Source organism: Miniopterus natalensis, chromosome 10 (assembly GCF_054644295.1).
Source record: "Miniopterus natalensis isolate mMinNat1 chromosome 10, mMinNat1.hap1, whole genome shotgun sequence".
Taxonomy (NCBI): domain Eukaryota; kingdom Metazoa; phylum Chordata; class Mammalia; order Chiroptera; family Miniopteridae; genus Miniopterus; species Miniopterus natalensis.
This window is the reverse complement of record NC_142090.1, coordinates 77098028-77221215: the sequence shown is the minus strand read 5'-3', so window position 1 is coordinate 77221215 and position 123188 is coordinate 77098028. Positions and strand designations below refer to the sequence as shown.

At 46.8% G+C, this 123188-nt stretch overlaps 3 protein-coding genes across 4 annotated transcripts in view; 1 reads left to right on the top strand and 2 right to left on the bottom strand.

The window, feature by feature from the left end:
- Nucleotides 1–43010: 43010 nt before the first annotated feature.
- Nucleotides 43011–61709, bottom strand: MTURN (maturin, neural progenitor differentiation regulator homolog). The gene is made up of 3 exons (XM_087821238.1): nt 61542–61709; nt 51950–52072; nt 43011–45260 (listed from the first exon to the last, which is right to left on the bottom strand). The coding sequence occupies exons 1-3, from the start codon at nt 61701–61703 to the stop codon at nt 45150–45152; spliced, it is 396 nt and encodes a 131-aa protein (XP_087677364.1). The 5' UTR covers nt 61704–61709; the 3' UTR covers nt 43011–45149.
- Nucleotides 61710–70340: 8631 nt separating this feature from the next.
- PLEKHA8 (pleckstrin homology domain containing A8) lies at nt 70341–117570 on the bottom strand. 2 transcript variants are annotated; one of them, XM_016222290.2, is made up of 14 exons: nt 117521–117570; nt 106105–106221; nt 104957–105112; nt 103214–103338; nt 101927–102085; nt 100861–100901; nt 99205–99362; nt 97993–98149; nt 97528–97613; nt 96863–96921; nt 96098–96228; nt 95424–95494; nt 87678–87739; nt 77548–83380 (listed from the first exon to the last, which is right to left on the bottom strand). In XM_016222290.2, the coding sequence occupies exons 1-14, from the start codon at nt 117558–117560 to the stop codon at nt 83183–83185; spliced, it is 1560 nt and encodes a 519-aa protein (XP_016077776.2). In that variant the 5' UTR covers nt 117561–117570; the 3' UTR covers nt 77548–83182. The 2 variants fall into 2 exon arrangements, with proteins under 2 accessions (XP_087677363.1, XP_016077776.2); XM_087821237.1 differs by lacking the exons at nt 77548–83380; nt 87678–87739 and adding an exon at nt 70341–70605.
- A 2029-nt stretch (nt 117571–119599) lies between these two features.
- The window catches only part of FKBP14 (FKBP prolyl isomerase 14), a 7264-nt gene continuing 3675 nt past the window's right edge, over nt 119600–123188 (top strand). Inside the window, exons 1-2 of the mRNA XM_016222321.2 lie at nt 119600–119982; nt 122282–122433. Coding sequence (XP_016077807.2) covers nt 119729–119982; nt 122282–122433 — 406 coding nt within the window. The 5' untranslated portion in view covers nt 119600–119728. The remainder of the gene's footprint in view (nt 119983–122281; nt 122434–123188) is intronic.

The following is a 123188-nucleotide window of genomic DNA, read 5'->3' as shown; positions in this document are numbered from 1 at the left end:
TGTGCTTTTCCTTCTTTTACATGGCCTTGGAAGAGAAGTCGGTCTCTCAGACAGACTTTGGAACCGTGGTGAGGTGTGATTGCCTTTGAGCATTCCTCGCAGGGAAAACGGCTCCTAATTGCATGAGAGAGAAAGGAGCCAGCTGCTGCTTTCATGATTATTTAAACACCCATCTACGGTCAAAACGCCTCGTTGTTTCATTACTATTAAAATGTGATTGCCACTATATTTTTCTGCTGGCCTCTCCTCTATGCAAATTGGGGACAAAGAAATTCATCAGGCACCCCTTTGATTTCTAAATGTATTGTTTGCATATAGACATCAGCAGCCTGAAAATGCCGGGGAATGTCAAACTGACAACACTGGTTTTCAGTTGTCCTCTCTGAAAATATAATTTTTAATGTATCCATAAAGGCAAACCAGACTGTTTTATCAGTGTTTTAGTAAGAGACGAGAGGCCTGGTGTTCCAGGTGCAGGCCATGGACATTCATGAAAACCATTCCTGGAAGAGTTCAGTGCACAGATTAAAAGAATTCATCAACTTGAAAAACATGTTTGTTCTCACCCTCTCTGTTGACAGTGGATGCTTGTACCGGGGGCTGAGGGTTAGGTGATGATTTGTACAGCACTTTATAGGTTTCAAACATCTCTGCCTTCGGTACGTCCTACAACATTCCCAGGGACCCTGGGAGGGAGGCAAGGGCAGTTTTCTTGTCCTCTCTACAGGTGAGCAAACTGGATCACGGAAAGATGGGGCCGTAACAAATCATCACAGAACATACCCAACCCCCAGCACTCACCGTGGCTATTTCTGCCTTGTCTTGTGACAGATTTCTTCATATCCTTTGAAGCCCAAATAAAACACCTTCCCTTTTCTGTAGCTTTCCCTGTTCCCCCTGCCCACCCCCCACCATGAAACTGTTAATTGGTGTAACCAATATCAGCGAGCAACCCTGATGAGGGTCCCAGGAAGAGGTACAGGGCCCCTGGAGATGGGCACTGAGGCAAAAGGAGCCAGGATGGCCTTGGGCGACTTCCCTTTGGACAGCTATAGAGAGGGGCGCTTGGGCTATATTCCCTCTAAGTTCCTGCCTACACAACGGCCTATCAAGCGTGTTTGCTATGGAGCAAGACTTAAATTTTTATTTCTTTTCTTTAGATTTTAAAAATTTTGTATTTATTGAAAGAGCACCCTTAGGCATGTATCTTCTATCACTCTTGCATTCATGCATCAAAAAATAAATGAATGAAATAAATGGGTTCAAGTATTCCTAAAATCTCCTGTTCGAAGTTTGACATGCCCAAGCCAGCCCTCATTTCATCGTGTCCTTCCCTTCCGCCCTCCCGGTGGCGGTGAGCTTCGTTCTATCAGGGCTGCTGCTCTTGCACTGTTTCTTAAAGAGATGCCCATCATCGGCCCCAAGGTTTCCTTCCAAGCTGCTGCTGGTTTTGACACACAGGCTCTGAAAGTGATGACCCCCCGTGACGACTACCCGGCCAGTGGTCGAAGTCATGGGGCATTCTCACAGTGATTTCAGGTAGGTTAAAATGTGAATGAAAACGCACATTTTAGGGCAATGAAATGCGGTAGTTTGCTCACCTTCCTCTGCCTTCTCAGACCTTAGCTAATAGCACCAGGGCAGCAAAACTTCATCTACTCAGAGCAAATCTGTTTTCAACATGCTCCTCTATAGAATGAAATTATTTTTAGCAACAATCACGTAGTAATCAGAAATTAGCACAATCACCTTGATTTGTTAATTTTAAAAACAAATAATTTTAAAAGCATGATTTCATTTGAAAAGATCACAACTGTGGTAAAATATGTCACTCATGAACTAAAATTCCCATCTGCCAAGCAAAAATATCCCACCCTCCCGCTGACTCCCTGTTAACTGTTTTAATATACTCTTATGTTGGGCTCTTTCTGATTATAATGGTTGTGAATTTTAAGGGATTGAAGGCTACTTGGTTTTATAGTTTCAACAGTCAGGCACTTGCTCTTCTGGTTCAATAGGTTTTAGTTCTGGGCCAAGAGAGGAAAAAAGCAATCAATATTAGCAATAGCCAACACTTATCACATGCGTGCTGCGTGTCAGCACAAGGCAGAGTGCTTCACGAGCACACTCTCTTCTTCGCTTCCAAAGGCACCCCTCTGAGATATGTTCAATTATTATCTCCAGTCTACCGAGAGGGGGACTGAAGCTCAGAGAGCCTGGGTCTGGGCGCAACAGCCTGACTCTGAGGCCTATGCCTTTTTTTTGGGGGGGGGGGGGGTTAATCCTCACTCAAGGATATTTTTCCATTGGTTTTTCAGAGAGAGTGGAAGAGAGGAAGGAAGGCGGAGAGAGAGAAACATCAATGTGAGAGACACACACCAATTGGTCGCCTCTTGCATATGCCCCTACCAGGACCGGGGATCAAACCTGCAACCCAGGTATGTGCCCTTGACCAGGAATCGAACCCATGACCCTTCGGTGTGTGGGCCAACACTCTTAACCACTGAGCTAAACCAGCCAGGGCGAGGCCTATGCCTTTGACCTTCAAGCTGTACTGCCTCCTACTACGTGTCCACCTACCGTGGAAGACAGCACACTGCAATAAAACAGTAACCATATCAGGGGTATCTCTCCAGGGCCAGGAACTGTAAATACCTATCGTATTTAATGCTTACAATGACCCTGCAAGGAGGTATCTAGTATCCCCTTTTACCTAGCAGGAGAATGACATTCAGCAAGGTTAAGCGCTTTTACATTACCGAGTCAGTAAATGGCAGAGTTGGTATTTAAACCACTTCTTTCCTGTGGTTTTTTTTGTTGTTATTGCTGTCGTTACCTTACACTTCCTGCCTAAGGCACCCAATACTGCATGGTACATGGAACCAGAAATATATAGGTGCACACACAATATGAGAAAGTCCCTATGCACAAGAAGCAAGACGCTGTCAGTGTAGTTGGAGTGCTAGGTACTTGATTTCATTTGCCAGCCTGCCTTGCAGCGAGGGTGGCACGGTCCAGGCCAATGAGATGTTAAAAGGGAAGTCTACTGGTAGATGTGGGTGGGTGGGTTCTTACAAAGCTTTTGCTCTCCTAATAAAAGGGAAATCTCATCTGTCAAGGACCTTCTCCCATTCTTCCTTTCTTGAACATGGAAGGCAATGTCGGTCCTGCAGCAGCAATCTTATAACCATGAGGCACAAGCCAAATGAATCTCGGAGATGGCTGCTCTAATATCACAGAGCTGCTGAACCAATACCCATAACATCTACCTCTGTACTTCTTGTGCAAGGAAAATCCATACTTACTTAAGCTACTCTTAATTAGGTATTCTGTTACCTGCGGACAAATACTACCTTAACTGGTACAGAAAGAAGACCAAGTTTGAGTAGCCTTGCTTTCCTTACACCTGACAGTTAAGTTTTATTTCTTTGTCTATGTCAACTGATTTTGCCCTGTCTTCATAAAGAAAGTTCCCTGAATGTAATTTCAGATATCTTGCTGGTATGGACATGACACTCCAAGTATCTGCTATGCCCACAGTGCCTTCTGAGGAAAAGTACTATTTGTTCTTTACAAATGAGTCCCACACTTTGTGCCAGGCGACCATGATTCTCAGGCCAAGCTAAGTTGACTTTGACACTCGGAACTTCCCCCAATGCACCCATCCATGGGTCAGCGGGTAGCCTAGAGGGTTTGGCATGAGCACTCTGCCCAGCAAAGTCACCGTACAGATGTTCACTGGCCCGCCTACAAGACAGAAGTTGAGTGATACGAGACTGCAGGAGCCAAGAGGCAAGACAAGTGATGGATACGCAGTTGTGATGAATCAGCCTAAGTCAAGAATAAGCAGAAACTGAGCGGTAGAGAGAAGAAAAGACAAAGAGGAACAGGTAACAACGACAGGAGACTCCTAACTAGGGCACAGCCTTCAAGGCAGGAAGCCACCAAGGCTGCTATTAAGGGAACAGCGGGATGGCCCACCCCCTCCCCCATTGACCTTCTAGAGTTCGGTGGAGCCTCTAGAGCTGTGATTCCTGGCTGATCACTGACCGTGCTCTGTGGCTGGTGAAGCCACGTCGCCTCGCTCACTCTCCAGATGTGCCCACAGTTGCTCCCTCAGGACACATTGGTCCTGGGGGTCTGAAAGAGCTTAACCAACATGTTGGCTACTCAGGGTCACCATTCCCGTCATCAGTCCCCAGATGTGCTGCACACACACCTGTGGAGCCAAGAGAGTACACGCAGGGTGCCTGTGGGCCCAATCTGGCCCCAAAACATGTCTCATGTAACATACATGGCATCCTAAGGAAATGTACATTTGGATGCCTTTCGATGGGGCACACTCTTTTCAGCTTGTCATGGTCCCTGCCCCTCTATGCCTGATACCTGCCCTACTTCACACAGTCACATTACCTGCTGGTCCCTGTAGGCACTTGAGTTGCAGCCTCAGGCAGAAAATCACAGAGGCGGTCAGGTCAGTGTGCTGAGCCCATGTTCTGCATGGAGGACGTCCCCTGGCAGATGCAGATCTATGTCCTTAAGGCAGGACAGGAACTGCTGCTTCCCCAGAGTCTTCCATGTGTCTAAGGACTGCTACATTGAAAGAGAGGGAGAGAGAGCTGTTGCCACCCCACAGGCCACAGAGCTGGGATCCTCTGTAGCCCCATCATCCACTGGCTTCTTCACTGCAGTGTCTGCTGCTCCCAACTGCCATCGCCACTTTTAACATATTCAGCACCACTGTCCACTGCAGCCTTTTTCTCTCGCCATCTCTGCTGCTCTTTATCACGCCTGTCTTACCGCATGTTGGTGCGGTTGACCTTTGTGGTAAGAGCCAATTAGTGGGTGCTTTTCCTTCTGCTCAGCAAACCGTGAATCCAGGCGTAATGTGGTCCCTGGGACAGTGGCTCCCTCCGCAGAGCTTGCGAGTTGGGCCCTCAGGGGCTGTGCTTCCCAGAGATCAGTTCTGTTTTTGTTTTCCAAAGACTTTTGAGTCTAGAGGGATTCTAGAAGCCTGAGGGATCTGGAAAATGGGGCCAGTGCAGAGGTGTGGCTTGTCTCTGAAAATAGCAGCCTGTGCAGAGAATGGAAGGAGAGATTACCATGGACTGTTTTCTGAGGGTTTCCTTACAGGATGGGTTAAAACAGACAAAAAAGGATTACAAAGAACATTCAAGACCTCAGAGGAGACAGCCCAGGTAAAAGGTGGGTGATGGTGCAGGGCATGGTGCACTCACACAGGAGTGTGTGTAGGTGCCCACATGTATGCGTACATGCTGTGCATATGTGTGCACACGTGTGTGTAGAAGGTTTAGCACTGGGGAGCTATGGGAAGTAAAGTTAGGTAGGTACAAACTATGCAGAGTCTTGAAAGGTGGGTAACAAATTCAGAATCACTTCAGTTAGCAGGTTAGAGCTATTAGAAGGGAGAGAGATCTGAGCCCAGGTACCCATTTAGGTGATGCTCCAAAGGCACAGTAGAAATGGAGAGGAAATCATCCTAGGATATCTTGAAGGCATCACTGACAAGCCTGGGTCTTTGGCTCCATTTGAGGGCTGGGTGGAGGAACTGGTCAATGTTGATTCCAAAGCTTTGAGCTTAGGGGCGCAGTGGCGGGAGCGGCAGAAAGGAAAGGTCAGGAGAGCTGAAAGACTGTGAGTTCTGTTCCAGACGTGGCATTTCCTTCTTCAGAATGAGACCCACCTTCCTCACAGTTATGTAGCTGCTTATGCAGTTGCCAGAACAGAGCCACATCTGGAGTGCAATGGGGAAGCCTGGGGTGCAAGGACAGGCCCCTCTCTCACCCACATCTCTGGGGTTCTCAGCCAACAAGACGATAGGACCAGGAGCTTCCACTGGGCATCAGATGGCTGCTGGTCTCCTGGTGAGGGCTCTGGCCAGAATGAGACAGATGCAAACCAGTTAGTTCAAGACAAGAGATCAGAAGCTCACTGTTGCGACGTCAGAAGAATGCTCACATTCTTTTGCTGACAAGGAGATACTGGCCAAATTTGGCCCCATCAGCACACTGGCAGCCAGCCAGCCCAGTTGTTAAATGGAAACTGACCCATCACAGGAAAAAAGTGAAGGGCAAGTGATCATGCCACCCCACATCCTTGACGTAGACCACGTCTCTGCTCTGTGTTCAGGCCTGCCAATTCCATGGTGGTGTCAGAAAGGACAGCACCCCATGGCCTCACAGGGTGACTCATAACACTTGTCCTCTTCTGTTTCTTTCCTCATTTATATAATTAGAATCCTCACAGGCACGTCTTGATTTCTCTGATGACTTGGATGCCACAGTCAGCCAGGATCTGCAGGACATAAGCAATCACCACAGCAGGAAAGATGCTGACTTGCAGTTTGAGGTCTAGCTCTGCTGGGCAGAGAGCAGTGAACCAGGTCACCCCTGGGACAGTAGCAGAGACTGTGCTGGAAATGAGAATGTCCATTAAGAGGCAACTAAAAAAGTGTGACCTCCCTCCGGTGGTGTTTATCAGCAGTAGGCCAAGCACCTGGTTCACTGTGAGCCACTGTCATCGTGACTCTCCCTGTATCATCAGAGCAGATGCTACACATTCAATGAGGCTCAGGTTGGCTAGTGATAGGACAGCTGAGGACATCTGAGTGGCAGAAGTTGCCAGTTGTTTCCTGGTGTCATTTCCTCCCTTCTTCTACAGGAACAGAACCCCTAATCATTAGCTAAGAAAAGGCACCCCAAAATAGAAGCCATATTTGTCAGGCTTCCTTTACAAAATTCTGGCCAATGGGACATAAGCGGAGATCATATATGCAACTTCTGGAGAGGGACCATGTCTTTCTTCTTCTCACTCCTTCCTGCTTGCTGGAATCCTGATCAGATGACTGGAACCCCAGCAGCTGTTTTGGACCATGAAGTGACCTTGGGAATGGATGCCACTTGCAGCAGAGCAAAAAGATAGAAGGAACCTGGGTCCCTGACACCATACAGCTCCTTTCCAATTCTGGGCTGCCTGCCTCTAGATTTCTTGAACATTAGAAAGGGACCAACTTTTAATTTGAAAAAAAGTCATTCTTACTTTGTTTGCTTTATTTCTTTTTATGACACACCTAACCTAAACTCTCACAGTTTCCTACTGCAGTGGCCATGATTATAGTTGTTGCACACGATCCACCACCAGGGTATGCATCTACCTGCTGCGGGAAAGTCTGCAGAAATGATCCCAGTAAGAACAGGATAAGCCTTCATTCAGTTTCATCTAACAGTGGTTGAGCTCCCCTACTACACACAGGCACTGGCTCCCCTACTACACACAGGGCACTGCGGAGGTCAAGCAGCTGTGTGCCGTGTGTGTGGTGAGTTTCTCATTCATCTTGGCCCTTCTGTTACCACCACTCTGTTCATCCATTTGTTCTTTCATTTAGTTATTCATTCATTTGTTCAACACATATTTATGAAGAACTTCCATATGTCAGACATGACACGAGGTGTTGGAATCACAACGATGCAACGAAACAGAGGTGGCATGTGTTCTTGTAGAGTTAAGAGCATAGGATGCTGCTGTGTACAATGGGTCTCCTTTGGGTTCCTATGCCTTTAATATTATAATAACATTATTTATTACTTATTTCAAAAGTGACCTATTCAATAAGCAAAGAGAAAAAAATAGTCACATATAGTTCAGGAACAAGTATTAACATTTTGCTATTTTTTTTAAAAAAAGCCTTAGTATAAATATACTTTTGCTCTTTTTACATTAGGATTATTTTATTTTGGGACCTGCTTTTTTTTAACTTAATGTCATATTGTGAACATTTCACCATGACAGTAAATGTGGTCCCACAACAACATTTTTAGAAGGATCATGTGTCGTTTATGCAATCGATCCCCTATTGTTAGACACGTGGGCAGGTCTGAATTTTCACAATTATAAAGAGCTACAATAATGAATACTCATGTAGCTAAACATTTTGTATACTCACGATTATTTCTTTAGAATACATTCTTAAAAGTAGAACTCCTAGGTCAAATGTAGGTACAATTCTAAGAGTTTTGGTACAAATCTAAATGAACTTTAAGAGGTTAGACAAATGAGTCTCCCTCCAGCAGGCCAAGAGTTTCACCAAATGTTTTTATTTCGATATAAAGACTTTGAGAGGACTCCCATAATTTGATGAATCACTTACACCTTCACATGAGTCCTTTTTTTCAGGAAAGAACAGAACTCCCTGAGAAGGCAGGAATCTGGCAAAGGGCCTGGCAACGGGAGCCCTGGCAAAAGTCCTGCTCCCAGATCAGACCCGCTGACCCCTGCAGAACATTCTCCCAGTGGAGGAAGATGCGTGTCATGCTCACGCAAAGGGCAGGACGCTCTGCCTCATGCTCCAGGCCCTGCCAGGGGGTCGGCTCGGGGAAGACGTGGCACCTGCCTTCTGTGCCTTGGTCTTCTCTCCTTTCCCTCCTTGTCATCTGATTATTATTTTCCAAAATGAAGAGCTTTACTGGATTTTCTACTTATAAAACGATATAAACCCTTTGAAATAATCTTCAAGAAATACAGAAAAAGAGAAAAGATAAAAATCGCGCAGAAATTTTGCTATCTGGTGATATGACCTCTGTCAAGACACAGGTGAACATCCTTCTCGATTTTTCTCTGCATATACAACGGCTCTCCTTTATTATTTAACCTGACAACAAAGGCATGAAACAGGCAACATTATCTCTCCTTTACGATTATGGAAACCGAAGCGTTAGAGATGCCAAGTTACTGGCCCGAGGTTGTAGAACTAGTAAGTGGGGTGCTGGGATTTGAACTTGACTCTCTTACTCCAAAGCCTGCAAATCTGAAACACTGTGTGATTTCTCCAGCTCTTCTGCTTTCCCCTTTCTATATAACCAGGGTGTGCCCCCAAAAATGTATACACACAATATCTGTAGATTCTATTACACTTTGAAAATGAAATGTATTTTCATAAACACTGCCTATATAATTATTCAAAGTGTGTATACATTTTGAGGGGGACACCCAGTATATTTGTATAAATGGAGTCCTTTTAGTTCCTCTGCTTATTTGTTTCCTTCAAAAAAGTGCTGTGGGGCCCTGGCCGGTGTCTTCAGTGGTTAGAGCGTCGGCCCACCCACAGAAGAATCTTGGGTTCGATCCCTGACCTGGTCGGGGAGAATGCAGGAGGCAACTGATTGATGTGTGTCTCTCCCACATCAATGTGTCTCTTTCTCTCCACCCCTTTTCTCCCTCCAAACTCTCTCTAAAAAATCAGTGGAAGTAATATCCTCAGGCAAGGATTTTTAAAAAAAAGGTGCTGTGAGCATTTTCAAAAAGAGGTTTAGATATTTGGCTTTAAAGCTTAAATCTTGATCGACTGCTCACTAAATCTGTGACCTTGGGCCTACTTAACCTCAGGCCATTTTCCTCATTTGTAAAATGAGGATTATAATACCTTATTTACGGAGACAGTATACGCAAAGCACCTGCTACATGCTCAACACTCATTAAATATCAAGTCTCATTATCTTTGCAGGCAAGACTATGGATCTACATCTCCATTTGAACGACAGTTCATTATTCTATGGGGGGGGGCTAGTATGACCTATTAAACAGACATTCCATAGTCTTGTCTTGATAAACATTTATGTTGTCTCCGATTCTCCAATTTGTCACTAATGTGCATCCCAACATTCCATCTTTGCACACCTATCCAAGTGCCTCCTTAGAATAAATTCCTAGAAGACGAATTGGGTCAAAGTGGACACATATCACACAAATACCCTGCAAAAGGTTCGCACCAGCTTGCTTCAAGAGGGAGGTTCCTAACAGCGCGGGTGGTGGGAGCAGGGAAGTCTCCCTCCACTTTCCACTTCTTCCTTCCCTGTTAGCTGGGAGAGGCAAGTCACTTTCTAGAGGCCCCACCACCCAATTAACTCTGTTACAAACTCTTCCTTCCTCTGCCTGTTAAAACAAAATTCAACTGAATACATTTTAACGATCTTCTTGGCTTTATTGAATGATTTATGGATCGGGCGGCATCCTATCGAGCAAAGAGAAAGGAGCTCTGAGGAGCTATAGGGAATGGGGCAGTTCTATAGGCAGCCGGCGGCAGGACAAGGGAGTTCCCCGCAAGAAGTGAATTGTTTCAGGAAGGTCACCTTCCTTCAGGGGAAGGTAGGGGTCTATCAGTCAGATGACCCCACTAGTGCTGACCAGGTAATTCCATGTTGACGGTTAAGATTACATTCCTGGGAGAGGTGAAACTGTGATTAGGTTATGGGTTAAGTCTCTGTTTGTTGACATGGGCTTAGCACAAGGGACTCCATTTTCAGCCTGTTGTCTCTTTTGAACACTTTCTTTCTCAGATTAAAATAAAGGAAACTGTTGGTATCATAGCCAGGAATGCCACGTCTGTTACAAAGGTGTAAAATGAAAGGTGCCATAATTCAGTTAAAAACAAAACAAAAGCTTCTGAAATTCAGTTCTGCTGAGTCCTCATACATTAAAGCCAGTGTGTGTGTGTGTGTGTGTGTGTGTGTGTAATCTATATGGTACGTTCACACATAGGTATACGCACATTTAATTATTTATATGGGGGAGGGCATATGTTTAAAGGATTTACACACACAAACACATAAATATGTGTATATATTTTAAAACAGAAAAATATAACTCCTTCTTCTCAAGTTCCAGACTGACATTGCCTATAAAATATTAAATATACCTTTGTTTTCTCATATTTATAAATCTTATGGAATACTCAATACTTATTTTCCTGATTTTCACAGACATTGCTGATTTATACCTGGGGTGTCTGAAGCCAGCCTGTACCCTAAAACAAGAATGGGTAAGGCTGCCATCGGGGTGCTGGGGAGCCAGCAGAACATTTACAATTGATTAGAAGGTGAATGCTGGCAGCTGATTTCTATGCTAGGCCTCCCCGCCACCCCTGAAAAGACAAACAAACCCCAAATACAGAAACTCAGCTACTCCCTTCTTTGACTTCACACCCATACAAGAGATATAAAGAGGTTTCAATTATGTTTGAAAATTCAGTTTTACTCTAAATGTCTTAAGGCAAGGAGCCATGCAGGACTGGAGTTGGACGATGAAGCTGTAATCAGATCATCTGGTCTGTCTGCCTCCGGCTGGCACTTCCCAACAATAAATTCCCTGGAGTTTTCTGGTTTGGAGTCGAGCCCCTGGGACACTGCCTCGCTGTTAAGTAGACCATAAAACGAGGCGGAGGAGGGCTCTCTCTCCCTCTGTTTTTTTCCCTTTTTCCCCCAATGCAGTGGCATCTGTGGATGGTGTCAATTCTAATAAGGGTAGTTGGAAGTCAAACCATCCCACCCTCAAGCCAAATCTTAACAAGGAGAGAAGGTGGGAAGTTCATATCAGTTCCATTTTAAAACACATCGCACATTTTCAGAAATGTAATTTAAACTGTAGTGAAATCCCCACCATCCCTAATGCTTCACCTAATTCAGAACTGTAAAACATAGGTTGAAAAGAGCAATGTGTCAGGAAACCAGGACCAGGCCCAGCCCTGATGCTAACGATGCAGCTGGGAGGAAAGGTCACTGTGCTCAATGGCCTCTTCCCTTGACAATAATAATACACACATTTCCCATCTAACTCCTGGATGTTGCCACTGTAAGAACCAGTCGAAGCAACAGGAAAGTACTTGGGGAATATGTAATGCAAGGTATTTATTACTGCTGGCCGGGTTTATTTGAGTTGCTTGAGAAGTTATAGGAGGGGAAAGCCTGAATTTCATCACCTAGCTGTCCCTCCTTGTCCCCTTGAGGCGACACAGGCTAGCTCTTCTCTCTCCCTGCAAACCTGTGGGCCCTTGTGTCCTGCCTGGCTCTTGTTCCTGCTTCTAAATACCTCAAAGGATGGAGATTCCATCCCATCCAGGTAAGTTATTTCCCAGTTTAGAAATCCTCTTTATCTGGGACTTCTTTCAAGGCCTACCCACCCGCCCTAGCACAGCCAAGTGAATTAATCCCCTCTTACTTGGATCTCGAAGGAGATAAGAGCTTCTTCCCTCCTTCGCCCTGGCCTGACCTTGAAGGCTGTTTAGATTCTTCCTCGCCTGCTGTGTTTTCTTCTTTCTCTCCCCACTGGAGGAAAGGCAAGACTTTATTTTATAAGCAGTTAAAAGAAATGTCAACAATTTATCTCACGTGCAGTTCAAAAGACAATCCTGCAAGAACGGGAGGCTCCGGGTGAGGCCACGTAGCCAAGAGCACAACGGCACCTCCTGGAGCTGACCTGGAGTTGCATGGGGTGCCCAGGGAAGAAGACGGGGGAAAGTGGATAAAAGGAAAACAAGACTTCACGGCGACAGTTACAGAGTCACAGCACTAGAGCTCTGAAAGTCATAGGACTTGTCAGTGGCCCAGCCAAGGTGGGGACCCAGCCCTGGTCTGTATCCCAGAATCCTCTTTTGTAAGACTTGAGGATGTTCTGAAGGCACTAGAGCAAACAAGACTCAGGGGTGTATAGTACCACCACCTGTAATTTACAGAAAAGGAAACTTAAATACAGAAATAGGTCGCTTGAGTCATGAGATGGCGCAGCCTACTGCACACCTAGGCCTTGTGGTCCGGCCTATTGCTCCGGATCTGTAAAAAGTGAAATCAGATCTAAAATCTTTACGACCTGTGCTCAGGATGTCTGAGGGATTTCAAGCACCATCACTTTTTTATATTATAGACTAGCATTTTTTTAACCTTAAAAAAGTAATCTTGATGTATAAATCTAGCTCCCTCGGGCCACCCAGTTTCTTCTTGCAAAGAAAGCTTTCTGGGTGAGGTATAAATGGGATTTTACATCACCGAGGGTTCAACTTCATAACCTTCTCCCCCACTGTTTGGAAATACAGTCTGCTCTCCCCATTAGTGGGTTCCACATCCACAGATTCAATCAACCTCTGATCAAAAATATTCGAGAAGAAAAGTTGCATCGATGCTGACGTGTGCTGTGTAATCAGGCCTACAATGGCTGTGCCTGTACCAGACAGACTTTTTTTTCCTTGTCATTATTGCCTAAACCATACTGTATGACAATTATTTATATAACATTTACCTTGTATTGGGTATTATAAGTAGAGATGATTTAAAGTACACGGGAGGATGTGTGCAGGTGATATGTAAATACCATGCCATTTGATATAAGGGACTTAGGAATCCTTGGATTTTGATACCCTCCACATCCTGGAAGCCACTGCCTTTCTAGAAGTAGGACTGACTGTATTTAGCACAACAATGAAACAGACAGAGACAGGAAACATTTTTATTATGCAAATCATGAGCACTGAAAAGGAAGACTTCTTGGTATTCCACTTCCTGCCAGATTGTGTCTGGGGAGGTAGGTGTGACCTGTGCCCCTGCTTGCTTTTTCTTGCCTGATAGGGACCAAGAGAGAGAAGAAAATAGAGCAAGGGGAGGGGGTCCCCTGCTGCCACCTAGGAGACCATCGCGTGTTCCTTGGCGTCTCTCACTCAAATGCACCCCAGCACTGGAACTGTTAAATGGCAAGTGTCATATGCAAAACGTATTTCTGCAAAAAGTTTTGTGCAAACTTAAAGCAGAGAGTCAACAAGACAGGGAGAGAGACAGAGGGCAAGCGGGGACTGTCAGAGAAAAGGCCTTCTGCTGGGGAAAAAAAATCTCATTTTAAGAACAAATTAGTTTGACAGTACACTGACCATTCTGTCATATCGAGTTGAGTTTTAGCCCGGCCACCATGAGGAGCAGTTTAACAGACATCAGGCTGCCTGCTTCCAGCCAAAAGCCTCCCACACAGAAGACACAGCTGAGGCTGGGTGCAGGTGTGGCCTCCCTGCACCCTTGGCACAGGCAACCGACACCCACCCCGCTGTCACCCCATGCTCAGGCAGGTGACAGGGGCTTGGCAGGCACCACTCTGGCTCTGGCTTGAGTTCCTTCATCATGGACCTGCTTCCCACACTTCCTTCTGGCCCACGAAACTGCAAATGTCAGCCTGCCATCGCCTGTCTTTCCAAGTTCACCGTCCTGAAGCGGACCGCGAGCATCACCGTGGCAGGTAAAATGGGCACCTGGGCCAAAAGGTGTGACTGAAAGGCCTAGCTCCCTCCCCTCCCCATTTCTGGGCACCGGCCTGCTGCGCCCGTCTCCCAGGGAGACTGCCTTGGTGATTGTGTGACATCTACGGAAGAATAATAACATGTTTCCCCAAGCAGCTTCTTTGTGAAAGATGTCAGGCAGGAGGGACTGCAGCTGACACGGGCGGATGCTGCGAGGCAGATGAAGCCTTGTGCGCTCTGCTAAAGGGGGGCCAGCGGCTGGGGCAGACGGGGGAGCTGGCAGCTGGCGGTGCTTCGGGCACACGGAGCCTGCGGAACCAGTGGCTTTACGAGAAGGTGCAGCACAAACAGGGAAGCGGGGAAGGAATGGCTAACAAGGAGGCAACCGGGAAATAGAACCTGCTTGGGTCTGTGACGGCGCCCAGGGGAGGGGAGCGTGCCTGTTCTTAGGACTGCAGGGGACAGAAGTGCACGTCTCCACCTAAAGCCCAGCTCAAGTGGCCCCGTGTCAGGAACACGGTGCTTTAGGGGGACGTGGGATCTGCATGGCCAGAGCTGGAGAGGCCGACACGTGGGTAACTGAGTGAGCACAGACTAAAGGTCAAGAGATAGGTGACAGAGAAAATACTGCCACACGGCAGAGAACTGACACCATGAAAGGGGGACTTGCACAGTGTGCTGCCTCCTGAACGAAGGCATTTTCGCCCTGTGAGTGCTCTTCTGGCCTTGCCCCCCCCCATTTTTATAAAATTTTCATACTCCCAGGGTTGCATACTGCTTTTCTCAGCTGTCCTGTGCCATCAGGACTCCCCAGTGTTACTTCATATTCTCGTCACTGATGATAGCAGCTATAAAAGATTCCACCTAGTGGAGCTACCGTCATTCCCTAAAACATCTCTCGATTCTGTAAGTAGATTGCTTTCTTTTTAAAAACAGCTTTACTGAGGTGTGATTGGTATACAATAAGTTGCACACATTTAAAGTGTACAATTCAATAAGTTTGATATATGTGTGATCTGTGAAACCATCCCCACAGTCAAGATAAAAACATACCCATCACCCGCCAATAGTTTCCTCCTGTCCTTTGTCATCTCTCCCTCCCCTCAGGCATTTCCCGGTGGTAGACTGTAATTGTGGTGGTTCCCAATGCCTCCTTGTATTCATGGGCTTATACAGGCTGCCCTGGGATCTGTTTTAAGCCATAGGATGTGGTGAAAGTGACACCATGCTAGTTTCAGGCCTAACTCTTAGAAAGTCCTAGCAACTTATGCTTTTGCGCTCTTGAAATGTTTCTTCTTGGAACCTAGCTGCCATGCCATGAGGAAGCTCAAGCAACCACATAGAGAGGACCTCTGGCCCACCACTAACGAATCATTTGAGTCGTCCAGGCCTCCCAGCACTTGATCCCACACAACATGAATAATGTCAGCCCCATTATCCCACGGAATCCTGAGAAATAATAAATCATTGTAGTTTAAGCCACTAAGTTTTGGAGTGATTCGTTACACAATTATCAGTAAGTAAAACAGGCTGAGAACAGAGGCAATGATTGTTAAAATAGGTTCCTATTCTTTGAGAATCCCATGAGATAGTATAAGAGAGGTGAGGCAGGAGTCTTTTCCAATTCCATGCCCCTCTCCAGTTATGAGCTAGCTCTTGCCTCCTTGAGTATCACTAGGTCCTCCTACCACCTGCTCTTGGGCAGAGGATTCAAGAACAAACTGAAGGGAGGATCTGGGGCATGTTTAGGGACCCAGGAAAAAAGCAAATGACTTCCTTTGGGTCTGTCCCAATGGGTCTGTCCCAGTGTTGCACTTTGGGACACTCCCTGGGGTGGGGACACAGTCGGAAGCTGTGTTCAGGGCACCCCATTCACCCTCCCCATATATCCCTTAAAGAAACACACCCACAGCCTCCCCCACTGCTAGTATCCTGCACCTGAGAGGTAGATTTTTAACAATGGATAAACCTACATTGACTCAACATTAGCATTCACAGAATGATCATGCCAAGGTTCCTTCCTCTTAGAGTGGTCGAGGGGCTTTGGGGAATCATTATCCCTTCTAGTACCCACCACGCACACTTATCCTGCAAAAATGCCCTGTTTTGTTTATCTACTCACCCATCATGGACTTTTGAGTTGTTTCCAGTTATCAGTTCACACGAATAAAGCTGCTCTGAACATTTGTGTACCAGTCTTCGTTTGGGTGGCCACATGTTTTCATTTCTCTGTGTACATACCTAGGAATGGAATGACAAGATCATAGAGTAGGTGAATATTGAAGTATTTAAAATATATATTTATTAAATAGACTTTTTTAAAAGGAGAGTTTTAGGTTCACAGCAAAGTTGAGCAGAAAGCACAGAGAGGTCCCATATATCCCTTAAAGAAACACACCCACAGCCTCCCCCACTGCTAATATCCTGCGCCTGAGAGGTAGATTTTTAACAATGGATATACCTACATTGACGCAACATTAACCACATAGCTAACAGAGAGGGTGGTGGCGGGGGGGAGTTTTCCTTGACCCTCTTAGAGCCCGTGGCTGGATTTGAAAATTAAACAAAGACCAATGAACATTTATTTATTTTTTGAAAATATATCTTTTATTGATTTCAGAGAGAGGAAGAGAGAGGGAGAGATAGAAACATCAATGATGAGAGTCATGATTGATTGGCTGCCTCCTGCTCACCCCTGACTGGGGATCAAGCCTGCAACCCGGGCATGTGCTCTGACTGGGAATTGAACCGCAATCTCCTGGATCCTAGGTTGATGCTCAACCGCTGAGCCACCCCTGGCAGGGCCACACATTTATTTAATGTGAGTTTCGCGTGCCCTGGGAGCCTTCCTAAGGAAATGAAGATTTGAAGGCACAGTGGGGCCTGCGTGGTTTCATGCTGGGTGTGACGAGGAGTGGGCGGTGGTGCAGGAACACGGTGGGTTACTGTGACGAGGGAAGTGTGGTCAACGGGGGAAACTGAGCAAGGCCTGTTTTTCGGGCTCTTCTAAAACGATGCTCTTTTCCTCCGGGAATACAGAGGGCACCGCTCACACGAGGGTTTTATGACCTGTTTCAGGGGTGAAGGGGGGAGTCAGAGTGACCTTCCTGATGGGGCTGTTTTCTCAAACTTTTTTCAGCTTAAAATACTCCATATGCCAAGCTGCCATATTTTGGGTTCAGCAGGTCCTGATCCCTATCGAAGAGGAAGGGGAAAGGAAGGAAGGAAAAAGGCAGGCGAACATCTGGGAACGTTCCTGCTTTCAAAGCCAGCAGCAAAACTTGGCGTTATAAAAATCTATTAAAAATACCCCAGCCCATCTCCAGCCCTAGAACTGTGAGTTCTCAACTGAATAAGGAAGTGTTTCGTTTCACCTCATTTGCATGTTGTTGCTATGCAAATACCAGGATCCCGGGAAGGGAAGGGGTGTCGGGGAACGCCGGCAGCTATAAACACTTGATTAAAAAGTTGAACACAGTATATCAATATGGGTTAGGGCACAGAGATAACGGGTGAGGAGCCAGAAGGCCTGATAACGCAGAGGCAGTTTGTTCCAAAGACCTAAGGACAGACAGAAATGTTGCAACAGACAGACGGGCGGCGGGCTAAGTGGGCATTAAAGACAAGACGGGTCTTTGTGTCAAGTTCACTTGAGATCAATCCAGTGTCAGTGGAACGTAGCGATAAGCGAGGAGGGACAACACTGGCAGGGAAAGCACTGCCACAGTTGCCTCTGTGCTGCGCAGGAAGGAGCTGGAGGAAACACGAATTTTCACACCATGCCGCAAAGAGCCTGCTGAACGGCGGACCACATCCTGAAAAACTCGCGCTGCGCGAATGGTATATTTCTGCAGCTTTGTTGAAGATCGGAGTGTTCTCTGTTGTTGTTTTTTTCCCCTTAAAAGAAAAAAATAATTTTGTCTTGAATTGGCTAAGAAAGAACGAGACTTCACTATTAGATACTTACGGCATTGTTTTTAGATGTTTACTGTGGTCCGCCAGGCTCAGGTTTTGGACAGAATGTCTGTTGAATGCTATACTTTTCCTGGCCACACTGGTTTTCCTTTCTCCTGGCAGCCGTCTCCCACTCCCAGACTAGTCCCTGCTTCTTATGGGTCTCTGCCGGCCATGCAGTTGTTCTGATGGTTCAGCCTACCTGGTCACTAGCATCTAGAGAAAGTAGACAGTGGATTAAGGAGGCGCACGGGAGCTGAGAGCGAACAGAGGAGGGCAGGGGTCTCTGACGTTAGCAGCTGCCTGGAGCTCGGTGGTGAGAAGTGCTCGGAGGTCTTGCCCTGGCCCTATGGGAAAGTGGTCTGCAATCCACTCCCCATGTCCATGGGGCAGCAATAAGGAACTGGTGACCCCTAAGTGCCTATCTGCATTTTTGGACTGGGACTGTTCTTTCTGTCTCTTACCTTTCAGTGACAATCACACCCACTTCATTCTTCTGCCTAAGGCTGTCCTAATAATGACTACGAAGTGGATGGCTTACAACAACAGAGATGTGTCCTCTCACTGTTCTGGAGGCCAGAAGTCCAACATGAAGGTGTCAGCAGGGGTGGTTCCTCCTGAGGGCTCTGAGGGAGAGTGGGTTCTTTGCCTCTCTCCTACCTTCTGGTGCTGCCAGTTCTTGGCATTTCTTGCATCTGCGTCTGGGTACCGTCCTGCCCTTGAGCGGTCTCTCTTCATGCCGGGAAGCAGGAGCCTGATGGGAAGGAGCATCTTCCGTGTGGCGTTGGGATGCTCGCCAACTCTCAGAAAAGTGCTTCAGGCATCTCATCTGTTCCCTGCACCAGTCCCTCCAGGCGTCCTCCAGCAGCTTGTGCGAGGCACAGACACCGCTTCCGTCCCATCTGTTCTCCTTCAATTCCCCATTCTCATCACTATCCATTCACAGGAAGCTCACAAAGGAAAGTTGAAGGCGTCTACGCTCTGAGGTAGCTTACTATACATTAAGAACCTCAAACAATAAAAGGGTTAAGTGATGCCTGCCAGGGAGCCTTAATTTGACCCACAAAGGGAAATTGGATTTCTTTGTTCTATACCCCCACCATTTACTTCTCAGCAGCGTCCAGGCAATGGGCTTATCTTTTCAAGGTGATCAATCTGATCTTGATTATTGGACATTTGGGATTTAGACCCTACCCTAGATAACATTCAGTGATATCCTTTCATTCCCATGTGTAATCTCCAAATTGACACTCCTACCTTTCTTTCACATTATTGATTTCTTTAAGACCATTCAAATCAAATAAGCACATCTCTTTTGTAAAGAGCCATGAAAAAAAAAAAAAAATCAGCAAAAGCCTTGTGTTTTTCCCCAGAAGCCCTTAACTTCATTTTTGCATATGAATATCTGCCCCCCCTCCCCAGCAGTGTGGGTTAACTACCTGAACACAGTAGATCCTAGAAGCCAAAAGTGTTTGGTGTATTTTCAGAGGGAGGGGGTGGAGATGTCTCTCTGCTACTCTGGTCCCTGCAGTAAAGGCCTGTAAGAAGTCTTAGGGGAGGAGCTCTCAGAGTGGATGGACAATCTGAGTATACATCCCAAAGAAGGAGCTCTGCAGACCGTGGTCAACCACAAGTCAATGTCAATGAGCATAACCCGTTGACTCGAAGTCTTCCATTGCTGGGCATTATCATTAAAATCCAGCCAAAGGCAAATACTTCAGTTGCAGGCTCAATCCCAGGCCCTGGTGGGGGTGTGTGCTGAAGATAGCCAATTGATGTGCCTCTCTCACATTGATGTTTCTCTCTCTCTATCTCTCTCCCTTCCACTCTCTCTGAAAAGCAATGGAAGAAGTATCTTTGGATTAGTAGATATATATATCTCCAGATCTCCTCCCTTTTATTAGTCTTTTTTCTGTGCCAGGCCCCATTCTAAGGGCTTACCACCCTTATCTCAGTGGTGTTCAAACTGGGGTTCAAGGATCCCATAGGAACTAAGAATACCCTAGAATATTCACTTCAATATAATCTTCAAACACATTTACATGAGCATATTTGGCTGTGGGCCATCTGGATCGCCACCTTATAGCTGAGTACTGTTCATAATATCAGGAACTTTTTTGTACTTGGGTTTCTCACCTTTTGTTGGTGCCTTGAAGTGCTATTTAATTGTCACTGGCTAGTAAAGAAAGAACAGATGCTCTTCAGTAAGTCACATAGGAAGGGGTCACAAACCCAATACCACCGGGGCTGTCAGCTAACACAACTGAGTACAGCAAGGAGGGTGGAGGGCAAACTAGAAGCCAGGGCTCAGGCTAGATGGGCCCACCACTCAGCTCCAGGCTTTGTGGCCTTGTGGGAACATGGGCCTCGTGGGGCTAGAGCTCCCAGCTTTTCAAGAGAAGCTGGAAAGGCAGATTTAATGTGAAATTCCTTAATTCTTCTCTAACAACAACCAATTGGAAAGAATGAATACTGTTTGGGGCAAATGGAGCATGCCATGGGCTACATCCAGTCTCCAGTTCTCCAGTTTACAGTGTCTAGACTAGAGAAAGTGGGTAGGTGATTCAAATCATGGCACAGCATATGGTGGGCTCCGGATGCCAAGAACCATGACCTGGCAGTCATTAGAAACTAACATGTCAAGAAGCTGGATTAATTTCAGCAAAATAACACCATCCATCACATTAATCAATTTTAATTCTGTTGGCTCGTTTGGCTTTTACTTATTTGTAAGCTTGCCTTTGGTTTTATAGTAATATGAGAGTATTTGTTGATATTTAAGAAATATCCTAATTTAAATAATTTAAGTCAACAGCGGGAATCTGTAAGATATTATCATTCTCAAGTCTGAGAAGATGTTCTATCTCATGAAATCTTTACATAAATTCCTAGGAATGTGTATAATTATTCACATTTTTATCCATGAGAAAATTGAAACTCAAAGAGGTTAAGCGATCTGCCCAAACTCACCCAGCTAATGAAAGGCAGAGCTGGGATTTGAACGTGCGTCAGAACTGACTCCAAAGCCCATGATTTCAACCTTGACTCCCAAACCAGCAGCACAGGGCTGTGCATGATGCCATGCCTCTCCCACCTGAGTCCTCTCACGGTGCTTTTGACCACCGCCATCTGCCCAGCCAAAGCTACACACTCTTGGAATTTAGAGAGATTCAAGGCAAGGGGGAGGGGTCAAGACTTGGAAGTCTGGAATTTGGGCCTCAGAGGGACCTGGAATTCAGGAGGGTTGAGTAGGAATCTGAGATCAGAATCACCATCAATGATCTCTCTGATACATTGTTGGTCAACATGCTTTTTGTGGTCTGGGCATCTAGCCACCATTTACAATCTTGTTTTTATAGATAAATATCACATATGTTCCAATAAATATTTGGAACCAGCCGAATGTCATCTAAACTGCCTGTTAAAATCAGGTCTGCGGTTGGTGAGGATCTCCTGAGAAGGTGGTGGGGTTTTGTCCCTTATGAGTGAATTAGCTTCCTTTCCTTGTCATGCACCCCACTCCTGGCTTGGTCTGCCACTGTATGAATGAGTGCCTGGGGGATGTGAAAGTTTAGCACAGGTTCATCAGTATACCTGGGCAGTGGGACCACCAGATTAAGCAACACAAAGGAAAAAATGGGAAGGAAATACAGTAAAATGTTTACAGTGGCTCTCTCAGTGTTGTAGCATTATGGGGGATTTAAATTTTCTGCTTTATACTTTTCTACATATTGAAACAATACATTGCTTTTGATATAATAAAAAAATTGTTGTCGGATGAAAGAAAAAGGAATTTATAAAAACACCACTCCTGACAGTGGGGAAAGAGCACCCTTGCTACATACAGCCATCTGTTACATCTTTGTAAGTGCCCCACAGGGTGAGAAGGCGGCAGGAGTCACAGATTGGATTTCGAGTAAAATACGGACAAAGTGACAGCTGGGAGTGCTCCAGGGCGCTTGTTAGAGGTGTCGGCAGTGACACACTTCTTTGTTTCTTCCTGGTTGACTCAGATCCAGCTCTGAGCACTCATTCCTCCCCCTCCCCCAAGTCCCTCCCTCTAGGGGCTGGCGCATGAACAAGAAGCATATGTGGACCAGACAATTAAAGAGGGAGGGACTCAGGTACCTTCTCCCTGATCTAAGGTAATCTTGATGGATGCCTGTTTGAAGGTAAAATGTTGACTAGGGGACTTTCCAGGGCCCAGTTTACAATTCTGGCTGGTCACCTTCTGAGCAGTGTGACCTTAATCAGAGCAGGAGGAAAACTCACTGAGGTGTAAATATAAGGAGGAAAAAAGACATGAGCTATCTTCACACCGTGGCTGCCCACGCCAAGGAGGAACTTGGAGATGTGTGTGTGTGTGTGTGTGTGTGTGGTCTGTATTTTTTGTCAAACCAAATTATTAAAACATTTTTAATAGGCTCAACATTAACAGAAAATAGGACCAAGGCTGTTTTTATTTGTTTTTAAAGAACTAAATGAGGTATCTGAAATCTGAAGAGTGCCAACTCAGTAAAACCCTTCATACAGGGTTTCCTGATACAGCTTTGCTTTTCACCAAAACAACCAGGGCAAAGGGAGGGGGCAGGGATCTTAGAGCCAAACTTTAGCATGGCTGCTACTTGGGGTGCCAGGTTAAAAGCCAATTCAACTTGAGGATTAAATCTTCATAAATATTATTTTATATAAAAACCAACATGAATATATTATACAAAAGAAGACAAATTTCCCACTAAGAAGACTAAGAGGAAATTGAAACTTAAAGCAAGCCAGTTGGGTCACGAGCCCCAGTACCTAGGGATATTCGTTTACTCTTACCTGCACTTCTGGAAACTTCAATGGGAAACATTTGAGAAGGAACTGGGTAGCCCTGGCCAATCTCTCAAGATCCTGACTTTTCCGCTTCAGTTCTAGTAGCCAGTATGGTAACCACTATAACTAGCAAGCTCTAAATCTCAGTGGTTTAACCCAACGAAGTTTAAATTTTTGCTCATATCACATTCCATGGCAATGGGAGTGTGGTGTGGTATGAGACACTCTGCTCCCTGAAGTCATTCAGGGACCCAGGCTTCTTCCATCTTGTGGCTCTGATATCACCTAGGGCTTCCGAGTTCTCCATCGGCTTCTCTACATCCAATCAGCAGGTGATGAAGAGAGAGGGTGTGAATGATCATAGAGAAGGTTTGAAGAGCCAGGCCTAGAAGTGGCATCCATCACTTCCACCCACATTTCATAGTCATACGGTCTCTAATGCAAGGGGATCAGGAACATCATCTAGCTGTGCCCACAGGAGCAGAACACATGGATATCGGTGGTCACCAGTAGTCTCTTGTCTCAAACTCCTAACTGGCTTGTTCTTTTTAATGTTTTAGTTTTGTCTCCCTAGATAGAGCATATAATGGCCTGCTCGTAAATCCACATCAGGTTCCTGATCAGCCTGTGGTTGTTTATCACAGGCTCCTGTCCTCAAAGCTGCCAAGCCTCATGGGGCCAGACAGAAGCTGAACTTTCTGCAGAAGAAGGGCAAGTGACCCTTCCCCAGTTTTATGATAGACTGTCACGTGGCAGGTTGGGGAGAGGATTAAGCAGCATTGTTTGGGTATCTCGTCTTCACTCTCCACCCTACAGTTGAACTCCTGTATCCCAAGTCACCTTATAACAACAACTTCTCCAGCTTTAGCTGCTAACCCTTCTTTCTTAGAAGGGCCTCAAAACTGTCCATGGAACCAGAGAAAGGCACAGACACCCACATCTTGTCTCCTGGCCTGGAACCCTGCAACCCACCACCTCTATCTCTCAGTCAAATGTAAAGATTCTAGGCCATTCACAGAAAACAAATCTTTGGGCCTACCTGTCCCAGCAGGCCACCAAATAAACCAGTGCTCACATCTGAAGTGCCTTGTTTAGGCTCAGCAAGGGTCTCTAATTAATTATATGTAATTTCCTTAGTTACAGAACGGAGAAAACGTGAATGAGCACATGAACGTGGCAAAGGATTGGCGAGCAGAGACACAGAGCAGCCTGACTGAGCTCTGTGGCCACACAATGGTGGGGACAATATTTGGAGTTGAGAACAAGACAGACTTTGGTACAAAGGACCAAGAGGAAAGGGCTGGTTTTAGAGACATTCCTTAGGAAACAGCAGCCAGCCTACCGATAGATGGAATGTGTCTGAGTCCTTGGCAAAGCGACTTCAATTGAAGCTGAATTTGTTTGGGATCCTTTGAAAATCTTGGTATTAATCCAAATCTATTATTACCATTGAGTTTTCATTTCCTCTTCTCTCTTATGTGTGTATTTCTGGTTGCCCACACTAGTCCTGAATGGTTTACCTAGAATTTTACGTACAAACAACAGGAATATTTTCAACCACAGTGAGGTCACCTCCTAACATTATTAATAGGCCTTTTGTTCATTTTGAATGAGAGGAAAAGTTCTTCAGTTCCTCACATAGGTCTTAATTGGGCTTGAATAGAAATATAATTTGATTTCCTGCTTTAATATTTATTAAGCATCACGCCATGCTAATATTTCTCTGGGGGCTCAGAAAATATTGATGGAACGGTGGGTGGAGGGAACATCTACTCTTGATTTCCCCCCTTTTCTTCCTTTGCCTCTTAGTGTCCTCCTTCCACACCACCCTTCCCCACCCCCAAAAAAAGCTGCCTCATGGGTCAGTCAAAATTCACAATGGAACCTTTCTGAAATGGCCACATGGAGTCTGCCCCTTCCTCCAAGGCAAATCTGTCATCCAGCAGTCAGTCGTTTTTCCTCACCTATCTAATGAAGCTCATGATTTATTACAAACTTGGTTCAAGGCCCGGCTTCTGTTCATAAGACCCTGTCATCTTGGGATGCACTATGCTGATTAAGGGCCAAGATTATAATGAAACACTGGCTTGACAGTTCACAGCAGAGGGAGTTAGGAAATACAGGAGATGCTGCCTCCAACAGCGAGCAAAGACGTTCAGAATGCCCAGCGTCGCTGCATCTGAGCCGTCGGTGCGGGCCGCCTCCGTTCACTCGCTATGGGAACATTTCCAAGCCTGGATCCTCATACATTTATTGAACAACTCACCTGGAGAGCTGTCCAATATCCTTACTTCAGATCTTTCCAAACACCACTTCTTCCAAGAAGTTCTCTGAAATGAAGTGGAAGCGACGTAATGATCTTCCTTCTGTGTTCTGCTACCTTGAAGCCGTGTCTCACCTTAGAGCACCCAAAACGGAACCAGCTGTTTATCTCATTCATCTCCAGGTGGGTTCTTTTATCTATAAATGTGTTACTGTAACGTTTTTCAGAACATAAATGGCTGAAGACAACAGAGCTGGCACAGAAGATATTAAAAAATAGAAATTTTTGCCTGGCCGGAGTGGCTCAGTGGTTGAGCATTGACCTATGAACCAGGAGGTCACGGTTCGATTCCCAGTCAGGGCACAGGCCCGGGTTGCGGGCTTGTTCCCCAGTAGCGGGCATGCAGGAGGCAGCCGATCAATGACTCTCTCATCATTGATGTTTCTATCTCTCTCTCCCTCTCCTTTCTCCCTCTGAAATCAATAAAAACATGTTTAAAAGGTTTTTCAAACTAGAGATTTTGTCTTTTTAACTTTGTACTTTCTGTGGGGCCCAGTACATAGGAGGCGCTACGTGTTGTGTGTGGATTTATTTAATAATGAATTGGCTATTGGCTTATCACCTGGAAAGACTCTGAGATGCCTCACATGACCCCCACCATCTTTTAGGGCTATTGAATACTGTGCTTGTGTTTCAAAAAAGAAAGTACAAATGAAAGAAACAACCTGGATCTTGGACGAACAGTAACAAAGCCAGACGAGTCCAGCTCTGAAGTGAGCACTGGCGATCCTCCAGCTATTGATTTTCTCTTTTTTTTTTTTTAGTATATGGACATTTACTGGAATGATGGGAGTGGCTTTGACAGTGATTCCAAATTGCTGCTTCTTAGGCTCTTCGCTTCTACAAGATAATATTTTCTCTAACCGCAAACCACAGCGGTCAGAACCACAGAGCAATACGCTGTGATAAGAGCAGCATGCACTGGGACAGCATTTCTCAAAGCATGACCCACCTGACAGCAGCCCCTGGAGCCACCTGTGTCGGAAAGTGCTCCAGGGCCACGTGAATCAGCCGATATCGCACATCATACCCCCATCTCGGACAGGGCAGTGTACAGCTGTATATGAAGGACTCACAAGTTGGCTAAATCTGATCACAGAATTCTGTTTTCATGTAATGTCTACTACTTTTGTACAGAACCCACTTTGAGAAAGATGTCTCTGCCTGAAGTTTATCAATAGCATGTTTTTTAAAAAATATATTTGTATTGATTTCAGAGAGAGGAAGGGAGAGGGAGAGAGAGAGAAACATCAATGATGAGAGAGTCATTGATCGGCTGCCTCCTGCACGCCTCTCACTGGGGATCGAGCCCGCAACCCGGGCATATGCCCTGACGGGGAATCAAACTGCGATCTCCTGGATCATATAGGTGGATGCTCAACCACTGAGCCACGCCGGCTGGGCTACAGATAGCATTTTCATGCACGTGGAGCAGGGATTTGCAACCTGCAAAATGTTTGCGCTAGAAATGGGATGCTGGCCCCTCCTCTCTGAAAGGTGACCCTGACCATCTGCCATAGGAATTACATTAGCCACATACTCTGCAAGTGAGGCTTGGCAGGTAGACCAGAGGACCAGACCAGGAGGCCCAGAAAGGCTGAAGCTTGACGTGTAGTTTTGCAAAGGCTGGCAACAGGGTAGAGCTGCTAACCCCAACTTTGGTTGAGCGTGCACTCACTCCTGGAGACCCAGCAACGTTTCGTTGCTCAGGGACAGACTCTTGGCTGGTCATGGGGATGGATGGCAGCCCTGGAGGCACATCTGACACTTGCGTGTCAGTGGCAAATCAGAGACAGGTGCTATTTGCTGCTTTGGCTACAACTTTGAAACAGGTCGACAACCTGGCAGACTGGATGGGGAAATGTGTGCAGATTTTCTACAAAATTCAAATAATCTCAGGGGTTATGTGGGCTTCCAGGGCAGAAATATGTCCCAGCCATTGGCGTAGGAAGCAGGTTTCCCAGTCCTGGCTGCAGGAAGCTGCGGCGTCCTGGTAAGTTGACGGTGTGGTCAGGTGCTAGACGGATGCATTTGCCCATGTGTTTGCCCCCTTCCTTCCACCCTCCTTCCTTGTGTCCCTGTGTCCTTTCCCCATCAGTCAGCCTGACACTCAGCCTGTCTTGGAGATGAGGGGCCCCGGCAGAAAGCTGAGAGATACATTAGAAAGTCCATTATGGGCCTTTGCTTTTCAACAGCCTAAGCCTCAGAAACAACAAGAAACTAATGCCCCAGGTCACATAGTAAGAGGCTGGTTTGACATTTGAACCCAGATCTTTCTGGCTTCAGAGCCTCAGCTCTTAAACTCTCAGCTCTACCAACGCATCATCTTCATCCTCCTCCGCCCCCTGCTCCGATCCGGGCCCGGCCAGGCAGGCTGGGCAGAAGGCCCAAGGACCTGGCCAAGAGCAAGGGCAGGGCTGGGCACGGGTAGGCGGCATGAGTGACCTCGGTCGGGGTATTTCAGCCCAGGCTAATTTTGTGCCAAAAGAAAAGCAGCATCCTTCATAACACAACCGCTGAGGCTTTTCGCAGACTGGACACCTTTCCGCTAGAAATGCCCAAATAAGAGCAATCCCGGGCGGGTCTGTTAGGATCGGTGAGTAAAGTCGGACATTAACCAAAAGAACTGGATGTGTGGGTGGCCCCTCCTCCTCACCTTTCCTTTTTCTCTTTGGAAAGCACTTATTTCATTCCACAGGTCCCATGTGCCAGCTGTCACTACAGCCTTTGTTTCAAAAACTTTCTCGGGACCAACTCCAGAAGATGGGCTGCTGCCGCTTGTTCAAAGCAAAGAGTCCACATGTCTGCCCTGAATGCTGAGTTTTTACTCAGAAGCTTCAATTTACTTTTGCTTTTAATGCATACAAATCTGCAGCATGCACAGCAAGACCTTGCGTCTCCAGGAGGCAGCCTCGAGGTTTTCTTCAGCTCTTTATGGAAACTGTGTTTTACATCAGCCACAAATTTCTTACTAAGTTTTCTTCCCTAGAACTGCTTCCTCTCTTTCTTTCTTTCATGATTTCTTGAAACCTGGCTTTTCTGTTGTCAAGACTTAGCCTCTCTATTAGTACTTTTTAAATAAGTCATAACTTTTCCAAAGTGAGTAAATCTAAATTGGAACAAGTAGGCCAGAGTTTTCCCCCAAAATGAATTTTTACAGAAAACCTGAGGATGTGGGGGAAATTCCCTTGCAATCAAACAGTGCCATATGGTCTTCAGGACCGAACTGGGCCGCCTCAAACCTGTTTTAAAGGGAAGGGTGACTGGATGGCAGAATAAGACCTTCATGAACCTCCCTCCCAGGACCACGGTGCTCTTGAGCTCGAACATGGTGTTTCAGATCCAGTCATTAGACCATTCATTAAGCGTCCATCTGGCATATCAGACATTCTGGGTACTTAGCAATAATGGGTAAGAACACAAGAGCAGGCCAGCTGAAAAACCTCCACCTATTAGTCATATTTCCAAGTTACCAAGTATTAGACGCCCGTCAGATCCTACCCATCATCAAGAATAAAAAACGTCTATTGAGAAGGCAGAATCATGTTGAACTGCATGAGTCAGAATGGAAATTCACTTAGGTCCACAGACAGAGTGAAAACTGTAAGATGATATGGCTCGAAAGGGTCAGAACCAAAGGGCTGGAACACAAGAGAATCCTGTGGCCAAAGCTGAATATCAAGATTTCGCGATTTGGGCAAAATTGTTATTAGATTTAATAATGTTAAGTGTATATAGACTTCAAGGGTCATGGACCACATCTGTTTTACTTCCCAACGTATATCCAGCACCATACGGCACCTAGTATACAGTAGGCATTCAGAAAGTACTTTGTAAATTAATGAATAAAGTTTGTTTTCTATCCTTTGTCACAGTACCGCCTCTCTTGGTCAGTATCTCCAAGGTTCCCTGAGACGGTGCAGGGCTGCTCAGGTGTCCCAGACAGGTAGACGGTGATAAGCGATGGCCTGGTCTTCAGGCATTCATTCCTGTAGGCCTTGTTTTTCTGCTCAGCTATGCTGGAACCCTTCCCCTCAGAGCCAGTTCATTTCATTAACTTATTTATACTGGGTCAATAAATGCAAATGAGTGTCTAGGAATAAATGTACCCATCCCTTGTAACACGTTTCGTTTTAACGTCATGGTTAAGAGTGAGGGCTTTGGAGTCAGACCTGGATTGGAGCCTGACACCCAAGAGCTGTAAGACCCTGAGCAAGTCACTTAGACTCTCTAAGCCTTGGTTTCCTCATCTGTAACTAAGATATATAAGTAGTACGGCACCTACTTCACAGTGTAGTTGTGAGCAATCAATAAAACCATCCAGGTAAAAGTGTCTGGACAGAGCCTGTCATACAGAAAGCACACGGTAAACCTAGTTCTCAAAGTGGGTTCCAGACTCCAGTGTCAGCATCGCTAGGCATCTGTTAGAATTGCAAATGCTTGGTCCCACCCAAACCTACTGAATGGGAAGCTCTGGGTGTGGGGCCCAACAGTCTCTGTTTCAGTAAGATTTCCAGCTGATTGTGATGCAGGCTAAAGTTAGAGAACCACTGCAGTAAATGCCAGGATAATAATAACAGGTAGCATTTACATTATGATAATATATTGATATTATTGCTGCTTTCAGAGGGACCATGTAGAATACTTCAGTTCAGTTGTTGTTTTTGTTTGTTTGTTTGGTTGTTTTCAAACCAAGTTCCAGGAAGCTTTGGGGCCTGTGGAGATACGCGGGAGACCCTTGCAAAATGTTGAGGGGGCAGATCAGAGACCAAGGGCCAGCTCTGCTCTGACAAGAGAGAGCCACCTTGTCAGTGTCGTGTACTTCCGTCTCATTCCATGTTCGGTTCGCTTGACAAGAGTTCTGCTCTGAGACAAATCTTGAAAATCACCCCTTGCCCAACATGCCAATGGGAATTAGGCCAGGCTGTGGGGAGACCCGGGAGGCTGGGAGGTCTTCCTGGGCCTGTCGCCACACAGGATGGTTAACGCTGGCCCTGCACTCAGGTCCAGGCTCCACAGCATTCTTGGGAACTGTGCTGGGAACCTTTTGTCATACATCCTATCATTACATCCTTGCAAGGTGTTCGAGCCCCTCCTTTCCAGAAGAGAAAATGAAAGTGCAAAGAGGGTAACGAAACATGTCCAAGGTCACACAGCTGGTGCAGCTGGGATTAGAAGCCAGGCCTCCTGGTACTGAGCTTTGTCATCATTCTCCAAGGATGGCTGCTGGTCACACATGAGCCGATGACCTCGCCGTGTGGGAAAGTCACCCATGGGGGAGCTGGAACGACTGCAGGGACGCTCAGATCACACTCTTGGGCTAACAAGTACAGCAGTAGGCAGCTGGCTTTTGCTCTACCATTTGCTCAGCACCAAGGCCTGGAACGACTGGTTGTTTTTTTCCAAAATGAGTCATAGTCACAAGGAATTAGAAAGCCCCCATTCAGGGGGGCTGTTCCCTGCTTGCTCAGTCAGGCTGGGGAGATGATCAGCAGACTGGCCATGCAGTGGTGAGCTGAGAGTCTAAGAAGCTCCATCTCCACCTCATAACCATGCCAGATTTAGTGAATGGTCTCAGGTGAGGCAAGATTAACACTTTAGGCCTTGGTCAGACACCTACCTAAGTGGCCAAACCTGTCACTTATCCTCCGAGGTGGACTTTGAAACTGAGTTAGGTGATATTGAGAGATCTTTGAGCTCCTTGCAAAGTTGCATTAGATTGCATTAGATATTTTGTCATTAACTGCAGTATTCTTTATTCATTTACAAAGTCATTCCACAATTGGTTATGGAGCATGCACTGTGAGCCAGGCCCTGCGCCAGGCGTTGAGGACACAGCTGTGAACCAGACAGATGTGGCTCCAGCCTTCTCGGAGGCTACAGTGTGGCGAGGATGGGGAATCGCTGCTAATGGTCTGTGCTGTGCGGATCACATGGAAATGTTGTTAGTACTGTGCCTCTCACACAATAACTACTTAAGTGCTACACACAAATCATTTCACTCAATTCTCTCAACAGTCCTACCAGGTAGAGAAAATGATCTCCATATTACAGAAGAGGAGATGGGGGCTCGGAAAGTTTAAGGAACTCACCAAATAGAGTTCACCGTTACTAAGTGGCAGGTCTATCTGAATTCAAAGCAGTGCTCTGAGCCTCTATGTCATAGGTATCTATGTACATGTTTACCCATGTACAAAGAATATGTCTTTTGCCCAGCTGGTGCTGCTCAGTGGTTGAACATCCACCCATGAACCAAGAGGTCAATGGTTCAATTCCCGGTCAGGGCACATGCCTGGGTTGTGGGCTCGATCCCTGGTGGCGGGTGTGCAGGAGGCGGCTGATTGATGTCGACGTTTCTATCTCTCTCGCCATCTCCCTTCCTCTCTCTCTAAAATCAATAAAAAGCATATTGTTTTAAAGAAAAGAATATCTATTTTTCCATGCCTGGAAGGATACCTGGCCTACAGTGAGTTCTTAGTAAACAGCTATTGAGTAAATATGCCCATCTGGGTTATGCTAAAGACAGAAGGTCCAGACGACAAGATAATGGGGGGGGTGGAAACTGATCCTTCTGAGGAGTGGGGGCAGCCGGGAGGGAGCCCCACGCAGCGGGAGCATCAGAGACAGGTGCAGGGCCAGAGGCGTGCTTGGGACTGCCATGGGGTTGCCGGGAAGTCACAGTGCTGGGCTCTGTCCCTGTCAGCAGTTTTCAGGGAGCGGCGGTGGTTGGTTGGGGTGAGGGGTAGAAAGAGAGGGCCGACGCTCACCGCCTCTCCCAGCTGTCGTCGCAGAAGGATGTTCTGCCAGCCAGGGGCTGGTCTGTCACACAGACCGGAGGCTGTGTCCACTCGCCTGGCTCAGAGAGGAGGCTGGTGTGGTACAGTGGTCGCCAGCTTTCCCCCGAGTGGCAGCACGCGACAGATGGCGATTTGCCGGGCTGGGTGTACAGAGATTATTTCCCATTGGTCTACGGAGGCAGGACTGGTTTAAAAAGGGACGACTGTTATCAGCTGCCTTTACAACAGGGCACCGTTTGCCCCTTTGGCCATCACTTCAGCCCTTAGCTTTAAATAACACTCTTTTTGGAAAAGCATGGCCTTTCACAAGTCCCCCGTTTTGCTTGTTAAAATCAGGTGACGGTATCCTTGGCTAAAAGATTTTTGAGTTGGCGGAGTCACGTGAGGAAAGTGATATGACTGTTACCCTTTTGTTCAGGCCACAGCAGGGCACAACCAGGCAGGATCCAGGCATGCAGAGAAGGAACCCCGAGTTTAACCCTGAGCTAAAGCCCCAAGTGTTACTTCCTGCGGCGCCGACTCTGAGATGACTCCAATGCCCCCCCCTTCCTGCCCTAGTCCCCGCCTTGAGTGCGGGTGGCCTAGCGACTTCTCACCAACAGGAGCAGCGGAGGAGACGGGATGTCACTCCGGAGAGCAGGTTATGAGAGACTGTGGGCGCTGCCCTCTCAGCTCGCACACTGATGGGCCGAATGAACACATCGAGCAGGACCACGGGCAAGGAGCTGAACTGGAGCCCTCGGTCCAACAGCTCACAAGGAGCTGAATTCTGTCGACGACTGAGTACCTTGGAAGTGGCTCCTTGCCCAGCTGAACTGTCAGAGGAGACCCCAGTCCTGGCAGGCACCCTGATTGTCGCCCACGAGACCCTGAAACAGAACACCCAGCTAAGATGTGCCCAGGTTCCCGACACACAGAAACTAAGAGATCATAGATGTGTGTTGTTTTCGGTTGCAAACTTTGTGGCAATTTGGCACACGGCAATGGAACACTGACTCTCGTTCCATCTGTGTGAATTTGGGCAGGCCATTTTGCTTCTTTAATCCTCAATTCTCTCATTTGTCAAAATGGCAGGGGCAATAATAAAAATATAAGGTGGGGCAAAAGTAGGTTTATAGTTATTTGTATGAAAAATAAGATAATAATTAATAAATAATACAAGAATAATCTCTGTTTCTTGTACTCACAACTGTAAACCCACGTTTGCCCCACCCTGTATGTCTGCCTTCTGGGAAGCAAATCAGAAATTGTGCAAAAAAATGTGCAGATGTTGAAATCTCCAGAGTGAATCTCTGCCTGGGCTGGAGTTTGCAGAATGGGGATGAGAGGGGCGGGTGGGGTTACTCAGGGGTGGGAAGGGCTTCCCTGCAGCCATGGAGCTCAGAGCAATGGGGAGCTAAAGACAGAATGTCAAGGGCAAGTGGAGAACTAGAAAGAGTCCAGCCAGACAGAGCTGCAGAATCGAAGGAGATGCAGGGAGCGGTACTGAGAATGAGATGGAGGGACCCTTTGATAAGGTGCCAGTGAGGCCAACGGGTGGGAAGGGTCAATTAAGACACTACACTGGTTTAGATACATGGATGATTCATGTCAAGGGCACTGGAATCCAGGGCTTGGATGCCTACTGAACTGGGCTCTGAGCCCCGGCCATATGTGATTAATGGAGCTCCCCTTCATACCGTCCATAAATCCTAGGAGGCTCCTCTTCAAATGTGATGCCCAAACCTCTATCAGATCCCCCCACCCAACTGTCTGTTTGGTATCTCCGCTTGGATATCTAATGGCCACCTGAAATTTAACCTGCCAACTGTGAACTCCTCATAGTGCCTCTAAAATCCTCTCCAAATGCAGCCTGCCTGCTTCAGTCTTGCTCTGACAGCTCTGTAGGGAACTGAGATGCTAGAAGACAAGAATAATCTCACAGTACAGATTGTAAAAGATGCCAAAATCTACCTCAAAGCGTATAGAATAAAATGTATAGAGCAATGTCCAACTTTGGGGACTCATGCCCCTTTGGTGAGTGGCTAGAATAAAAGATGCATAAAAACTGAAAGAGCTGTCACCAGGGCTGCACCCTCATTGGTGACAGCACCCTGGACCACACACCCAGGACTTCATGGCCTCCCACTGGTAGACGGTAGCAGCAAAGTGGCACCTTTGGTAGACAAACAACTGGCACTGCCTGTGGGCACTGACACCCAGCTACCATTTTGCAACATTAGCAGAGACGCTGTGGATTAAAGCCAGACAGGAGAACACCAGGTGTCACTGAAGATGAGCTTGTGAAACATACATGACACACCTTGACGACCACCCCCAAATATTTGGGAGGAATCTAAGGAGGGTGGAAATCCCCAGGGTATGTGTCAGAACAAGACAAATGTGAATTTGTGTCTGTGGTTAATTCTGTTCTCACCCCCAGGCTGGTTTGGGGCAGATGGGTGACATCAGTCACTGTTCAGAGGGTGGGAAATGGAATTAGTCACCCTGCCCAAAAGGATGAATTTGCTAGTTTCTGCCTCCTTGTGACATTGCTGCTCTAAAGTGTAGCACACATGGTGCCCGATGAACAGCTCTGCTTCTAGAGGATTCACAAAACTGCCATTGTCTTGAGAACAGACTAATAGACCAAGGTCACCGTAGTTCCCAGCAGCTGCTCTGCCCGACTCCACATCTGTATCACAACTCCACATCTGCAGCCCTCTCCTGCGAAGCAGGCAGAACGCCCCAGGGAGATGAACTCTAAGTGGCTGGCTGCATGTTTTCTTTTGTCAAATCCTATCCAGAGTCACGAACACTAGCTTCCAAATAAATTTTTCAAGAGCATGTGGCAAGAGATTAGCCTAAGAACTTACGTGCATAACCCATGGACAGACAATAGTGCAGTGAAGGCCGGGAGAGGGGTGGGAGCGGGGTGGAGGGGATCAATGCGGGGAAAAGGGGACATCTGTAATACTTTCAACAATAAAGATAAAATAACACACAACTATTTTGTTCAACCCCAGAAGAAAAAGGCACGAAGAGTCGAAAGTGTTGCCTTTGGGAGGTAAGAATCAAGAGGGCAGGAGAGCATTGGGAAGAGAGCTGCAGTTTTGTTTGGTTTTTGGTTCTGGTATGAATTTGTCTAAGCCACTTCATTTATACAATTTCATAAACTTGTCATTTACATTTAAAAGAAAGAGCACGGGGCAACTTTTGCTTGTGTGCTTCCAGGGCTGAAGAGTGTGGGCTCAGAGCAAGGCCTGAAGTGCACCCCAGGGAAAATGCCTTCATGCATTAGGCACAGGGTTGGCCACAGTCCTGGAGGCCAGGCTGTGTGGATGGGTTGCGTGAGTTCATTAGCATCGAGCGAGATGACACTGCTGGCTGGCTTCTCGGGAGCAGATCTTTTTCAAAAGCTTGCAAGGCGTGTGCGGAGATGATGCCTCTCATCCAACGTGAGAAGGGCACGGGTGTGTTTCCAGCGTGGCTGGAGTTTTACACCCAATCACTAGCATGATCTCACTTAGCCCTTTTGGGAACCAGTCCCAGGAGGCATTTGGGAGCTGGCCAGGGTCAGAATTAGGGGACATCAAAAGACATCAGGATACGTCAGCTCTATCACCAAGGATCGCCCCCTCCTCAGCCTAATCACTGGTGTGGTTTTTTTTTTTTAGAAATATGTTTTTTATTGATTTCTTTTTAGAGAGAGAGAGGGAGGGAGAGGGAGAGAGAAACATCCATCGGCTGCCTCCTGCACGCCCCCCACTGGGGAATGAGCCTGCAACCTGGGCATGTGCCCTGCCTGGGAACGGAGCTGCGACCTCTCGGTGCGCGGGAAGGTGCTCAACCAACGGAGCCACACTGGCCAGGGCCTGATCACTGGCTTTAATGAACTACACTGTACAGGCCAGCTTGCAAATGGCACGGGTGAGGCACTATTTTGCATACGGGGATTTTTCCCAGTAGGAAAGCTAAGGCCACCTGCAAATATGAAGGCCATGCTTTTGAAGCAGCAGTGTTGTCCAGTAAAGGACTGAATTATGTCCCCATGTGAAATTTAGATGAACTTTGAATTATAAAGTGCTCAATGTCCGGCAAGGCGAGAGAGGGGAGGGAGGTGGGGGAGGAGGGAAAGGTGGGCCGGGGACAGTGCTCACCAGGGTATATTCAACTTGAATTCCCGCAGCAGAGCGAGGGCTGGAGGAGACTGTGGCTCACCTCCTTTTCGGTTATTAGATTTAGATTCTGATAACAGGGAGGACTGCAGTCGGGGGCTGTGAAACTGACACTTTCCAGACACCATTTAAAGTTGACCCTTCACAAGTTTGCATTTTTATGGCCCCCCTGCAGCTCGAGGCTCAAAGTGGCCCTTCACAGTTCTGAGCAGGAGGAACTAGAGGTTTACAGACCAATGCCACGTGGGAGCAAGAGTCAGATCCGGAAAACCAACTTTCCTTGGTCCCTACAGGATACCGTCCCCTCTTCTTCCCAAATGTGTACAGCTTCCTGTTCCTTGGAGAACTGACATGTTCAAAGGTTATCTTTGACTCACTGTTTCCTCTTCTCTGTGCAGCATCAGAGAACAGAAAAGCTCTGTTCCTGGGCCTGGCACGTACCCGCTCCCTGCACCTGCGCACCAGTGAGCCCATGCCCACCTGCCAGGACCAGGGGGTCCCGATCCCGGGATCTCATGATGACACCGGGCTCTCAGAATCAAGGAAAGCAGGTTTGGGGCACCAACATTTCCTGTGGGATACTGATATGGTTGGCTTTTCTTTCCCGGCATCTGTGGCAGGTCATCTAAACAGATGAGCTTCAAAGTGAATTAAATTTGCCTTTGCAATGACGTGCCCTCCAATTTCTACGTGCTCCCTCCACACGACCCTGTTCTAAGACAAGCATGAGAATTACGCAGCAGCGGCGGGGTCCTGAGGGCGTGCGCCGCTCCCTCGGCACAGAGGTGGGAAAGGAAAGTTCCAGAAGGCAGGCTGGAAGTCGGCTGGATGGTTCAGGGAGCTACAGGGAGATGGAAGCTGTGGATGCACGTTGGTGTCACACCTGGTATGAGCAGATGAGGAGAGAGTTCTTCTTGCTCTCAGGCCCTGGCCTGACTACAGAGTGGATTCTGCTCTTGGTTATTTCAGGGTTAGCTCGAGCAGAAGCCCCTTCATTAGGAGGAGTCTGGAATAGCCCCTTCTGTTATTAGAAGAGTCTGCAATGGCCTTGTAAAGGGCTGTTCAGGGCACAGGACCGAGGACAAGGGGCACAGAAAGGAGGGCACCCTGGTTTTCTGTAGCTCTGTCCTGCCTAAGGGTCCCCTTTTACCAGCTACTAAGCTATTTTAACAGTCTTTCTGGCCCAGCTCTTTTGCTTCTTGTTGGGTTCAAAGGAAACCAACTCTGGGAGCAGCTGGGAGCTCCCAAGGCTGCCTCTGGGTTTGGATTTGTGGTCATCTTGTGTCCTGGAGCCCCCAGGAGTGCCCTACGTCAATTCTGGCCAGGTATCCTATAGACGCTCAAATCCGTCCCCACCACTCCTGATCTGTGCTGGCCTTGGGGAGCCTGATCTGGAGCTGGGTTAGAAGACGCAGGTTTGGCGAAGCCGGCTGGCTAATCATCAGCAAGGCCCAGGCAGCCCCGGCACACAGAGCAGATGAAGTGCGCCGTCCATCTCCTCTGGCATTTCCCGGCCCTTCTGCAGTGAGCTGAGTGCCACGCTCCATCGATCGGCCAATGGGACGCATTCACTGAGCTGACGGGTGCACAGGGGCTGTGGGAGCCATGAACATGAACGAGCAGGGGAAATGCACCGAGTCACACGCGAGGCTTGGTGTAGGCACAGGGGAAGGGCACTGCGCCTGCCTCCGCGTGTGCGCCAGGCTGCTCCTCCGCCCGTGCCCTCTGGAGGTCAGCCAGCGCGCCGGTGCCAAGGAACGCGCCACCCTGAACCGCAAGCCCTTCCGCTATGCGCTGCTGACCTCTAGAGGCTGCCAATTAAAAAGCAGCCCAAAGGACCGACCTGTGCTATTGCTGTCTTTTCCTAGAAAATAAAGAATAAATATGTTTAAGTGCGGCCTGATAGGAAATGCCTACCTTGTTTTTTGGCTGCCTGATTACAGTCTGCCCCGATTTTTAGAAATGTCACTGTTTTTTGCTCCAACGAGGAAAAATGGTGGGCCAGACATAAAGTGTTTCATAGTTATTTGCCTGCTATGGAACGGAGGGTTATAGTGCCAGCTGTTTCAGGATGAATTTCTTGAGTTTCCCAAGTGCCAGATGGCCAAGCTGGCCAGAGGGAACAGGAATGTTCGCTCGCCCCACTTTAGCAGGGCAGGGGCAGAACCCAGACCTTCCTGCACTCAGGCAAGTCCTAGCCCCAGCGCGGGGGACACTTTAACCCATTCATGTCCACAATGAACTCTGGCGACAACAAGGTGTCCCACCCAGTCTAACTCTACCCTGGAAACGAGACCCATTCCTAAAGGAAATGTGACCGTTCGTGATACCCCTAAACAAAATGCCCCAAATCTTCCTATTTCATACCTCTTTATTCCATACTATTGATCGCAAAGAAAAGGGAAATGTAGGAAATCAGGAGAAAGAATTCAGCAATGTCAGCCCTGGGGTGAACACACACCCTCTATTTTGGCTGGGGTCGTTATTTCTAAAAGGGAGCCCAGGGAAGATGGGTCCAAAATCAGAGAAATTCAGTTTTGCCAATATCAGGTCACCCAGCCCTGGTTTCACGAGTTGGTATTTTCCTTATAAAGTTTGCTTCCCACCCTCCCTACCCCACTAGCCAAGACAACACTCCCTCGTCCTCGTGCCTGCAGGGAACTTGGAAGTGAGTCCCCAGCCTTATTTGAACACGCGAGGAAACAAAGATGGGCGGTGGGCGGGGAGAGGTGACATGCCTATCGTGACACCACCTTTTCCCCCCGCCGACGGACTTCAGAGAGAAATGGGGGTTGTTTTAGCACCCAGTCCCTGCGCTTAGATAAAGAGACCCATCTGCCCTGGCCAGTGTGGCTCAGTTTAGAGCATCGGCCTGCGACTGAAGGGTCATGGGTTCGATTCCCGTTCAACGGCATGTACCTGGGTTGCAGGTTTGTTCCCCAGCTCTGGGCCGGGCATGTGCGGGAGGCAATCCATCGATGGATGTTTTTCTCTCTCCCTCCCTCCTTTCCACTCTCTCTAAAAATCAATGAAAAAAATGTCCCTGGATGAATATTAACAAAAACAAAAACAAACAAACAAAAAAAGAAGCCAATCTGTATTTTAAAAAGTATACTTGTGAGAGTGATCAGATAACAGTAACAAGGGAAGTCGCCGTAAAAAAGGCTGTGCCCGGGGAAGACCATGCCACCACCCCGCTGAGGTCAGAATGGGACCGGCGAGGTCTGGGGCGCTTGCAGGCAGCCCGCCACTCGAGCACAATCTCCAACAACGGCCACGTCGAAAACAAAGAACCACAAAGTAAGGTAACTGAAACACACACAATATGCTGTGCCTATTAAGGCAATCGCAAGTCTAATTTCATAATCTATGGAGACCTATTCATTTGAGGCGAGAAAGTTATTCTTAATCCAGTAATGGGACTTACCACCAACTTCCAGGTTTATTCTTTAAATGCCATTGTTTACCACTGGGAGGAAAGTAGTGGGAATTACCACATATTTAGAAGTGGTGTCACAAGGACTCCTAACTAGGATGGGAAAAAATAGGGTCCTCGCCTACTAACCTAAAGGACTAGCTTGAGGAGAGAGTGGAAAATTACTGAACACCAGCGACAGCATCAGGATACATCCATGTCTCAAAACACATCAATTATTAACGTCTGAATCATATCAGCGGTTCATATAAGCACCTCCTCCCTCCCTCCCTCCCTCCCCAGGCCCCACTCCCCTCCCCACCACCAGCCCCCACCACCAGCAACCACAAGGACACGGGGTGTCCTCCAGGACCGCCCTGGTGCAGGGAGGAAGAAAGAGACGACCGCCACCAGCGTTTGGAAGCCTCTTTAATAGCAAGCGCATGGTAATTACATCGTTGGATGAGATCCCCTCTCTCGGGAGAAAGGAACAGATGTGGACAGGGTTCGGGTTCGGTTTCGGATTCACACTGCTGGAAGCGTCTAATGAAGGGTAACAATTTTTGGCAACCCATTTCACAGTTTTGTCATTTACAAGAGATTTCTTTGAAAGGAAATATAAAGGCAAAGAAAGCATAAACACCCTGCATGACACTTTTTTCCCCCCTAAGAAAAACTCACCGAAACGGTTCCTCACTTTTGCTTCTCTAATTAGATGGCCCAACTGCTTTCACACACAGTCTCAGATTCGCTTTAGAACTGATGACTTACTTTCTCCCCTACAAAGGTGACGCGTGTACAGGGTGCTGCTCCCTGTCTTCCCCTGCGTGGCTACCAGGAGGTACTTAAAGTAAAAAATACATCTTAAGAAATAGAAACGAAACAAAAGGAGAGACCAGGGAACGGCAGTTTTACAAAGAACAGACTGTCAGCGTTCTCTGCGGTACCCAAGCACTTGAATACACAGTTCTCAGTAAATGTTTATTTTCCAGTGGCCTGGTGCCCACTTTTAATTGCTCATGTCTCCTCAGCCTTACAATGCTTTCAATGGGCTTTCTAACGCAAAATGTTCACAGGTCCTCTATTTCTGTAATCCAAATTTAAAAAAATATCAAAGACAACATATTATTTGACAGTTTGCCCAATGAATGTGAGCTGTCGCTATTTTACTGTGGGCACCACGTTGCCATGGACACCAGAAGCTACTGGCATCCTGGCAAGTTTTAGAATTATTCTGCATAAATCCAAGACTTCAGCCTTTCATGTTATACCTGGTATCCCAAAACCAAGATAACTGATAGCATCTTTATGGAAGATTTGTTTTTAATTCAAAGTAACTGTAGGCTTCTCTGGTCATCTGAAGACTAAGCAGTTGGCAATAACATCTGGAGGTGACACTCTAGGGGAGAAAGACCTGGGACCCATTTGAGTTTTAATTGTGCTCTTTCTACAACCCTGGAGCTCGGTGGAGTAGGTGGGCTTTGCCCTTGGGGCCACAGGAGGGGCATTCCTGAGCCAGGGTCCCCTCTGCAGCTGGCAGCAAGATCAAGTTCGGTTCACAGTCAGCCTGGCATGTGACTGGCGCCTTATATCTGTTAGCATTTTGGAAAGACAGGCTTCTCTGGCTGAGAGCTGGCTTATCCAGGACAAGGACTCCACCAGACACCCACTGTCTCCCTGGCTGGGGGGATTTTCAAAGCCACAAAACCATTCCCAACACGGGTCTTGCCTCTCAACACGCAATGTGGGCTCCCGTTGGGACAGCATGGAAAGAGCTCTCCTGGACCTCACATAACCACCTCCTGGCTTTTTATTTATTTTCTCCTAAAGAATGGGGCCCTAATTCTCCCACTTACTCTCCCTTACTCATCTGCTCCTGCCAGACTCAAGTCCTGCTTACTCCTGTGTACCTCCCAAGTCATGGGAAATCAGATCGAACCGATACCACAGTCTCCCAACTTGTCCATTTTCACCTGCAGGGCAGAGCCTGACGATGCTCTGGCATCAGAGTTCCCAGGGCCACACACTCTGTGCTCTTATGAAACAGAAATGATATTTGGGGACATGATTGGGCCAGAGAATGGTTTCTGTTCACCTGAGAACAATGACAGTGACTACGAGAGGAGAGAGGTTTTCACTTAAGTACATGGGGACCTAATTCTGGCACCAGGTCACAAGGAGAACCCTAAGGAGGAAACTACTCCTGTTCTAGTCATCGGAGAAGAGAAAACATGACATGCTGCTCTGAGCCTGGGGGACTGGAGCGGACAGCTTGGTGTAACTGAACCTAGAGTGTAGCAGGTGCTGTGTGGGGGCCTTGCCTCCTCCCCTGCCCTCCCGGGCTCCATAATTCACTCTCCAATTCCCCAAAGTCTGCTCAGTATGATTAGCACACAGAAAAAAGTAACCAGTAGCTATCAGGAAAACATCTCTGTGATTCACTCAAACCCAGGATCAAGGTTTGGTAAGATTATCGTAGGCGTGATTTCACAGCTGGCGGGGAGCGATCGACAAGCAATCACTCCCTGTTCGCACACCTACCCCCCCCCCATGAGATGGCAAAAAAAAGTCACTCCCTTCCAGCTATCTTCATGCAATTTCCCCTCTCAGTTAAATTAACCTCGCTCCACTTCCAAAGCCACAATCTGTCAGGGCACAAATAACACTATGCCTCCCCGAGGCAGACCATGGGCAGCCGAGACAAGTGTGTTTTCTGTACCTTCTGGGGCCTGACTCACCTAAGGAACAGTCTCCTCAGCCCCCCAGGACCAGGCTCTCGGGGGCTCAGACACTCACAAACCAACAGGAGCCTGTTCTAAGGCAGCCCCGTGGCCCGGATCCTAAGGACAGTGAGATTCTAAACCTGTTTCCTGCTCATTTCCCTCAACGTCTCCCTGACTGTTGCCCTTCATACCCACACACGGTAGGAGGCAGTTGTGGAAGAACAGGGGTAAAGCAGGAAGGGCGAACACCCCTTGTTTCAGGCTCGTGAAGTGACTTGCCCACGGGGTTGCTGGCAGAGTCGGCACCAGGGCCCAGGTCCCTCTCCTAGCTCCCGGGTCAGTGCTCCTCCCACGGTGCCCGCTGCCTCCTGGGAAGGGTGTTTATGTGCCCGTGAGAGCCCATAACAGAAACCACGGGCTGCCTGGTTTGCCCGCCAACCAGCTGGAACCCTGCACTGTGCCAACCCTAACGCCACACACGGCCCGGACGTGGGTACGTATGTCAGCGGGCACTGGCGGGGACGTGCGCAGAGAAAAAGAAGTTTCAGAGGAAACAATCCGACTTGCTAATGCCTTTTGGGGTTTTGCCAGGAAAATAAGTAACATAGAGCAACATTATCCCCAAACCCTGGGCAACACAAATACCAGGTTTCTCCTCTGCCCGGTGAACGGCTGAGTCTCCCTCAGCTCAATATTTTTACACAGAACATTCACGTAAGAATACCAAAACGCATTCGGTCAAAACCTAAACACTTTTTGGAGAAGATGCATTTTACATCAATGTCCATTCCATTTCCAAACATAGGCAAATTCAGATTTTAAGCGTCTACTACATACAAAATTCCAGTTTACCTTCGAATGGAGCGTGCCAGCCAAGGGCCTTCATTTCACCCGCTGAAGTCATTCAGCCTCTGGGTTAAAAACAAAGGCGAGCGAACCTGAGCGAAAGGAGCTACGGCTCCCCCAACACCTGGGCTCAGGCCTGCAGCCAATCAGAACGCAGGCGAGGGGGCAAAGCCCGGAGACGCTCACCCCACTGGACCAATCGCCAAGGTTTGTTTCCTTAACAGGCTCCCTGGAAGGAAATTCATTTTACTTGAAATTAACCTTGAACGCGTTTGCCCAAGACGAGAAAAATGTGGCCACTGACGCAGGGATGGAAACCACTGTTATTTTACCCAATGACTTAAAACTGCAGTACACGGTTTGACCAAAAGCAGCTGGGCTCGTCACGGCACCAATTAAACAGAAGATGCTGAGATAATCAGGTTCGTAACCACCGACATGCCTGGGAGAGAGACAAGACTCCCAGAAGCTCTGTGGCCCCTGTGGCTGCTTTTTTTCCCCTTTTAACTCAAAACTTAGACAACCTAACAGGCACGCATGTCAAAAACATCCCCACCCCAGGTGCTACATTTATTCAGCATCCATGTTGTTAGACCAGAGATGCAGAAGGGTCCAAGAAAATGAATGTTTTAAGTAAGTCCGTGTTAGCATGGCAATGGATTTCCCCTGGAAGTATTTGTTGGCTAAACGATGACAGTCTTTTCTGTGAGTTGTCTGACTATTGTGATCATTAACACTGCCCCCTGAACCAAGCTCACCTGCAAGCAAAAGATTCCCACTTTCATATTGTTTTAAAAATTCACTGTAATTAGGCTCCTCGAAATGCTTGATTACAATTTTTAAATAAATTATACAGTGGGATCCTTTCCTTGACTTTTTTTTTTTAAGAATAAAAGACAGATTAAGAAAGGATTCCATCATATTTTTTAAAAAATGTTATCCTGGTTTATTTTCCCATTAAATTTTTCTATGGCTTCAAAGTTGAAGTGGCCCTTGGATTCTGGATGTTTTCATGATTTAACAAGTTGCCATCTCATTACAAAGAGAGAAGGTAAGTGTGTCATTTCATACGTGGGACGGTTTATAAACCTTTTAAAGAAATTGGTAACAGATGTCACCCCATTTATATTTTCTACTGTTAAGACTTTAAATGTGGCTTTGGAATTAGCATGTTTTACAATAATCGACCATGCCCTGGCCGGCGTGGCTCAGTTGGTTGAGCGTCCTGTGCACCAAAAGGTTGCCAGTTCGATTCCCAGTGAGGGCGCAGGCCAAGGTTGTGGGCTCGATCCCTGGTAGGGGGGTGCAGGAGGCAGCCAATCGCTGTATTGCTCTCACATCGATGTTTCTCTCTCTCTCTCCCTCTCCCTTCCTCTCTTTCTAAAATCAATAAAACCATATTTAAAAAAATAACCAACCAGGCGAGGATGTTTGTGCGACCACGAACCAGTTGCCGTGTACCCAGGTAACTCAGCGCGGGCAGAACACTGAAAGGTTCTTTGCCTCCCTTACCCGCTTCATCCAAAGCTACAAGATCATTCTCTTCTGCCCTCATATTTGCACTTGTGCAGTGTAATGACTAGGTATTAAAACTCATGCTGTATAAGCAAAACCCTTCACTTACAACACCTACAAAGTACATAAAAAGTGCAGACTGCATTTCTTCTCTGCCATGCTTTCCCTCCATGAAGTCACCCGTGAGGACTCAAAACACACCCTTAGTGCACTCCGAGCTCTCTACACGCGAGTCAGCGAATGTCTGTTCTCCAGCAGACACTCGAGAGAGACGGCCAGCCACGCAACGGACTCCAACTTCCAAATGGCCAAGGCTGCGGAGACGCCTCCGTCGAAACCCACTGAGCCGGGAGTCAAAGGCAGGTCGCGTCTGAGCACAGCTCATCCCAGGTCTTTTGTGGTCGGTTCAAAGGTGTTTCATTTTCACTTGGAAGCTGGGAGTCAGACGTCCCGTTTTGAAGAGCCAGCCCAGGAGCGGCGCGCGGCCCCACCTCGGGGACCACGGGGCTCACCCGCGTCAGACGGGAGCCCTCGCAAGTCTACTGCTGACTGACCCCCATCTGGGGGTGGTCTGCCTCTGGCTCCTCCTCCTCCACGTCCGCGCTGTACTCTTCAAACGCGTCGTCATCGGCATCGGGAAGCCCCAGTAACTGCGGGGGAGAGGAGAGAAGCAGCCGTGAGCACCCCGGGCCCCAGGCAGGGGACCCCCAAGGACATCTGCTCCGGACTCAGCAGCACTTCACAGGACTCAGCACAGCAGCTACGAATCTCCCCTGGGAGTCAACTACCCTCCAATTCCGTGGATAAACTTATTAGATGGAAATGTTAACCCTGCAGGAGGTTGGTGACCAAAGGGCTCGGTTTTATTGGAGAGCCTGGAGATTCTCTCCTTTCAAGCATCCAAACATGACACCACCTCCCACCTACACACAAAGGTATCTCTATGCACACACATGCATATCTGGGAAGTTAGCAGTAATACAATGAACAGTGCTGACTATCCCATCGTGATGTCAAAAATCTCTTCCCCTCCTTTTCTCCCCTAAAAACACAGCTGCTATTATTTATAACATACACACACATATAGAAATTGGAAACTATGAAAATGCTCAACAAAGCGGTTAAATAAATTGTTGTGTGCCCAAAAGACAGAATCTTATATAGCCATTTAAAATAGTATTTTTACTAATCTAAGAATATAAAAATATGTTCACAGTGTAAAAAGAACACGATAAATTGTGTTTATGTTATGATACAATTTCTTTAAATTTATACACAAATGCATAGACTTCAAATGTAATACATCAAAATTTGAAGAGTATTATTTTTAGACAGTGTGATTACGGGTAAATTTTTCCCCCTTTTTAATCTTTTTGTATTTTCCAAATACTCTCTAATCATCATCAGAAACATTCACAATAATACACAGTAATCATTTTTTAAAGCGCCGGCTGGCCTTTGGTTGGAAATGGTGAGTGCCATTTGCTGGGCAGGATCAAGATGAACAAAAAGCTCTGGTGTCGGCAGGAAGCCGTGACCTTGGGCACTCCTGAGCCTTGTCCGTAATCATGGGCACCCAGCCCCTGGCTCCTCAATGAGATTTACAGTATGAACGTGGCCAAAGGACTTTCTCCCATGGTGACCCCTTCCTTGGGTGATGAGCTCGAGGCAGCTTCACCAAATGGCCCTGTGATCTAAACTCTACCTGCATTGACACTAACAGAAGACGGACCACTCTGTTCACTCGGCTTCGCCTCCCTACTGCCCTCTCCCCCCACCTTCTTCCTGCTCCTTCCCAATTACTTTCATGAGAAAAAGATCAGCAGAGTCCCCATCAAAATAATGCCTTGACTGAAGTTCTCAAACCACAGCTCTTGCAGGTCTCACAGAGCCCTATGAACACACTCATGGCAAAATCGTCTGCTGGGCCTGGCCGGTGTGGTTCAGTGGTTGAGCGTTGGCCCATGCAGCAGAAGGTTGCTGGTTTGATTCTGGGGCGTGCAGGAGGAAGCCATACTCAACTTAAATTGTCAACATTCAATGTCTTATTAAAACCCACACGTGAGCATAACCTTTTCTTATCGGACTTTCTGACCTAGAGCAGCACCCCACAGGTTGATTCCTTCTCTTCCAGGCTCCTGATCAGACTAAGAGCAGAAGCAAGAACTGGACTTTTTCTGGGTCACACACGGTGTCCTGTGGAGCGCAGTCCCGGCTCTCCAGCCATCAGTGGCGCACTGAGAACAGCGATCTTGCTCATGCCAGTCAGCCAGAGCCAGGAGGGCTCCTCGGCCAGAGCACCTCTGCTTCTTGAGAGGAAAAAGCACAGTCACACAGCAACCCCGGGGCCAGGGTCACTCAGGGTGGGAAAGCATGGGGACTGCGGGCTCGAACTCCAGATAGCGCCCCGAAGCGACATCAACCAAAGCAGCCACCAGAATGGCACAGGAAACTGTCACAGTGACAGGCGCCTTGTGACCCTAACGTCCACGTGCTGGTAAGGGGAGGAAAAGTTCCTGCGACAGGAAACTAAAGCGTTAGAGTGCGAGGGGCAAAGACAAGGCTTGGATTTGCAGTGATGGAAACAGGGGGCCCTCTGTCCCCTGATGAACTATGTTTAACCAGGGCCATCACTAAGAGATACGGGAGCATGGAGGGGAAACAGGAGTGGCGTTGTCACCATTATCTGGATCCATACCACTATGTTATCAGCTAGCTCAGTCACGGGGTGACCGGCGACTGTCAGCGAGGGCCACTCAACCGAGAAAAAGGCAGGACTCCAGAGACTTTGCGATTCACATTGATCAAGGCTACTGACGGGCTAGGATAAACCCGCTTGCTCAGAGGCGACAATGATAGCCTGCTGGGTGCTGTCATTCTCATGCTTGTGCCACTTAGAAGTGACATTCTAGCAGAAAGGAAACAAAACTAGGTACAAGCAGGGATTCCCTAGAGTGGAGCAAATGTGGTCACCCAGAGTCACGGGTGCCCCCAGTAAGCGTTTCCTAACACCAGTGATGAGCCAGAAACTGAAGCAAGTCTATTACCGTGGCCAGGCTACGACAGTCCTTTATGCTCTAAGTCTGATTTGGAAGCTCCCTACGAATCCACAAGACAGAGGAACAGGTATGACCCCCATTTGAAAGATGGAGACACTGAGGCTGAGCAACCTTCAGAGGTCACTTGGCCTGGGAGCCACGCAGGCTAGGGCAGGGCTGAGCCACCTTCCCCCACCGGGGACATCTGTAAGGACTCTGAGCTAAGGGGCCGAGATGGGCCTTTCTGGTCTTTCTCTCGCCAGCCCTCCTTCCACTCTGACCGAGCATGTGGATCCTGCCATTTCTTCGGGTCCCACCTCCTCCTGAAGCCACCGCCCGGCACCTGGCTCCTCAGTGAGCCCGCACACACCTGGTGCTCCTGGCCCTTCTGACACAGTGTAGGCAAAACAGCTTCTAAAAAACACAGCATCGTTCCTGATTATAAATGTTTTCTGTGACATCGAGGAAAATGTAGAAAATAAATATCACCCTGTCATCCAGAGGCTCTGTGGTCAGGCGCCCCCTAAGGGACGGAGTGTCCACTGGTCCTCCTTGTAGCACCAGCATCTAACCCAGGGAGTTGCATGCATTAGCTACTGAATGATGGTTATTACTTTGCCCAAAGCAAAGCTGACAAACTTTTGACTATAACACCCCAACAATACCTCTTTCCATCCTTACGGTAGCCAGGTGCCTGTTAAGCACGTGCTGAAAGCACTTAGCAAATTGGTTTTTCTCTCCAACAGGAATCTAAGAGTCCTATAAAACGTTCCACTAAGTCCTGCTCACTTCTCAGCAGTACTTTACCTGGTGTCCCATTCTCACCAGCCTCTTCTCAGCGCTTATCATGTGTAACGTGCTATATTAACTACCCCACAAGAAATGCATCATTTAATCATCAGAGCAACCCCGAGATAACTACTGTCATTCTTTCCTAATTTTACACATGAAGAAACTGAGAAACAGAGAGGTTAAGTACCTTGGCTAAGGTCGCACAGCCATCAAGTGGCACAGCTGGGATTTGAATCACTGCCCCCCGGAGCTCGGGTTCCTCCTCAGTGGAGGGTCCTGATTCCACACAACTGGGGAAAGAGACCACAAACAACACCCTGAAGTTCACCCTCACTAACGTCCTCTCAGGGAATAAGAGCTCGCCAGAGAACCAGCAAAGCGAAGGGCGCAGAGCAGGGGCTGGAGCTCCTGGCGTGTTCTGCACAGTAAGTGCCCAGCAGGGCGTCTGGACCAGAACAGACGCTCTGTCTTGTGATATGAGTTTCTCTGTGCGATTCTGTGGCTGTCTCTCCCACCACGTCAGCTCCTTGGGGGCAAGAGCGGGGCACTGTGCCCTGGCCTCCCTCCCCAAAGCGGGCCTTGGGCAACTGCAGGTGGTGGGTACATTTGGTTTAAATTTGACGAAGAGGTAGAGGGAAAAAGAGTAAGATGGTGAAAAATACCATTTTAATTTCCCTTTCAAATCCAACGATGGATTTCTCGGGGGGGGGGGGGGGGTGGCTTTGACCATGACATTACTTCAGTGCGGGGAAGGCCAACCAGATGAAGGGGAAGAGCAGAGCCTGTGAGGGTGGCATGCTAAAGGTGCAGGGTGCCGCGGTGGCCTGCCAGCCTTTCGGGCGGGACCGCCTGGGAGGCCAGAAGATGCCCACTCTTGGCAGTGCGACCAGGAGCACATGGACTTCAGCCAACTTAATTGACTCTGCTTGACTGATGCCCCCAAGGGCGGCAGAGGGCTGTCAGCAGATGGGTGCTTATCTTTCTGGAGAGACTGCACAGGGCAGGGGCGGGCGATGGGCTGGCCAAGGGGAAACACGGATTCAAAGCCACGGATGAGGCTGTTCTAAGGTGAAAATGTTCCTCCCCTGGTTTCCCCGACTGTAACCAAGAAGCAACACATTTTCAGGGAACGATGGGGCCGGCGATGGGCTGGCCAAGGGGAAACACGGATTCAAAGCCACGGATGAGGCTGTTCTAAGGTGAAAATGTTCCTCCCCTGGTTTCCCCGACTGTAAACAAGAAGCAACACATTTTCAGGGAACGATGGGCTGAAGCTAACCTGCTTGACCACCCGCCAGCATTGGGGCAGGTGTTACTCTAGCAAATACTTTCAACTACAACAGTGACAAGACCCTTCCCTGTGTCTTATTTTTAAACACAACCTCCCTTATGTAAAACAAACAGGGAGCTCTGGCTGGTGTGGCTCGGTTGGTTGTGCATCAGCCTGCGCACCAAAAGGTTGCTGGTTCAATACTAGGTCAGGGCACACGCCCAGGTTTCAGGCTCGATCCCCCCAGGGGCGTGCAGGAGGCAGCCCATTGATGTTTTGCTCTCACATCGATGTTTCTCTCTTTTTCTCCCTCTCTCCCTTCCTATCAATAACAAAAAAAAATATACAAAAAAATTTAAATCTCTGTTAAATGAGCCAAATGGACTTAGAAAATTTTTAAAATTAAAAACAAATTGGTTGGACAAATGATACAAATCAGACAGAGTGTGGATAAAAGCCACTAAAATTCCAGTTCTTGTAACAGTGGGTTAAATGATTGGGACCCGCTCTTTCACAGAGAACCAACAAGCTGGATTAAATCTGAAAAATGCCTTCTGGAATACAGTGAAGAATTAGAACCTAGAGAGGTAAGCCTGCTTCTGTCCTGAGGGTATTTGCTGACCTAGAAGAAACAGCTAGAAACTTGACTGCATCATTGGCCTACTCTAAGAGCTGGGGGGACCAGAGTCAAACCCAGGGTCTCTCAAAGGAGCTGTGACAAACCACCCCACTTTAAGCTGGGACCCGAAACGCCTATACCTTTGCTATGGTCTGAATGTCTGTGTCCCCCCACAAATTCATGTTGAAATTCTAACCCATGAAGTGATGGTATCAGGAGGTGGGGCCTTTGGGAGGTGATTGGGTCAGGAAGGTAGATCCCTCATTAATGTGACTAGTACCTTATAAAACAGGCCCCAGAGATACCTTTTTCCTTCCACCATGTGAGTTAGAGGGAAAGGTGGCTGTGAACCATGAAGCAGGCTCTCACCAGACACCAAATCTATTGGCAACCTGCTCTTGGACTTCCAGCCTCCAGGCTGTGAGAAGTAAATTTCTGTTGTTTAGCAGCCTGAATGGGGGTGGAGGGTTGGGGGTGCCTCAGAAAAAAGCAGACCTGCAGTCTGGCATCTCATCACCTGCAGAGCTCTGAGAACCACAGTCTTACATAGTTCAAAGGTGTTCTCAGACTGGTAGTGCCCCCAAGCCCTGGCAGAAGCAAGAAAAACCCTCTCTGAAGGAAGGCACCCTCACCTGAGGCCCCGATTTATTCCTATATATAAATTTTCAAATACAATAACCATAGCACAGAGATAATCCAACACACAAAGAACTAACAGCAGGAGTGAGAACCAGCCAAAACACATGGAGACAGACTTACAAACCTTGGCGAGCTGGAATACGAGACACGGTCTATTATGCAACTGTGCCCACTATGTTCAGAGAAATTAAAGACAAGCTTGAAAATTACTCCCGAGAAGTACGTACTGTTTTAAAAGATTTGAAAATGAAATGAACAGAAATTCTAGAGCAAATATCCTTGAACACATAGAGCACAGTGGGCCTGGAACTGAACTTGGGGGACGCGTCATGACACTGACTGACTTTATGTTCCAATATGATAAAGGGAAACAGGTAGTTTTCAAAATAGGGTGAGTATCCATTTTACGTGTTTTTCAGCAAGAATGAAAACACTGTCTGCCAGCCACAAACACAGATCCCTAAATCCTAAGGGATGGGGGGCGGGGAGGAAGGACAAGCTCTCTATAGTGAGTTTATAAAAAGAAAATAGAACCAGCATCCAAGTTCATCCTGCTCCATACCCACGGACCAGAGGTATCTCCTGCACACAGCCTTCTGGTAGCTCCCTGAATTCAGGCCTCCCTGTTCTAAGAGAACCCTCCGAGCACTCCCGGGCCTTCGCTTTAAGTCTACCGCATGAGGACAGGAATGCTCAGTGGTCTCATGAAGGCTCTGTCTGCTTCCCACCCTATCGGCGATTCCTAACTCAAGTGATGCTACAAATAACCTTCATCCCTGCACCAAACAGCTGTGTCACATCCTGTTCCCCCCGCCACCCGCCCGCAGCCGCCCCCCACTAGCTGCTATCTTTAAGCCACCAAGCAGACAGGAGAAAAACAATTAGTCATCCCGGCTTATGCCCACTTCCCCCACGATCCATGTCACTCAAAGCGCAAGCACGGTGGAAAACGAAGGCTTGAGAGGCCGCGCGGGCACCTACGGGTCTGAAAGACTTGAAGACCTTTTCCAACACCTCCTGGAGCGTCTTCTTGCCGCAGGAAGAGATGTAGTCCTGTGCGAGCTGCAGGAAAGGCAGGCAGTCCTCGCTCTCACTCCACACGTGCTGGTGCCCGGGGCAGGGAAGGAGAAAAGAGACACAGTCGTCACACTCAGAGCGAAACACAGAAAGTCAGAGCTTTTTTAGTCCCGTGAATATGAAGAAGGCCTCCATTCCAGGGTAAGATTCATACGGTCATTCATTTTTTTTTTTTTTTAATCTTCACCCAAGGATATATTTTTCCATTGTTTTTCAGAGAGTGGAAGGGAGCGAGCAAGAGAGGAACATCGATGTGAGAGAGACACATCAATTGGTTGCCTCCCGCACGCGCCCTGACCGTGGCAGGGGATCGAGCCTGCAACTGAGGTACATGCCCTTGACCGGTATCGAACCCGAGACCCTTCAGTCTGCAGGCCGATGCTCTGACCACTGAGCCAAACCATCCACGGCCATATGTTCATTCTTGATTTGTCTGCACTGAAGGGGGTCAGAAAATATAGACCCTATAGAAAACCCGGTGCGTTTATTCCATAATCTCACCTGCTCAATTTGTCATCAGGTCTGCTCACACGTTGTAAAAAGGGCAGTGAGGGGTCGACAGTCCCCCACCCATGATCTCACTGTCCCCCTTCCAGTGCAGGTCAAGGTGTCTTTAAAACGGGAGGGAGGCGAAACCAAGAGCCTGCACAATCCTTAACTTTGCCTTCGGCTATAGCTGAAGGATTAATTAAGCATAGTTTGTAACCACTAACTTGGAACAAGACATTCTTTACCCAGATTAGCCTGTGAGAGGGGGTGATGGCAAATTTACTTCAAAATGAAATGAATTTAGGAGAACACACAGAAAAGTCGTCACTAAGTTACGTGGGGTGGGTGGAAGGCTTGAAAGTTCACCTTCCCTTAAAATGCTTGAAGAGGGATTACACCCAGCACCACATCCCAAGGTTAACCTGCAGCACTAGGAGATTGGCTTTAGGTTTGTATTTTTTCTTAAGGCTGGACGAGTTTTCCTTTTTATTTTTTTTAGCCCACATGAGGATATCCATTTTAGCACATCTTTAAGACAACTCTCTCCCAAAAATGTTTAAGGATTTGGAATAAGACCAAGAAACACGGTTGAGAGCTCTAGATGCAGAAAGGATAGGCCCTGGGCTCCCAGGAGAACATCAGGGTATCGATCAGGTATCAAAACTCACTGTTTAGAGGGGATCGATTAATGACGGCTCAACACTGGTTTTTAAAAAGTGTAGAGGCGTGGGAGAGAGGGAGACACCGGCAGCCGAGAGCCAGAAGCAGGGCCTGGCCGCAGGAGACGGGGTTCACTGGGAGGAGGGTCCACGTCAAGCGCATGCTCCCTCCCTCCCACTAATACAAATGATTAGGGCGTCACCCAGAAAGTTACGCGCCCATCACGCAATGCACACACTTCGCTGCCTTCCTTCTCGTTGCAGCGTTTCCAAGAACTAGGCCTACGGACTTCAAACACTGCTCAGATGTCAGGGAGGCCCCCGAGGCACTAACGTGCCACCTTCACAGCCAGTTAGGTGTGTTTCACAGGCGCAAAGGCCCGTGTCCCACACGCGGCTCCATCCTGGTGGGATCCAGGGTAGCTTCCGCCTCAACCCAGTAACGAGAGCTTCCAGATTCTCTGAGAGGACAGCTCAGGCTCCCCATCAGGGACCCTTCACGCTGTCCAGCCCTGAGCTGCCGTTTCCGTGACAGCAGCTTCACTGCACGCAAGCAGGCGCGCAGGAGGTGCTGCGTCCACAGGGGCCTGCGTCTCCGTCGGCGGGAGGCGGCAAGGACAGCGCCTCTCACCCAGGCTCACGCGCAAACTGGCAAGAAGTGCATCTCAGATCCTCACCCAGGCTGAAGGTGGGCTCACCAGCTAGCGCCACCCGTAAGAAAACCTGAACCCGTCTTCCCTGGACGTGAAGATGAGCGGGAAAGCTAAGCTTAGGAGGCGCCCGGCGCGGCGCCTGGCTGGCCCGCAGCGGCTGTTCCGTGCCCGGCAGACCCAAGTGCCCTCCTCGCCTTCTGAGTCTGCAGGGGGATGGGGGGGGGGTCGGCCTTTCCACCTGCCCTGTGGCTAAGGTCGCACGCTGAGCAAATCAGACACCCAGTGTGACTTCACGGAGAGCACCGTCCGAGGCAACCTGGGTTAGATTCGTCCAGAAGTAGGTGTATCCAGGAATGGCTGGGTAGCTGTTCTTTTAAAAGTGCATTATTCCAACAGTATCAGAATCGCAGTGCACCCACCTCTGTTTGCAAATCAGGCAGTTTCTTTGGTGAAGTGTAATTAGGGCATCTCTAACCTCACGAGGAGACTGTTCATGTGACAATTTTCATTGCTTCGCTTCTGGAGTCGTTGACTTGTGAATATATCCTGGAGAAGGAAGCCGTAACCCCCAATGAAGGGTTTTCTCTCCAGTCTGCCCTAACTCCCTCATGTGGCCAACTCACCCTGCATTCCCTGTCGTGTGGGTTTAAAAACACTTTTTACGGAATCCTTGCCCGAGAGAGCACGGGGTTTGGAAACAGACTGACTCAGGTGTACATGGCTACTCAAAAGACACAACTTATTAAATGCTAGTTGCTTCCTACCCACTGTATCTCACAACAAAAGTATCTGTCTTATGTTTTGAAATGGTTTCCTTCCCAAATTAACCAAGGCAGTCAGCAAAGATTCACAGAGTACAAGATGCGATGAACTGAAAAACAAGTGTGCAGTTGGGAAAACAGGGCCAAGGGGAAAACAATGAAAGGAAAGTAAGACAGAACCCAGTGAGCTCAGGACAAACAGTGCCAGGTAATGGGCCTGGCCACGTGCTTGAACAGGACACAGATTTGCCTCTAGAGCCCCGTGCAAGGACAGAAGGTGATCAGTGCCCGAAGGCGGTGCCCACGGATCAGACAGAGCTCTTCAGAGCTAACAGGCAAGGGGCTGGGGGCAGGATGGTTACCTCTTAGGAAAAAGAAGACTCATTCTAACCCCAGGGGAGGGCAGGAAGGACATCAGGGAGATAGGCTGATGCTCCTGGAAACAGGATCTGGGGTCTAGTCTTTTGTTGTTGTTGTTAAGCCTCACTCGAGGATGTGTTTTTCATTGATTTTTAGAGAAAGTGGAAGGGAGGGAGGGAGGGAAACATCCATGTGAGAGACACACATCGATTGGTTGCCTCCTGCCTGCACCCCAACCGGGGCTGGGGATGGAACCTGCAGCCCAGATATGTGCCCTTGACCAGGAATCGAACCTGTGGTGCATGGGCCGATGCTCTAACCACTGAGCCACACAGGCCAGGGCTGGGGTCTAATCTTGTACAGAGACAAATGGGTAACTGAAGACCTGAGTCCTGCACCACAGGGCATGGCCACTATGACTCCAACTAGGAAAGTATTTGAAACACGTGTAACCAAACACCCACATTGGCCATAAAAAAGCTGTAATAGGGGTCAGAGAGCACGTGGCTTTGAACAATGTACAGTAGCTCCCTGGCAAATATCAAGGTAGGTGCAGATGTCTTGGCTTTCCAGTGGGGCTGTGAGAGCCAAGGCCGATCACAGACCTCAGGTGTCATAACGGGAAATGCCAAGCAAAGGCTTCATGAAGGAGAGGGAAGCGGTGGGTCTCCAGCTTTAGTGTGCAAGTCACCTGGAGGTTTATTGAAACACAATCACTGGGTCCCACAGGACTGTCTGATGGGGCGGGGCTGAGAATCTGCATTTCCAACAGGGTCCCAGGTGAAGCTCAGGTTGCTGGATCTGAGACCACACCCTAAGAACCAGAAGCGGAGCAAAACTTTAACTACAGATGTGGGGCTGGAGAGGGGGGATGCGCATTATATGTAAAAATCTGAATGTCACTACCGACTAAAACCAAGTCCAAATCAGGGCAGTGTAAAGGGGCTCCGCTGAAGCTCCCCTGAGAAGCCTCCTCTCCCTACAGATTCCTGCCCTGCGAGTCCCTGGTGAGAACTTGGGTTTTAGAACAGGCCATCTAGGCCCTTCTTTCTGTTATTAAGTCAGGCCGGAGTTCATGATCAAAGCTTGCCCAGCTGCAGGCAATATACCGTGTCATCTGCACTAGGAAAAAGGCACCTTTCTACTGTCTATAGTATGGATGGCAATATCCAGTTTATCCAAAAATGGAATTAGACCATCAAGGTCATTCAACCCTGTAAATTTCTTGAGCACGAAGGGCCATTGCCATAGGCCTCACTGTCACTATAGTCCTGCCTTGAGAATTTTTTGCCATCAGCATTACCAGGGGGGCCATTTTGAGTTGGCACAAATGGACTGCTGTCGTTAGAAGAGATGGCATAAGATAAAAGCCATAAGCCATCTCAGGCCACCCAGCATATTTCTGCACAAGGTGGAAGAGCATGGCTGGCCTACCTATGAGCTGCTCCTTATGTCAGCCACTGATGTGTTTTACCAAGGATGCTACTGAGGCTCAGAGAGGTTGAGCAACTTGGTCACACAGAGAGCAAGGGGCAAAGCCAGGGCTTCACCAAGTGTGCGTGCCTTGAAACTGAGCCTCAGTTCCTTCATTTGCAAGACAAAGAAAATAAAAGTACTCACTGGGTGGTTATAAAGATTAAAGATTATAGGAGATACCCTGTAGAGTGACTCTCATTAGCAGGGGTCCAGTCAGGGTCCAAACCCACCGATTTGCATGCATATTAGCGTAACTTTACTCTCCCCAGGATGTATCACTCTTAGACGAAGGACATCCCTGTGATCTTGAACTGGTCTCTCTCTCTAAATAATGCACGGCCACTGTGGAAAGCTTTGCGTCCACCACTATTCTGCACTCAATCTTCACCATAATAATACGATACAGATACGATTATCCCCACCTGACAGATGAGGAAACTGAGGGTAGAGTTTAAATTAGACAAGAAAGTGCTTTCTCTCCACTACACCATCATATAAACACAATGCAATCGCATTTAAACAAGTTCTGTTTTCTCCAGAATCAAAAGGTTGTTACTTGGGCACATAGTTAAGAAAAGACATGTCTAGAATGAAAATGGAGGAAAAAATAGACATAACCACATGCACATGTTAAATTAAATGAGAGGTTTTCTATAAATAAAATCTTCAATACAATGACACGTGCTGTTTTGGGATTGAGGAAGGATTCACCTACACAAAATTTTAGATCCAAATATATTTTGATGGGTTGGCAGAAAAAGTAGGACAGGGGAGTCTTTCCCTGGTCTGGTCATGAGTGCCCAGGCCCTGGGGAGGGACAGGGTGGTGCTCTTTGTTTAGGGAGCTCCTTGCTCCTGGGTGAGGGCAGGAGAAAGGGGAGGGCTGCCATGCCCAGGAGCCCGTGCACACCTACACAGGTGCCCCTCTGTCGGCCTGGCACATTAGTGGCTGCCAACCCCCTGCTCCTCAAACCTGGCAGAGCCCTCAGGGCCATCTGAGCTGGCAGAAGAGGGGAGCCTGCCACCTGTCTGTGACCCTGCGGGCCCCTACCCATCGCATCTATAGCCAGGCAGGGTTAGCCCTGTCCTTGAACTCCCAGCAGGCAGGGCACTGGCGGCTTCATTTTATTCCAGGACCTGACGTCATGGGCCATCCACAGGGAGAAGCCTGAACCAGGGCAGCAGTTTGGAAAGGGACAGCGTGAACTGGCTGGCCTGTGAATCGAGAAGGGGACACAGTGCACAAGGGACCCAGGAGCTGCCAAAGCAGAGGGGAAACAAAAGGAGGTCCTTGTTCCTGGGCCTCTGGAGCCACTGGCCTGATCCTGCCTGTGGGACAGTCTGCATGGTGGAAAGAGCAGGCCTGGGCTTGGGCTCAAGTCCTGGCTCTGGTGCTTTTTAGTGGTACAGTCCCGATGAGTCCCTTAAACCCACTGAGCTGTAATGTGGGGATAAGAATACCTACCTCAGAATTTCCGTGAGGCTCAAAAAGTCGCCCTTGAACCCACAGTCTGATCTCGGTCCCCAGTTGTCACTCCTGAGCTGTGTTTAGTGTAGGGCTATGGTTCAAGCTGCTCTACCACTTAACAGCTGTGGGAAAGTTAGTAAACCTTCCTGTACTTCAGTTTCCTCATCTGTGCAATGGAGATAATTATAGAGTACCTCGTAGATTACTAAGATTAAATGGGTTCGTGTATGCTAAGTGCTTAGAGCACTGACTGATACGTAATAAACTGCACATAAGTGGTAGGTGTTGTTATTGTTTTTTGACACTGTCATTGCTGAAATTTAACACCTGTCTTCTACACTAGACTGTCATTCATTCAGTCATTCGTTCTTACAAACATGGATCGAGCACCTATTGAGTCTGACACTGTTCCAAGTACTGGGATACGACCATGAATCAGACAGATAAGGTCCCTGCTCTTTTGATACTGAAGAGTCTCGTGGGGGAGGTGGGAAAATAAACTATAGCACTTGAAGAGTCTGTTAGGTACTAATGAGTGCTGTGATAAGACTAGAAGAGGGTGGGGCGAGGGAGTATGTGGTCAGAAGGTTTCTCATAGGCCTGAATGACAAAGGAGCTAGCTATGTAACCACGTGGGGGAAGAATGTTCTAGGCAGAGGGAAGAGCAAGTACAAAGGCCCTGCCTAAGCCTGGCATGTCTAAAGACCAGCATGGCAAAAACATAGCAAGCAAGGCGGATGAATGGTCCAAGACGAGATCAGAAAGGAAGCAAGAGACAGATGACGGGTGGGCCTGAAGTCAGGGCGAGGGCTTAGGTTTTACTGCAAAGGTGATGGGTAGCCAGTTCCGGTGAGGTGGGGAGGGGTGGGGACATGACCTGGGTTATATTTTAAGTAGATCTGGTGACCGTGCCAGAGTCACCCCCCATTTTAGCCACTGTTCCAAACAAGCCTGCTGGTAAAGTACTAATATTATAATCCTTGTTTTACAGGCATGGACATCATGGCATAGAGATTAAATAACTTCCGTTAAGGCATAAAGTTAGACGTGCAGGGCTGGAGTGCAAACCCAAGCAGCTTGACTCCAGAGCCTGTGCGCTCCTAACCACTAACCTACACTGTCTCAGACGGTAGAACGGCCCCGGGAGCATGAGGGCAGAGACCCTGTTTGTATTCTAGGTACCCCTGGCCTGGTGCAAAATAAGTCCTCAATAAATGTTTGCTGAATGAATGAGTGATGTGAAAACACTTTGTAAATTGAGAAATGCTATGTAAATATTCTTATTAAGAAATCCGTCAGGTTTTAGGAATTCCAATCATCTCAAATCCCTTTTAATGCTTAACAGATTTTCCTGGGAGTGGGGAAAGATTGCAATTAGAACATTTACTTGGTGCCCGAGTTGCTTTAACTAGAGGCAAACTGCAGCTTGGCAAACCTGGCCTGGGGCAGGTGGAGCAGAGGTCTGGGCTAAGAAAACTCCAGCAACTGGATCTTGTCCAGTAGGGCCTCTAGAAACTCCAAGAAAGGAATTCCTTTCCCCATCTTCTTTCTTTAACTGTCAGTGAATGAATCTGGTCAAGCATTTGACTCATACAGGTGGGAAAACATTTAAAATGAGAAAGGCCTGATATACATAATGCTTCTGAATGGCTCGATATACATATTCAAGGCAGGAGAGTGGCCTTGCACTTTCTCAACCCACTTAATCTCCTTGGAGTGATTTCTTCCGTGTGTCTCCTTCAGCCCCAGCGGGAAGGCCTTGTGGAACTCTCCCCATAAATCCCAGAACCTCCAGAGACTCCAGCCCTAGGAGGGGAAAGGCCACTGGTGGACTAGGGAAGCCCAGGGCTGGGAGGGACTCCTAAGGGGGCAGTTACTTGGACCCTGGTGCCCTTTCTACTACTCTATCCCTGGGGCTTTCTCACACCTTTACAATGGAGTAAATCCCTTTTTAAGGACCTCCCAATAACAAATAACACTCTAACTACAGTCCACAGCATTCTTACATACATTTATAGCTTACTTGCTTTTCACGAGTACCTGTGATGGAGGCACCCTGATTTACCTCATTTTACAGGTGAGAACACGGAGGCTCTTTTTCAAAGGAGAGAGACAAGCTCTAAACTCGGGGAATCCCAGATCCAACCTCTGATCCAAATTTGTGGGGCACTTGCTGTGAGTGGAGACTGTTTGGTGCTTTATCTATCCAATCGCCTGGGCGCTGGCATTAAACCCATTTTTTGGATGTGTAAACTGAGCTGCGCGACAAGCAACTGACCAGAAGCAGCCAGAACTCAAACCTGGCCGGCACCCAAGGACATCCCCCTTCCCGAGGGGCAGCCTGGGCCAGCGGGGTCCTCCCCTCTGCAGGGCGGGGTGGGGGGGCGGGAGGCGCGCGCTTTCTCACCAGGACCCTCTCTGGGACCGAGAGCGGCGCCCCGGCCGCCTCTTCCTAACTCCTGGGAGAACTTCCCACCGGCGGCAGGGGCGGGCGTCGGGTGGCCCTCGGCGCAGCTTTGTCCCACCCGCCCCACCTGAGGGGCCCGGGCCGCGCAGCATCTGGGCGCCGCCCCACCTCCGTCCGCAGAGGCGCAGCAGCGCCAGCTCGGTGACCACACGGTAACCCGACCCACGGCCGCCTCCATCTTACATTTGGGGACCATTATTTTTTCCCGTCCTCACTAACACTTCACGGAGCGCCATCCTGGCCCCCTCGTCCACCCCCCAAGTCCCCTGCCCTCCGCACCCCCTTCCTAAACTGCCAGCGCCAAGATCCCAAGTGGGTGCAGGACGCAAAGTCAAAGATTTGGACAACCAGGTCCCGTCCCCCCGAGCCCGGGCAGGAGGGGGCAGGAGGGGCGGGAGCGGGGATGGGCATTCCCCCCTCGTCTGCAAAAACCAAAGGGCTCGGGGGCGGCGGCCGGCGCCTCCTGCACACAGAGCCCGCTCAGGAGCCCACAGAGGAGCAATGGAAGCCCAGGGGATAGGCGTGCCCGTGCGTGTGCGCGCGTGAGTGTGTGTGCATGCGCACGCGCGCGTGCGTGCTTAAGATCCGGGGTGTAATTGCGCAAGGAAGGTCCAGGAGATGGGGCATCGCCAGTGTGGACAGAGGCTTTGTGTCCAAACGTGCCGCGCAGGGAACAACCTGGGGAGGGGTGGGGTTCCCCAGGCGGGGACAACTGGAGGACTTGTGTCTGCGCATCTGGAGGGGGACGGGGTTCCTCACCCCGACGGGACGCCTGGGTGTAGGAAGCTCCGGACTCTGGATCCTGCGGGAGGGTCCGTGCGCCCCGGGCAGGGCTGGTGCGACGCGGGACACCCTGGAGATGCTCCAAGCCAAGCACCGCGCACGGGCCTCGGGGTCGCGTCCCCGAAACAGCCGGGCTCCCCAGAGCCTAAGGGCGCCCCTGCCCGCCGCCCACCGGCCCCACCCGGGGCGCTGACACCGCCGCGCCGGGCCCGGGGGGTGTCCCCCGCGGAGCGCGGAGCAGCGGGGTGCGCGGCGGCGGCCGGTTACGCCCCCACCCCTCGCGCCCCGCAGTCCCCGGAGCGTGCGGGAGCTCGGGCGCGGGGAGGCGGCGGCGCGGCCACGCTCCCTCTCGCTGCCGCGGTCCCTCCCACGAGCACTCACAAAATTGTCCCCGCAGCCGTTGTCCGGACACAGCACGTAGAAGGAGACGCCGGGGTCGGCGTAGAAATCCATGCGGTGCTCGGTCTCCTCGGTGGCGATGAGCTCGAAGGGCGTGTTGGAGCACCATTTCTCCGCCACGTCCGCCAGCTGCTGGAAATCCATCCCGGCCCGCCGCGCCCGCCGCGCCCCGGCCGCCCGCTCCCTCCGCCTCCCGCCCGCCCGCGCTCTCCCCTCGGGCGTCGTCCTCCGGGCGGGCGCGCGGCTCCCTCCGGCGCCGGGCTCCTCCCGTCGGGCTCTGTTTACATGCTGTGTGTAGCCGGGTGGGCGGTGGCCGGGGGCCGCGCTGCGCCGCGCCCGGCTCCGCCCCGGCCCGCCCCCCGCTCCCCGCCCCCCGCCCGCCCCCTTTCGGGGCGCCCGGAGGCTGGCGCGGCGGGGCCGGGCGCGGGCTGCGGCGGGGCGCGGCGCGGCGCGGCGGGAGGGGCCCGGAGCTCCGCGGGCTCCCCAATAACCCCGCTTTAAAATAAAGGAACCCGGAGCATCCCGGGGCCCTCGCGAGGCCCGGGCCACCCTCGGCCGTGACGTCATAGGCCCCAGCCAATCCCCCGAGTCGGAGACCGGCGCGCTGGCTGGCGAGCCGGGTGACGTCACGGCGCCGGCCCACCTTCCGCGCGCGTCCCGGGCACCGAGCGGCGGGGCCAGCTGCTGGTCCCCGTTGGCCACGGTCTGGAGGTAGGCGGCCAGGGACGCGTTTTCCCGAATGCGACCTAAATGCAGGGGACACTCTCAGAATTGCTGATAACCTGTCCCCCGTCTGAGGCTAGCAGTGGAGGAGCTGAGAAAATCTGAGGGGAGACGGAGCTTTGGATTTTCAGAATCTAAGCTCTGCCCTCTGATGGATGTGAAGAAATGTTCCCCATAAATACACTGATTAGACACTGATATGAATGTCCATTTGAAATGGAAGATGGAACTTTTTTTTCCATTCACACAAAGCTGAGGATTCATTAGAAATAAGCTCGATAAGACTGTCGTGACTATTATTCAGCTTCACCTCATGTTTTGTAACCTAAAATGATCAGCTGCTGGTTTGGAGACAAGAAAGTAAAATTTAAAACAAGAGCACATGGCCCAACAACTGCACCTGTTGAACGCTCACTGGTTGCGGGGCTCCCCAGCCGTTGCTGGATTGCAGAGAATGCACTGGACAGAGCCCTGGCCCTCAGGAACCGAATGACCTCCAGCAGTGACACGTTAAACAGCATTCATTTCACAATCAATCAATCAATCAGCTTTTATCTTTAAAGTTTGTCTTCTGAACCAGGCACCGAGCTAGCCCTAGTAATATAAACACGAATAATATGTGGTTCCACCCTCAAAAAGCTGCCAGATTAGCCAAGGGAAGCTCAGGTCACCATGAGCCCATCTGAACACACCCTTTACTCAATAGTAGAGATGTGATTCTGCAAAGTTTCCCCTTGCACATTTCGGGAAGAGGAATTCTTTTCTCCTGGACTCACTTTAATAAAGCGGCCTTCCTACAGTGAAAGTAGAAACGGCACTTCATCTGTTGGCAGAGTCAGAGGTCAGGCTGGTGATCAGCCCAAAGGCATCCTGGGCATCGCACTGCATTTCATGTGCTTTCTCTTGAGGGCGCCGTCCTTACCGGGAAGCTAATGCTCCCATGGAACAATTTCCTGACTTCATAATCCCCCAATTCCTTTAAAAGAATTCAGTTCAGGGAACATTTATGGAATATCTACTGGGTACCAGACAACGATGCACACAAGGCCTGTTTTGTGTTTGTTTTGTTTTGTTTTTGCCATCAAAGAATTTACAGACGGTAAGGCACCTCATGTAGGATGTATTTGGGCTCCAGGTACAGTTCGTCCCACAACTTCAGCCAGGTCTTTGTGTAGCTTGACGGTGAAGAAACATCAGGGCCTCCTGAACCCCTTCTTCGGGGGGTTTGCCTTTGGTTATTGTTTGGAAGTAGAAAGAAAATGCAAACGCATCCCCGCTGGTGGCCGGAGAGTTGGGCCGTCTTCGCTGCACTCAGGGAAGCGTTTCTCTTCCTTCCTATGAACCTAGGCTTGGCTCTCTCTGAACCGCTGCCGTCCCCAGCCTCTCCTGCTGAGTCCACTCTTCCGCCGCCCCCGGTCCCAAGTCCTCTGGCTTTTATTCTAGTGTGACTTCAACAAGTGATTGCACCTTTGATTTCGTTCCACACTGTAAGGCCTTTTAATCAGCCCTGCCCTCCGGTTCATCTGCTTCCTCCACGCAGCCTCGTGGTTGTGCGGTGTAGGACTCAGGCAGACAGGGAAGCGTGGCGGCCGGCCCACATTTACCCTGAGCCCAAGGTGGTCGCATTGTAGTATCGTATTAAGAGGCACTGCAGACCCCAAGTGCCAGGAGGTGGTGGGCAGAAGAGGTGAAAGGGTCCCAGGATCTGGAGAAGCAGCACCCAAGAGGCAACACAGGAGGGGTGAGCGCTGTGCCCCTCCCTCTCCCCTTCCCAACTCACTCAAGACCGGTGACACCTGGAGGCAGGGAAGATAAAGAGCAGGTACCTGCCTGAATTAAGTTTATGCCAAAGCTTGTTTCACTGCAACTCAAGTTTGAAAAAAACACACAGAAATTAATTGAAAGATCAGCAAAAATTAAAAATCTACGTACATAAGTCGCTGTGACCCAAATACCCCATAAAGCTCAGGAGGAGGAATGCTTCAGCGCCCCTGTCCTCTGGCCAGAAAAATTCATTCTGCATGTTGTTTCTGCATCTGTCAATCTTAGTGTTACAGAAGTATTTCTTCTTTGTTCTCTCTCTCAAAGGTTTGAATCTAGAATTTGAGGAAGTTCTGAGTTACACAATTTGGGTACATTTGCCTTCAATACACATCCATCTGGTAAATATTTTCTTTTATATATGTCAGAGAAACAATTTGATTGGGTTTGTTTAATATCTTTTTAATTCATGTAAACACGTTGATGTCATTTCCCTCCTTGCCCTTACTTTCAGCTGAGTATGCTCCCTATTTCTAACATCTTCATGGCCTCCCTTCAGTACAACACACAAAACTTCCTTTTCAGCAATACCTCATCGGTGCTGAGAGAGAAATGCAGACTTTAAGGCGGCAAAACAGTTGTCTGAGCACCTTTCTCTTTTCCCTTTGCAATAATGATTATAGCTCTGCCTCCCTGTTATTTGTCTGCTGAGGCTCATTAGGACCCAGCTAGATTAGCTCATCCTCTGGAGAGGTGTCCCAAGAGCACTGCCACAGAATTCCAACGAGGATGTGTGTTCCCTCTGGGAACAGGCGTGTATCCAGGTAATTTGCTAAGCCAGAAGCTGCTGTGGCTACATGACCGCGCTGATCGCTTATGTTTGGTCCATTCCATAAGATCCGTGATCTGGATGACTGCCTGCTCCGGCCGTGCACGCCCTCAGCCATATACTGGGAAAGCAGTTGATCAAAAAAGCGCAAAGATTCGTGAGACAATGGACTCGGTGTTAGAAAGACTTCAAATCAGGACTTTGATACTTATCAATCACATGATCTTGGAAAGGTTACCTAGCCCCTGTGAACTTTAATTTCCTCATCTGTAGAAACAGAGTGAAGGTGTATATGTTGTGAATTTGTTGTAAGACTCAGAGAAAATAAAGGTGTGAGTGTGTAGTAGGGGAAGATGGTGCAGAGAATCAACAGGGAGTTTAAACAATGTGAGAAATTTTAGTATATATCAAGGTTCTTATAATAGTGGTCTTTGGTCTATAATGTGGGTAGAGATACTGATTAATTTTAGATATTAAATCAAAGATGCATGTTAAAAGATTTAAGGTGTATCAACTAGAAATTACATTCAGCTAATAATAAAATATCTTGAATAAAGTGATTTGATCAAGATAGAAGTTTACCTTTGTTTCACATGAATGAAATCGGGAGGCAGGAAGTTCAGGGCAGGTTTGGCCACTCACTCTTTAGTCTTACTACAACAATACTTTACCAATACAAATTTAACTAGGGGAAGCTGTTTGTCTTCTGATTTAACACTGGTTCTTATGCAACTCGTAAAATAGTAATGCATTAAACAAATCTATACCTCTCATTTTATAAGGTGGAAGAACAGTTTTTGTGATTTCCAGGGCCGTCTAGGAAATCTCAAGATTGTTTTAGGTGTAAAAAATACCTTGATTTTCTGTACACTTAAAAATGGTTAAGATGGTAAATTTTATGTTATCTATATTTTATCATGATAAAATACCTGTTTTCAGTCCTTTTGGGTAGGCACCCAGGAGCGGAATTGCTGGGTCACATGATAATTCTATTAACTTTTTGAGGGACTGACAAACTGTTTCCATAATGGCTGCACCATTTCACATTCTCACCAGCACTGTACGAGGGTCCAGTTTCTCCACATCCTTGCCGACACTTCTTTCTTTTCTCTTTTCTTTTTTTTTACGATGGCCATTCTCGTGAGTATGAAGAGGAATCTCATTGTGGCTTTGATGTGCATTTCCCTAATGAAATGATTAGGCCTTAGGTTTCTGTTACACAGAAAAGACTGTTTGCTCTCAGAGACATGGACTGTATCATATATGTCTAATATTCTCAGGGCCAAGAATACAGTAGGTGATGAATCATTGCCTGTTGACAAATCATTTACTCGGTGAGCATTTACAAAGAGTGTATACCAGCTCAGTACTAATCAAAAGAGTTATATTTAGCTTCAGGAGGGCAGGAGCTCAGACCACCTGGACACATTCTAAGGACTCTGTGACAACAGGCCCCTAAGACGGCAAATTCACACCTCACATGAAGCAGCAGTGGACACGTTAGAAGCTTTTTCATCCACTGCACTGAGGGAGACAGACGTGGCACTAAAGTGTGCCAATCAGATTACTACACAAGAATTTGGAATTGAGACCAAGGGACAGAAGTTAGAATCTTTTGTGACCAGAGCTGTGCCACAGAATTTAGAATCTAGAGGCCACTACATTCTGGCACAGGGACCAGGGAAGTGGGGAAAGCTGGACCTCAGAGAAAGAAGAGGGGAGTAGGTATACAGAGAGAAGCAGCAATAAGAGCTGAGAAAACACCCCGATGGCTCTCCAGTACCTGGTTCTAGTCCTTTCCTAGCCCGGCTCACACTTTTTCCCTTGGGTTCCAAGAGACCCCACCTATATAGTTATAAATTCCCTCATGCTGCTTCTCAAAGCTTGGTAGGCAAGATTCTCACAGGCCACAAGTTCAAGTGGGCAGGGTATTGAACTCTATTTTTATGTGACATAATTAATTGAGCCATCAATCCACCTGATGACAGAAAAGCAATCAAGTAGGTGCTAGGAAAACTCAGTCATTTTAGGTTTCACTGAATTCAGGATATTCTCCCAAGTTTCCTTCTCTCCACATTGTCATCTGTGGATTCTTGGGCATCTTGGCTTTGGGGGAGGCATTTGGTCCGTGCTCATCCCCTGAAGAAAGGTGTAACAGACATGATGCATTGCACCTGAGCCCCGGTCACCATGTCCTTGAAGGCGACTCTCCACCCACCTTCTAATTCTGCAGGTCCTTGGCCATTGTCAAACATTTTTGTGCCCCTTTTGGGAACTCACCAGCATCTAAATATATATACAGGGTGTCCTTGAAAAATATATACACACTTTAACAGCTGATAGCTCAAGTTTGGAAATGAAATGTATTTTAATAAACACTGTCTTAATAATTATTCAAAGTGTGTGTATGCATTTTTGGGGACCCTATATATATATATTTAAATAAGAAGGGTTTTGATTAGAGTCTGGGCAATATTAAATCTGTAAGAAGTAGAGTCAACCAGTTATTCTTCTAATTTCTTTCTAATACCTTGTTTACAACATAAACCTTGTGCATTGATGTTTTTAGGGGATAATCTTTTTTTGTTTTTTAAATATATCTTTATTGAATTCAGAGAGAGGAAAGGAGAGGGAGAGAGACAGAAGCATCAATGATCAGAGAGTCATTGATCGGCTGCCTCCTGCACGCCCCCGACTGGGGACTCAGCCCACAACCCGGGCATGTGCCCTGACTGGGAATCGAACTGCGATCTCCTGGATCCTAGGTTGATGCCCAACTGCTGAGCCACACCCAGCGGGGCTAGGGGGTAATCTTTTGAAACTTGAAATTCTTTTTTCTCAAAAATCTTAGCTGTTACAAATCAAAAGTATTGGATTATAAGACTACTGTTTCTAGTATAAATTTCACTAAGTTGGAACCAATTTGAGTTTCAAGAGTCTAGTTTGGAACTCAAATCCATTTGGGTGAGACACTGCATAGTGGTGACTTACCAAGGAAGGGCTAAGGGGTAACTTATAGGAAATACACATTTTATAATGCTCCATGAGTCTGAGATTGATTTCTTGGTTACTGTGAGCAAAAAACCCTGGTCTCTCAGGAACTCTTTCTACCCTTCAACCCTGAGTCTTACAATCTCCAGAATGATCTCCTCTGTAATGTTCAATCTGCTTTCCACACCTTCATGTCAATTGGGACATGGATGCTGGAGGACAGATGGAAAGGCTGTGCTAAAGTGAGACCTATATTTGCAAGGCCAAGTGAAACACAATGCCCATTTCCTGAAGCCCAACTGCTTTTGGAAGGAGAGAATGGGAATGGCATTCCATCAAGCACACTTGCCACTCCCCAGCTGGGTTTCAGATCATCTTTATGTCCCAGCCCGTGGAGAGTATTACATTCTGTCCTTTCACAGTCCTTGTATAGCAACTGTGTTGGGGGCCACACTGGATACTCTAAGCTTTACTAATAAAATGATTTCAACAAGAAAGCTAGAATGGGGGAGCATCTGAGATTCAGTGGCAGCAAAGTGGAGACCAGACAATATATTCAGAATATAACTAGTTATTCAGAATAGTTGATGAAAATCAGTTCCATGGGAGAAACACAACATCGTCTTGCTTTAAATGGAAGACATTTATCAGTGGCACTGAGTTAGTTAGGATTGTAGTGCTCCTAGAGTAGGTATTCCCTTTTTTTTCTTTTTTTTAAAAAAATATATCTTTATTGAGTTCAGAGAGAGGAAAGGGGAAGGAAAGAGAGAGAAACATCAATGATGAGAGAGTCATTGATCGGCTGCAGCCCGCAACCCGGGCATGTGCCCTGACCGGGAGTTGAACCCCAATCTCCTGGATCCTAGGTCGACGCTCAACCGCTGAGCCACGCCCGGCCGGGCAAGGTATTCCCTTTTCTGTCTAGGTCGCAGGATACAGAAAAGTAAATTTAATAACTTTTAATGATAAAATGAAAACACAATATAACAGGTGAAAAAATTAGTAAACAGACGTACACATATGAATCCAGTTATGAAATACAGTTGACCCTTGAACAACACAAGGATTAGGGGCATCAACCCCCGCACAGTCAAAAATCCACACATAACTTTCGACCCCTCAAAACCTTAACTACTAATAGCCTATTGTTGACCGGAAGCCTTACCTATAACATAAACAGCCTATTAACACATATTTTATATGTTATATGTATTACATATTGCATTCTTATCATAAAGGAAGCTAGAGAAAGGAAAATGTTATTAAGAAAATTACATGGAAGAGAAAATACATTTACAGTATTTATTGAAACAAATCCATGTATAAGTGAATCTGCACAGTTCAAATCTGTGTTGTTCAAAGGTCCACGGTATATATACACACTCATGTATGTATATCTAGACACAGAATAAAAGAAGGAAACACAGAACAGTGGTTACTTTAAGGTAGTGGTACCATGAATAGTTTACATTCCCTCCTAACACTTAAACATGTCCCAAATTTTATTATTCTTACCAGGAGAAAATAATTAACAACATACTTTTTAAAAGGGTAGAATGAGGCTTCCAATTCTCATCAAATAAGATGAGGGAAAAGAAGAGTCTTTTTTACAAATGGTGCTGGGAGAAGAGATATTCTCATGCAAAAGCATGAAATTGGACCCCACCTTACATCACATAAAAGTGAACTCAAAATTAGATCTGAAACTATGGAACTCTAAAAAGTATCTCTTCATAATCTTGGGCTAACCAATGACTTTTTAGATACGATATCAAACACACAAGCAATAAAATAAAAAAAATTGATAAAGTGAACATCAAAACAAAGAGTTCTGTGCTTCAAATTATACCATCAAAAAAGTGAAAAGACAATCCATAGACTGAGAGAAAATATTTAAAAGTCATACATGTGAAAAGAGACTTGTATCCGGAATACATACAGAACTCTTACAACTCAATATTGAGAAAATAGCTAAATTAAAACTTGAGCAAAGGACTTGAATAGACATTTCTCTAGTGAAGATATACAAATGGCCAATAAGCACATGAAAAATGCTCAACATTACTAGTCATGAGGGAAATGCAACTCAAAACCAGGAGATGCCACTAAAACCGGTATACTATTTACAAAACACAGAGAATGTGAAGAAGTTGGAACCTTCATTCATTGCTGACAGATTGTAAAAGACCACATATCATATGATTCCATTTATATGAAAGGTCCAGGATAGAAAAATGCAAAGAGACAGGAAGTAGATCAGTGGTGGGCCAGGGACGGAGGAGGGAGAAAGGGCAGTGACTGCTTAGATGGGTATAGCCCGGCCAGTGTGGCTCAGCGGTTGAGCATCAACGTAGGATCCAGGAGATCGCGGTTCGATTCCCAGTCAGGGCACAGGCCCGGGTTGTGGGCTCGATCCCCAGTAGTGGGCTGGCAGGAGGCAGCCGATCAGTGACTCTCTCATCATTGATGTTTCTACCTCTCTCCCTCTCCCTTCCTCTCTCTGAAATCAATAAAAATATATTTTAAAAAATACGGGTACAGGGTTCCTTTTTGGGGTGATAAAAATATTCTAAAATCAGATTATGGTGTGGACTGCCCAATTTTGAAGATATAATAAAAACCACTGAATTGTACAATTTCAATGGGTGAATTTTTGTAGTACATAAACTTTACTTAATACAACTGAGCTCTTAAAAATTAAGTACATGACATTAAATGCAGTCTTGTATCCTGGATTGAATCCTGGAACAAAAAAGGACATTAGTGAAAAACTGGTAAAACCTGAATAATATCTGTAGTGTAGCAGTAGCATTTGAACTAAGATATTTGTCCTACTGTTAATTTTTAAACAAATGTACGTGGTTACGCGAGATGCTAACATTAGGGAAGATGGGTGAAGGTCATACAGGAACTATGTATTATCTTTGCAACTTTTCTATAAATCTGAAATTATTCCAAAATAAAAGTAAAAAACCACAACATATCTTTAGTGCACTTGACAGAGAGAGAGACAGACGTGCCCTGGCCGGGTGGCTCAGTTGGTTGGAGCACTGTCCCATGCACTGAAAGGTGGTGGGTTCGACTTCCTGTCAGGGCACATACTCAGGTTGAGGGTTTGATCCCCAGTTGGGACATATGCGGGAGGAAACTGGTCGATGTTTCTCTCTCATCGATGTTTCTCTCTCTCTTCCTCTCCCTAAAATCAATTAAAAAGGGAGAGAGATAGACACACAGAGAGAAGGCACAAATAAATAATTAGGAATGAGACATGGAGATTTAAACTACAAAATAGAGGAGTTGTATTATCTTTGCAACTTTTATATTGCAACCGGCACTAAGAACAATTATGTACCAGTGCTGTGCAAGGCAGTTTCCTTCATCGTCACCACCTGTCAGGTCTCTGAGCTCAGGATGGATTCCACAATGTGACACAGCCTGAGATAAGAGATTAGAAAGAGGCTCTTTGAGGGAAACCTACAACCCGAGTGTCAGCAGGAAGAGACATGATCTGTGGTGCGCTGTCCTCCGGGGCTGCATGGAAGCCACGCTGGGACCTGGGTAATGAGCTCGTCCGTGTGCACAGGCTGCCTGACATCTGGGTTCAAGGGCCAGATGTTTATAGCAGTTGTTGAGAAAGCCAGCTGTCCAGCACCTGGAGACCTGGGAGGCTGTGGGGAGCTAAAGACCCTCCAGCCAAAGGAGGGAAGCTACTGGTCCCACGGGAAGCTGAGTTTGAGTGGTGGCCCCTGACTCTGCGAAGGTGGGGTCAGTCCCAGCTGGCTTCTTGTCGGGTCTACACAGAGTAAGCTCTCAGGGCCATGCTGGCACAATTCTGCCTGCTGCTCATACCCAGTAAATTGCAAACATACAAAAATGCACAATTTCTTAGAAATATGTAAGTTCATGAAACTACTCAAGAAGAAACATCATTTTTGGTTAGATTTGTTATTTAAATCAGAAGTTTTAAAATCCACCTTCCTCCCTCAAAAAATAAAATAAAATAAAAAATAAAACAACCCATTAAACCCAGAAGATTTTTCCAGTCAGACCCAAACTTCAAAGAACTGATAATCATGGCCTTAAACAATGTGTTCCAGTGAATATAAACTAAGGGAACACTGCCCACCTCATTCTAGGAAGTAAAATAATTCTGATGACAAAATCAGATAAAGACAGGACAAGAAAGTAATAATCTCACTTCTAAATATAGATGCAAAAGTCCTAAATTAAACGTTAGTCAACTGAATCCAGAAATACCTATTAAAAGTACATCATTACCCAGTTGGATTCATCCTAGGAATGCAAAGATGGTTAAAATTAAACTATTGAGATTTACCGTATTAACTGGTGAAAGGACAAAACCATATGATCATATCAATAAATATAGAAAAACTTTTGGTAATACTCAGCACTGCTTCATAATTAATACCAATAGCAAACTAGAAGTAGAAGCAACTGCCTTCGCCTGGTAAATGGCAGCTACCAAAATTATAGCAACTTTCAAAATTATATAGCAAAAGTTATATGTAATTGTAAAATGCCGAAAGCATTTGCTTTCAGATCAAGAACACAATGATTTGTCCTATCATCACCTCTATTCGACATCATACTGGAGCTTTTCACTAGTGTAATAAGACAAGAAAAAGAAATAAAAGTTATAAGGATAGAAAAAGAAAAAATATAAGAAATACGAAAGAATCTACAAATGACTAGAAAGAAGGGTTTATCAAGGTTGTTGAATGCAAAACCATTAACACTGCTATTCACTAGAAACAAAAATTATAAAATATAATTTTTAAAAAAGGATGTTTTTTTGCCCGGCCAGTGTGGATCAGGGGTTCAGCACTGACCTAGGATCCAGGAGACTGAGGTTCGATTCCCGCTCAGGGCACGTGCCTGGGTTGCGGGCTCGGTCCCCAGTGAGGCATGTGCAGGAGGCAGCTGATCAATGACTCTCATTTTTTAATGTTTCTATCTCTCTCTCTCTCCCTTCCTCTCTCTAAAATCAATAAAGACCAAAAAAAATTAAATTAAAAAAGAATATATTTTTCAGTGGTTGCTAGGAGACACAACCATGTGGTCAGAGCCTTGAAACTATCAGTCCCAACCCCTAACCTCCAGGGAGGAGAGAGGGACTGGAGATTGAGTTCAATCACCAATGACCAATGATTTAATCAATCATGCCTATGTAATGATAGGCATGGTTACCAGAAGGATGGGGCTCAGGAACTTCCAGGCTGGTGAACACACAGATGTGCTGGGAGAGTGGCATGCCCCAAGAGGGCATTGAAGCTCCAAGCCCCTTCCCCACACCCTGCCCTATCCATCTCTTCCATCTGGCTCTTCCTGAGTTATATCCTTTTATAATAAACTGGTAAATATTGGTAAGTGTTTTTCTGAGTTCTGTGAACCCCTCTACAGATTATTCAATCCCAAGAACGGGGCTGTGGGGACCTCCAATCTGTATCTTGTCAATGAGAGGTGCAGTGACAACCTGGACTTGTGATTGGCATCTAAAGGAGACTGGGCACAATCTTGTAGGATTGAGCCCTTAACATGTGGAATCTGATGCTTTCTCTAGGTAGTGTCAGAATTTAACTGAGTTGAATTTGAGACTCCAGCTGGCATTGGAGAATTGACTGGTGGTGTGAAAAAACAAAACACATGTCAGAGACATCCTATCACTATCATATCTTCTGACCCTTGAACATAGTATATTTTTAAAAACTATTTTAGGTCTTCTCTATCTTGTCTCAGCTATGACCTAACCTAATCCTAATTACCTCCAAAAGTCCCCACCTACTAACAGCCCACTGGGGGTTAGGGTTTCAATATATGGACTTTGAAGGGGGGGGGGGACACACAAACATGCAGTGATACTCTCTCCCAGTGTCCAAATATACAGTCCTAGGGAAGTCCCAGGGTGAGGCTATTCTAGATGACATGCCCACTGCTGCGGCCAGAGGGCTAGGCCTGTGACTGGCAGCCCAAACAGAACTCAGAGTAGCAAAGGGGCAGTCACTCAAAGAAATGAGTGTGCTTCAGAACAAAGGGAGAGGGGCTCAGGGCAGAAAAATATATTAGCTGTCTTCTGAAATGACGGGGTGCGGGGAGCCCAATGGAGTGTCAGGTCCACCCTAATGCCCAGTTAGCCATTCTCCTGGAATCCTCCAACTGGGATACAGCTGGCTCTAGCTCAGGTAAGGAAGAGAAAGTGTCCCAGTCCACTGGAAACATGATTAAGTGAACGTCTTCTCTTTGAAGGTGGCAAGCCATTCTGCGCAGAGGGGGCGACCTGTCCCTAGGGGCAGCAGTGAATCCTCTATGAGCTCAGGGGCAAGTGGCCCAAATAAGAGAAGGCTTACTCAGCCAGGAAGTCCAGTGTGATGGAGCCACACTCCCCTTTAAAACAGCAACCACTAGTAATAGGACCCCCACCACCATTTTTGGAACTCTCCTGTGCTCGACACTGTGCCACACACATTAGGCACAATTCCTGACTCGATCCTTTGGCTGTGAGGACTTCAACGACAGATGATCCTATGACCCAGTGATCACTTTTTATACTAATTACATCAAGGATTTGGGATTTTATAAAATTATGTGACAGAGAGAGGGAGAGAGGGTCCTGAGTTGCTCCCACACAGGCCCCAGGAGAATGCAGGGCTTCCCCAGGCTTCCACAAACAGATCCTCAGTGGTCCTTAGAACAGACACTCACTGAATAAACTTCGAGCCGCATTCCCTCCTCTGCCACTGCTGGCAGCTGGGCTTGGTCAGCAGAAGCTAACAACTGAACCACAGCTCTATTGTCCAGCAATTGCACTCGGTCAGAGGAGGGGCTGGCACTTCATTTCCAAACTCACAGCAGCACAAAGGGAACCCTTTCAGCCCCTCAGATGGAGTGCGGCCAATTCATGTGCAAAATTCCCTTGTTACAGAGCCTTTCTGGCTTCCTCTTGTAAGATGACTGTCGGCCATCAAAACAGCTTATTTTCCCACCATTTCGTTCGTTTCAGGTGTCCTGGGCAAGTCACTAGGTATCATCCGGTGTTCAGTTTCTCCCGTTAGCCATAAAAGAACGCAACACTTACGGGTTGTATAAAATGGGCTACGAGTGATATCTTTGTGAGGATCCAGGAACAGAAGCTTATGAGTGGAAAATAACCAGTGGGGAAAAAGGAAAAGTGGTGAGATTAAGTTAAAAATTTAAAGTATCTTGCTAGGAGTTTTAAAAGAATTGTCATTACAAGTAGCAAGCAAATGTCAGGGGTCCACCAACCCTCTACACAATGCTTTTTAACCTATTTTAAAATAAAAAGATAGCATGTCACAAAAATTAAGCAATATAGTAAAGTACAAAGAAAAGAGTAAAACAAAATCAATACCCACTTAAAAATAACCACCACTGATTTAGGTGAATATTATTCTAGACTTTTTTTTTCTGATAAAAGGATAGAGAATATTTTAATAAATAGAGACTCATACTTGTTTTATTTATCATGTTTATTTCTAAACACATTTTAAAAAAAACACAAAAAAACCATTCGGCTAATTTGCTTGTATTTAAGATAAGAAAATAGAGTAAACTGAAGCAAGTAGTAAACTTTAAATATTTGTTTATCCCAACAGGAATTTATTAAAAAATCCATTCAAAATTTATTTTAATGACTAAAAAATCAAAGTTAGTCATTATGTGTGTGTTTTTTTTTTAAAGATGGTATCAACTCTCTGCTGTTAAAATGAGATTGGCACTCTTATAACCTCCCTCCCTCCCCTTCCAACTTACATTATTCAGGTTTACAATATTTGCAATACACATCTATCATATGACTATAATCCCTAGTTTGGTCTTAGTTTCTTATATAAATTCAATGCCCCCGCCAGTCATTTTACTATAAGCTTCTCTGCTATCGTTACTGGATTCCTCTCTCCTGTCAAATGGTTTCCTTAAGAAGAGCTCATGGGTGCTTAAGAGAACCTGACATTCCTGTGGACAACTTGGCTGCCAGTAATATACTTAGGTCACTTCTTTCCTACTCAGAGCTTTAGGCGCATTCCTCCATTGGCTCCCGTCACTGAATCTTGTGGAAAAGAAGTTTCAGACCCTTTGGTGACTCGCATTTTCTGCCTGAGTGAAGAATTCTTTCGTTCTTTTAGTTCATTAACTTCATCAGGATATGTTTTGGTGTCAAGTGCCTTCTGTCATATTTCTTAGGACACAGGGTGATTTTTCAATCTGAAGGTTAATTTCAGGAAGTTTCATTTCCAATTTTTTTTTTTTTGGTTGTCAATTACACGTACGTTAGACTATCTTTGTCTTCCTACAATTATCCTCAAGAATTACTTTAATCTTTCAAAGAATTCTTTATTCACTGCAAGTCTTTTCTCATAATCAATTCTGCTTTTGACCATGTTTATTGCTATTTCTAATTCATTTTTTTTCTATAACAGCGTTACTTCAGGTAAGTTGTTTCTGTTGACTGCCTCTTAATCTCATCCCGTTGTTTAATCAGCTCATACGTTTTGTTGAATTCATGTTCTTTTGAACTTGAGAACACAACACACCCTCAGGAATGCCGTTCCCTAGATTAGCTCTTTTTCCCAGTTGGTTTTGTCTGCTCGCCACTCCGTTCCCTTTGCTGGCTGTCGTACATTTATGTAGTTGCCAAGTCCTTTTATTTAAATGTGCTCATTTTTAAGACATTGGCCCTGTTTAGGCCATTTATTTCCTTTGATAGAGTATCGGGGTACTTTGCTATTTTAATAGCCAGCACAGCCACACCAGGGCATACCAGCCGAACCCGAGCCCGGCCTGTGTGTGTCGCGTGGGGAAGGGAGCAGGAGCCATGTGCACAGGATTCTGCTCGAGGGCCTGGGCTCTGCTCTGCCTTCAGATACTCGCATGAAGGCCTGCACCGGGCTGAATTCCAAACGGAGAGGAGACGCAGCTACTCTGCCATGCGGGAGAAGGCCCTTGGGATTTAGGTGTTTCTCTTAATTCAAGGACGAGCAGTTTGTTCCTGTGCCTCGTTTCACCCCTCTCCCCAGCAACACCCCCCTTCCGACCTGCACATCCGCATGCCAGCCCCACTCGCAGGAAGGAAGAGATCAGGCTGCCCATCCTGCCCAACTCTCCAATCAACCTCTTTCCAAAACCTGCAGTTTTAAGGAGAATTCTGGACTTTGCAAATTCCCCCAGTTCGGGTCAGGATTAGGAGCTCTCTCTTCTCATTCTTATTGGAAAATCTGGTCTTGAAGTTTAAAGCAGCCCAATGACAAGGGCTCCTCGCCTTGATTCACTGCTGGTGAGTTTAAGTGTTTTTATTTTTTATTTATTTTAAAATATGTCTTTTATTGATGTCAGAGAGAGGAAGGGAGAGGGAGGGAGAGAAACATCAATGATGAGAGCGTCACTGCTGGGCCGCCTCCTGCACGCCCCCGACTGGGGACCGAGTCTACAACCCGGGCAGGTGCCCTGACCGGGAATCGAACAGTGATGTCCTGGATCCTAGGTCAATGCTCAACCACTGAGCCACACTGGCTGGCTAAGTGGTTTTATTTTTAGGTTTTAATTTACTCTGGTACTTCGTTCTTTAAGCTTTAGGGGAGGGAGGTTCTGTCATCTGACCTTATTTATGCTAAGAAACCACACAGAAATCTTTAAGAGAAGCACTTGATAAAATACTTTAAAAATAAGTTTATTATAACTAATGAATATAAAATCTGACAGATGTTTTCAAACATTTTTGCAAAAAAAGGAAAACCCTCCCTTGTTCCTCCCTCCCCACAACGTACAGAGTAAGAACTTGGACAGAGTTTTACATGAAACACTAAACATGAAATCTTCATTCACTGGTTGGTCCTAAAAAGGTCCCAACACATTATATTCTAAGTGAAGGTCCATTCAAATGAAGAAATCCGCAAAGCACTCGACGCTTGCTTTCTACTGTCATGATGATGCTCAATCAAAATGCTGAGGGACAACAGGCAACAAAGACTGCGTGACGGGTGTTCAAAGTGCGTGGATCTGAGGCCACAGGCATTCGAGATGAGAATATTGGGCGTGGAATTAAACACTGACTGAAAAAATTAATCCAAGGAAATCTATGTACATTGTAGCCTTTGGCATCTGGTCTAACGTGTTTCTTCTTTATAGAGACCTCGCTTTGTCCAGTCTATTCACCAGATCACATCGACCTTAACACATCTCACCTGACACAGATTGTCCACAGCCAATTTCACATGAGGTAGTTGGGCTGTTTTCTGACATTCTAGTGAAACTGTCATGACACGGGGGACTCATACATCACATGCCATGCGACTGGCTCATCAGCCTTCTGGGAAGCAACAGACATTACTTCTGGATCACCCTTCTTGTCATCACTGACTCCATCTATACACCTACAAAGGGACCAGCACCTACAGGAGTCTGTGTGGGTGCCATCAGCTTGGCCAGGGGGACCAACCACCCCAGGGTGGTTTCTGCTTATAGAGTACAGGGAGGAAATACTGACTGCGCTTTAAAACGTAATAGGAAGGATGTGCTTAAAACAAGCAGGATCTCTTTCTTGTGTTCCCACATAGCTTAGCTGAAAACATTTGTTCACTCTGAAAGAGAAGTGATTCAGAAGGGTAACCAAAGAATTTTAAAAACGTTTGCATTACTGAGAAGGATCAATGCATGCGTCTGCTGTACTGTCAACAACCGCTGAGTCGTGCCCTGGGGGCCCTGATGTGGCCGGGCAAGGAGAGATCATGCAGGCGGCCTGTGCCCGGGACTATTGACCACACGGGGGACGCACAGGGACAGTCTGCTGAGCAGGATGAGCACGGGACTTTGGAAGGACCCGAACAACCTTGTAACAGGGAAGCAGTCTCAAAAAACCATTAGACAGCTAGTGAATATTTCATGTCATTACTGTGAAACCCCTGAGTCAGCAACTGCAGGTTACAAAGGGACATCGAGCGGCAGGACATACTTCTAAATAAAGGACTCTGCACACACTGCACAGGACACGGGTTTGCGGTACACACTGACGTCTGTGTACAGACTGTACTAGATCAAAGGGCAACTGATGTCAGGCCCCCGAAGACCAAACACATTAGCTCAGCTAAGGGAACAATGGCTTAAAATAGGCTTGACTTATAAATTCAAAATCTAGAAGTATAAAAAAAGTGGATAGTTCATCTTAAAAAGAAATGAAACATGAGGGCAGGAAGCTGAAGAGTTATAAAACCCATGACTACAATTGGAAGTGACTGATCTAATCAGTGGTTCAGAAATGCACCATGTGTAAACAACTTCTTGTAGGACCTGGTAGTTTAGTAGAAAAGAAACACAGTTTTCGTTCAGAAAGTTTCCGGAGTGTCTCACATCACCCTCTACTGCTCATGACCCGACGCGCTCCCCAGCCTCACACGATGTATGTAATTTTCACAATCAGATGAAGTTTCCTTAGTAAGATGCCCCTGACTTCAGCTCTTTTACTGATTTCAAACTGAATGAAATACTTTACCTATTGGTCCCCACCACATAGTTTTTAAATTAAAAACACTTTTCTGAAAATATAAAGGTGAAAGCATGAACTTTTGGGATATACACGTGTACACGATTAGTAATTAAAAAGGAGGAGCCTGCGGACTTTTGGAGCAGCGCTCTAATACTAGGCCGCCGTTCCTGGAGGCCACGTGTCCTGGTGGCCACCCGCTCCACAGCGACAGAGGAAGAGAGATTCTTTCAGCAGCTCCTGCAGTGGGGGAGGGCGCGGGGTCCCCACCCACTAGTACTCACCCTGGGCAAGGTGTGCCCAGAGGTGCTGCTAATGGGGCAGAGCAGCTACAGGGGGACCGAAGTGATGCTGAGGGGGCACTGCGGGCAGTAGCGAGACACAGAGAGGAGGGGGGCGGCGAGGCTGGGCCATGGAGCTCAGCTGTCCCCGCCGTGAACAGGGCACTGGGGAAGCTGTGTTCAGAATGGCCGTGAGTAACGGCAGCCTGCCTCAAGCCACTGCCTACACAACCTGATGAACGCAGCCTTTCCGAGTCCACGCCCAGGGGCTCCACTTCCAGAACTGCCTGCAGAGCTGATGAGAAAATTGTCTGCACCTCAGTCAGTCACGAGTGGGTTCCACCCGGAAAGGTTATCCCTCCAACTTAACATTTTCCACCAGGATTAGCTGTAAGAAGTCAAATGTGCTTTCAAAGGACAGAGCAGTTGCCGACACTGAAAGGGTTCTGTTTAGTTCCAGGGGTGGGGAGCCTTTTCCTGTCAAGGGCCATCTGGATATTTATAACATCATTCCCGGGCCATACAAAATTATCAACTTAAAAATTAGCCTGCTATATTTGGTCAAATATTTAATTAACTCACCAAACAGGTCAGACCAAATGATTTCATTGGCCTTATACGGCCCTCAGGCCGGATGTTCCCCACCCCCGAGTTAGACTCATGCACCGACCCCTCCTGAGTCAGGCCTGGCTTCTACCTGTGGGGCAGGTGTGGCCAGAAGCAGTGGTGCTGGAAATACCCTGGGAGGGCTCAGCCTAACGTTCCCTGATACCTGGGAAACACGTTATCTCCTCCAGCTTCTCTCTGAAGGTTCCCTGAAAAGGGATCTGAAGTGTTTCAGCAGTGAGAGCAAGAGGACTGCTCTGTGAACAAACACACCGGCCTTTCCTCCTCTCCTCCTGCTGGCAGGGTGCGGGGAAGCTCAGATGCCTGGAATCTTGCCGGATTATGGGAGAAAGCCTTAATTATCTTCTCTTTGTCCCCTTCTGAGACAGTGACTGGGAAGCAGCACAAATTAGGACTCGGGCTAAAATGCAGCAGATGCTGTGGATGCAGGAGGAAGCTCTGCCCGGGCCAAGCTGCAGTCGAGGTGAACTTACCGCCTAGTACTGGGCTCAATTCCTAGTTATTTTTACTGAAGGGCTCTCAGAGCTTTACACACCGTAGGCATACTCAATATGCTCCAGCGAGGAAAATACCTTCCAAAAACATCGCCCTTTCTATAGGGCTGGGGAAGGGTGGGCAGGAAACGTAACTTACTCCAGTTATTCTACCAGGTTCCCATGACCCCAGATAAGACTCAATTGTTCCTCCCAGGAAACTGAGTCATGTGTACCAGCAGTTCCCATACCAACATCAAAGGGCCGTGGCGGGCAGCTTTCTGTGTGTACTCAGCTTCTCGGGCAGCCCTGAGGTACGTTCCCTGTGCCCACTCCCTCTCCACACGAGTTCGCCTGTGGTGACAGGGAGCACCAGCAGGTGATCAGGAGGGTCATGGTTCCCAGCACTTAGTCTCCTGGTTGCTTCCCCTCCAATGGCACAAAGCCTACAGAGTCTTCATTCAAGGTACTGGCAAAGATTGGCTGGTTTTTATTTCCCTTTTAGGAGGCTATGTTAGGGGCAGGATCCCCCAGTCCCGCCATCATTTCCACACTAGCAGGAGAGGGACATCCACACTGATTGCTGGGCGGGGGGGACAACACACACGCACCTTGGCAGGTGCCAAGAGGAAGTGCTGAAATACAAAACAACCAGCGTCATTTCAGCACCGTTTTCTCTCCAGCCTTAAAACATCTGATGTTGCTGTTCTAGGTTTAAGCCTTTTCCAGAAGTCCTTATGTGAGCAGAGCGCCTGCTTCATTAACCTGAGCTAAATAAATGCCCATTTGTTTAAAAGACACACAGAAGACAAAATCAACGCCCCTCCCTACATGAGCCTCTCTGTCCGAGGAGGGGGTTCCCTTTGCCCTCGGAACAGCATCTTCTAGGGCTGCTCAAGCAGCATTCACCTGCGCTCCTCAAAGGAACTCCCCTCTCCCCTGGGGAGCCACCTCATGGAGGAGATGGCCTTCCAGCCACTCCAAGGAAGGGGCCTCTGACAGGGAAGGCACCATGGCTTCTCTCCCATGCACTCCTGGCAGTGTGGCCCCGAGACCAGGGCAAGTCCCACTGTCACTCTTTCAGGGCAATGTCCACACCAGGTTGTTTATGAAAGGCTGAAATCCCACCTTTAACCTTGACATGGTCCCTAATCTTTTAGGATTGCTAAGCAGCTGCTAATTGGTGGTTGAACCATGACTGATCAGAGAGCACACTGGGACCCCCGGTCCCTGCCTGCAACATACTGGCTGGGCCTGGTGCTGGCTCAATCAGGAAAGCTGCTGAGTAAACATGGCTAGCGTCTCACTCTCCCTTTAACTGTTTCATTTCTATAATAGCCTCTTCCTCTTTAGAAAAAAGAACACATCATTTAGTTCATGCAGAAGACTGAAAATTCTGTAAACTAGGATTTAATGTCACGATTCTTCAATTCTGTGTGCACAAGAATCATTTGAATAGTGTATTCAAATGCAGATTCCTGAGTCCCACCCATGGGATCTGGTTCTCCAGGCGGGTAAGGCCCGGGAACTTGCTGTATGAACAGCACTCATGTGACTTTGATGCAGAGGTGGTCAGATCACACCTGGACATCACCTGGTTCCTCTATTTAAACCTTGCTTTTGAAATTGGGTAATAATCCCTGGATGTCACGGTGTTGCTACAATGTCCAAGTTGAGATAACGTCTGGGAAAGCATGGGAACAAGAGTGGGCACTAGAGTCATCTCGGGTGACCTGTCCCCCTCTCACACTGCCCTCAGCTCAGGGCACCACTTGGCTCTTTAGAGCCATGGTCTCCCCATGTGTACCCCAGTATGGCACTCCTTGTGGATGTCTTCACCTCCCACAGTGACATGGTCCCGCCCATGCTCTGCACCCTGGACTGCACAGCCCCTTCTCGCTCATGGAGCCACGGAGAGAAGAGTCTCTGAAGAATGTCTGGGGAGAGCCGACTGTCACTTCAACAGCTTTAACAGGGGGCTTAGCTCCCTCCAAACGTTTAGTCCAATTCTAGGTTGACTGAAACACTGCCTGTGAGTTACAGTCCTTGATACAGAACTTGCTCATTTTCAGCTTGGCTTTGGGTGGCCCATTAAAACTCAAAGCCAAAAACAAAAGGAAGCAATGCCAACAAATTCACGTGTCAAATCTGCTCTTGTAACTCGCCGTTCAAGTCTCTGTTAACAGCTACGATTTGGTTTCCAGGAGGCCCTTTGAACTGAAATATATAGCACCTTGATTTTTAAACACACAAAACATATACGCATTTAAAAATGATATACAAAAGCACTAGGTGTTGCCTCCTCCTCAACATTTCCCCAGGCTGGGGGTGGAGAGGGTCGAAGCTGCTGCTGGAAATTAAGTGGGGCAACGGAAGGCTTCGCTGAGCTTTCTTCCCTGCAAGCGGCAGGCGGCGCTGTCCCGCAGGCGTCACACCACCTCGTCGCTCTCCAGCCCGTGGACCTCGTACAGCGTGTCCAGGATGGCCAGCTGCTTTTCCATGGCAGGGAGGTAGAGGCTCAGGTCCCTCTGCATCCCAGAGCTGAAAGCTGCTTTCTGGTGGTCGCCCTCCTTTATAGTTAACGCGGCCACGAAATCTTCATAGGACGGAGCTGCCCTCAAAGCTAACTGCAAGAGAGCTGCCGTGAGAACGGACACCGCGTCTCGCCCTGCACTCTACACCCGACGCACGGGCGGGCACACACACACACCCCCGAGGAGCACAAAAAGCAAAAAAACAGAAATACAGCCCTGGCCAGTTTGCCTGGGTGGTTAGAGCATCGGCCTGCGCACCCAAGGGTCACGGGTTTGATTCCGGCCCCGGTCAGGGGCTTGTGCAGGAGGCAACCAATTGATGTGTCTCTCTCACATTCACTTTCTCACTTTCTCTCTCTCTCTCTCTTTCTCTCTCTCTCTCTCTCTCTCTCTCTCCCCCCTCCCTTTTATTCTCTCTAAAAAATGAATAAAAAATCAATGTTAAAAATATCCTCCAGTGAGGATTAATAAACAAATAAAAAAGGTGAAAAACAGAAATATACACTTTGAATTCGTGGACTCTGAAAGTTTTTCCAAGGGCCAAATCAAGTAATTTTAAGGCTAGAAGCAGCACATATGCATGTACTTGGCCCATCCTGAGGATGAATAATGCCTTCAAGTCAGGCAGTGCCCAGGGAAGTTTAAGAAAAGCTCCCTTCTCATGCACAGAGTGATGCAGGGTTCCCCTTGGACCCTCAGAGTCTACCTGTATGCATGTTGCTGCCAGAGGCTTTGCTCCCACCTGGCTGGTCTTCCAGGGACCTCCCTCTCCTATCTGGGTCTCATCTTCACACATACGTTTCTCTGTGTATCTCCTATTTCCCCCAAGTAGACAGTATTTCCTTCGCACTCTTGGTTGAATATTTTCCATTTGCTTGAGCACTGATGCTTTAATGCACTTTATCCCAGTTCATCTTCCTAGGAACCCTGTACAGTTTATGTCCCTATTTTACAGATCAACGTCACATGGCTAATGAGAGCCTGGCCAGGACCTGAGCCTAGGATCGTCTCTGTGCTTTGTCAACCGCACATCACACCACACTGCTCCCCTGATGGAAGATTCCCCGGCTACTTACAGCTACCCTACCTCTGCAGACCACCTGCTCCCAGAGTGGGCTGGCTCTGCTGAGACCTCTAGGGACTTTTTAGAATCTTGAAAAGATTCTTTCTACAGTTTCTTTCTTGAGCATCCTTACACTTGGAATTTGAAAGTCTTTGAGAATGAACCCTCACCCTTTCTGCAGATGGAGCGACTGGCATTTACCACTCAATGGTTTCAGCACAGGCCTAGGGGAGGAAGACCTGGTCCTTCACATATTTGCTTGAGGAATTTCAGCAAACAAACACTATATACGAATGTTTAAGTGAAATAAAAAATTTAAAAACTTTTCCCAGAGTGGGGCCCAGGGAATTTCTCAAAGGCTCCTAGAAGACAGTGATACAGCCAAGTCTATTTGGGAACCAATGACAGAACTCAACCAAAGAGAAAACCAAAAAGGTCAAGAACAATGGTGAGTGGCCACGTTGGAGGCAGAGCCCCAACCGGGCATTAGTTCTATAGATTATAATTGTTTGAAGATAAAAGCTCACTCTTTGGCTGATATATGAATCAAATTCGTTGAGTGTAAAAGATGTTTCCTGAGCAACTGAGATCAGTTAAATGAATTTGCCCCTGCTAATTAACCAGCACGTTAGGGAACCCAATAAACTTTCCAAAGTAGGAAAGACTTGGAGAGAAGGGCCAATCTAGCTCCTCTACTGATAAGACTGTTGCCAAATGCTCAACATAATCTATTTTCTTAAAAACCAGCAACTTTAAAAATTATTGGTAACAATGTCAAGAGCCTTCACAATGTTCTTGCTCTGTCACTTTGGGTGTATGACCTCCCTCCTTGTGTCTCAGGCTTCTTTGTCTACAAGCAGGGAAAATAAGAGAACTGCTCAGAGTTATGAAGTTAATACCTTCACATATATAGAGAACTTAAAACAATGTCTAGTGCATGGTCAGTGCTCCAAATTCTAGGTTGTGGTTGTAGTTATTGGCATTAGACATAGCAATTCTAATTCTAGGAACCTATTGTGAGAAAATAAGAGGTTTTTAAAGTCAAAAATGCATATGAACAGATGCTGTTTTATCTGTAGCAACAAACTTAAAAGCAGCTTAAATTTCCAACACAGAGGACTGGACAAATAAACTACGGTACCTCCATAGTAGGGAAATATTGTGCAAGCACCAAAAATAATGGTTTTCAAAGACTCTTATGGCATTTAAAATTGGTCATGATAGAATCTATTAAGTGGGGAGGGGAATACAAAATTATACTACAAGCTAAATGTAAAAAATTCTACATGCATGTACAAAGTATACTAAACAAAGGTAATTATACATACATAACACAAACGTGGATATAAAATATAAACACTTGAAAGTAGATATATATTGAGATAATATATAAAATTAACCACAACAATATTTAAAAGACTATGTAAAATATTTTAAAATGAAAGCAGCCCTGGCTGGTTTGGGTCAGTGGCTAGAGTATCAGCCTGCGATGGAGGGTCCCGGGTTTGATTTTGGCCAAGGGCTCATGCCTCGGTTGCAGGCTTGATCCCCGGTCAGGAGGCAACCAATCAATGTGTCTCCCTCACATTGGTGTTTCTCTCTCTCTCTTCCACTCTCCCTTAAAAGCAATGGAAAAAAATATCCTCAGGTGAGAATTGAGAAAAAAAAAAGAAAGCAAAGAAGGTAAAAGACAAAAAATGTTAAAAATGGTTATTATGGCGTGATAAGCATATGGACAAGTTTAATTTTTTCCCTTTCTACTCTTCCATGATTTCCACAGTGCACTGCAAAGTGTCTACATTACTACATGTTAGGGAAAATGCCATAAATAAAAAGTCCTTTTAGCTAAATTTTCTGCTATAGCTGCATTCTTGTTGACCATATCTCTTCAATCATTACTATTTCAGGATTTAACCTTACCTCTATACTAAAACAAACCACATTTATGTTTCCTGTACACAGGCCAACTCAATGTTTTTATGCTTTGTAATCTCACAGTATTTGCTCAGGGAGCTGATGAATGTAGCAGCACCCACCACCCATTCATTCACCAGCAGCTTCTCCATTTTTCTGTCTTCACCTCGGAGAGCTGTGCTGTGGGGAATGAGCAGTAGTCTTTGGAGACAGTGGGTCTGGGTTTAGACCTGGGCTCTGCATAGCCTCATTTTGGGGCCTTGGGACTGGAATTAATGGTTCTGAATTTATAAAATAGTGGGAGTTAATCCTGAGGATTACCAAAGGGAACAGACAAGGAAGTACCTGGCACAATGCCTAGCACACGACAGGTGTCCCAGAGCTGCACGGCAGCTACTATTGTAACATGACTGAAGGTAAGTGCGGGCAGTTTGTAGCCGCAACTGGTCTGGCTCCTATTATCTCCATGCTTTCAAGTACGCTTTCATTTTCACTAAAATTTGATTTCTCCCACTGTAAATTCTTCCCACTTCCTCTACCTGACTCCTAATAAATTATAACCTAGCACACACAGTTTGTACCTCGGGCAAATGATGTGTCCCATCCTTTCAATTAGTAAAAACATCACCGGATTTTCCAAAGCACACTCACATGCCACAACGTTTCCTAGTGTCCCCCCACGAGACGTGGCCTTTTCGTGGCTGCATGTGACTGAGACTGCCGTCTCCTGGGTGGAGAATCAGAGTACACGTTCCTGCTGCTGTCAAGGGGCCAGCTAGTCCTGCTACTTCACACACCAGGCTCAGTGATCTGTCCAGGGGACCGGGAGGCCCAGGTGTGTGTTCCTCCTGGGTCAACATGCTGGGAAGGAAGGAGTGGTGCACAACAGGAGCCCAAATACATGAATACAAACACCTCCACGACGAAAGTACCTGGGTAAGAAGAGAATCCTAGCCCAGGCTGCTGGCACACCCAGTTCAGATAACAGTCAGTGAAATTCATTAAGAAAAAAATCAAAATCTGAGCATGAACAAAACTGAGGACAACGGGCAGCAGAGGGAGCGATGAGGCCGAGGGCATCCCCGGCTCCTTCCCCTCGGTGCTGAGGCCTGGGCACTGCCTGCCCACCTCTGCGCGGACACTTTACCATCTCAGAGAGGCCACCGCCTCGGAGGCAAATCCCACAGAGACTGGAGCTGGATGGGGTAATGCACGCTCCCCAACAGTCTTTTCTGTTCTAGACACTTTGTCACCCACATTCCCACACAACCAAGACTACAGACTTCCTTCAAGTAAGTGACACTCTGTGCTTATTCTGGAAGACAAAGCAAACGGAGACACCCTGCGCCCGAAACCACACCACCCTGCCCCTGCTGCGGCCGTCGGAACGCCAGGAGGCAGGAGGCTACTTACGGCGAAAACCCCGCGAACGACCCAGCCGTGGTGCTGCCGCAGCGTCTTCCCGTAGGCGTTGTCTGGAAGGCAAGGGGAGCGCCGTGAGGACACTCGCCAGAGCGGGTGTGCTCTGAGCATCGCGTCCTTTCCGAGTATGTGGTTCCCGCTGGTCTTAGGAACTGACGAACAAAGGCTAATTATAAGGTTATGTAGCCCAAAAGATGTGAGTAGGAATAAAAGCTGACACAGAAAAAGAGAAAAATATTTAAAGAAAAACAGATATTCCCACTCTTATCCTGTGTTAATATAGCAGGACTCTGCTTACTATCATGGGGGGGGGGGGGTTAATACACATGAGAAAATAAAGAGGGAGGAAAGGATACTGGAAAGTCATTATAGATACACTATAAAATACACCATGAAAATATTAAAATGCGGTTCTTTGAAGTGTTGTGCAACCCTGGGCCAGGCCCTCAGCTGCCCTCTCACCACCTGTCTCCCCCTTTGTAAGACAACCTCTAAGGTTCTGTTCAAGTGGAACATTTAAGTCTGGGTTGTCAAATGTCTGGCCCAGATGCCCTATGACCCTGGGTACACAGCATTAGACCCCAAAACCTTTAAAACTAAAGTCACTGAGCTAGTTATAAAGTAAATGGGGGAGCCCATCGATAAAAGTCATTCATATTCTAGACTTTAAAGATTAAAACCTATTATTTTTGTGCCAGTGTTTTAAAGTGAGATTTAAAAACTGGTATATAGTAATTTTAATTACAAAAAAATAATCTCAAGCACAAGGTGACTGGAGTTTATGCTGGGGATGTGTTCCTGACACTTTAAATAATTCAATACATGCAAACGTCAATGCTGATTTTTCCACAGGAATAAATGCATCCTCAGGAGGCACAGGGCTCTCTCACCACAGTGCATTTTTATTTCAATGCTCCATTTTATTTTCTAGGCGCTGTCTCCTGCAGTTTACAGAGCGCTTATTCCTGAATTACTACCAGTATCCCGGGGGTGGGGGGTGGGGTTTGACCTTCACCTTGTTTAGCTCATCTAAATTCTATTCCAAACTGCATTTTCATGTGCTGGTTTCAGCACTAGCACAAGAACCACCACCATTTAATGACTGCTTAGGTTTATCGTAGGATATAAAAATATTTTAAATTATCACAAGGGTGGGGAGCAGCTCACTGGGGCAGGACCTTTTGAATTTTGAGGACCTTTAGGTGCCATGTAAAGGATTCTGAACTTCCCACCTGAGGCACAGGGACAGTTTATAAAAACAGAGCTTCCTGATTTTTCTCATTTCACAAGGAATACGTACTCACTGTTAAAAATATGAAAAACTCAAAAATGAGGGAACTAAAGAAACCTGAATAATTGTGCCTCGCAGAGGTCACCACAGTAGGGTATGTGTGTGTATTCTCTGTCTTTTTTCCTACACAGAGAGTTTATTTTCTTTGGCTAACAGTCATGATCGATTTGATCTGGAACTGTGGTCGGGGAGTAACAAGGTGAGACTCGGCAAATGCAGCCCCCCGGCCTGAGCATTCAGCTCCAAAGCCCCCCTTGGCCGGACAAAATGCCTGGATCCAGTGTTACGCCAGCCTCAGAGATGTTGTATCTTCCTACACTTTGCCATTTAATCAACCATTCAAAAAAGCCTGAAACCTTTCTCCGTGCACCCCTTCTAGAGGGCAGCCGGAAAACAAGGGTGCTGGGAGTCCAAACAGTGCGGCAGGCAGCCTGGTCTAGGGAAGAGGGGGTGCTTGTGGGGCAGCACGACCCGTGGCCTCCCTCCTGGCCCTGCCAGGGGGCAGCTGTTCCTTACAGTGTCTGCACCCTGCTAGAGAGGAGGCCACCCGGCAAAGTGTGGACCGGTGGTCTAATGGGTGAAGGCGGTGACAGAGAGTTTGGGCCGGGTCCTGACTCAGGCTATAACTCAAAATCACCAAATGAAATTAAACTCGTTAAAAAAAAAAAAAATTTGCCGAAAGTCCTTAGCTGACTTGCAGGGCTGCAAGTACCCCTGCCACGTGAGGCTGCATTAAAACACGATGAAGCCTAAGCCTGACCTATTTCAGTTACCCAGAGATTACATAGTGAAATACATTAATCGGCACTGTAATACCCATTCATCATCATAATTTGTGCTCTGCAATCTGGAAGGATTTATGGCTTCTGAAAGACATAAATGATGCCCTTCTCCCAGCTCCTTGAGACGTGTCACTTCCTCAGAGCCCAAGTTGAGATTTCGGAGCAGGAAGCCTGGACAGTCCATCGCCTGCTCAATTCTCTTCCTTTACAATTGAAGAAACAGAAAACCCAGAGAGACCGTGACTCGCCCAAGGTCACAAAGCTAAAAGCAATGAGAACTTGGGGCACTCCTGACACATTAAACCATTTTGCCAAAAGCTAATGTCTATCGTTCGTGAAACAAAATGAAAAATGCGTTGTTTCCAGCCATTTCCTGAAAGAAGTTGGACCTTAGTCTGTTTATGGAAATAATACAAGTCTGATTTCTTTACCGGTAATTCAGAAACTCACTATGAGGTATTCAGAGACCATCACTAAACCTACCACAGTATCTGAGCGAGAATGACCTTCCCATGACGGTTGGCAGACAACCATTCTAGCCAGAAACGGAATCGGTGAGAGTTTCTCTGGCATAGATCTATAACTGGTAAGAATCTGTGAAGTTCCTCTGGGTTGTAGTGAGACAGAGAAGAAACGCAATCTAAGTTTTAAGAGAGAGCTTAGGAGTAGATAAGCGAAGCCAGGAAAGGTAGAGCCAGTCCTTTGCTGAGCTCAGGAAACAACCACCACCACCAGCCCTGCGGATGGGCTAACCTAGGAGGTCCTTCAGTAAGAACCGGGAACCAGGGAAGGCCTGCCAGTAAGTGAGCAGTGGGTAAATACGAAAAACACCAAGAGAGAGAGAAGACTGTGTATAGTGTGACACCATGTGTATGAGTTTAAAACATGTGATACATACTAGGTACTGCTTATGGACACACAAATACACAGAAGAATACAAACATGCATTGTGTAATGACAAACAGCAAATCTGGATGAAGACCTCTGGAAAATGAGAGTAGTCCAGGGGCACAGTGGTGGTACACGGGTAGTGTATTGAACTATTTTATATACTTGGTCAAGTGGTAGATATTTGTTAAATGTCTGAAATAAAAATTTAAAAAAACCCTCAGATACTAGGAAAATACCCCCTGAATTCTTTATAGTGACTAAGCTTCAGGCAAAACAAATTGTCTAGAGAACCGCCAACTCAACAGGCAGCGGACAGAGGTGAGATCCTTTGGTAACTCCAGGCAGTCTAGACGGGAACTTGCACGGAGGCCGATTCTGCCAGGAGAGGCACGTGCTGCGCAGTTTTGGAGCGCGCACGACTTGACTCTCGCTCCATAGTATTTTCAGAACAATTAGTCGAGTTATAATTTGACACTGAACATCTGACTAAGAGTTCGGACTTTTCTCACACAGCTCTCCCTTCCTAAGACAGCCTTTCATATTTAATGCAAACCAAGAAGCCTGGAGACGTTGGTGGGTTAATGTTTACCTGACATTTGTGGAATCACTCTGAGGGGAGCGCTGCGGCATGTGCCGTCCCGCTGGGGGACCAGCGCAGAGCGCGTAACATTTAGTACAATGGGGCATGAAATGCTTACAGGGATGCTTTCCAAAAGCTCTTTGATACAGTGTCCGTGAAGGGAGGGGCTCAGCTAGAGGCTGGACCATTAAACATATCCGCCTGTGCACCCAACTCTTTTCTTAGAACGACCTCTAGAGAATGTCAAGGGGCACTAGGGGTTCAAAGCAGCTCTTGGCATAAGACCACCCAAAATGGTTCACTCTAATCATCATTATGGGGAATCTAAGCAATGGTTCAAATGGTTCGAAAGGGGGCAAGATAAAGCCCAAGGCCTCCTTCCAAATGCTGGGAACTCATTCTGGGTCACAGCACTGCAGCCAGACAACTATCCACACATTTCTCAGGGAGTTAACAGATGCCATGGCTTCCTTTTAAGTCATTTAGGCCTTTTACGTATCAGCTCCCATTTTTCGAGGCCACTAAGATACACAAGTTTTATGACTGTTTACCTCCAAACCTTTCTTAAGCAGTGTTTTCAAATTTGGGAATGCCATCCAAGGTTTATCTTTAATTTATCCCTAACTGTCTTGCTGTTCCTGTTAGGAAACATTTTCAGTTATTGGGGAACTAGCTAATTATCCTGAAAGGAAGGCAAAATTAACTCATGCTGAGGATAACTAAGTGAGCTTTGACATCCTAGCTCTAGATGAGTGCTAGTCTCAAACCTTAGCATGGACTAGAATTATCTCAATGGCTTAACACAGAGATTGCTGGGCTCTGCTAGACTTTGAGTCAGCAGGTGTTGAGTGGGGCCTGGTAGCCTGCATTTCTAGTAAGTTTCCAGGTGATAAAAATGCTGCTGTCCTTGGACCACTTTGAGAACCACTGGTCTAGATCTGAGACCCCAGGGAAGGTACTTACCCTCTCCATACCTCAGTTTACCTGCAGCAGAAGGGAAGTATTTGGAAGAGCAGATGAAATGTTTATCAGGAACCTGCTGTCACACCCATAGTGCGTGCTCTATGAGTGGCAGCTGTTAGCACAATAACTCAAGTTCCATTTTAGAATTTAAAACATACAAGCTAAGTTGCTTATGTATGGCATAGAAACTGACATACACTTGTTTTACTCATATACCCAAACTCCCTCATTTCAGACAAGACATCAGTGCCACTTATGAAGGCTGTGATTTCAAAATGAGAAAAGAGAAGCTGTTAACCCAGCAGAAATATGCACCGAGGTGACTATGGGCTCTAAATAATTACCGTGCCAAAATTTTTCGTAAAACTCTGTCTGCACAGAGCTGCTGTGTCAGACAGGGGGAGGGGGTTAGGGAAACCTCTCTCCACACTGGACAGCAGCAGGAAACTAGGGATCCCTATGAGGAAGAAGTTATTTAAATCTGAAAACCTCTGAAATAATCCTGAACATCAGATGCAAATGTTAAATTCACTACCCCCTTTTCCTTCCACAGAAAACAGCGCTGAAGGGAAGGAGAGGAAGGAAAGGCAAGGCTGCGATTGGCTGATTTCAGTTTTGAAGCAGCAGTTGCCCTTCAAGCCTCCTCTCCAGTTCGAGTCAGCATTTCCTGGCCCACTTTCCTAAAAGGCAGGGGAGGGAAAGGGGCAGACTCGGGGGGAGGCAGGACAGAAAGGGCATACCCTCTACTTCCTCTCCCCTCCAGGGCCAAGCTCGCCTTCCCACTTGGCGTGTCCTGTAGGCAGCGGGATGCTCTTCCACCCAGCTCCAGCAGGGGGTGAGTGCGATCAGCAGCCCCTTTTACCCTCACACAGCCACACAGCGCAAACGCTTCAGGTGACAGGCCCCTGCTGCACCTCCCGCCTCCTGCAGGTGGAGGAGTCCTCCTCCTGGTGTGAAAGCTCCGTGTTAAGCAGTTACTCTGAAGAGAAATTTCGGGCTTAGCATCTGAGCTTTGTAAACTTTCTATTTCTGTTTTGGGACAAATAAACCCCATTTTCTGGCAGGTTATCAACTTCATAGGTCATGAGGAGGAAAATATAAATGACAATTGAAGCCAATCTCTATTAAGTGCTTATTATGTACCACTTTTCTAATCTTTTCACATGCATGAGCCTATTTAATCTTTACAACAGCTTTGTTAGAGAATTGTATCACCATCCCCATTTTACAGATGAAGAAACTGAGAGACAGAAAGTTTAAGTAAATTAGTCACCATAGTTAGCTAGTTATTAATAAAGAAAAGAGAGTAAAGGGAAGTCAGACATTGTTGAGCATGTTCAGCTGGGAAGCAGAGGCCTGTTTGCCCACCCAGGAGCATGTGACCATTCCGGTCTAGTGGCCACCTGGGCCCACAGCAGACTGCGCAGGCTCTGGAGGACTATGAAGCAGAAACTCTGGGCACTGGCTTTGCCTTGCTGAAGACAAGGTTGTACTTTTCCCATGGCGGGACAGATGGAGATGAGACACTGGGAAGCCAGGAGAACTCTTCTGATATTACATCATCATAAATAAACTGTGTCACTACACCACAATCTCCTGTGCATGGGTCCTTGGAATTCTTTCCTCGTGATCCTGCAGCAGAGCCTGATACCAGGTGACAACAAACTAAGTGCACAATGCTATTAAATGGTGGGTTCCAGAGAGCCCATGATCTTAACCACTCCACTAGTCATAAAGTTCCACGGATACTGGGTAGGGGGTGTGAACAGTTATGGTGAATATACTTTTAGTAATGAAATCAGAACACACAGGGGAGAACATAGCAGACTGTCCTGGAAATTCAAGGATGTATGAGAAACCCAAAAATGCAGGTAGCCCTGGGATGGTGGAGACTTCCTGGTAAGGAAATGAGGACCTTGGAGGCAGGGGCCCAAAGTGACCCTGATTCAAACTCTTTGTGGTCTTAGCATGTATGTTAATCTTTCAGAATTCTGGGTATTGAATCTGTAAAAATGGATTGATTTGAGGATTAAGTTGTCTAAATGCTTCATAAAGTGTTACACAAATATCAGCTTTTACTGTTTCACGGCACACGGGCAAGTTTCTAGACAGAAAGGCCTGGGAAAATGATGTAGGGGCAGAATCCCTCAGGCCTCATGGTCCAGAGGAAGGACCAAAAGGAGGTAAACTCACCTGGGAGATCAACAAAATGCTGCAATGAACACTGGTTCCCCCTCCCACTGCCCAACAGAAGCAGCTAATTCATTCATTTCACTACTTGTAATCATGGCTACTTAAAGCTTGACCATGTGCTTCTCTACATCATAACAACATAGGGCTTCAAAGTAATATGGAATTTCACTCCCCACACCCCCTGCCTCAGGGCCCATGCTGGAAGAATTTGCTATAAGACAAGAGTGACAGTTCAGCCACTCTGTTAGGAGCACTATGAGGATGCTTCCAAGTCTTTGATGTTGTTCAAAACTGTCCTGACACATGGACCCATCCATCTATCCACCCACCTACCTGTCTAGTGTTTATTAAGCACCCATTCAGTGTCTATTAGTACAAAATAATGACGAACCCTTCCTCTCACTCCCTAGCAAATTCCCAGGGTTCCCCATCCCCTCCCTTCCATGGTCTCCAAAATCACCTTCTCTTTGGATATTGATTTTAGAGGACTGTACTGCATTTGAAGATTAATTTAGGAAGAAGAGATTTCCTGGAAATACTAGGTTTTCCTATTAAGATGAAGAGATGGCTCTCCATTCATTTAGCTCTTCTTTTTTTTTTAAATATATCTTTATTGATTTCAGAGAGAGGAAAGGAGAGGGAGAGAGAGATAGAAACATCAGTGATGAGAGAGTCATTGATCGGCTGCCTCCTGCACGGCCCCAACCAGGGATTGAGCCTGCAACCCGAGCATGTGCCCTGACCGGGAATCAAACCCCGATCGCCTGGATCCTAGGTCGACGCTCAACCGCTGAGCCACGCCCAGCCGGACCATTTAGCTCTTCTTTAAGAGATGATTTTTAATAAGTTAGATATAGATTACCAGGTTGCTATCGCACAGGTTCTTTTTAAACCAAGTATATAAGAAATAATTAATAATGATGGACAAGAGAGAAAATCAAGTACTGAAGAGCAGAAGTCCCCCCCCAGCCTGTCTCCCCCCCAGGAGTCCGGCCCCACATCCTGCCCGATGGACCCACGAGGCGCAGGGCACTTACTCAGGGCTGCCTGCATGTCCTTCTCCCCATTTTTCACTTCTGTTAAAAATCCTTTCAAAAATTTGAGGCCTCTAAAACAGAAGAGAGGAAGAAATCTTAGTTTCCAACTGCACGTACGTTCAGTGGGCAGACAGAACTGGCAGGGCTCAGCCCCCCTGCCCCCCCTGCAGTTGGTGGCTGTCGTGGCCGTCCTTCCTGAGCCTGTCCCTGCCTGCTCCCTCTGGCCTGCCCGGCCCTTCTCAGCTCATGCAGTTGAACAGTGGTTTTCAAAACATGGTCCCAGGGCCAGCAGCTTCAGTATCACCCAGGGACTTGCTAAAAAGGAAACTTCTGGGGCCCACTCCAGACTTCTGGTGTCAGAAACTCTGAGTTTGGGGTGGAGCAAATATGTTTTTAAAAAGCCCTCTAGGTGACTGATGTCCCTGAAGTTCGTGACCCACTGACTTAAAGCAAAACCAGTCGACTTTACCATGCTTTAATCTTATGTATACTATTAACGATGCTTATCAGCATCAAGAGGAAGGCAAACAACAACAGAAAAGGTGGTGTTCTATTCAATGGACCTTCTAGAAAAGGCTCTGCAAGCAGGCGAGGTCCTTCACTCAGAAGCAGTCTCCTTTCTGCAGCAACTGTTTAGCTGAAGTGGAACTGCGGCCCCACCCCAGCAGCCTCACCTCTTCAGCCACAGGAGGGCTTCCGTAGCCGAGTTCCTAACCTGGGCTACGTCGGCCTCCACTTCATGCAGCACTATCTTCTGGAGGGTGGTAAACTCTTCCTTGTTGGTTATATACTTCTGATTCACTTTCTGCAGGAAAAGCAGGGAAGTCATCTAAGTTCAAAATGCTAAAGCCACCAAGCAGATCAGTACAGTATTGAAACTTTTGAGTCTGTCAAGCAGGCCCCTAAGAAATCAAAATAAATGCAACTTCTGTTACTTTCTTCCCTATGTTTTCAGGGTAATGGTATCTTTAGTTTGAGAATTCTTATGAGGCTTAAACTAGAACTAAATAGTCTCAGGGTTTTAAAGAACCATTTTAAAAGTAATTTTTCCTACCCCAGAACCTTTCTCACAGCTGTCCTACACTTTTAAAATATATATATATTTTTATTGATTTTAGAGAGAAAGGCAGGGAGAGGGAGAGAGAGAGAGAGAGAAAAACACATCGACATGAGAGAGAAACATTCATCTGTTGCTTCCAGTATGCACCCCAACTGGGGATTAAACTTGCAACCTGGGCATGTGCCCTGACCAGGAATCAAACCTGCGACTTTTTGGTGCATGGGGCGATGGTCAACCAGCTGAGCCACACTGGCCAGGGAAGCTGTACTACACTTTTTATTCTGAGATCAAACTCAACAATCATTTGTGTCTGAATGAAATTTCCTGCAACTATTTCCTTGAAGTAAACAGTCTCCCAGAGACAAGCGAGTATATTCACCTTAATATTGCCAACCAGATCCATTTTAACAGGAGCAAACACCGTGGGGCCCAGTTTGTCTAAAAGAAAAAATTAAAACATCTTTGAAAAAACCATATTTTCAAGTGGAAAATATTTTTTATAGCAACACTAAATCACTTTCCCCCCACAACTTTTAGTTTTTGCTTTTAAATCATTTTCTACACATAAGCTCCAACGGCTTCTAGGATGCCGTCATCACCTTTTTCTATTACACACCCTGAGGTGAGTAACTATAACAAGGTCCTAAGTGGCAAGTGAGGATAATCTTATAAACTCTGAATACATATTGCAATCCTTAGGGCTGTACTATCCAACATGGTAGTCAACAGACTTGTGGCCACTTAGTGCTTGCAATTCGCTAGTCCAAACTAAAATATACTGACAGTGTAAAATACACACCAGATTTCAAAGATTTAGTACCAAAAAGGAATGCAAAATATCTCATTAATGATTCTTTTATACTGATTACATGTTGAGATAATATTTTGAATATACTAGGTTAGATAAAATAAATAATAAAAATTAACTTTGTTTTGTTTTACTATTTTAATGTACAGTACCACAGTTCAGATCTCTAATTCAACAGGATGGCAGTGGGACTGATTCTGGAGACTGACAAACTTAAGGCAATGCAGCAATCTTACCCAGCACTGGAACCACAGCATAACACGACTCCAAGAAAGCTTCTGTGGGAATGCCACTGTCTTCCAGAAGTTCAATGTCACTGAAGCTAAGCCATTGGGTGATAAAGAGAGGGAAGAATGCAATTGCATTGGTACTCTCTGCAGTTCAGAGGTAGTCATGAAAACAGCTGCCCCTCTACAGGGCAAATCATTAGGCCGGATTTCACGCATATGCCCCAGTGATTGTTTCTCTATATAATGCAGTCTAATAACATCATTTTCCAGAGAGAATCCATCAAAGCAATCTAAGATCTGCTCACAGAGTACACCCTCACATCCAATCCCTCTCATCCACTGCCTCGGACAAGGTGCATAGCAAAGCAGACCTATTCTCTATTCTGTTAGGACACACAGTCACCTGAAAGGAACGCCAGGATGATTTTCCAGAAGTATGGAAAGTAGGAGAGGTTAGAGAGTACAGAATACCTGGTGTTCATGGTACTGAAGAAAGTTGGGATGACTTCTTGGCCCTCTTCCGGGTGGGATTCTGGAGAGCTGCCTGAGGGGCTTGACCCAGGCTGTGCCAAGTTGTCATGATTTGCCAAGCTTTCCGCTTCACCTTCCTTCATCATTTCACCTTGGACTGCAGAGTAGAAGATACTTATTACCAAACCACTATTTATTATAAAAATTAATATATATTCCTTGTTGAACATTTCTAAAACACACAAAAGTAAACAGAAATAAAAATGAGTGATATACATACACACATATATACATATACACATAAACAAAATTAGGTTTAAAGATATGTAGATTTGCGTCTTGCTTTTTTTCACCAAACAATGTATCGAAAATATTCTCATTATCATTGAATACTCTTCAGAACATGATTCTAATGACCATGTAAAACTGCATCATGTGGAGGGCATTTAGGAGGTTTCTAAAATTTTAGTATTAGACATAAGCATTCCTCGTTATTAGTGCATTTTGGATTTGTGAGTTTGCCTACTTGCTAAAGTTCATTTGTAATCCTAAAATCAATGCTTACAGCACTTTCGCAGTCATTTGTGGACATGTGCGGTGGTGAAAACTGAGTCACCTGACATTATGTGTTCCCAGCTAAGGTTGAACAAGGTGAAGCTCTGCCTTCTTATTTCAACTCCCATACTATACACAAGTGTTTGTTCAGTGCCATGTTTTGTGCATTTTGTTATTGATTTCACTGTTTAAAAGGGCCCCCCAGGGTAGTGCTATTGGTGTTTCTAAGCAAAAGAAAGCTGTCATGTGCCTTATGGAGAAAATGCATGTGGTTAGATGAGATTGATTCAGGCATGAGCTGCAGAGCTACTGACCATGGTATGATGTTACTATATCAACAAATATAGTAAATACGGTGTCTTGAAATAGAAACACATAAAGCAAGGTTATATATTGATCAGTCAACAAAAATGTTGTCAATAGAGGCTCACAGGAACCTAATCCTGGATCTCCCCTAAGAGCAATGGCCCTGTGTTTGCTAATTCCATGCCTGCAATGACTTTATAGGACATAACTACCATGAATAATTGGAATCGACCCCAATGTCACAAAGAACAGCTCTGTCCAAAGATTTGTCCTTAAATCCGACTATTCCCTATGGACAAATGTCTAGAAGTAAATTACTGGGTTTGCTCCAGACTTTAATTTTGTTTTTACCTGTTATATTATCATCTGTATTTTCTTCACTTGATAGGCTGCAATCTCTCTCTGCAGATTTCAAATATAAGGAACTCTTGTTTTTCACTAGGATTTCTTCATCGTCATTTATTTCCATATTTAAAGATCCATTTTCACAACTGTTTAACTCCATTTGCCTGGAAAATTTTTTAAAGGAAAAAAGCCAGAAGGTCCAATTATTTGGTCATAAATAGATCTTATTCTGAGGGATGGGGAAGGGTTTACATAGATTAAAAAACAGAATTGTTAAATCAGCCAAATCTCTTATCCCTCTCCCCCTGCCTCAAAGGCAGGTATCTGACTGTGAGAGGTGCAGGCCTGTCTCTAGGCTGAAGCTGAGAAATCAAAGAGCCATTCATGGTTCGTCAAGTACCCTCTACTGATGCAAACTTCCTGCTCCCCACTAGCAACAGGAAATAGGCATTGACAGGTCTTTGGTTTCCAATCAGCTTTCTACAGGTACCCTGCTTAACACTTTTCTCATTTTTCTCAGTTTCTCCCAGGGAGGTTTTCTCTCTCCTCAGGTCTCAAACTCACTGGCCACTTCCCTGTGTTTGTCTAGTAGTTAACTGTCTGGAAGCCACACGCTGTGATAAGGGCAGAATATCCCCTGTAAAATATGTGTGACAGATAAAACTTGGGAGGACAGGCTATATCCTGAAGATCTGCTGCTCTTCAGGGTAACAGAAAAGGCAACTTAACATATGAGTGGGACACCTGATTCTATTAAAGGGACAATCATAACATCCTATTGTAAGTGATTAGGACCAGCCAAATTAGAAGAAAAAAATTTCTTCTAATAAAAATAAAGGGAAAGGGTCCAAGCTACATGGTGACTTCAAGAAAAACATTTATTTTCTAAAAAAATACCATATTTCAACTTAGCAATGAAAAATGTAGATATTAAGGAAATACCTAAACAGGAAAAAAAATCTATAAAGATGTTCTTAGTAGAAATATTTAGGACAGAAAAAAAATTTTAACAACCAAATTGGGAACAATCCTGTACAAAAGAAGCAAACAATAGCATATAAAGAGATAAAATATTAAATAATAATTTTAAAGGACAAATATATGGACTAAGTCAAAATATAGGAATGCTTGTTTCAAATAATAACTAAATAAAGACCCCAAATAAAAGGAACATAATTATGTAAATGTGTCGTTTTTTAAATCAAAGGAGCCTTCAGAGGAAAAAATTGTTTAGATTTTGATATTATGTTCTTGTTTCAACCTGTAAAGCCACTTAAATTTTTATTTTTATACAAAAAAAAGTAAGTGTCTTTCCCAGACAAAAGCACACTTAAATCCAAGCACAGCTCCTCCACAAGAGAGGCAGTGCCAGCCTCAGTTCACTAGAGATGAAAAGTTAAATTAGTGATGGATGAGATCTGCAGCTGAGGCAAAGTGCAGACACCTTCCCTGGTAGTCACTGCGGAATGAATGGAAGGGCTGCCACGCTTCAGGACCACCCAAAAGAGGGAAATCAGACGCTGCTTTCTTCTGGTGTCATCTCAAATCATGAGAAAAACCACCATACGATCAAAATATCCTTATTTTTGTAAAAACAGGGAATAACAATATCTTTAATTTTTTTATTTTTAGAAAGAAGAAAAAACGAAGAAGTTACGGTACCTTTCCAACGAATTATGAATCGGTACAACAGGATGTTTCACCTTTAAAAGAAACAAAGAGATGCACGTTTACATGTTGAACTTCCAACAGAGCATATTAGTTTTATCACACCTGAAAGTGGTGAATGTGGCCCTAACTCACACTGCCCCGGTTTCATGACAATTCTAGATCCTCCCCACGGAGGGGGTATTCCTCTCAACCAGCCCTTCACATTCATTCAACCAGGGGTCCCCAAGTTTCCAAGGAAAAGGAAGATGGCCCTTTGAAGGACCTAATTACCAGAGCCGAACCCTTGGTGGGTGACCTCCTTATAATTTCAGTTACGCTCATTAAACATTAATAAATACCAGCTATGATGTGGCACTGTATTAAACCCTGGACATGTAATGGTAAACAGTAGGGATCCCTGCCCCCACAGTAACTGCTCTGTAGAGTGAGGCTGAGATAAAGGTGTGCAGAGCAGAGGAGCTCTCAGCCCAACTTAGGGATTCAGGGAAGAAGAGATTAAATCTTGAGGGATGGATAAGAGCTGACCAGGGAAAGACAGGGGAGAGGGCAATCCTGGCACTGGGCAATGGCACTGAGATGTGGGGGAGCTACACGCAGTTAACACACCCAAGCCAGGTAATGACAGCAAGAGGCTGGGGATGTGGGAAGGGGCTAAGAAGTCCTGACTTTAACCTGTAGGCAATGAGGGAGCCCCTGAAAGGTTTGGTAGAGTGGTCTAATTGGCACTGCATGGATAAAAGACTGTCCAGCTGCCCGGGAGGTTCAGGCTGAAGGCAACCGGTCAGAAGGCTACCACAAATCCCAGGGAGACACTGGATAAAGAGGCTGGGAGAAGACGCCAGCTACAGACACATGTTTAGGTGGAGAAACTGCCAAAAATAAATGGCTGTATATGGGAACTGGGGGTAGATATAAAAGTGGAAATAAAGGCAAGACCACTAAAAAAAGTCTTTATCAGTCACCAAAGGGTAATGGAGAACACAGCTCAGTATATCACTTTCTTAGCGTTTCCACTTTTCACTAACCCTGAGGCAGCCAGGCTGAGCCGGGCTCTCACCTTGCCGGACTTGAGCATGGCCAGCTGTGGTGACCCCGGGGGAGTGCGATAGAGCAGGTCGGAGGTGAAGGCGGCATTCGCAATCTGCATGCATTCTTCCAAAGTCTTCAGGAAAGTATTGCACGTCGACTTCAGCAGTGTTCCCACGTCAATTCCCTCCTGCGAAACAACCAGAGTGGAAGACCCTTTACTTTGCCAAAAGAGAAACAGCCCCATGGTGGCATGTCCTTAGAGGTTTTTATCCACAGCATAATAATATAACATTCCCACCTATTTTGCAGGACAAACACGTACATCAGTTATATAAGAAAAAGACTGAGTGCAGTTTATCTATTAACTATACACGAGCCGAACCCTCAATCTGACCTTTCACACTCACCCGCTGCTCCAGCTGAGGGAGCAACTTCATTCAACTCAACACTAAGTGCCAGCCCTGTGCCAGGTGCTGGGCACAGAGCCTCACTGAGTTTGCAGTCTACAGGGGTGGCAGACATGAAACAGGGAACCACAGAGACTGAAGGCCAGTGGGGTCAATGGACAATGTTTCCCATTGCCTGAGTAAAATGAGGTTCATTAGAAACCACAAATCATGCATCGTTAGCTTTCAGAATGGGTTTTCTGGCTTTCCGTTCAGATGTCTAAGAGGTTTTAGCAACTGGAATTCTTTTGAGCATCTAATCACTTTTTTTCTCCAAGTTATTTTCCTTGTTCAGTGTGTTTTCCCTCTGGATATTGACATTAATGTGCTGTTCAGAAAATTGAGGTCATATCCCGACTGGAGAGTGTAGTAACCATATCGTAGTAGTGTTACAGCAACCAGATGTGGCCCAAGATGGAGTCACTCATGCTAAACCTCACGTCAGCAAACCAAAAACTGAACTAAGTCTCTATGCTGAGCTCTCCCAGAAAAACATCTCCAGACATTGCCAGATGCCTCCTGAGGAGCAAAATTGCGCGGGGTTGAGAATCACTGTTCTGGACTATGAACATCCCAAGAACAGAACCGAAATGATTTTTTTGGTGCCCCTCCCTTTCCCTTATCACAGTGTCTTGTGCACAACAGGCAGTTCCAAATATTACCAATTAATCCTGATACATTCTAGAAAGGAAAGCTCTATGCTTCCATAGGCTGAAATGCACACATCTGTTCTCTTTGTTAAATTTTATTCTTATTTTTCTCTGGAAAACAGCAAAATCCAAGATAGTCAGAGATGATGCGAGAGTAAGTATCACCTGTGAGCAACATCTGGAGCCACTTCCCATGCGGCTGAGAGAAATAATATTTACCTCAGGACTGGAGGCACCAGCTGTGGTCACTTCTTTTGTTTTTTCCACTTGCTGAACAAGGAGGTCACAGTAGAGTCTGAGCTCTGACATTTTGGTTTTCAAGTTTTCAGTGTTTTCAGCAAACTCTACGTAGCAAAATGATGACAATGTAAGTCATTATCAAAATGAACGCACAAGGTACTAGTTAGTATACTATCAGGTCATGGAGCATGTAACCTATTCCTGAAGTCAGATGCTTACAGTATGGCTTAGACAGGGCTGAGGTAAAGATCTGGAAGCAAGGAAAACAGAAGAGGAGGCGGCCAGTCTTTCAAAGTAATCCACATTTTTTCCTGAGCCAACACATTGCCGGAGCAGCAGTACAGGGAGAAGGAGACAGCATACTTCTGACCCACGCGTATCAGAACTGGGAGCAGAGCCCAGGTTCCGGGTTCGTCTCAGTTCTACCACAGTTTCCCTGTGTCTAAAATGGGGTCACGGCCATCTACCTGCCAACATAGGCCTTGGAACTGGGAAACTGTGTTCTGTAATGTGCAATTACCACTAATGAGGCAGCTCATTAATTCCGAGGACCAGTTCAGCGCGCTGCCTGTCAGGGCTAATAGCACCCTCTGAGCTCCTGCTACTCCCTTATTAGCTCGGCTCTCCAGCCACCCTGGTGCTGAGGGCTCAGCGACAATCATTATCAACTGTTTTCTTCTCCATAAAAATGCTGCACGTTACCGCCAGATCCGAGTCAAAGCTGGCAATGTCTAGAATTCACTCCTGATTTAGAACGCAAAAACACCAACAAAGAGGCCGCTTTACTGTGTCTACCCGAAGAGTTAAGCACAATCGCCACACCTGTCATGAGAAAGGTTTCTGAAACACTCTTTCCCAGAGGCCCTCCGCTCCCTGCAATCTCTTCAGGTGTGTGCATGGGCCAGGCGGCTGGCAAGGTAGCGATGAGGGCCCAGGCAATAAGCCCTGGCACTCATGGCCCAGTCCTGATAGAAGGTTGTGCCATGTTTCTCAGATCTAATGACGGTGAGTTAATGAGCATTAAGCAGCAGTGACCTGACAATTAAGCATCCATCCCACCCCAGGGACAGGTAGGGAAAGCGGGTGTTACTGCAAGAAGCACCCTGATTAAAGGCTTCTCTGCTCAGCCACTCTTTTTTTTTGGTATATGTTTTTATTGATTTCAGAGAGAGGAAGGGAGAGGGAGTGAGAAAGAAACATCAAAGAGAGAGAAACACTGATCGGCAGCCTCCCACACCCGCCCCTGGGGATGGAGCCCGAAACCTGGGCATGTGCCCTGACTAGGAATCGAACTGGCAACCTCCTGGTGTACAGCATGATCTCAACCAATTGAGCCACACTGGCTGGGCTGGCGCAGCCACTCTCTACCAAAGGTGAACTCTGTGCCAGAGGGGGTACTACAGGGCTTCAGAGTATCACTATCCTGTGGTAATCCTTCTAACATAGGTCATTCCTTCTTTTTAAAATATTAGGAAACTGAGATTCAGCTAGATTATGTGACCAAGGCCAAGGTCAAAAGCCAGGAACCTACCTGTAAAGCCATGATTTGCATCCAGTTGTATCTGGCTCCAAAGCCTGCACCCTTTCTGCTCTGACATGCTGAGCATTAGATGGAGGCCAGGGTTTAGACTCCACGGCATTGTGTATCATTTGCATAATACAAAAAGCTGGCTAGGTGATCAGTAGCAAGATGACCCAGACCAGAGGACAATCAATACTTGCCTTTTTCCTTCTGGGTCCTACTGTCTGTCAGGCAAGCTTTGGCTGACCCCAGAGCCACCAGCCACCGTTGCCTCTCAGCTACACTTCTGGCTTTCAGGTAGAAATACTGCTCCCCAGGGATGATCAGGTCCATGCGTGTGTTATCCACAGAATGAACTTGAAGCAAAGCAGAGGGAAGTCAGAAACCCACAACAGCCCTATCTGGGTAGCCTCCACCCCACCCAAATTCCTGAGCTCAACAGGTGCCAGGCGCTGCAGGCTCCTTCTGAGAGAGGATGCCAGCCCCTACCACCTCTCCTGGCTTGTTCATCTCATCGAGATGCCTCTGCTGCTGAAGACGGAAAACCGTGCAACAGACTCCAAGGTATCACACCAAGATTTTGGCCTAAAAAAGGATCATCTAATTCTCCTTAGATCTTTTATCAGAACAGAGGGAATTTCTGTCTTGGCTTGTGTGTGTAAAGTACGCTGCTCTGAGGTCCAAATGGCTTGCATGCCAACAGGTAAGAGGGTACTCTATCTCCTTGGGTTTACTGGAAAGTAACCAAGAACACATTTTTTCTTTTCTCCTTCCCTTCCCAAGTCAGATCAAAAGCATGAGAATGGCGTCAGAGCCCTCAGAAGACACAAGCAAACTGCACTCTCCTTTACCCACCACCCACCAGCCCCAACCCAAAATTCCCCTCTAGTCTGCTTCTGAACCACATCTCAGTACGTCTCACGATTCCTCAAACTAAGAAGTAAAGGCGATTTGTAGGTGTTAGGTGTTTGCTTGTTTTGAGTACGTGGTGGTGGTGAGGGGTATATGTGACTTGATTTAAACCTAGAAGTGTTAGATGCCGCAGGAAAAAGATTTAAACAAGTTTCGCAAACAGCCACTGGCCCCAGGTGGGCAGGTGACGAAGGAATGAGCACTAGATGTGTGGTTAGGCCCACTGCTCTCATTTATTTCGACCACCTCTGAACCAACAGCCTTGTAAAACTTGGCTGCAGTTTTAGGTCTTATTGCAGAGCTTTCTTTTGGGACATGACACTATGTATTTTTGTCTGTACTACAGAAGCAGAGAAAGGCACGAGGAGACCAGTACTTTTTTATTCTGGTGGGGACAGAAGGAAAAATAAAATGCACCAACGCCCTTGGTTCTCACCTTGAATTTCACAGACTGCCATTTGGATGCTCCCTTTGCAACCTTTCCAGGCATCTTCAGGAGAATCATAATAGGATAATATCCCCCCACAGAGAAGGAACCATCGTGGCTGCCAACCTGAAAGCAGAAGAGCATGGTCTCAGTTACTGCCCGTGTGAGAGGTGCCTCCGAGGACACAGGAACAGGACATGACCAAGGATGCTGGGTCCCAGCGCCAAGGAATTTACACTCCAGGGGAAACTAAGGGAAAGTAGTAGATTAAGAAAGACCTGTAAGTTTGATCCCATTTTGGTAAAATTAAAAAGACCCACAGAGGCATATAGTTTTAGTCTCATAATGTAAAGAAAAAGTCTGGAAGGATCAGCAACAAATACTGTGATGATTCTCTAGGTTATGGGATTACTGATGATTTTTATTCCCTTTCCCCCTCCCCCAATGCAGTACTAATAATCTGTGGTTTTCAACTGTTTCCTGAACGTTATTGTTATCACACACCTGTTCTCCTCCCCTCTGGTTAAGAAAATTACCCCAAACTGAGAAACGGGGCAGAAGATTACACTGCCCTTTCGACATTGGACAGAGTGCTAATAAGCCTGCCAGGGTCATGTGACCACCAGGAAAAGATAACTTTGACTTACTATTTAGTACTGATCCACTGACATGGAGTAATCTGAAAACATTCATGGGCTTACCTACTTTACTTTGGAGAATTTCAGGAGGCAAACCACAGTCAGTGGCAATATATAGCTTATCCCACTCTCTTACACAACCTGTATTCTAGTCAAAGCAAACTCATTTGCTCTCTTCCTGCTCCTGGGCTTCTGCTGGAGCTGGATCTTCAATGTCACCCAAGTATCTCTGCATCAGCCCTCTCAGCTGCCTAAGTTAGGTGTATTCTTTTCTTTCTCTGACATGCCATTGCCCTTTAGGAATACATTTCTCTCCTGGGACTCCTCTGTGGCAGGGGCTTTGAGCAAAGCCTCAGGGGCTGCTCAGGTAGGGATTAATTCACACAAACCAGGTGCCTAAGATACCAATCAACATGAGAATGGTGTCAATTTATTACATCCTAACAGATGAAGTGCCCGAGCCTAAGATCATGGTACTGAGCAACTACATATGTGATCAGGAGCCTAAACGGTCAGCACCAAATCTAAGCTCAGCACAGGAGTTAGGTGGCAGGTGAGATGTTTCACTGACTGTTTACTTTGTCAGAGTCTGATTCTCTTTGTTTTGTTTTTTTAATTTATTTTTTTAATTAAATTTTTTTGGGTGACATTGGTTAACAAAACTAAATAGGTTTCAAGTGTACGACTCTAAAATACATCATCTATATATTGAATTGTGTGTTCACACCTAAAGTCAGATCAACTACCTGCTTTGCCAGGAACCAGAGGACTCAGGCCTGCCAGGTTACCATGTCTCTCACTTCCATAAACAAAGCTGGATAAATACTAATTTTCAACATCCACCCTCTAGTAATTCATACCAGTCACTGAAATATCCTGCCATACAAGCCTTGCTCACCAAAGATAAGTAATCTTTTCTAAAACTATAGCTTATGCTGGTCTTGTTGTTTTTATATTGAGGATGTCCCTCCCAGGAGACACCTACACCCTTTACTGGATATAAGGAGCCCCTTGGCCTTATCTCAACTCAAGTCAGTTATTGGCTGGCGAACCTCTTGGGATCAACTCGTTAATTTTTCTTTCAGAAGGTGATTCTTCCTGACCTTGGTTACAAATTCTATGAAAACTCAAACTCGACAGCCACTGTTTACACAAACATTACAACCCAGGAAACTACCCTGATCATCAGACTGTCTTGTTGAGCAGAGACTCAGTGCTCCTGGAATTAGAGGTCATTGGTGCTATTCTAGCCCTGTGCAAGAGAGTGCTGTTATTTACATCGTAGGTCACCTCCCCTCACTAAAACAGAAGAATCAATTCCTGAGATTGGAAGAGAACTTTGAAATCACCTAGACCAGCCAGCTCATTTTATAGATAAGGAAACCAATCCCAGGTAGATTCAGTGACTACCTGAGAAATGGAAAAAGACTTTGAAATCACTTAGTCCAACCAGGTCATTTTACAGATAAGGAAACCAATCCCAGGTAGACTAAGTGACCTAACTAAGATCACACAGGAAGTACACAGAAGATTTGGAAGGAAAATTATGTCTTTCTACACTGCCCCTCCATGGCATAACAACTCCTAAGCCCCATTTCTAGACCGCTACCCTGGTATAGAAGAGGAGCATCTTCTCTCTCACAGTTCAACTCCCATGACTCGATTTGGTGCGAATACGTCCCAAAACCATCATGGCTTCTGAGTAGAAGGAACTGAGAACACCCTCAATTATTGCATTTTATCAAATTCAGAACCACATCTGTATTAGTCAGGGTTCTCCAGAGAAACAGAACCGATGGTGATGTACGTATCTCTGTCTCTATATATTTATTATAAGGAATTGGCTCATGTAATGACGGAGGCTGAGAAATTCCAAGATCTGCAGGCAGAAAGCTAGAGACTCAGGAGAGCCAATTTGTAATTCCATTCCGAAAGATAGCAGGCTTGAGACCCAGGAAGGACCAATGTTTCCAAGCAGAAAGCAGGGAAAGATTAATGTCTCAGCTCCAGCACTCAGGCAGGCAGAGTCTCCCTCAGCCTTTTTCTTCTATTTAGGTCTTTGACTGGAAGAAACCCACTCACATCAGAGAAAGCGATCTACTTTATTGGGCCTACCAATTCAAATGTTAATCTCATCCAGAAACACACTCACAGAAAACACCCAGAATGACTGGCCAAATGTCTGGGCACCCACTGGCCCAGGTAAATTGACACATAAAATTAAGCATCACACGCCATCAATTTTAAGATAGACCATTATTTCACATGTCACAGGAAAGAAAAAAATAACCTGTTTATTAAGCCAAGATAAAGCACTGATGCTAAGATGCTTCCTGATTTCAGTTATTGAAATGTGAAGAAAAAAAAAAGGTATAAAAATGTGGTACTAAACTAGGTTTATTTTACAGGGATCTGAAACATGCCCCTTCCCCCCACAGCCACAGTAAGTTCTGAAAGCAGCTGGTAAACAATTATAGTGACTGAAACAAAAACTTCCCTGTAACAGCTTCTGTATTTATCTAGAAGTTATAATTATGCCAAAGGAAGTTCAATATATCGTTACTGTTTTTGTAGATGTAACTACAAAAACAATGACCAAGAAAAGCTTTTCTTTAAAGCATAAAGTTCCTGGAATTTCAGAAGGCACATGACCAGACCACAGAGTCTCATTCTAGTTACATATATGAGTGCCATTTAAAGGCAGAGCAATGGAAAGTCCGGAGAAGTACTGGGACACACAGCTCTCTCGTGACGCCAGTCCTTGGAAGATCAGACACAGCTCAGGAAAGATGAACTGTATGAGAAAAGAGGCATATTGATGAAGAGGCCACTAATCCTTGTTTTGCTTTACATTAATCTACAATCACCTTGGTTGGCATGTGACAGTTCATTTTATGTATCTTCCTTCTGACTATAACATCTCTCTTAACAAATCCAGCATCTTCCTACCATCCTAGCTCCAAATCTGAAGGTCAGTTCTGCCCTCGCCTCCCAGGTCAATTACCGCCATTCCCAGCATTCCTCTGTGCCTACCCTGGGGCAAAGGGCGTGAAGTCATGGACAGGACACAAAGTCAGGCAGACCTGGCTCAGGATTTATTTGCTCTATGACTCTAAGTTAATTAGTTATCTTGTGAGCCTAAATTTATTCATCTGTGAAATGGGAGAGAATGCCTCCCTACTCCCTGCCCTTATCATCTTGCCCTGTAATTCAGCTTTGCCTCCCCCTTTAACAGGTTTCAGTGAGCTCAATCTTCCTTACATACTTTTTTTACATGCTCTTTCCTCCCAATTTAGAAACCCTGAGTGACTCCCTACCATACCACTTCTAAACTCTCAGGCCTGGTTTGGCGTAATAATCTAATCCCATCCCAACAACACTCCAGTAGTTCCTCCTGCTCCCAGCCAAGGTATCTCCGTTTCAGTCTTGTTAGTTTCTTACTGAGGGTCATTTCTGTTCCCTCACCTTCCCCCTTTTGTCCAGGCCAACCCCACCCACCCTTTGATCCCACATCTTCCGTGCGTGAAGTTTTCTGGGACTACTCCTGAAAAAGATTCTCTTCATTTTCCTTGACGAAGGCATGCCTGTGTCCTTTGACCAGTTTCACACCTTCCTCACATTCTTATTTTCTTCTCTCCTAATTTCTGGCAGCTTACACTGGCCTCAGAGGCTGAACAGCTGGTCTCCATCCAAACTGTACATTCTGGCCAGCAGGAGCTGAGAAACAACAGGATATCTATCTGTGAGGTCAACCTGGATGACCAAAGACTTCAGTAACATTCAGCCTGTCAGGCATGCCCCAAATTTGCCTTTTAATTCCAGTAAAGACACTAGAGAGTGACAGGTGACACCTACCCGCACCTAGAGACCAGTTATGTACAATGTGGTCCCTCTAAACCTTGGCAAGTCACAGCCTCGGCACAACCACATAAAAGCTTAAAGGTCGAAATCACAAATTTAGCTGGAAGAGCATTTTCACAGTTGAGTAAAATTTTCACTAGACTATGACCTATCTTGAGAACAAGGACCATGTCTTACTCAAGACAGTATCCCTAAACAACCACACACACAGGGTCTGGTAAGATGCTGATGATGCTCAGGGTTACTTGAATGAATGAATGAATGAATGGTTGAATGGTTGAATGACTGACTGGAGACTATCAGATGACATTAAAATAGATTGTCGAAACCATTCCTCTGGTATTTAAAAATCAAGGCAGAGCCATCCTTGTTTTGGGAAAATTCTGTCTGAAGTACACGGAGTAGATTCCCAAACAAATGATATTTTGCTTCCTTTGCTGTGATAGGAATACTGAGAAAGATCAGGCCTCTCTCTGGCTAACCCTACAGACATGATCCATTTTTCCATGTCTCCTGGTACCATCCCATCCTCCACAAGCCAACTTGAAATGGATCCAGAAAGAGAAATGCCCAAGTATCATGGTATTTTTTGGGCTTTCCCTCCCTGCTGCCTCACTCATCTGTCTTGTGCCCAATGATAGCTTCATTGCCTATTGCCTGTTTGTTTTTTGTCTGTCTCAAGTCTGTTACTAATAGAATTTAACTGGCTTTTGCTCAATTCTAAACAGGATGAAAGTAATGGTAACAGGAAGTAGTAAAGATTAAACACTGAGAGTACAGTTCAAGAACAATGGTTCCCAGGCTTCTTCAATCCACAGACCACTTCAATGACGTAAGACTCTGTGGATGACTCCTAACGTCTCCAACCACATCTCACATCAAAATCAACGGGAAGACTGGTGCTGCTTTTGATGGAGTGCCAACATCCTTAACAAATATTAGTTTCTGCTGGAAATAAAAGTACAGACCAGTGCTGTTACACAGAATCACATGGTCTGCTATCATCATTCATCCACAAAGATGACTGTCTTAGGACTACAGAGTCAATTATGAAATTCTGAAGTTTATAAGCATCTTTTCCCTTATAATTTATATTCACCCACTTCCAAATGGAGGATTTAAGTAAATAAAAAACACATATACTCTCAGAAGTCACGAGGAGCCACAATTTGTACACAGACCATACATATAAACTGAATTTTTCTGGCATTATCATTCATCAAAACAACTATCCAATTAACCTACCCTTAAGTGAACTATGTACCAGGCAGGTTCATATGTTTCCCATTTCATATTTATAACAAACCTAGTATGGCTATTATTCTTGCTGTCTCCTTAAAACTGAGGCTCAGGGAGATTAAGTACTTGCTCAGGGTGTCAGCACTAGTAAGGAGCAGAGCAGAGGTTCGAACTCAGGGCTTTCTGACTCCAGCCTCTTGCACTTAGGCCCATGGCCCTGTCACTGAAAGCATGAATAAGAGAGTTTACCACTGGATAGCTGTGTACAAAGAATGTACTCATACATCATACACAAAAATTAATTCAAAATGGATCAGACCTACATATAAGAGATGAAACTATAAAAACTTTTAGAAAAAAACATAGGAGTAAATCCTCATAACCTTGGGTTAGGCAATGGTTTCTTAAGACAGGACATTAAAAGCACAAGAAATAAAAGAAAAAAACCATAAACTGGACATCAGAATTAAAAACTTTTGGGATGCAAGTGATACCATCAAGAAAGGGAAAGAGTATACAGAATAAGGAAAACTGTTTGCAAATCATGTCTGATAAGGAACTTGTATCCAGAATAAAGAACTCTTACAATTCCACAATGGAAACATGCGCTCAACTAACAAATGGGCAAGTGTAAACAGACATTCCCCTAAAGAAGACCCACAAATGGCTAATGAACACATGAAAAGATGATCACTGTCATCAGTCTTTAGGGAAATATAAATTAAAACTGCTTCAACTCACTCGGATGGATACAATAAAAAAGGCAGTACCAAGTCTTGGTGCAGATGTGGAAAATGGGAATCTTCTTTCATTACTGACAAGAATATAAAATGGCGCAGACACTTTGGAAAACAGTAAGTTCTCCAAAAACCATGGAGCATCTGAAATGTCCATCAATGGATAAATAAACAAAATAGGATATCTCCATACAACAGAATATTGTTTGTTAATAAAAAGGAATGAAGTACTGATACATGCTACAACAGTGATGAACCCAAAAAACATTACGCTAGGTAAAAGAAGCCAGTCACAAAAGACCATGTGATGTGTGAGTCCATTTATATGAAGTCTGGAATAAGTGAATTTATACAGCCAGATTAGTGGTGGCCAAGGGCAAGATGGGCTGAGCTGGCAGAGATTGCTAATGGGTACTGAGTTCTTTTTGGGATAAAGCAAATGTTTTAAAGTTGATCATGGCAATGGACGCACTCTTTAAATACACTAAAAACCACTTACTAGCATACGTTAGATGGGTGAAATTTATGATGGGTGAATCATTATCTCAATAAAGATGTTTAAAAAAACAAACAGAAAAGGCTGACCAGTGTTGTGAGACCATGAGAATCTTGCTCCGGATCACTTACATTCCAGATACCCTCTGGGCATTGTTTCCACAGCACACACAGGCAAGTCACCTTCCTCCACCTGGGGTAGTGGGTGAGCAAAATGAGAACACCTCCTCAGCCACCATCTGGTCAGCATGAGGCAAGCTTCTGTTATTTTTGGAATGCAGTGCTGCAATGTGCTTATGCCCTAACCTGCTCGAGGGGCCCGCGGAGCCTGCAGCTGGCTGGAGCTCATGGCAGCAGCCCTTGCATCTGCTGAGTGGGCAGGAAAGGGGCTAAAACTGTAAGGCAGAATGCTTACAGCCGGCTCAGAATTTCTCCTTGTGACAAAACCTATGCACAACACTGGGCTGTCTTCCTCACTCTGCTCCTCCCCACCTCCCACCCCCAATTAGTCTGCGATTCTAGGTCAACATCCTTTCAATACAGGCACATTATGAATCAGCTAGAATTACATAATGATCAAGCAGGAAGGACCTTTAAAAGTATTATGCAATGGAGCCTTGACTCTGGAGTCACTTACTGACGGGGAGAGCTCGGGCCAGTACCTCTATCTTTCCGCATCTCAATGTCTTCATCTGGAAAATGGGAACAATAAAGGCAGCTGCTTCCTAAAATTGCTGTGAAGGCTAAATGAGTCTGTCCAAGTGAAATGTTTAGAATAGTGCATGCAATATTAGCTGTTACGTTTTTTACTATTCTTGTACATATTAACTGGTAAATCCCATCTTTTTATGGAGGAAGACACTAAAGCTCAGGAACACTACAGTGACTGCAGCGGGCAGAGATGGAGCTGGGATCCGACTTTAGGTCCCTGACTCCTCAGCTAGTGTTCTGCTGTAGAGCCCAGCCCCTGTGTGCACCATGCACATGCAAAATCCGTTGACTAATGTTTAGGGCTTGAAAGATACACGTTACAAACACACAGTGCCCAGCCACTACAACTCCCACGGTGGAGGAGTTGTGAAACGTTTGATCAACTCCCTCTCATTGCAGGGTTAATCCCCTAAAGACAGGATTTGACACTAAATCCCAGAATGCCCAATGTTTGGCTACTCAAAAGGCAGATGGCTCAAGGTAGCTGAAGAAAATACCATAAGCAGTTTTCCCCCCCATTTTCCTCTGAAAGAGCACAGGGTACCCGAATATGTGTAGCATATCAGGGAAAAGAGACTTTTCTTCCTTTCTTTCTATATTTTAGGGGTACACTCGTGCAAGCAATTTAGATGTTATTCTCAAGGCTTGATGTTTTCAGCTTTTAATAATAACTGATAACTATTAGTTTAATTTAAGAGGCAAACGAAGCTCACAAAATAACTACATTATTTGGCAAAATACAAAAAATACAGCCAAGCCCTGCCAGGCGTGGCTCAGCAGTTGAGCATCGCCCGACCTAGGATCCAGGAGGTCACGGGTTCGATTCCTGGTCAGGGCACAAGCCCCGGTTTCAGGCTAGATCCCCAGGAGGGGGCATGCAGGAGGCAGCAGATCAATGACTCTCCCATCATTGATGTTTCTATCTCTCTGTGTGAAATCAATAAAGATATATTTAAAAAGAAAAACAGCCAAGGTAAGCTTTAAGCTTTTAAACAATGCCCTCCTTCCCCACTCACTCACTCACTCACTCACTCACTCACTCCATAGTGTCTAAACCAGCCTATGAGGCCCTGCAATATCAGGCTCCCACCACCCCTTGTTGGAGTCTCACTCTTCTCAGCTCTGTATCCATGAGGGTCTTCTTTCATTTCCTCAAACTTACCGGTCTCTATCCTGCTTTCCAGCCTTCACACCGACATTCCTGGGACCTAGAAAGTTCTTCCTTCCGGCCTCCAACTGCACCTCTGCCTTGGCCTTGCCACCTAGCTGGCTTCAATTTATTATCCAGGCTCTCTTAAGTCTTTTCTTCAAAGAAGCCTCCCCCAATGACCCAGACGAGCCTCTCCTCTTCCCCACTCCCCAGATCACACACACTTGGAACATGCTTCTAACCACAACCCCCTGATTGCAAGCTCAAGGAAGACAGGGGGGGTGTCCATCTTGTTCAATGTTGCTTACCCTGTGCCCATCTCAGAGCAGGTGGTGAAGGGAAGTAACACCACTCTCCAAGGATTCCAAGGGTTAGCTGCTAGACTGATTTCCTCACTTCTCCACTCAAACCTGACACAAGGCATCCCACATCAGGCTGTGTGCATGACAGAAATACACAGCCACACAAACGGTTATGTACTCTCTTTGGAGAAAAACTCAGAATGAACAAAAACTCGGACTTGGGATTACATGTATTTTAAAGTCACTATGTGCAAAACCATAAGAAAAAATGTTCCTTTTACAAACAAGCTTCAGAAGAAGAACAAGCCACGATGTCTTCAACAGAGCTCGTCATTCCACTCGCACTACCTTCTTCTGCAGAGGCTAACTCACGTGGGAGGGTGGAAGAAACAAGGACACACCTGCTCTTCCTAGGATAGCACAGTCCCTTTCAAAGTAAATGTATCTCCTAATGTAACAGAATGTGTTGAACCAGAACTCCAACATATCCAGGAAAAGTACCCAGGGGTGGGATGGGCTTCTGTGAGCACTGTGCCCACAGTGAGGCAGCCCGAGGACCACGGGAACAACCGCATGGGGTGAGGACAATGACTCCGGGGCCCTCCTCGTAAGGGCTTCCACCCTGGCATCACTCACAGAATCGACTTCTCCTTCTTGGGGAAGAAAAGAGTAGACTCGGAACAGATGGTACAGGCATCACATGAGCAAGATTCCAAAAGATCCTTCTAGAGGAATTCTGCTCCATTGAAGGAAAAGACCAAAACGGGGGGGGGGGAAGGCATTCCATGACCAAAAAGTAGGCGTTGTACCAAGAGACTAAACTTTCTATATAGAGGGAAGAGCCAGAAAGGAGACAAAAACAAAAACTGAGGGGACAGGGGTGGAGAAAAAGAATGTTGAGGGTCAAAGAAAAAATGCTAAAAAGCATGTGTGACGGAAAGGGGTGAAAGACCAGCTACTCAATCTTACTCAAAGGCCTAAATAAGATCCATACGTCTTGGAGCCTGACGATACCTCCAACGGAAAATTACCCGATGGAGCAGCCTCACTGGACGTTCACAGGGTGTTAATCAGCCTCTGACTTTCACCCAAGCCCAGCCAGGAGTCAGCCGCGTCTAATGTCATCGCCCTGACATCGATGAAGGTCCCTGAAGAGAAGGCCAGGTCTGCTAAAGCACCGCTGGCTCCTCACTCGGTCTGCACGAATGATCACGGGAAAAAACAAACAGAGCTCACTTCTAACCACACCGCACAGGAAAGAGTCTGGATACACCCAACAGGTGCACGCGGCTCAGCCCTGCACCCTCCTCAGAGCCACTGTGCCCGATAACCCTCCCAGACACCACCGTCCCCAAAGCACCCCGGAGCGTCACCACGCTAAAAAGCCTTTAAAAAGCTGGCCTCTCAGGAAGGGTGGGAACATTTATCTCCCCGACTCCGAGACACCGGCAGTAGGTCTGGTCTCCCACACACCGCTGTCAGGATTCAAAGTGCCTCGCTCATTCCCCACAATAAAGAGCGTCATCTCCAAAAGGGCCCAGCGCCGTTTCCAGCACGCAGCAGCTTTTATTCAGTACTGGTGGCGCAAATTTAAAAAAGAAGCAGCAGCAGCAGCTTGCTGTGAATCACAGTCACAGCTGCAGGACAGCCGTGACCTTCTCAAGACGCGAAGGAAGCACTTCCACGGGCTGCAAAGGGTGGGCCGCTATTTCCAAGAAAAGAGTTGCTAATAATTTGCATTCATGTTACGGTCATTTCTGAGTCTGTGAAACAAAAAAGCAGCAGCGAGAAAGCCCAAAAAAAAAACAAACCCAAAAACAACCCCTTGCGCCACCCTCGGGGCCCGAGCCCTGCTGAGATGGGACGGACACCCAGCTCCGCGCGCAGGGGCTCGGGAAGGTGACAAAGGGGGAGCGCTCGCCCTGGGGATTTTTTTTTTTTTTAAAGGGCCTCTCCCCGGTGTAATTCCCGGTTACTTCGGGCGCTGACCTGACACCTTCCAAACCCTCCGCGGGCCGGCAAATCGGCGCCTCCGCCGGCACTCAGCGCCTCGCTCCCGGCGCCGCCCGGGCAGCAGCCCCTCGAGTCGCCCCAAGTCTCGGGGTCCCGCAGGTTTCCTTGGAGCGAAAGGGCGGCTGCCGCCCTCACCCCGCCTCCTCGGGGGAACGTGTCGCTGCCGCGGGGGGAGGTGTGGGGCGAGTGGGGTCCGCGCGGGTCTCCGCGCCCGGAGGCGCGTCCCGGCGTCGCCCTCCGGCCGCTCAGACAAAGGAGCGGCCCCGCGCCGCCACTCACCGCTCAGGTAGTTGGTCCACTTGTACAGCACCCCCTCCATGGCGCCCGCCGCGCCGCCCGCGCCCCTCACTGCGCCAGGCCCCAGGCGCCCAGCCGCGCCCGCAGCGGGGCCATCGCCCGGCGCCGCCGAGCCGCCCGCTCCCTGCGCCCGGGCCGGCTGCGGGGCCGCCGGCCGGTCTCACATCGCCGCCCGGGGGCGGGGTCACTGCGGCGGCCTCGGCACGGGAGGACAGGACACGACGGGGGCCGGCGCGCCGCCGGCGTGGGCTCAGCCCCGGGTGGGCCGGAGCCTTCAGAGCGCCGCAGGTGAGGCGGCGGGTCGCTGGCGGCGCCCCCGCGCGCGCCCCCGGAGTCCCCGACCAGCCCGCCCCCGGCCCACCTGCGCATGCCCAGTGCGCCGCTTGCGTGCTCGTTCCCAAAATCCGCTCCGGGGTTTGGCGGCGACAGCGGGGGCGGGGCCGGAGGGGCCCGTGGGCCGGCGGGGAAATTGAGTCCTGGGAGGCGGGCTCGGGAGAAAGCGCGGGGTGGAACCCGGCGAGGGGAGCCGCTGGGACCCGGGCGGGACGCGCTCCTGGTAATGGTGCGGGCCCACCTCCCAGGGCTTGGGGGGTTCACGTAGCCCCTTAGGGTCGCCCCTGGATTCTAGTCCCCAGTCGATCCCACGCACTCGGGGGACCCAACAATAGGGCTTACGGAGATGAAGGGAATTTCGCAACAGGATGCTGCGTGGCGGGTGTAAATAAAATGTCCAAATTCTAAGGCCCGGCTACTAGAAATGGGGTCTAAGGACAGCAGCGTTGGCGTCTCCTAGGAGCTTGTCAGCACTGCAGCATTTCGCCTCTAGCCCAGACCTCCCAGGTCGAAAACTGCATTTTTAACAAGATCCCCAGGGGATCCCGTTGCATATGACAGTGTGAGAAAGTTCTGTGCTGAAGGATATTTGAGCCGGGAAACGTTGGTGAGGAAACAAAGCGTACAACGTGACACAAATTATTTTAGGCATAGGTCACAGGAGCGTGCACCAAAATGCTAAGACTATTCGCGGACGGTGCGCTAGAGGCGATCTTTATTATTTTATTTTATTATTTTTCTTTAGTGTAAACTTGCCGTATTTGGCAAATAAAAAATACAGAACAATGCATCGTTTATCTGAAATTCAAATTTAATTCAGCTCCTGTCTCCTACCTGGAAACCCTACTTTAGTGCTTTCCAATTTCCTGCAAATCTAGTATAACGAACGTGTACTGCTTTTGAAATGAGACGGAAAATGTAAAACTAAAAAAAATAAAAATGTAAACTAAGATGAACCATTTCTCCCCTAAGCAGGGGCTTGTCCTGCAGAGAAGCTGTTATGGGCCCTCCAGCCCAGACCTCCCAGAGAATGAACGGCTCAGAGATAAATCATCCGTAGCCACAGCCTGATGCGCTGTTGCAGGCGCCTCCGAAGGCGCGGTTCGAAGGCGGAGCGCAACCGCTCTGGGGCTGGGCTACCTTAGGACACTTTTAATCTCTCCTGGCTTAAATACGCTTATTTTTTTTTATGTCGGATAATAGAACCTGCCTTACTGGCAGCGTAGGAAAGATCACGCACGGGATCGCGTGTTGAAAACCCTACAGCACTGTGTAAATCTTTATGGTTCACACCGTAAATTAAAAAATAAGCAATAGCAGGAGTCTCAAACTGTGAAATCCTGGCGGCTTCTCACCTGCGGCGAGAATAAATATTTCCGGAAACCTCTACCATTTTCACAAGGCGGCAGGACTCTTCCCCCCACCACGCTCAGCTGGGGCACTTGACACGTGTCAATCTGTCGGGGGCGTTTCCGGATTAGTCGCGCACCCCAGCTTCTCTCTCTTCCGAAATTCCAAGTTGGGAAATTCTTGAATCCGCCGGGCTCTAGGACCGCTCGCGGTGGTCAGCCGCCGGGCGACTCCGCCTCCAGAGGGCTGTACAGGACATTCTTGCAGCGTCGTTGGCTGAGAGGCGTCTGAGGGACAGCGCCGCGAGCCAATGGGAGGCCGACATTCCCAGACGACCACGTCGCCGAAAGCCACTCCGGGCCGGGCTTTGGATTTAACCCTTTCGAGGCGAGGTCGCGGGGCGTGGGAAAGTTGCAGGGCGCGGACTTGCCACGTCCGCTCGGAAGGGAGGGTCATGAACTTGCCCGCGGCCGTCGTCCTGGAGCCATCCACTGCATCCTTAACTCTATGAGGCCCGGGGTCCTTTCTCTGTTCTCGTCGGAGCTTCTTTCCCGCTCCAGCGACATGAGGCTTTTCCTGTGCAGCTCGGTGCTGACGCTGCTGGTCTCGGCTCTGAGCGGGGCTCTGATCCCCGAGCCAGAAGTGAAGGTGGAGGTGCTCCAGAAGCCCTTCACCTGCCACCGCAAGACCAAAGGCGGCGATCTGATGCTGCTCCACTATGAAGGCTACTTAGAAAAGGACGGCTCTTTATTTCACTCCACGTAAGTGATTACGCCCCGCAGGTAAAACGGTGCAGAGCCCGCCCACCTGCCCCAGATCCTGGGCTTGGTGGCGTGTACCAAGAATTACCGTATTTTAAAAATACCTGAAATATCTTATTTCCCCCTTTGGGGAAAGGATATTGTTCAAAGCCAGTCTTATATAAGGAGATCTTTGCACGTTTTGTTGGAAACGTGCAGTCGAGATAAAAGTTAATTTTCTTCTTATAAATATTAGACCTCGAGTGTTTAAGCGTCTAGGTGTAAAATTAGACAATAAATAGAAAAAAAAACTTAAAGGGATTTTCATTTTTCAAACTCCGTTCCTGAGGGAGAATGACTCAGTTCCATTTTTAATTTGGTGTAGGTGAAATTGACTTAAAACTTCCCCCAGCAGCTTGGTGAGCAGAAGACACAGCGCTGTTAATGCTGCTTCACTGAGCTTTTTAACTTTGGTTCTCACAATTGACTTTTGGTCAAGGCACGGGCCATGCTTTGTTTCATCATTTGTTTCTCTTTAGAGTCAAAGACTTAATTGATGGATCCAACACCCACAGTGAAGGATTTTCAGGTGGTTACACTATCATTTCTGTTATATAAACTAACTGTAACATGCAAACGTTTTAAAAGTGTAATGATTTCCAGTTAGGCATTGGCTCTACTCATTGCATTCCAAAGGTATTGACTGAACATTTTCTTTGTTTCAGGCCCTGTGCTTGATACTAGGGAGATTAAATTTTTTTGGCTTCTCTCCATCATCGGTCATTCATTTATCTGTCCATCTATCAAGCCTGGGCGTCCAGATCTGGTCTGTCGAGAGGTTTTGGAGACACGGATGGCTCTGTCCTCTGAACTCTGTTGGCCCTCGCAAAAAGTTCCAAAATGATCTCTCGCCATGCAATTCTCAGCAGCCCTATCTTCTTATTGACAAGGCCATCGCCATGGTGGACATTAAACAATACAATGATTTGCATTTAATATTTCCAATTATATTCTTAGTTTTAGTCTGATCTCTTTGAGACCCAGACTTATTTCTTTCAGGTCTCAGGACCCAAAACCTATGTGAACATCGGTGATAGTTATGGGACATTATTACTTAGCCGTTTGCTACTAAAGTCTAGTAACTGATGAGGGGACTGTTGTCCTTCAGCCTCCATATAAATGGTCAGGAACTGCCTACCCCGAGAATGATGATGAAGTACCATAACTTGATCACTTTATAAAGCTTGATTGCCATTTCTAGAAGCATAGCCTAGGCGGTAAATAAATAAAGGCTTAAATCCTTTAGCCGTGCCAAGAAATGTGCCAAAACTGTAGTCAGTGCTGGGTGGTAGATTGTTTCTTTTTTTAATTTTTTTTCTGTCTTTCCCAGATTTTCTACAATTGGCATTTTGTTACTTTGATCATGGGAGAAATTAAGGAAAAGAGCAAGTAACAGCCTTTACCTAGACTTAGTGACCATGGTAACCATAAAACCTAGCAGAGCGACTTCCCTTCTCACCTACAAGATACCCTTGTATAGAAAAGAACGCTTTCCTTTTGTACCAAAAGGGAGCTAACTGGGGCTCAGACACTTCTCCGCCCTCCAGTAGCTCCGCAGGTTGGTTTTCCTGGGCTGGCCTCCCTTCAGCTCACGCGCCAGGATACCTCGACCATTTCTCTCTTCCTCAGTCCTTGAGGGGCCACCCCTCCAGGCTGCCCTGCACGGCCCCACAGCGGACCCCTGCGGAGAGAACGGCCGGGGTCTGAGTGGGGTGAAGTGTGGAAGAGCAGCCCTTTCCGGCCGTCAGAGCCCTCAGCAGGCTGCAGAGGAGGAAAGCCTTCAGGCAGCTAGAAGGGGCCGTGCTCCTGACTCCCGCAGCGTCCACGTGGGTGTGGGCCTGGGTGTGCGGGCTGGAAGTTCTCCTTAGCCTCTCACTCTCTTTCCCAAACTCACCCACTTTTAACTGTTTTCCTCCCTCTCCTGCACCTGCTAGAACTTCCCGGGACAGCATCGCTTTGTGGTTAAGACCTCGAACTTTGTAGTTAGGTCAAATACTGGCGCACTTAACCTCGGTTTCCTCATCTGTGCAACAGGGAATGATGGTGCTCAGCTCACATGATCATCGTTAGAGTTAAAAGAGGCAAAGCATTTGGGGTAATACCTGGTTTTTGAATTACACTATAAAGTTGACTTGGTTGTGTGTGTGTGTAGCTGTTTTCATTAATTTCCAAATTTAACCACTACGGGTGGAAACAATGCATCACAGCAATAAAAAAAAAGTTACACGCAATGTTCCGATGTGTTTTCTTTCTATTGCAGTCACAAACATAACAATGGTCAGCCCATCTGGTTCACCCTGGGCATCCTGGAGGCGCTCAAAGGCTGGGACCAGGGCCTGAAGGGAATGTGTGTCGGAGAGAAGCGAAAGCTGATCATTCCTCCTGCCCTGGGCTATGGAAAAGAAGGGAAAGGTAACAACAATTCTACATTTTTCTATAGCACCAGAGCTCTTTTCTAAATCAGGAGACAGGAGTTAGTGTAACTACTATGTATTTTTTCCCTCTAGAGGTAGGAGACTTGTATTTCTTTGGGAAATATAATTATGTCTTGATTGTCATTTGAAATGGCCAATTAAAGCCATACTATCTAATGGTCAGCTGAGCTAACAATGAAAAAAAGGCCTTGGAACCTTCAACTCTAATATGAACATTGCTCACCAATATGATGGCGTCTTTTGTGTGAGTGTGGTACAGTACACATAACATCATATTTACCATTTAACCACTTTTAAGCGTACCTTTCAGTGGCATTAAGTACATTCACATTGTTGCGCAAACATCACAGCTGTCCATCTCCAGACCTTTTTCATCCTACCCAACTGAAACACCGATTTGTTTTAACAGTGCAAAAAATAGATTACTCAACATAAGTGTTTTTTGAGGAGTTGAACATTTAAAAAAATATAGATTATTAAGGTATTAAATAGAAGTTTAGATGTGGACTGTGTGTAACTCTCAACTGAAGTTTCCCACAACAGAGCGTATTAAGTTTTTGATAATTTAACTTAAAAAAATAATGGAGCGACATGAAATGAGTTTAGTAGAATGGAAGCAAGTGCGCTGGCTGGTCCAGGGCAGGCACATATACCTGCTGTCTGAGTGGAAACCTGGCAGCCTCTACAGGCTGTTTACAGGAGGCCAGAAGATGCTTTAAGTATAGGATACAC

Coding starts and splice junctions, on each gene's coding strand:
- MTURN (XM_087821238.1), bottom strand. CDS start 61,703: ATGGATTTCCAGCAGCTGGCGGACGTGGCGGAGAAATGGTGCTCCAAC. Junction 52,073..61,541: donor ACGGCTGCGGGGACAATTTT/GTGAGTGCTCGT, acceptor CCCGGGCACCAG/CACGTGTGGAGTGAGAGCGA. Junction 45,261..51,949: donor TCTTCAAGTCTTTCAGACCC/GTAGGTGCCCGC, acceptor TCTCCCCCGCAG/TTACTGGGGCTTCCCGATGC.
- PLEKHA8 (XM_016222290.2), bottom strand. CDS start 117,560: ATGGAGGGGGTGCTGTACAAGTGGACCAACTACCTGAGCG. Junction 105,113..106,104: donor GGCAGTCTGTGAAATTCAAG/GTGAGAACCAAG, acceptor CTTTGCTTCAAG/TTCATTCTGTGGATAACACA. Junction 83,381..87,677: donor TCGTTCGCGGGGTTTTCGCC/GTAAGTAGCCTC, acceptor GCTCTCTTGCAG/TTAGCTTTGAGGGCAGCTCC.